The 144,179-nt window shown below is 40.2% G+C and overlaps 1 protein-coding gene across 5 annotated transcripts; it reads right to left on the bottom strand.

Moving 5' to 3' along the window:
- Nucleotides 1–57,042: 57,042 nt before the first annotated feature.
- ssp3 (short spindle 3) lies at nt 57,043–143,750 on the bottom strand. Of its 5 annotated transcripts, none has more exons than XM_028179535.2 (21): nt 143,397–143,750; nt 141,340–141,497; nt 138,113–140,899; nt 137,653–137,782; nt 136,936–137,114; nt 136,065–136,154; nt 135,437–135,595; nt 134,590–134,760; nt 134,213–134,371; nt 132,902–133,050; nt 131,409–131,733; nt 130,628–130,642; nt 130,419–130,528; nt 130,223–130,343; nt 117,600–117,775; nt 78,610–78,727; nt 77,057–77,248; nt 67,817–67,925; nt 66,138–66,238; nt 63,454–63,615; nt 57,043–62,049 (listed from the first exon to the last, which is right to left on the bottom strand). In XM_028179535.2, the coding sequence occupies exons 1-21, from the start codon at nt 143,479–143,481 to the stop codon at nt 61,951–61,953; spliced, it is 5,595 nt and encodes a 1,864-aa protein (XP_028035336.2). In that variant the 5' UTR covers nt 143,482–143,750; the 3' UTR covers nt 57,043–61,950. The 5 variants fall into 5 exon arrangements, with proteins under 5 accessions (XP_028035336.2, XP_089595138.1, XP_089595137.1 ...); XM_089739012.1 differs by lacking the exon at nt 143,397–143,750 and adding an exon at nt 142,911–143,137; XM_089739011.1 differs by lacking the exon at nt 143,397–143,750 and adding an exon at nt 142,879–143,032.
- Nucleotides 143,751–144,179: the final 429 nt, after the last annotated feature.

Genomic DNA, 144,179 nt, shown 5'->3' with positions numbered 1-144,179 from the left:
GACTAGTGTCTTTAATTTAACCTAGGGAGTGTTCCTATTAGGTTTGATACCGATAGGATCGTAGTCAAAGATAGGCCATACCGAACATGACTTGTTTTGAACAAAACGAAAACTGCAAAATCACCGCACATGCGAACATTTTAATGGGAAACCATAAAAAAAACATCAAAATGAATATTAATGGTGTCCGATCTAGTTTTAAACAGCATAATCATTGTTCAACTATTTTTATCAATTTGCGTAGTTACAACTTTGAGGGGTTGCGTTTTGATTGATTTATTGCTGCGATGCTGAGCTTTAGGTATCGCCGATGTCCATGAACCTCACTAATATTTTTGGAACGAAGTTCCTTACGGCAGGCTTGAAGGGGACAGGGATTTTGCTGCGCGACCGAACTGAAAAAAATGTGATAGTAAAACCGTAAGAAAAAATCCGTGGAAAAAACTGCGTGGAATAAAACCGTTAAATGAGACGTGCGCAGGCGCGACAGTCGCATACACAAGCGAGTAGTGTATAATACCTTTCTGTTTCTCCCTCTTTCTTTTCATTCTCTCATCCATTCTCTTTCTATTATTATTTCTATTTTTCTATTTCTATGTAATTTTATGTTGTCAAACAAAAATAAAGAGACATATTTTGTTATTTACAATTGGAACGCTTGACATGTTTTTCTAAAAACGAGGTTTGAGGTAAGTACTCGACTTCGCAGTACCCTTGAGGTTCCTGACGTCCATAACGACGATAACTACTCACCATCAGATGGGCCGTATGCCCGTCTGCCTATCGTGCAATAAAAAAATTTTTTGGTGTTTCATAAAATGAGCTTGCTTCAATCTGACGCAACCTACAGTGCTGTAATGGTATTCATTGACTTGTCGTGTTGGTTGGTTGACAGATCATTTAGCGTTAAAGCTGTTACTGGACCCGTCAATACCGTCATATTTATACATTTTTTTTTCTTCTTTTTTAATTGTATATATATATTTGCTTATATGTTCAATTCAACAGATACAAGTGAATCTGAAACTTTTTATTCAGCTAACAGCGATGATAGCGATATTAGTGTGCCTTCTTTAGCAGAAACATTGTCTTCACGGTTCTCTGGTGTTCCTAGGAATTTTAATGTCGTTCATATCAATGCCCAGAGTATTGCGGCTCATTTCCCTGACATGCTTGCAAGTTTTGATTCTAAGAATATCCATGCTATACTTGTTTCAGAGTCTTGGCTTAAGCCATGTCTTCCTTCTACATCTTATACCATTCCTGGTTTTCAACTTTTTAGGAACGATCGTATTAATGGCGGTGGTGGTGGCGTTGCCATTTATATCCGTTCGTATTTTAATTGTGCAGTTGTTAATGTATCGGCACAGCCTACGCCGCCATATGCGGGCGAGCACTTATTTCTTGAAATAGAACTTCAACACACGAAGATGTTACTTGGTGTTTATTATTGTCCTTCGTCAAGTATAGATTTCTTTACTTCTTTTGAAACTCTACTAGAAAATACAATGCCTTCATATACTCATACCATTATCATGGGTGACTTTAACACATGCCTACTTAAAAACAATTCTCGAACCACTTTATTTCGCTCGATGATCGAATCAGTAAACTTAACTGTTCTACCGTTGAACTCGACTCATCATTTTCCAAACTGTGCTCCTTCACTTCTTGACCTTATTTTCGTTTCTTCTCGTGACCACGTGGCTGACCATGGACAGTGTTCAGCTGACGCTTTCTCATACCATGATCTTATCTTCGTTTCATATAAAGTACGACCTCCCAAAGCAAAATCAAAAACTCTTCTGCTGCGCAGTTTTAACGGTATGGATCTTGGATGGAAAGTCTTCGAGAAGATGCTGGCAGCATTGACTGGACTGCTTTGACGTGCTCTACCTCAATCAATGAGAAAGTTGATCAGTTCAATGCCAAGCTAACTGATCTATATGACAAGTATGCACCCTTCCGACCAGTAAGAATTAAACATATGCCAGCGCCGTGGCTTACTGATGAAATTAAAAGTCTATTGACCAGGAAGGCAGCTGCTAAATTAAAATATAAAAAAAAACCAACCCCTGACAATAGTACAAATTATCACCGAATCCGCAATCACTGCAACAGAGTGTGTAGGGATGCACAACGCCAGCATATCCATAGTGCTATCGAAAATGGTGATCCAGCTAGAGTCTGGAAATTTCTTAAATCACTGGGGATTGGAAAATTACAACATGACTCTCATCTATCACATTCGAGTATTGATTTATTAAATCAACATTTCTGTGCATCATCCCTTTATGACGGGACAATTAAATCTAATACATTAAATCACATTTTATCTCTTCCGATCCCAAATTGTTCTCCATTTGTTTTTAATCACCTAACGGCTTGTGATGTTAAGCGGAGCATATTATCCATAACTTCCAATGCTGTTGGAAGTGACTGTGTGGCCCGTAATATGATCCTTCCTATCCTAGACCAAATCCTTCCCATTATTTGTCATATCCTGAATGAATCATTATCTAGCGGCATCTTTCCAAAGGCTTGGAAAGAAGCACAGATTACACCACTTCCAAAAAAGCCGAATCCTACATCCTTTTCAGAATACCGTCCAATTTCCATTCTACCGTTTCTTTCAAAGGTTTTAGAACGCCTGATTCACAACCAGCTCAGTGAGTTTCTTACGAGAAACGAACTTTTAAACCCTTATCAGTCCGGCTTTCGTCCTGGCCATAGCACGGTCACAGCCCTGGTGCATATTACGGATGCCATCAGATTTGGCATGGAGAGTGGGAAACTGACGGTGTTGGCATTGCTGGATTTCAGTAATGCTTTTGGCACCGTCGATTTCGACATACTTCTAGCCATCCTTAGCTCCATTAACATATCTCCAACCGTGGTTGATTGGTTTCGCAGTTACCTGTCTGGTCGCCGACAGCGTATTCACTGTGAGAATGCTTATTCTTCATGGTGTGAAACGCACGTAGGTGTACCGCAGGGTGGCGTTTTATCTCCTTTACTCTTTTCAATTTTTATAAATTCTATTTCTTTACAACTTACTTCTTCCTACCACCTGTACGCAGATGATCTACAGATATATACGCAAACTTCTTTACCAGAGCTGACCAACGCGATAAAGATCCTGAACAATGACTTATCGATATTGTCCCGTTGGAGTAAGTCTCATGGATTGAGGGTGAACCCGTCAAAGACACAGGTCATTGTTGTCGGTAGTTCAAGAATGTGTTCGAAAGTTACATGGTCGCAGCTTCCGGCTATTTTATTTGACGGCGCACAAATTCCTATCAGCGATACTGTGAAAAATTTGGGTATCTTAATTGATAAAAACCTTTCATGGAACGCACAAATAAAAGAGGTTAGCCGGAAGGTGTTTGCATCAGCTGGATCGTTGAGACGGTTACGAAATTTTCTTCCAACTGCCACTAAAACTGCGCTTGCACAGTCTTTACTTCTTCCAATTCTTGACTACGCTGATTCCAGTTATCCGGATCTAACCGAAACACAACTTGATAAACTTGAGCGGCTACAAAATTTCTGCTTAAGATTCATATTTGGGTTACGGAAATATGATCATATATCTGAATTTCGCACTAAGCTCAAGTGGTTACCAATTCGCCTTCGCCGCAATACTCATGTCCTTTCTTTACTATACTGTACTCTCTTTAGCCCCCATACCCCTACATATCTCAAAGAACGTTTCGAGTTCCTAGGTGATACGCATAATTTTTCTCTGAGATCATCAGATAACCTGAGACTGAAAATGCCGGTGCATTCATCATCATTCTTTGACAATTCATTCACCGTCCAGGCGGTTCGATTGTGGAATGCTCTGCCGGATGCAGTGAGAAGTGCTCCAACTTTAAACTGTTTTAAAAGAATGTTGAAGGAACACTACTTATCTGCTTAGTGCTGTTTGTTGCATCATTATCATTTATAATTTCCATACTGTTGATTTATTATGTGTGTGTAAGTATATTAGTATGTATTGTATGTAAGTATGTATATTGGTATATATTATATTATGTAAACGGTATATATCTGTTTATTATATGTATATATTTTCTATAATAATGTATTGTATATGGTACACCGCAACATACCTGCTATATTTTTTATATTTTACAGAATTTCTGTAAATTAAACGGTTGTCTGGAAGAGATCGCTTTTAGCGATAAGACCGCCTATTGTACATATGTGCTTTTTGACTGTTTTTTTAAAATGTAAATTGTGTTGGTGTGCAATAAAGTGTATTCTCTCTCTCTCTCTCTCTCTCAATACCACAACGTGATCTATGTAGAATTATGCAAGCTTTTTTTTCCTACCTATGTTGATAGCCTTGAGAGCCTAAATCAACGTAACCCTGACGTGTAGGTGGGCTCACGGGGCTCAAGCTGGGTGTGTTGCTAATACTGGCCCTAGCAAGAGCCGTGCTTCGCCGAATCTACCACCGGATCGGAAACGCGACCCACTGAGAAGATCCGGCAAGGAACTCAGTGGGCTGTGTCTATGGGTTAGTTTACTCACCGAACCCTTCGACGAGAACGGTGACCGGGAAATGCAAAACCCGGTAATGCAATAGTTAAATTATCAAAATTGATAAATAATCTTCTCGTTTCGCGATATGTGACGTCATTTGCGTTGAGTTTTATTTGGGCTCCAGTAACAACTTAACATCCGATAGGGCGCGAGCTCATTCACCCGTCTATATATATATAAAAAATGTTATCATATTTAACTATTAAAGCAAGTACATCAAATTTCCTGTCAGAGAGATATCAAGATGAAACAGCGGCCTTTATCATAATTTAATATTAAAAAAAAGAACAACACATCAAAATGAACACAATGCAGATTTTTTGAATTAATTTTATTAAAAATTCATTTATAATATAATTAATAAACGTGTTTTATTCAAAATATTTCCCTTTTAGTTGTCAGTCATCCAACCCTAGGAGTGGCGGACTAGGAACGTGAGCCGATATATTAATTTGATACTTGTGACTTCGAAAGGACAACTTAAATACAGGGTTTCAAGAGGTAATTTGTAATTTGGTAGCCTTCGTCTTTACTTGATTTAAAATAAAAAGAAACAGGCTCTATTTTCTTTGATCTTCTATTTCGCCACAATATAATGAAACATATTGCCATTGCCTTGCATACTGGATAGCGAAGGGAGAACAATCTTGAGCCGGTAGGTGCGTTAAAGAAATGGTAGCTATAAAGTATTTGGGCTCACTTCTGATGTTAAACAAGCAATCGCAGTAAATCGCATATTGTCCGGAAAAAATCTCAAATATATTTTATAAAAGAAGATAATTGCCAAAAGTCAGATTCATCAAGTTCATTATCCAATTATTTCCTAAAGTATCAAATCCACTCGGTCGTACTACAGTAAAATCGCGGCATATGGGCCAGCACGTCGTAAGCGGGTAGCTTAGCTCGGCTCATTGCATCCATTGTTAGCTGGCACTGTGATAGGCACTTTATTGTATTGGCTTGTTTTTACGAATTTTTATTTAGCACTCTTCAGTTGAGAAGTTTAATTAAAAACTTATGTTTTGTAAACAAGCGTTGGGTTCATTGATCGTTGTTAAGTATTTTTTGGTTTAGAGGAGTTTCTTTTCGCCTATAGATTTAGCTAAGTATTTTTGTTTTTTTTATTGCTTAGATTGATGGACGAGCTCACAGCCCACCTGGTGTTAAGTGGTTACTGGAGCCCATAGACATCTGCAACGTAAATGTGCCACCCACCTTGAGATATAAGTTCTAAGGTCTCAGTATAGTTACAACGGCTGCCCACCCTTCGAACCGAAACGCATTACTGCTTCACGGCCGAAATAGGCGGGGTGGTGGTACCTACCCGTGCGGACTCCCAAGGTCCTACCACCAGTGATTAAGTCGGAAGGTAGGGGACTGATTCTCAAGTGCCATTAGTTAGTTTATGTAAAAATAATATTTTATTGCTTAAGGCAGGGGTCACTAGTTTCGCTCGGGTCCGTTTTAAGAAATTCAATGACCATCGCCGTTCGCACAACATTAAATTTTTATAGAAAAAAATCCGGTCATCGTTCTCGTCGAACCCGTCGCTTGAGACGAAGGGCTCGACGAGTAAATTAACCCACAGACAGCCCACTGAGCTTCTCGCCGGATCTTCTCAGTGGGTCGCGTTTCCGATCCGGTGGTAGATACTGCGAAGCACTGCTCTTGCTAGGGTTCGTGTTAGCAACGTCCTCAGGTTTGAGCCCCGTGAGCTCACCTACTAGCCCGGTGACGTTGATATGTTCTCTGTAGACCATCAAATTAGATAGGAAAAAAAAGAAAAAAATATTTACTAAACAAATGTAATTACGGAAAGAAAATTTGTATTATTTTACATTTCAATGATAAAAATGACATATATTTTTGCGGATAATGCAAGCTATTGTCATTAAATCTTGAAGATGTATAAGCCGAGATCGAGATATTATTAAATATATAATAATATGTTGACATATATATTTGTAAATGTGCCACCCACCTTGAGATATAAGTTCTAAGGTCTCAGTATAGTTACAAGGGCTGCCCCACCCTTCGAACCGAAACGCATTACTGCTTCACGGTAGAAATAGGCGGGGCGGTGGTACCTACCCGCGCGGACTCGCAAGAGGTCCTACCACCAGTAATTACGCAAATTATAATTTTGCGAGTTAGATTTTTATTACACGATGTTATTCCTTCACCGTGGAAATCAATCGTGAACATTTGTTGAGTACGTATTTCATTAGAAAAATTGGTACCCGCCTGAGATTCGAACACCGGTGCATCGCTCAACACGAATGCACTGGACGTCTTATCTTTTAGGCCACGATGACTTCACGGCATGATCAACGGTGACCAGCTATCGATGTTTTTAGGCTGATGAAAACCGCCCCGGTATGCTTACATTTCGCTACCGCCCTACCTTCATTAACCGATGAGCATGCTCATTCCGAACACAACTTTACGTAGCCTCCAACAAAATCCCCTCGCGTATGCATTAAATATATTAAAAACCGATGTGCAATGTAGAGGAAGTGGTCGAAGATGCACCCTTGCACCGCACCCCGACATTAACGCGGGCTTTAATCAAAAAACATCGCCGGTGTGAAATTCAAACATAGGGGACCGATTTTTCCCAGAATGATAATGAAAACAACAAAAAAATGTATAGTACTAATATTATAAAGCTGAAGAGTTTGTTTGTTTGAACGCGCTAATCTCAGGAACTATTGGTGCGATTTGAAAAATTCTTTCAGTGTTAGATAGCCTATTATCGAGGAAGGCTATAGGCTGTATAACATCACGCTATGACCAATATAAGCGGAGCACCAATAAATAATGTTTCAAAATCGTATTTTTTTCCCTTTTGAGAGCTTCCACTACGTGCGCTGCAGAAATGGTTAAAGTTTCGCTAAAATAATGTATGACAGAATTGTTCCCCTTTAAAAGATCTAAAAAAAAGTCCGTGATAGCATATATCTATATGTTAAGGTTGGCTCACTATAACGTTTTTTATGCTAACCATATATAACCAATAAAGCATTATTTATGAACTATTCTACACGGACGAAGTCGCGGGCAAAAGCTAGTGTAATATATAAATAGAGAAAAATACATGCATTTTTTGTTTGTCAAAAACGTCATGCGCGTATTCAATAGGTAATGACTTCCTAATCGTAAATCTGATTGAGGGAAACATTGATTGTGGTAACGCTATGATTTCTGATTAAAACCGATGATGCGGTTTGATTGTGTTTTATTAGGGAATGTGTTGTTCAATGTTTGCTGTGTAATTATAATATCGGGAATAGGGTGCGGTCTCGGTGAGGTTTGAAAACAACTGCAATAAAATATTAGATTGCACATTTATGGGCAGTTTTGTTGCGCCGGTTCATTTCACTCGGTTAGCTTAGCCTCATGTCTCAAATATAGCATCCGTATTTGACGGCTACAATAACGAGTTTTTTTTACTGGTGGTAGGACGTCTTGTGAGTCCGCACGGGTACCCTCACCCTGCGAATTTCTGCAGTGAAGCAGTAATGCGTTTCAGTTTGAAAGGTGGCGCAGCTGTTGTACTATTAAAAGTGAGATCTTAGAACTCATGTCTAAAGATGAGTGGCGGTATTTACGTTAAAGATGTCTATGAGCTCCTTAACTTAACACCAGGTGGGCCGTAAACTCGTCCACCCATCTAAGAAAAAAAGAACGAAAAACAAAAGCTAGTAGACATCACAACGTAAAATTCGCCTTTTAGGGACGAGATTGAAGTCTAAAATGAATGTATTCCGGCTTCCGAATCTGCTAACCAAGATGCATGTCTGCCTTCTGAGAGAAATAGGTAGGACGGTAAATATAATTTTCTAATACTAGCTTTTCCCGTGTTTCTACTAGGCTGCACTAAAAGTATCGGGAATGGATTATTTCCACTGTTCCTGTCATATTAAAATCTTTTTAATTGAAAACTCCTTGGTTTTAAAATTGAATACCATTTATTTATTTAAAAAAAGATTCTCGGTCTTGTCACGAGGTTTTGTCAAACTTGTTTAGTCGTTGAGAAAATGGAATTGACTCGAGAAAATTCAAGAGCGATGATTTATTATGACTTTCGAAGTGGTTTAACACAAAAACAGTGTGTTGACCGGATGATTTCTGCATTTGGTGATGCAGCCCCATCCAAAACCACAATTTATCGCTGGTTTGCTGAGTTTCAACGTGGACGTGTCAAGCTCAGTGATGATCCCCGTCAATGTCGTCCAAAAACTGCAGTCACCCAAGAAAACGTTGATGCTGTGCGTAAGCTGATTGAGGAAGATCGACATGTGACATTCGCGGTATGTTCATAATTCAGGCAACTTTAGACATTGGCATGAGTCAAATACAAATAATCTTGCATGAACAATTAGGTGTAAAAAAGTTGTTTTCCCGATGGATCCCGCATTCGCTCTGTGAAGAGTAAAAAGCGGCTCGCGTTACTTGGTGCGTCAGAACTCTCGAAAGATTCCACGCAGGATCCTCAAATGCTGTATACAACATTGTATCAGGTGACGAATCCTGGATATACGCGTACGAACCCGAAACAAAAAAACCAGTCACGAGTTTGGGTGTTCGAAAATGAGTTAAAGCCAACAAAAATTGTTCGTTCACGGAGTGTTGCAAAAAAAATGGTGGCCACGTTTGTCTCCAAAACCGGCCATGTTACGACTATTCCTCTTGAGGGACAAAGAACGGTTAATGCAGAATGGTATGCTAGCATTTGTTTGCCACAGGTCGTTTCTGAACTCCGTAAAGAGAACTGCAACCGCCGCATCATCCTCCATCACGACAATGCGAGTTCTCACACCGCGCACAGAACAAAAGAGTTTTTAGAGCAAGAAAACATAGAATTATTAGACCATCCACCGTACAGCCCCGACCTAAGCCCTAATGATTTCTATACTTTCCCTAAAATAAAGAATAAATTGCGTGGACAGAGATTTTCATCACCTGAAGAAGCTGTGGACGCCTACAAAACGGCCATTTTGGAGACCCCAACTTCCGAATGGAATGGTTGCTTCAATGATTGGTTCCATCGTATGGAAAAATGTGTCAAATTTCGCGGAGAATACTTCGAAAAGCAATAAATACATTTTTAAATAGTAATGTTGTGTCACTTCGTTAATTACCGAAATTTTCAGTGCCGCCCTCGTATCTACGCGAGCAAATCACAAACACTATTGCCGGTTGTTAAGTACTTAAAAATGTAACCTAATATTTAGATGAGGTTAAGGTTTTTTTTTAATGGATTTTATGACCTGGTAACTGAGACCTTTAAGTCATGTCTTATTTTAATTTACATTCATATTTTTATGAAAAATGATATTATGGAGTGAAATTAAATGAAGATGATTAATTTGAGACATTAATCAACTGGGATGAAATTAAATTAAATAAAATGAGATAATATGGGATTAAATATAATCTCAGTAAAATGGTGGTCATTTACAAAGCTTTTTTCAGTGGACTTTTTGGAGGATCCCGAGAAGCTACGTCCAGCGGCTTCGTTTCATTTTCCCACATTTGTGCACTTTCACAGATATTAAACAGTTAATAAACCACCATTATTACACATTTAAACCCGAAGAAACACTACATAGACAAAATAAAATTAATCACACAATTATTCACTCCTCGCGTTCCCGCCAAAAAGTCAGGTTTTGTTTTGTGCTGAGTGTTACTAAAGACCAAGATCTGACCAGCCCGAACCTGACCACTCTGGGGCGTACAAGCGCATACTCGAGAACATTCCACCACCAGACCAAATAATATCGCGTATCCCTTCAAACAAGGGCGGATCCAGCTTTGGCGCCAGGAGGGGGTCACATAGTCGTGGGCAAGTTAAGAACTTATAATTTAATTTTGATAACAATAGATAATAAATAAATCATGGTGTTCTTCAATTAGTCCAAGTTAATTCAAGTCCTGGAACTAGCTCAGGGGGGGTCATGACCCCCATGACCCCCCCTGGATCCGCCGTTGCCTTCAAACCGAGAGCGAAACACTCAAGGCAACCTAGTATCGATTACAATACAGCAATTATAAATAAGAAAAACCATAGATTTATGGTTGGCATACAGTAATAAAATTGAAAATTAGTCGGCGATTCAAACTCAGCGGAAACATTAACCGAAGCGTGTTGCGATCCTTTGTACGAAGCGAGCGTGAGGGGAGGCACATGGCTTGGTTCCGTATATTTTATTTTATTATATTAGGTCTTATTCCCTTTTTATTATTGCCATTTTAGGTAGACGGTCACACAGTTCTTTAGATAAGACACCAATAACGCGTTGGGCATAATCAAACCGCTGCCCACTGCTAAGGATTCTCCTCCTGATTTTTTTTTATTGCTTAGATGTGTGGACGAGCTCACAGCCCATCTGATGTTAAGTGGTTATTGGAACCCATAGATATGTACAACGGAACTGCGTCAGCCACCTTGAGATATAAGTTCTAAGGTCTCAGTATAGTTACAACGGCTACCCCACCCTTCAAACCGAAACGCATTACTGCTTCACGACAGAAATAGGCGGGGTGTTGGTACCTACCCGTGCGGACTCACAAGAGGTCCAACCACCAGTAATGAAGATATGTAGGTAGTTTCAAATCTAAAAAAACACGCCGTACAATAGAAAATGTTAGTAAAAATATATACATTGTACATTTCTTAATGATGCTAGTCAGGATATTAGATAACATTAATAAAATTATTGTAGTTTTATCGGTGGTATGATACGTCGGACCAGATACGCTCTACTTTCAACATTTCAGTCCACGATGCCGTCCGCGCAGCCGAGGATAGGTGGACCTGGCGCAAGATAATCCAGGGGAAAGCTATTAAACGAGGTCACGACCCTCAGCATTGAGGCTTATCGACGCAAGAAGGATGATGATGATGCGTGTGCAGTTTTTTTATTTACTTGGACGTCTTTGAGTTTATTGATCTTTTCAAACGCAGGGTAGGCTGTGCAAAAGGAAGTCGTTTGGTGGGTAGGGCCCTAAAACGTCCTTGGACCTGCGCTCTGCTCCCAACATCTGGAGACGGTCAATTCCCGCATACCCCGCGTGCTTTCTAGGCGCTGAAACCTTGTACGAGTAGAAAGTTCGCCCCCTGTCCAAAAAAAAGGGTGCGTGTACTTATGTACGCGCGTAAGAAGTTATACTTTATTTTTATTAATTTTTTTTTTTATTAATATTAAATAATTAATATTTAACATTAATAATTTAATAATATTTAGTATGAATTATATTAAATAATAATTTTGTCATTTATATTACTAAAAAATGAATGCTAATAACACTTTTTTTTACGAGTGTACATGCGCGAAAGTTCACCTGCGGCTATATTCAGACTCGGCAAGTTACGTCGGTCGTATTGTAATGAGCGATTTAGTGGGCAACTTTACGTCGTAAATTTCACTCTCATCAATTTTTCATAACGCGCCTAAAGAAGTATAACTTCAAAAACAACCGGATTTAATGAAAATACTTTTGTCGGTCTGAAGTTGGCATCCACGGAACCCCGATCCTGTCCATCTCGGGCACAGTGCATTAATCTAATCAACACAACGCGACTATGGCGCGCGCTCGACACGTGTACAACGCGCGACCTATAATGACTGTATTGTGTGTTTAGTTACTGTTTGTACTACTCTGTGGCGCTTGGCTGCTTAGCCCATTAGTTTTAAACCGCCCATAGTTTATTCAGCGCATACTATCAAAATTTAAAGCTTCTTATAATTGGTCATAGCAGGCCGTAGATATTAGAACGCGAATTCCGCTACCTTCGTTGAAACATGAGGCCGATATTTCAATAGCAATTCTCCCATGCATGACGCGACTTGTAAAATTCGACTATGCTTTGTCTCAAATGAATAAGATTCATATTTGAATTGATGGGTTTTCGTGTGAGATATGCTCGTTCCAAAGATAGTCCTGAATAAACATACAGACATTGAGACAAGACTATAATGTTTTTATATTATTTGGTGCGGTATTTGACCAGTATGACCCCTCGAGGTCACTAGAATAGGTAGCAAAGTTAAAAACGAGGCGTAGAAATCTTTGGAACTGCTTTTACCGACACGATCGTTCTAAACCACGACGCCAGTCGATGCCTCCAATGAACACTACGCTAACTCCAAATTCGTAGGTTTACAGGACGAGCGTTTAAACGAAAAAAGTTGATAAAATCTTTATTATTGCAGATATATTTATGGCTTTTTTTGTGTAACTAGCTGATTTACTCTTGCTTCGAACCCCATCAATAATTATTTGTAATACTTTTAAAATAGTGAAGCGATTTGCGTGAATACGAAAATTTCAAAATTTTGAGTTAGAGTAGTGGTCATTGGAGGCATCGACCTGTAAATTATTAGAAGCGTCTAAAATAATATTAATGATAATAAAATAAGGCAAAAATAACCCGTAAAGCAGTGTTCACTAAAATGCTTTCTGACAAAACTTTTTTTTTATTGCCCTTGTAGGCAGACGAACATACGGCCCACCTGATGGTGAGTTGTTACCGTCGCCCGTGGACCTCAGCAATGTCAGGGGCAGAGCCAAGCCGCTGCCTACCGCTTAATACTCTCCACAAGCCTCTTTTGAAGAAGGACATGTCAAAACTGCCGTATAAAAAACTTAATAAAAACCCGTTGTTAAGACAAACAGGCACTTGAATTTTATTTATTTGTATGTGTACGTGCTATTATTTCATTTTAGAAATCGTTCGGGGGCCTGTGCTAAAAAACTATTTCTTTGAGAAATTGGGTACCAGCCTGAGGGGTAGGAACATCGGACCTGGGCATAGAACATAGGTATAGGTAGTGAATGAACTTATGTCATCAAACATTTTATTGAATTTCAGAATACCAAATCTCTCTTAAGAAGTATGCACTACATTCATAGAATACTCTTTTAAGTCAATCAGAATGAACTATCAAGGCTTTTTAAGCCCGTGATAAGGCCGTTTTTAAAAGTGTTATAAATAGTTCGGATAGAGCCAAAACACATTTTGACATTATAAATAACACAAACAATCTGTAAAATATAATATAATTACTCTCCATCGGTAGTCGGGTAATGTGAGACCTAAAAATAGAAGTAACGTATGTAATAATCTAGACAGGTTTTCAACGCGCGTCATAACCTCCATTTTGTTTATAGATTGACGCGATCCATTACGCAAGATGGCGGCGGCGGCTTTTTTTATTATATCCGTTTTCATTCAACCGATGAAAGATGATAAATCGTTCCGGGAATACTTCCGGTTCCTGTTGTAATGGCGTAAGGGAATGACGGGATTAAATGCTTTGTATAACGTTGGTGAAATGCTGGCTTCGTTTTAAGGGGATTTTTTTATTATTATTTGCGCTTGTTATTTTGGTCGCTGTGTTTTTGTTTTTTAATGTTAGATGGATAGACGAGCTCTCAGCCCACCTGGTGTTAAGTGGTTACTGGAGCCCACAGACATCTGCAACGTAAATGCGTCACCCACCCTGAGATATAAGTTCTAAGGTCTCAGTATAGTTACAACGGCTACCCTTCAAACAGAAACGCATTACTGTTTCACGGCATAAATAGGCAGGGTGTTGGTACCTACCCGCGCGGACTCTCAAGAGGTCCTACCACCAGTGTGTAAAGATGGACGCATATTTTTTAAAACTTTTTATGGGCTGCTATTGACAAACCAGCACGGATATATGCCACAGCGGAACTATAAACACTAAATTGACTAATTAATCGAGTAACGGACTGGTTATCCGGCAAGGAAATGTTTAAAACTCAGTGTTATTCAAAACGTTTTGGTTTGAATAAGACTAACATTGTTGCAAATCTTCGGACTTCGAGGAGATTAGGCGAGTTTATAGTATCCGACACGCGTTATATTTTAAGTAGACATCGGATCCTATAGACAAAATTTCCTTTCCACATATTCAAGTATCAATTTCATTGGTAAAGTTTCATTAGCTGGTCAATAGGCTCCACGACCAATCAACTTATTCATCTTTCTATATTCTACCAATTACATTCCGATTAAATTACAAAAAACTTTTAAGCCGCCCTGCTTATCTAGGATAAGATCTCTCAATCAAAACACTAAGATCTCGAACAAAATGATTGGCTTGTCGATATTGGTCGTGGTAGACGCCAAGATACTCTCTGTGGCGTCAACTATTATTTCTACTTAAACCCTGAGGCTTATATATTATATATTATATATGTACATCGCAGCTTAGAGATTACATAGTCGTCGCAACGCCACAAAAGTTTATAGAAAAATAGCCTCTCTAGACAAAGTTATTTTAATCCCGAAATTGGCAACACCGCATACGAAATGTTAATCAAATGTAAAGAACCTAGGAAAACACTACACGTTAATTTGTTGGGGTGGCAATGTTTTTGTTGTATAATCTGTGTGCGTTTCTCTGCCGACATATTTTAGGCGCGAACGCACAATGGGAGACATTTAGAAAACACAAAAAAAGGTATTAATATAACATATATATTTTTGCCACGTACCATCCGGCTTTGGATTGAGCTTCCCTCCACAGTGTTTTCCGAGCGCTATGACATGTCCTTCTTCAAACGAACCTTGTGAAGAGTATTAAGCGGTAAGCAGCGGCCTGGCTCTACCCTTGGCATTGCTGAAGTCCATGGGCGACGGTAACCACTCACCATCAGGTGGATAGTATGCTCGTCTGCCTACAAGGGCAATAAAAAAAACCATATACACCTGCAAAATAAAGGCTGTCATGTCAATAACTATGTCTACAGCGCCTGTTTTTCCTACCTAAGCTGATAGCCTTCAGAGGTTATTTAAGCGTAACCTTAACTAGTAGGTGAACTCACGGGGCTCAAACCTGATGACGTTGCTAACACGAATCCTAGCAAGAGCCGTGCTTCGCAGAATCTACCACCGGATTGGAAACACGATCCACTCAGAAGATCCGGCGAGAAACTCAGTGGCTGTGTCTGTGGGACTCTACAGCGCCAATAGTGACTAATCATGAATATTGGACCAAAAATCTTGTACTATATCCAGGGTTTTTCAATGACCACTAAAATATAGTTGAGACAATATTACGTTCTTAAGTGCCCCCTTAATGACAGGTAGGCCGTAAGCTTATCGATACAATCAATAACAATAAGATGGACTTCGGCTTTGTCTTCATCAATGATTCCTATATTAAAGTCCAGAAAGCTAACTTTAAAAAAAGATGATATATGAATTTGTTTTCTCATCTGAATCCGCCCCCACAAAAGTAATTCTGGTAATGCACCCCAAAACAGAATATTTCCAATAAGCGGCAAACCGCATAATGTTGCCCGGCACTGCATCCGATGCAACATTCATGAGTATTATAATCCTGTCATCCATACGTATTACTGGATGGTGTCATACAATAGCTTATAATTTCTCAAGTTTTGAATGAATGAATCATCGAATGTCAGGCTTTGAGAGAGTAGACACGTGACATTAGCTGACATTCCTGAGCAACGCTGACCAAACACCATCAGGCCACCATAGGATCTACATTCGATAACATCAAAAACAAATAAACATTAGTTATTCTTTTAGTTGCATTCGTGAACCAAGCATTTAGTGACCCAATCTAAAACTACAATTCGTTGCTATGGCAACGGGAACTCCGAACATTAGATATAGTATTTGTCCTGGAACAATGACCTTACAAAGCACATATGTATCTGGTATCTGCTTGCTATAGGCTCAGAACACGTCTCCCTAACAAATATTCGAATCTTTTTATTATCTTTTTGCAACGATAATATAGTATCCTACCATCTTTACTAGTGGTAGGACCTCTTGTGAGTCCACACGGGTAGGTACCACCACCCTGCCTATTTCTGCCGTGAAGCGTTTCGGTTTGAAGGGTGGGGCAGCCCTTGTAACTATACTGAGATCTTAGAACCTATATCTCAAGGTGGGTGTCGGCATTTACGTTTGTAGATATCTATGGGATCCGGTAACCACTTAACACCAGGTGGGCTGTGAGCTCGTCCACTCATCTAAGCAATAAAAAAAATAAAAAAAAATAAAAATGAGATCCCATTTCCTTCTCGTATGAAGACGGATACAGCACTGGCGCCTAGTTGCATAACATCATTCCAACAATTCTATTACTCTCAGTGGCATTGCTAATGTTATCGACAAAATCTACAATAACGCATCGGCCATTGATCCGTGGGGTTCGATTCTATGTTTACTTTTAGTGTTAATTTATTTAACTTTTATAATCACGTGATTAGACATGACCATTTTTATATATGTAATTAATAAATCTAAGAAAACTAAACTCCAATTTGCTATAGTATTGCTATACAGTATAATTATTATAGCAGTAATGTTTCCATGGGCTTCAATAGCAACTGATACCTATATAACAGAAGAGATCCGGCATCGCGCTAACAACATTTTCAAGATAATCTCGAATGTAACATATGAACCGTCGGTGTACTTAATGAAAATTGAACAACATTCGGCGAATTATCTGAATCTCGATGCACTGCCAAGCCTTTGTTACATAAGTTATATACTTAAATAAATTTTGATAAACTTGAATTAAAAATAACTAGTCAGGTCATAAGTATTGTCACACAGTAAAAACTTTTCTTTTAGAATGTTGGCCACAAAAAAGTTTATTGAATTCGAATTTCGAATTGTTCATGAAAATAAAAATGTATAACTTTTAGAATTTTACTCATTTTTAAATATGGAGTGGACGCTTAAAGAAGACCGTGTTGCAGTTATTGCGTTGCATCGTTGCGGTTACGCGCCAATTCAAATTTTTAACATACTGAAAATTTTGAATATAACCAAAAGATTCGTTTATCGTACCATCAAACGATACAATGAAGACTCTAGTGTAGATGACAGGTCAAGAAGTGGTCGCCTTCGGTCTATTAGGACTCCAGCAGTGATAAAAGCTGTGAAGGCGCGAATTCAAAGAAATCCCAAACGTAAGCAGAAACTGTTGGCTCTGCAGATGGGTTTAGCAGAATCACGGTGAAAAGGGTGTTAAATGAAGACTTAGGGCTTCGGGCATATCGAAGAAAAACAGGACATCGTTTGAATGTTCATCTAATGGACCTGAGACTGAAGAGATGCCGCGCTTTGTTGCAGCGGTACGCGGGAAAAAAATATCGGGAAATTCTTTTTTCGGATGAAAAAATTTTTACCGTAGAAGAGAGCTACAACAAACAAAATGATAAGGTGTACGCACACAGTAGTGAAGAAGCGAGCAACCTTATTCCGCGTGTCCAACGAGGTCATTTTCCATCCTCGCTCATGGTATGGTTGGGAGTTTCTTATTGGGGCTTAACAGAGGTACATTTTTGTGAGAAAAGTGTAAAAACGAATGCAGTTGTGTATCAAAATACAGTCCTGACGAACCTTGTGGAACCTGTTTCTCATACCATGTTCAATAACAGGCACTGGGTATTCCAACAAGATTCGGCGCCAGCTCATAGAGCGAAGAGCACACAAGACTGGCTGGCGGCGCGTGAAATCGACTTCATCCGGCACGAAGACTGGCCCTCCTCCAGTCCAGATTTGAATCCGTTAGATTACAAGATATGGCAACACTTGGAGGAAAAGGCGTGCTCAAAGCCTCATCCCAATTTGGAGTCACTCAAGACATCCTTGATATTGACATGGACCTCGTTCGTGCTGCAATAGACGACTGGCCGCGCAGATTGAAGGCCTGTATTCAAAATCACGGAGGTCATTTTGAATAAACTTTAGTGTCATAAGAATCTATGTTTTGTTAAGTTCATTTTGGTATATGAATGGTTACATAATGAATAAACTTGTTTCAATTATTTTACATTAAACATGTGACAGAATTTATGACCTCACTAGGTAGTGTAAGAAAAAATGATTTTATTGTAAGTAAAACCGTGGGGTGCTTTTCAGGATATTATCAAAATATTTATAACTATTGGTACTATGCACCCCACGCTTTTTTTTACAATAAATCATTTTTTCTTACACTATTTTCAATTAAATATTATTAAAATTTATTTTCTATTTTTTAGTTGGATTTCACAATATATTTTTTTTTTTTATATTTTTCATAATTTTCATCTGAAGAGTTGGTAACTTATCCGAGAAATAGGTGATCAGCGCGCCTGGTAGTTTTTGCCCCTCTTGATCTTGACGCAGACACTCCGGGTCTCAGGAAAATAAAAAATCGCTAATCCTGATTATCCTAGTAAGGATAACGGATCAAGCTGTTTAAAATATTGAATTGTCACCGGTCCTTAATAACTATGCCAAATTTCGAATTAATCCGACGTTTTGAAGGGGTTTAAAATCATTTTTAAAGATAACTTTTAAATGTTTCCTTTCTGTCATCGCTGTTTTATTCACAATCTGGAACATCAATACCAACTGCATTTTCAAACAACATAGACGTGGAAAAATTCACGTTCACGGAAGCCAACTTTCTTTACATATATAATAAAAACAAGACGTAATAACTGGCGTAATAACTGGCGGTAGGTCTGACCTTGTGGGTTCAGACGGGTAGGTGCCATCCGCTTTTATATGAATATACAATTATGCCGTGAAGTACTTCACGGTTTTGTAGTACAGTACAATCGAGTTATTGACCTCACATGAGTCCCGGTTTGATGTTTTTTTTTCCTACCTAAGCTGATAGCCTTGAGAGGCTATTTCAGCGTAACCTTAACTAGTAGGTGAGCTCACGGGGCTCAAACCTGATGACGTTGCTAACACGAACCCTTGCAAGAGCAGTGCTTCGCAGAATCTACCACCGAATCGGAAACGCGAGAAACTCAGTGGCCTGTGTCTGTGGGTTAATTTACTCCTCGAGCCCTTCGTCGCAATCGACGGGTTCGACGAGGACGATGACCGGGGCCGGTTTGAGTCAATGCATTCCGTTAACCATTTGGCATTAGTAAGCCCGTTGCCAAGATTGGTTCTAGACCTACAACAACTTATGCGGCAAGCCGAAATGCATTACTGACCGACATGAAACTCATAACACGCTCGCTAACTTTCAACATTTCGAGCATTTCCTCGCCGGATATCGAACCCGTTACTCGATGACATGAAGGTTCATTAGGCAACACATTGAGATCGGCCACGACACGTGTCCGATCAGCGTCCGATCCGACACGGGAGCGTTCCCACGGACGCCTCGCGAGTTAAAATTTGTCACGGATTCGATAGTAAAAGGGCGGCCAGTGACTACGGTTTGTAAGAGGCTCTACTATTTAATAATTAACCGTCTAAAAAACAGTTCATTCTTCAGTGGCTACCTTCACGACCAAATCTCAATTACATTCCAGGCTTACCATTTTCACTGGTGGTACGACGTCTTGTGAGTCTGCACGGGTAGGCACCACCACCCCGCCTATTTCTGCCGTGAAGTAATAATGTCTTTCGCTTTGAATATTCATAGCCGTTCTTAGCCGTGCTCGTGAAATTATTTCATTAGCCACATTGTGATTTGAAAATCGATATAACAAGAATTACGTTAGACAGAGTTCGTATACCAACATATTAAGATACAATGTGCAATAGACGAAAATATTGAAGACCTTCTTTTTCTAATCGGTTAAATTAAATCGAGTAGAGCTACTTTTTCATTGTGGTGTTATGCACAGTACACCTATTGTAGTACTTCATTCAAATCGAACACTAATTATGTTCCCACGATAACAATAATTCTTTAAACAAAATACCTACTGCAAATTACCTACTGTATTTTCTTCCGTTTTCTCGACTTGCACACATAATTAACAGTACTTTTACAGTTTAACCTTACATTCGAATAAAACTTAAAGATAATGGTAAATAATAATAAATAAATACTTAACTGGGAACAAATCACGCACGGTCATCCGATCCCAATTTTGGATTCCATGTGTTATCAGTACTAGAGACTGACACGCATACTCATATATGTTTAAATATAAATATAAATATAAATATATATATATGTCGTGGATAACGACTTTTAGTAATATTAAGACGGTGGTTTTGATTATTATTTTAAATGATGAAATGTTGTTTTGATAAATATCACAAAATGAAGGGTAGACTCCGTAACGCCACAGTATAAAATGGCGGTACGTGGACAGAGTCGTGGCATTCGTGTCAGACAGTGATTCCGTCCGTCTCAGCAGTGAGTCTCTGACAGTCAGTCAGTCAGTCAGTCGGTCTGTCGGTATGTGGAACGAAACTGTCGGTTTATCCTGTCATTGTGAAAGTTGTGTGTGTTGAGTTTCAATAATTATTATTGAAAAGTTTTATTGACTAAACTGAGTTCAATCGAATACGAGTGATGACGAAACTACCGCTCAGCCATCCCTGACGTGAGCCGACATATATATATAATAAACATCAAGACAAAGAGCAAATCTGTTCATCACACAACTGCTTACCCGATCCGGTGGACTGAATGGTATACAGTCGAAATCGCCCTAAATACGTCATTACGGATTCTCCCGATCCATTAACGGTGCTTTTAGGTAACACAAGCACCGGTCACCGTGCTCGCCGAACCCGTCGCTTGCGACGAAGGGCTCGACGAGTAAATTAACACATAGACACAGCCCACTGAGTTTCTCGTCGGATCTTCTCAGTGGGTCGCGTTTCTGATCCGATGGTAGATTCTGCGAAGCACTGCTCTTGCTAGGGCCAGTGTTAGCAACATTTCGGTTTGAGCCCCGTGAGCTCACCTACACGTCTGAAATAGCCTCTCAAGGGTATCAGCATCGGTAGGAAAAGCTCGATTTAGGAATCTAACCCACGACCCTCGGTACAACAGTCAGAGTCGCTAACTACTGGACCGTCGAGTCAGTCAGATTAATATCTAGACAGCAGTCCAAGTAGAAGCAGTATTCAAAACAACGGAACGATCACGGCCGCGAATACTCAATTCAAAATGTCAGAAATACAAAAAATAATAATAAAAAAGTTGAAATTGAATCGTAAAAATTGTCATTAAATTATTTTGGTACCACCACCCTGCCTGTTTCTACCGTGAAGCAGTAATTATACTTGAGACCTTAGAACTTATATCTCAAGATGGGTGGCGCATTTACGTTGCAGATGTTTATCGGCTCCAGTAACCACTTAACAACAGGTGGGCTGTGAGCTCGTCCACCCATCTAAGCAATAAAAAAAACTAGTTTTCTAATACGAGAAGAAGCAAGTTGCATTGATCTTGCTTATTTACATACTTTACTTTGTGGATAAATCATTTAGTTATTAAAAATACTTTTGATGCGTGCAGCCGGTGTTCACCGTTTTATAAAAAATATGTTATCACGTCAAAAAAACATAACCTAGTTTAAGAGTATTTTGTGTTATGCCAATTCTATTTCCATCTCTTTTCCACTGTCTGGAGAATCACGCGATAAATTAAGAAGAATATGCTTAAGGCAGAAAGTAAGGAATATTAAGTAAGTAAGGAATATTTTTAAGGTAGGCAGCGGCTTGGCTCTGTTTCTGGCATTGCTGAAGTCCATGGGCGACGGTAACCACTTACCATCAGGTGGGCCGTATGCTCGTCTGCCTACATGGACAATAAAAAAAAATTTTTTTTTTTTAAGTACACTTTTTTTTTTTATTGCTTACATGTGTGGACGATTTCACAGCCCACCTGGTGTTAAGTGGTTACTGGAGCCCATAGACATCTACAACGTAAATGTGCCACCTACCTAGAGATATAAGTTCTAAGGTTTCAAGTATAGTTACAACGGCTGCCCTACCCTTCAAACCGAAACGCATTACTGCTTCGCGGAAGAAATAGGCAGGGTGATGGTACCTACCCGCGCGGACTCACAAGAGGTCCTACCACCAGTAAGTAAGTTCTCATACGAAAAAGAAAACGTTACAACAAACATAATGTTAAGCTTTTCTTTAACTAACTTTCTTGAGCTTTTTTCTTCGCAAATAAGAGTTACGGTTCAGTGGTACGTATTTCCTTTTTCTTTTTTTTTGTTGTTGTAAAACACTTGAAATGCTTTTAGTAGACGTGTGGTTCCACAAAAATTGGCTGTCATAATATTGTCGGCGACATCAAGGGCCACGGTCCGTACAGACGTGCGCGAAATCTATATATATAAGAATGAATTGCTGTTCGTTGGTCTCGCTAAAACTTGAGAGCGGCTGGACCGATTTGGCTAATTTTGGTCTTGAATTATTTGTGGAAGTCCAGAGAAGGCTTAAAAGGTAGATTAATATGAAAATGCTCGGAATTAAATAAAAATAACAATTTTGTTTTTCCTTTGATGTGTCCCTCGGACGGATCCCTTTTATTTGTATTATACAATAGTTTAGGTCTTTTATTTATCGATTGAAGAACTACGAAATCTGCCGGGTCAGCTAGTTAAGTAATCAATATTTGATAAAGCATCTTCGTGAGCCACTCCTATTAAACAGGTATCTACAACAAACCAGCAGAATATATTAAAGGCATGTGTTAAAGAATAACGACTATGGGATAAATGGTGCGCGTGCAATTTGGTGCACATGAAAGAAGTTAAACTTCTTTTGCGGTATCTAATGTGGTTTTCCTCATTTTTCATCCTTATATCAATGCTGTGTATAAAATAAACGATCTAGCTCGCTTTGTCCCTCTCTCAATGGTCGAGTGGTTCGCGAGACGCTTTGTCCATTTTCTCACTCTCGCTCTTCTTAAATTGTATCTTCTCTCTCTCTCTCTCTAGACATAACGAATCTGTTGGGAGTTAAATTTTACTCTCAACGCGCCTAAAGAAGTTTCACTTCAAAAATTCCCGTCCACGATGTTTCCCGAGCACTTTGAAAGGAGTTCGCGCTAAACGAGGCTTCCGGGAATCCTTAGCAGTACACAGCCACTTGACTGTGTCCCTGATATTGTTTATGTCCATTAGTGACATTGACTTTCACATTACGGTATCTATGGGCTCCTGAAACCACTTAGTATCAGGTAAGCGGAAAGCTTTTCTGCTTTAAAAATTTGGGTTGTGTAGGTTCACTTTAGCTTAACGCGAGAAACTAGTTAATTGAAATCTAGTAGTGTTTATCTTAAGTAGTGGTAGTAAATATTACAAGTCAACTTGGCAGTAAGTAAGTAAAGAAAAGTATTCAGATCGAAGTACAGTAAAATTAACTAAGAAAATAAATTATTCCGATAACATTTCTGTTCGTGCATGTACATTTTAAAATGACCCCACATTTCCTGGGGAGGGTGAGTCGGCAGAAAAAGCTTTTAGTTCACAATATTACACTAGATTTTTATTCTAAATTAGGCCGATTTCAACGTTTCGACAGCCCTATTACGTATCCATCAAAATACTTACAAAGAAATTCTCGAAATCGCCTTAATTTTATGTAATTTGAAGGGTCGTCACTTCTTTTTTGAATGACGGTATTAAATAGAGTTACACGACGATTTGTTTCTTCTTAACTGAGTAACATTCTATCTAGTGCTAAGTGGTTACCGGAGCCCTTAGATAAACCTAGATAACCCTAAAACCCTTTCAACCAGAGCTCAGATGATGGTATCTACCTATACGAGTTTATCTTAACTCTAATAATAACATTTTCTTTAGTATTCGCGAGTCGTAGCTGCATCAAATAAACTCAGATTACACCATTTTCGTCGAAAATACAACATAATCAGAAATTGAAAAAATAATAATATTAATACGTTTAAATTCGAAGCACTCATCACAAGGATAGGCGAAGCCATAAACCCGTTGTTCCTTTTTTTTCCTACCTATGCTGATAGCCTTGAGAGGCTATTTCAGCTTCACCCTAACGTGTGTAGGTGAGCTCACCGGGCTCAAACCGGAGTTTCTCGCCGGATCATCTCAGTGGGTCGCGTTTCCGATCCGGTGGTAGATTCTGCGAAGCACTGCTCTTGCTAGGGTCAGTGTTAGCAAAACTCCGGTTTGAGCCCCGTGAGCTCACCTACACGTTAGGGTGAAGCTGAAATAGCCTCTCAAGGCTATCAGCATAGGTAGGAAAAAAATATACACTATACCACGGAAAACAGTTTTGCATCAATAACGCTGTCATACCAAGCCAAGTCAAATCTCGAGCAATCCAATATCCCATAACTCAAGTTCTATTTATAGACTAGCGACCCGCCCTCGCTTCGCATCGGAAACATTAAATTTTATTATTGATAGCTGACCCCCGCGATATTACCTGCGGTTATTGTCGTACCGCGGGTGAAGCCGCGAGGCGAAGTCTAAAAAGGTAGCCTAAGTTACTCCTTATATCATCAGCTACCTATCAGTGAATGTCTCGCCAAAATCGGTCCAACCGTTCCAGAGAGTAGTCGGAACAAACAGACAGACCGACAGACAGACAGACAAACAAAAATTGTAAAAAATGTTATTTTAGTGCATGTACCGTATATATATATATATATATTCATATGCATGTAGTAAAAAGCGGCTATTTCAACATTACAAACAGACACACCAATTTTATTTATAAGTATGTAGAGATGGTTACCTGCGCACGCGTTGCCATACCGTCCAATCACACGGCTTCGTTCCTCAAGCCGATCGATGGGCGTTCCTTTAAAATCACAACGGTAACTGTTTGATAAATGACTTTTAGCTTGATCAATGTTTCGTGTGTGTGACTCGTGTTCTTCCACATTTAGAGTTCCGTATAAATATGATATGAAACTGAAACCTTAGATATTTCATATTAAAATAAACCTTAGTAACTAAATATAGGTATATTATAGTTACAGATCCTCATTGGGTACATAAGTAAGTTAGACTTTCTCATCAGTAATTCAAAACGTCAACAGAATCTATATTTTTTTACGACTCAAGCATTCCAAAACAAGCAAAACTTTCTTCGTAACTCAAAAAGTAAAAACAAAATATATTTTCAGCATCATATTAGCATTACTAAGTTCTGACAACAACGAAATCAATGGAGAAATAAAACAACTCATTAAAAAAATAAAAGTTAATTTATGACTGATTTTACAATAATTATTTTTAAGCTCTCGTACCAGCTTTCGCGGTGATCGAAATGTTTAATGCACAGCTTACATATAAATATATAGGCTTAATATTTGTTTGAGCTTCGAATATGAATTTTAATCTTACTAACAGGATATTAGACAGGTATTCTAAAATCCTCTGAAAATCTGAAAAATTGACAAACAAAAAACATTTGATGACATACACTACATATTTACATGTAAGTTGTATGTAGATAAGTGGAAGGTTGTAATGTTTGTTTTTAATTGCTTAGATGGGTGGAGGAGCAACGGCCCGCCTGGTATTAAGTAGTTACCTGAGTAAATGCCGCAAGATATGAGTTCTAAGGTCTCAAGTACCTACCTATAGTTACAACGGCTGCACCATCCTTCAAATCGAAACACGTTACTGCTTCACGACAGAAATAGGCAGGGTGGTGGTACACCCGCGCGGACTCCCAAGAGGTCCTACCACCAGTAATTACGCAAATTATAATTTTGCGGGTTTGATTTTTATTACACGATGTTATTCCTTCACCGCGGAAGTCAATCGGGAACATTTGTTGAGTACGTATTTCATTAGAAAAATTGGTACCCGCCTGAGATTCGAACACCTGTGCATCGCTCAACACGAATACACCGGACGTCTTTATCATTTAGGCCACGATGACTTCAAAAGTTAGAAGAGAGCCAACTATTAGTAAGTCGAATTTCGACTACTGCGGGACCTCTACTACTTTATAAATTATAATACACCTTAAACTGGGATTGTTGTAATAATGCGTTATAAACATAAATATCAAAAAATAATTATAATAGAAAATTCGCCCGCGACCACGACAACTGTTCAACATTCGTGAATGTAAAATAAATGAATATGAATCGAATATAACTTCAAATAATAATTGATAAAAATTATTTAAAAAAAAAACTGAATATATAAATAATATTTAAAATAGCCACCTTAATTACCATATGCTCAGTGCTAACAGAATCCCGAATAAGACAGAATCAATCCGTTTTTTTTTTATAAATTGAATTTAAATATAATTTTTTTTTCTTCAATTAAATGCGATTTTCAACCTAACGTCACACAAACGGCCGGTGAAAATTAACTTCAAAATCGCTTTTATATGCCGCCTTATGTGACTTCGAGCTGTAATAGCGATTCGAAGCTTGTATTTAATTGTGCATACGATGAATATTATCGAGTATTAATTTAATAATCTTCTCGAATACGTACTAAAGCGATCATTACTTAAAAAAAAAATCACCGTCGAACGCCAAATCGTAAACATGAATAAATATGTTATTTTAAACTTCGGAAATAGAAACACGGTTTAAATATATCACTCGACGCGTCTGCATTATTTTAAAAGGTTTTCAGACAACGATGCGATGGCGCGCTACAAAATAATATTTGTTTTATTACAAATCCATTACCTTTGTCTTTGTTCAGATCAGATTTTGTTTTTCGGGTGCAATTGAGGCGGTGAGGTCCAACAATGGAGACCAAGAACCAAGCACCGTCCTTGACGTTTCCGCGTCAGATCCAAGAGTTCGATGTCAACTCGACCCTCCAAGAGATTAACGAGCAAATTAGCCCATAGACATAGCCCACTGAGTTTCTCGTCGGATCTTTTTAGTGGGCCGCGACTCCGATCCGGTAGTAGATTCTGCGAAGCACCGCTCTAGCTAGGGCTAGTGTTAGCAAATTCATTCAGGTTGAACCCTTGTGCTCAGGCGTAGCTGGTATAGCTACCACCGAATAGGTACTAAAATAAAGTTACGTGAAAAGGTTCTGAAAACGCTACTATCTGAGCGTAAGGTAATATCTATACTAATATATAAATCTACAGTGGTTTTTAAGGATGTTCCGTTATAGCTACTGAACCGCGCATCCGATTAACTTGAAACTTGGTATCCATGTAGAAAATGCATACTTAATGGATAGGCTAATATTTATATGTGTATTGAACTCCCTAATAATAATGACAATAAATAATAATGTTAATTTTAATTGCCCAGCGAAGCGGGCGAGTATGGCTTGTGATATGTAGGTAAACACCTAGGATCTCGCAACAAACTTAATCAAAAGACAATAGGAATTTATGTTCCGACTGCCCTGCCAGTTAAGTGGGTGGCAGTGAATATTATATTGTGATTAAGCAGAAACTGAGAATAGTCAATAACTTCACTACAATCGCAGAAGTTTCATGAACATAAAATAAGACGTACGCCCGTGGTAGCTTCTGCGAAGCACTGCTCTTGCTAGGGCCAGTATTAGCAACACTCTGGTTTGAGCCCCGTAAGCTCACCTACACGCTAGGGTAACGCTGATATAGCCTCTCAAGGCTATCAGCTTTATTAGGGAAAAAAGAGGATTCGTTTAGTCCGTTAAGTCCCTAAAACATCCTTGGGCCCGCGATTCATAGTCGCGGACCAGTCCCATATACCCGCGGGGACCGCATAGGAGTTCGGCCCCGGAAAAAACAGGGTGGTGGCATTTACGTGTCTATTGGCTGCGCGAACCACTTAACACTAGATCAGCCGGAAACCTGTCTAACCAAAGAAAAAAGATCGGCTGCAAACTGCATAGCAATAGACCAGCATACTCGATCATAGATCACAAGGCATCCACAGAGCAGGTTCTTGTAAGAACCACATCTCGCTCTAACCTCTTTGTGGTTAAGATAAGACACGATTAGATCGTTTGAATGTACTCAAACGTTTGAAGACACAAACCAGATCAGACTCAAGACTTCAGTGATATTTTCGATAATTACATAATTCGTATTCGTTTTATTGAACCGAAGACCTTGGGTTTCCCAGGCGCATTCCCACGTCGCATCAAACGTATGCCGACGGCGCCATGTTTTTTAAACTTCCACCGTCAGAGATAAGAGATTGACGTTATATAGGAAATGTACAGTATGTTAAGTTTCATATTCATATTAATGTACCATATTTTAATTATGTAAATTTAAAACAAAAAATTAGATCTAAATAGCTTTAATTACAGGATCAGAGTGAATTTTATTAAATTCATGTAATTTTAACTAAGTGACTTATGAATTTGTAATGTATATGGTATGGTCTATATATGGTTTATATGGAATGGTATTGTATATGAAAATATCATTACAAAATGGACAGCAAAGCCAAATTCGGAACGTGAACTGGATTCAAAATAGGTTCAGTAAAGGTATTTACACAACGAATAAGCATTGTTATTGGCATGACAGCTACTTATGCTGCAGATTCACACAAATTCTGTTATCGCGCTTACAATACAATTTTGTTTTAACGTGCGAAGGATTTTTTTTATAGCATCAAAATTGACGATAAATGATTTTGACTAGCCAGACTAGACACTGCTTAAAATTCAGCGCCACTAAAATAAGTATTTTAGGGTACAATCATGTCCTACTGTTCCATCACTACACACGTTCGAAACACTAAGAAGCGCGCGCGATCTCAAGAGGTCTATACACAGCATCAATATATTCAGCTCCCCGTTTTAGCTTTGTAAGTACGCCGCTTTGATTCTGTTATGGGAATTACGTTATAAATACTTGCTTCTGGCGTCTCGGGTACTTCAGTTCGGCTCAATGATAAGTCACTACTGAGTGTATGTCGAGATATCCGCAGGGAACGGTGTGAGGAAGTAGCGGGTCGCTTTGAGAACCGGGCCCAGACAGGACAACTCTACGGTAGTCGTTCGGATATCAGGCTGTTTTTTTTTCCTAAGCTGATAGCCTTGAGAGGCTATTTCAGCGGAACTTTAACTAGTAGGTGAGCTCACGGGGCTCAAACCTGACGACGTTGCTAACACGAACCCTAGCGAGAGCCGTGCTTCGCAGAATCTACCACCGGATCGGAAACGCGACCCACTGAGAAGATCCGGCGAGAAACTCAGTGGGCTGTGTCTGTGGGTTAATTTACTCGTCGAGCCCTTCGTCGCAAGCGACGGGTTCGACGAGGACGGTGACCGGTGCTTGAGGTACCTAAAAGCACCGTTAGTGGATCGGGAGGATCCGAAATGACGTGTTTGGGGCGACGTCGACTGTTTTCCATTCTTTCCGCAGGATCTTATGTTATGCCCCTCACACTAGTATCTAAGTCATACATCAATTTTCATAAACACATAATACCTATACTCTAACCCTTAGTTCTTAAGTTCTAAATCATTGTTACTATAATATAAGATACTTATTTGCTCATGTTACTAAATTATATTTATATTGTTTAGTTTACATCAAATCTTCATTTGTAATTAGAACATTAGTTAAAATTGTATTCGTTTCATATTAGTAATATCCTCTCATTTACTAATTGTGTTGTTATGGATTCTGAATATATTTACCGATAAGGTTCATAGTCTAAATGATTCATTTACTAATTGCTTAGTAAGTACTATTCATGTATAAATTCTCTTTCTCCTTGAAATTTAGGAGTTCGTCATCAATCTTCAAGCTTATAACATCGTAACTCTGTCCGTGTAACATCAGATTTTTGTAAAGTATAAATAAATTCAGTGTGTATTAAAATAAAGTTTTTTTTAAAACAACAAAACCGCGCACCGCGTAAAAAGCCGATAACTCAGGCTCCAACTTAGCGGAACTAACAAAAAAATACGTGTGTAATTCACGCGTGGTAGAAGTGAAACCTTAAAAAATTTAGCTTCAAGATAATGAGAAGAATGTAAAGCTTCGGGAGGATACTTGTAGGTTTTAATAATGATCATAGTGATACAAAGTTTAATAATTATTAGTTATTATAGGTACGATGCTTCGTACCTCTGCTGAGCACAAAGAGAATCACGAACATAAGAAACACTGTATAATGCTTGCTATCTCATTTTCTCTCACGTTAAATCTTATGAATTTACGTGTCTGTCTCTTTCTACTGTCGCTTTTTGGTTTCAACGACTTTCTTCAAAAAAAAAATTACATTACAGCGACCACTCAATGCTGGGCCGTACACTCGATTACTTTCCAAAGCAATAGAAAATAGAAATAACCTGACATCTCAACGTAGCGTGGACAGTTTATGAACACACTAATCCTAGCCAGTTTAAAATTGATCCTCGAATTATTCCGATTGAGCTCTCGAGTTTCAAATAGCCGGCTGAAGTGTTTGTCGCCCGCCGTCGCTCGACGCAATAACATTCAAATTCGGCTCTAATATCCGGCGCTCTGTCACGTGATAACAAACATACGAATGTTTTTTAGACTTTGCGTTTTAAATTGACTTCATTTGAACTAATTAGTAAGTAATTCATTTGCGCAGGACCGGTCTTTGTGGCGAGGCTTGGGGGAGGCCTATGTCCAGCAGTGGACGTCCATGGGCTGATAGATAGAACTAAAGTCGCAGTGGATAAAGGTGAAATCGGTCGCACGAATGCGTTGGATGCTCACCGTCCAACTTACCGATCACTCCCAAGAGCTATGGTCTATTAAGTGTACTTTCTGTCATGACCTATGCAAGTGTAGTGTTCGCTCACGCGGCCCGTACACACATTAACTCTCTCCAGGTCATCCAGGTCGTCGGAGCACCGTGGTAGATCCTCACGCCTGCCTAAATCTAGTACTGATACTTAAGTACCTTAAGGTAGCGTCAGAACGCTATTTCGATAAAGCGACGCGACACGAAAAACCTCTTATCGTGGCTGCCGCTAATTACTTATCCAACCGCGAAGGGGTATATCGGATACCCGGATAGAGAAAAAAAGCTCTCAAATGGAATTGTTTGATACATAGATTCGTCCCTATTGCACTGTGTATCAGCTGTTTATGCCAAGTTACTGTTTTACGGCTAAAATAGGTAGTTTTCCAATTACAGCACAAGAGCGCATTATGCGGCATAATGCTCAACGTTGAATGTTTCAACTACAGCAACGATCGAGCACTCTCAAAAGTACTGCTCTCGCGTGATACTCGCAATCGATACCGACTCAGTGACAGAAAATTGACAAGTATTTTTTCTTTAAGTTGGCATTGATCGAAATTTTGTTTATATTATCGTTGAGCATTATGCCGCATATGCGCTCTTGTGCTGTAATTGGAAAACAGGGATAGGCAGCGTGATGGTATCTACCCGTGCGCGCTCATACCCTACCACCACCATTTAAATCCACCTTATCTTACTGCAGAGATATTTGGTCTTCTTCCTCTGCAACCTTACTACCTGAAAGGTATGTGTATCAAAAACAGCATTACGTCAGTTTGTAGGTGTCAATACTCATCAATGCAATGGTGAGTTTAAAAGGAGCATTGATATTTCAAAGTATTATGGACCTTATGCGTCCGGTGGAAAATCGATTTCGGTTACGTGATCATGGGTTTTGTTTGTTGGGTGTGCAGTGAAAACTTTATCTTAGAATATAAAGCACACGTTCTAAGCGCGGCGTTGCAAGTTTCTGCAACAGAAGCTTAGGGCGGGCCACTTCGATGGAACAGAGACGTCTGTTGAGTGGCTCATGGTTATTTTTAAATTTATTTCATTGTCAGAGCAATTAAGGGTTTGAGGTGTCATTAATTTGGGATTTAAAACGTAATATGGAAAGAACAGATTTCATTTTTAGCGCTTCACAATTACAACGGACATTATTAGCTAATTAGGTTTTAAAAAGAACAGAGTTACTTAACTTAATGTTTTTTTTGTCCTACCCAATCGCTTGCAACGTAAGGTTCTATTCCAGGTACTCACGGACAGGAGCTTATTATGCACAAAAAAATATAAACACAGTTTTGAAATGAGCGGATTCATTTTCAACTTTTGCTAAACAATTAGTCGAACAAACAGTCGAACAAGTTTTTTCTGTTTGTTGGAGTTTTTAATACCTATAAGTATTATGTATGCACATATTTATACGTATGTAAATATGTATGTCAGTCTTCGATGCTTACAATACGAGGTAGGTACGAGGTAGTTTTAAGGGTTAGTTTGGGACGAGACGACAGACTGAGATTTGACCACGTTTAACTATAGTGAGACCTTAGAACTCATATCGCAAAGTGGGTGGCGGCATTTACGTTGTAGATGTCTATGGGCTCCAGTAACCACTTAACGAACGAGCGAACTTATGTCTAATGCCATACAATGTCCCTTCTCATTAAAAATCTGCTTCACAGCGAGAGGCTTCCTGGAAGAAAACTCACGAATGAGTTAAGATAAACATGTCACAAAAACATGATTTTTATTTTTTATATTTTTTTTATTGCATAAATGGGTGGACGAACTCACAGCCCACCTGGTGTTAAGTGGTTACTGGAGCTCATAGAACTCTACAACGTAAATGCGTAACGCACCTTGGACTCACAAGAGGTCCTACCACCAGTAATTACGCAAATTATAATTTTGGGGTTTTTTTTGATTTTTATAACACGATGTTATTCCTTCACCGTGGAAGTCAATCGTGAACATTTGTTGAGTACGTATTTCATTAGAAAAATTGGTACCCGCCGGCGGGATTCGAACGCCGGTGCATCGCTACACACGAATGCACCGGACGCCTTATCCTTTAGGCCACGACGACTTAAACTTAATTAGCATTGGTATATTGATATTTATGTAATCAATTAATATTAGTTTATGTTCGCTTGTGAAATAGTAGTATTTTCATATAATGAATACATCGCGATTAATATCTTTCTTGTCCACGAGATGGCTCTGAGCGATGACAGCGGCCATTGTGCATTTTGTATTAAATGTTTTGTATTTGTTTTAATAATGTTAGTATAGGCTAAAGCGTAGTCTAACCTGCTATGAGAAAAGAAAGCAGTTCTTTTTATAGTTCAACAACCATTTTGTCGAAGATATTTACAAATTATAGCCACAAAATTACTCATTTATCACGTTAGAGAAAAAAAATATGCAAAATTAATATCCGGAATCTCCATTAATTTTTGTTCCGCACACCCCTCATTCCATTAAGTGGATTAAAAGCACACACCGCTTCACGCTCGACGCCCAAGCTTTTGTGTGCGAGCTTTTTCAGGCTCACAATGAACTTTTGTAGCACACGTACTTTAGAATTGACTAGAGGCATGCTTTTCAAAACTTGACCTTCAAAGCTAAATATTTCCGAATGTATTGTATTATCATTAGAAACTTCGTTTGTAATCGACTCACTGTGTTTTTCGATGTTCTATAAAAACTTTAATTTCTATGAATCGTATTGAAATTATTATTTAAATTCTCATTTTAACTAGAATCTAGATAAAACTAATTCGTCATTGAATGTTTTCTACAAGAATATATTCACTGAATTGAGCTAGAACATTCGTGGCCTAAATAATCTTTACATATAAAAATGAATTGCTGTTTTTTTTTTTTTTTTTTTTTTTTTTTTTTATTGCCCTTGTAGGCAGACGAGCATACGGCCCACCTGATGGTGAGTGGTTACCGTTGCCCATGGACTTCAGCAATGCCAGGGGCAGAGCCAAGCCGCTGCCTACCGCTTAATACTCTCCACAAGCCTCGTTTGAAGAAGGACATGTCATAGCGCTCGGGAAACACCGTGGAGGGGAGCTCATTCCATAGCCGGATGGCACGTGGCAAAAAAGACCTCTGGAAACGCACTGTGGATGACCGCAGTGGCTCCAGGTAGTATGGATGAACTCTACTCCGGTGGCGGGAGGTGCGATGGTAAAAACGAGATGCCGGTATCATCTCGAACAATTCCTCAGAGCACTCCCCATGGAACATACGGTACAAAATACAGAGGGAACCGAAGTCCCTCCGCAGACCCAGAGGTTCCAAACGATCCGTGAGACCGGGATTATCGACAATCCGAACGGCCCTCCTCTGTATGGAGTCAAATGGAAGAAGCTGGTATTTGGGAGCCCCGGCCCAGAGATGGGAGCAGTACTCCACGCGAGGCCGGACTTGTGCTTTATAAAGCAAAAGCCTTTGTCCAGGCGTGAAGTACCGCTTCGCTCTGTTGAGGACTCCCAGCATTTTGGACGCCAACTTGGCTTTGCCTTCCAAATGACTCCGAAACTGGACATCGCTCGAAATGTCGACCCCAAGTATCCCAATACTCTCGGAAGGTTGCAGGGATACTCCTTGGAATTGCGGCGCCATGACAAAGGGGTCCTTCTTCGCAGTGAACGCGCAAACTTGTGTCTTTAACGGGTTGAATTGAACCAAGTTCAATTCACCCCATTTGGAGACTCGCCCCAGAGAGTTCTCCACTTCAGACACAAGTTTTGATCGTCTCTCTTGCACCACGCTCCGAGAGAGACTCTGATGGCCGATATATCGCGCATCCCCCGTGCTGTCATCCGCATAGCAATGCATGCCATCAATAGACAGCATGTCATTGATATACAGGATGAAAAGCGTGGGGGAGAGCACCGAACCTTGTGGAACGCCAGCGTTAATGGTCATGGTATCAGAACAGTCACCATCTACAACGACCGTGATGCTCCGCCCATCCAAGAAGCTAGCGATCCACTTGCAGAGACCCTCGGGGATTCCGTAAGATGGTAGCTTCGACAGAAGTGCCCTATGCCAGACCCTGTCGAAGGCCTTCGCGATATCAAGGCTCACAGCAAGAGCCTCGCCCTTGTTCTCCAAGGCTTCAGCCCACCTGTGAGTAAGGTATACAAGAAGATCGCCAGCTGAGCGACCGTGACGGAAACCGTACTGTCGGTCACTGATCAGCTGGCGATCCTCCAGATACTTCAGGAGTTGTATATTAATTATTCGCTCCATCACCTTGGAAAGCAAGGAAGTTATCGCGATAGGCCTATAGCTCGATGGGTCCGACCGGTCACCCTTCTTGGGGATAGGGTGGACGTGGGCAGTCTTCCATGAAGACGGAACCCTGTTAGTGCAATAAGAGAGGCGATACAAACGCGTTAGCGCAGGCGTCAGCTCAGGGGCGCACGTTTTCAGAACCACTGCAGGGATGCCGTCTGGCCCGCTCGACTTATGGACGTCCAGGAGTCGGAGTTCCCGCCTGACTGCACACTGTGTAAAGCAGATCTCCGGCAGGGAACTATCACACCGGAGGATGTTCGGTGGTGTGGCACCCCCGTCGTCCACAGTCGAGTTCGAGGCGAAGAGTTTGACCAGAAGGTCAGCCTTCTCTTTCGCACTATGGGCCAGACTGTCATCGGACTTGCGTAGTGGTGGGAGACTAGACCTGCAAAAGTTACCTTCTGCAGCTTTGGCGAGCGACCAAAAAGCACGGCTCCCAGAGGGATAGCTCTTCAGTCGCTCGCCAATTCTAGCAACGTGCTCCGACTTCGCCCTGGCAATAACCTTCTTGTAGGACCTGGAAGCGGCGTTATATTTCCGCCTTTCCTCTGAGATGTTAGGATCCCGACGTCTCCTAGCATCATCCCATGCAACGTATGCGGACCGCTTGAGGTGTGCAGCATCCCTGCTGGCATTGTTATACCAGGGTCTGCTGCGACCCCCAACGGGCACTTCAGAGGAGGGGATAAACAATTCCATCCCCTGGAGCACCACGTCTTTAAGACGGTCCGCACAGACGTCAGGATCAGCAGAGGAAAAGCAGAACCGCCCCCATGGGTAGGATGCGTAAAACTCACGCAATCCATCCCAATCTGCTGACAAATACTGCCAAACTCTTCGATACCTGGTCGTAGTTCGACGACTAGGACGAGAGAGTGGTGTGGCAGCACGGATAAGGCAGTGATCAGACGATCCAAGTGGAGCGTCGACCACCACACTGTATCCGGCTGGATCGGTGGTCAGCAGAAGGTCCAACAGAGAAGGCTCGTGCCCCTCAATATCTGGGACACGGGTGGGCTGTGTCACCAGCTGGGAGCTGTTCGTTAGTCTCGCTAAAACTCGAGAACGGCCGGACCGATTTGGCTAATTTTGGTCTTGAATTATTTGTGGAAGTCCAGAGAAGGTTTAAAAGGTAGATAAATATGAAAATGCTCGGAATTAAATAAAAATAACAATTTTGTTTTAACTTTATTTTATACAAAAGTTTAGGTCTTTTATTTATCGATTGAGGACTACGAAGTCTGTCGGGTCAGCTAGTAGCTTAATAAAAATACTCTAAGTAGTAATTTAGTAATTTAATTTAATTAACAAAAAAAATTTAAAAAAAATTATATTTAGAGAGTACCCTAAAACTTAGACGAATAGACAGACAGACAGACATGTAAAACATAAGTGCTAGCGTTTTTAGTTGTTTGGTATGACGCATTTAGAAGGTTGTTATCTTCCAATGATACCATTGAGAATTATTTATTTATTTCAGTCTTCTTACAGTTGAACCAAAACATTTGCAAGGTATGCTATAATATGTAAGGTATCGTTAAGAGGTATTGTTAAGAATTTACATAAGATGGTGAATTAAGTAAATTCTAGTAACAGCTACAAAGCATACCTTGCAAACCACTTAACACCAGGTGGGCTTTGAGCTCGTCCACCCATCTAAGCAAGAAAAATATATGAAATCCGCCACAATATCACAAAAAAATTAATAGTTTTTTTACTAACGCGGGATATCCATTAACACATTTTTCTTGTATGGTTTTCTACATTCGTCTGGAGCCCATAGACATCTACAACGTAAATGCGCCACCCACCTTGAGATATAAGTTATAAGGTCTCAAGTATAGTTACATCGGCTGCCCCGCCTTTCGAACCGAAACGCATTACTGCTTCACGGCAGAAATTGGCAGGATGGTGGTACCTACCCGCGTGGACTCACAAGCGGTCCTACCACCAATAAGTAATTTGAAATATTCTTGCTGGATACTAAGTATAACATTTTTATGGCACACAATCATGAATATAGGACCCTAAATTACCATTATTGAGATGTATTTGTAAATTGATTGCGTAGATAATTCAAAAATATGATCGAGCATCATCACACCCTTCTCTGTGATGATAAGCAGGCTAATAACGGCAGTTGGGTAATGAGCGTTGAGTCAATGGCGCGTGAGCACGCGACCCGTCGCCATATGCCACTACGCATGCGCGTACTTACAATTAGGTTAATTAGGTAAAACATTAAACAAACCATGATTAGTTACGAATTTTGTTATGGATCTGGACTGCCCAATAATGCAACACTGGGCACGTGTGCATGTTGAGCACTCTGGATCCAAAACAGCCTTAAGGTTAAGGTAGTTTTGACGTTAATTTTGAGTTTTTGTTTTGTTATTATTATTTTATTTTTGTTCATCATCATCATCAACAGCCCACAGTCGTCCACTGCTGGACATAGGCCTCTCCCAATCTACACCACTGAGCCCGGTCTGCGGCTCTCCTCATCCACTTCTTGCCGGCCACCGTGCGGAGGTCATCGCACCATCTAGCCAGGGGGCGTCCCACGTTACGTCTTCCGCTGCGCGGTCTCCACTCGAGGACCCGTCTGCTCCAGCGATCGTCAGTCCTACGGCATATATGGCCAGCCCACTGCCACTTCAGCTTGCTGACTCTTTGAGCTATGTCGATGACTTTAGTTCTCTGTCGAATAATCTCATTTCGGATTTTATCCTTCAGAGAAACTCCGAGCATGGCTCTTATATTATTATTATTGCTTTTGTTCTATTCCGAGATTGTAATTATTGTTTTTATTTAATTTTGGTATACTATATGAAATGTTAATGAATGTAATATGGATGCAATATCTGAACTAAATGAAATAAATAAATAAAAATAAATAAATTGGAAATATGGTACATTAATAGTTCTACAAGTGAACTAACCCATACACACAGCCCACTGAGTTTCTCGCCGGATCTTCTCAGTAGGTCGCGATTCCGATCCGGTGGTAGAACTGCTCTTGCTAGGGTTCGTGTTAGCAACGTCGTCAGGTTTGAGCCCCGTAAGCTCATCTACTTGTTACGCTGAAAAGACCTCTCAAGGCTATAAGCTTACGTAGAAGAAAAAAAAATAAGTTGAATTGTGACGGTAACTGACTATGACCGTAAGGCGGCCCCGGCTTTAGTAAGGTCCTTGCGCCGCACTGCTCTTGCTAGGGCTAGTGTTAGCAAATTCTCTCAGGTTGAGCCCGTGAGCTCACCCCGTCCGAGTGTAGCTAGAATAGACTCTTAGGCTACCAGCGAATAGGTATGGGGAAAAGTCTACTGTTACTATCAAAAATAAAAGACGCAAGATTTATAAATTTGCATAGTTGCTGTTCATGTGGCCCACACGGATTGGCACCACTATCTTGTGAGCCCGCCCGGATAGGCAACATTATCTAGTCAAAATGTAGCAGTAAAAGTAATGTTAATTATGTCTACGACATGTCACCTAAGGATTCTGCTATCATTATATTGTTGATGCTGTACAAAATTTCCAAACGAATCCAACGTTTTGAAGTCGGTGAAAATTACGTTGGAAGATTCCTTTACATGGGCAGAAACGGGTCAAGCTAATAGAAAGGTTCCTAGGGCCACTAATATATATAAAAAACTACTGACATGAACTCGTGTCAAATCATCAATTGACGTTTGACAATAATGACGACCAACGATCCGTCATCAGTGACAGTTAATGGAATTGTAATCAATCATCGAACCCTCCATAGTATCGCATTTGTTTAACTTGTCATAAGTCAATAATATCTTACGGAAATCGAATTACATATTCATATTAGTTTACTAAATTTAAAGGGTAGGACCGCGTCGCGAGTTACGGAGTCAGCGGAATGTCAATGGAGGCGGTTTGAGATATGAGGTCAAATCCAGATTTCATTGCAATAACGCTTATCTAGATAGCTAGCAAGAGCTAGATGAAAGAGGCCGAGGACCCTGCTCATCATCATAATCATCAGCCCACAGACGTCCACTGCTGGACGTAGGCCTCTCCCAATCCACACCTAGAGCCCGGTCTGCAGCTCTCCTCGTCCACTTCATGCCGGTCACCGTTCGGAGGTCATCGCACCAGCTAGCCAGGGGGCGTCCCACGTTAGCTCTTTCGCTGCCCGGGTCCACTCGGAAACCCTCTGCTCCAGCGATCGTCGGTTCTACGGCATACATAGCCAGCCTACTGCCACTTCTTATAATAGGTTAAAAATAGCAAGCCGAACGCAAATAGAAATCTATAATTTTGGTCTGATAGCGATCAGGTTATTAGGTCGAAACATTATCGTTGTCACCAGTCCTTGATACGTGTGCCATTGTCAAGTTAATCGGACCTCTCGAAGTGGACGAAAATTACTTTGAAAGTTTCAGATAGACCCAGATAAAGCCAATGAAAGCGTGTTAAAAAGTCGTAAATCTTTATCACGCGTCGCTAATTCATTTACCCGGTCACCGTCTTCGAGTTCGACGAGTGAACTAACCCACAGATACAGCTTCTCGCCGGATATTCTCAGTGGGTCGCGCTTCCGATCCGGTGGTAGATTTTGCGAAGCACTGCTCTTGCTAGGGCTAGTGTTAGCAAATTCGTAGCGGGCGTAGTTAGAATAGCCTTTTTTATCATTTAGTCCACGACGACGTCTAACTGTCTGGTATCTACCTGGCATTCTTAATTTCCACGTTCATTTCGTGAATGTCTCCGTGTTTTAGTTACGGTGCGTTAGGCGCATTGTCACATTCGTATTGGCTTTCGATTGCAATCTCTCTTCCGTGGAACGATATCGGGAAACAATAGGCGAGGGGAGATATTGCGAAGTTTGATTACTTTTATTGTCGACTAAGTGATGGGTCCGCGGTTGATGGAAATTTCGTCTTGGAATTTCAATGATAAAACATATTTATTTGAATGAGGTGATGTGTAGTTTTTGACAATGAAATGAAGTGTGGTTTTTTGGTATTTTTTTATTTTATTTTTATTGCATAGATGGGTGGACGAGCTCACAGCCCACCTGGTGTTAAGTTGTTACTGGAGCCCATAGACATCTACAACGTAAATGCTGACAACCACCTTGAGATATGAGTTCTAAAATTTCAGTATAGTTACAATGGCTGCCCCACCCTTCAAACTGAAACGCATTACTGCTTCAAGGCAGAAATAGGCAGGGTGGTGGTACCTACCCGTGCGGACTCACAAGAGGTTCTACCACTAGTAAATATGAGTATCTGTATATGACTATATATATAATAGTTATATTCAAATCGATAGATACACCGCGTGTGATTCGTTTCCAAATAATTCTTGTCCACTGGATGATTGTCTCGTTCTAAGCGATAAGACCGCCAATTGTCATTTTTAATTTATTTAATTTTTCGCATTGTTTATTAAAATTTATTTTGTGTACAATAAAGAATACTTTCTCTCTCAGTATACGGGCAAAACGATTTCAGATCTACAATATACTTTAAACATTATTATCGATGTTGTTAAATTATTAGCGATGTTGTTAATTTCGGTAGGCAGCGGCTTGGCTCTGCCCCTGGCATTGCTGAAGTCCATGGGCGACGGTAACCACTCACCATCAGGTGGGCCGTATGCACGTCTGCCTACAAGGGCAATAAAAAAATAAATAAAAATTAAAAGTGAAAAGCCGAATCGAACAACTATGAAGTCTAATATTTCCGAAGGTCCATGTATATAGTCCAATCAGCTAATTGCCGCATAATCCGTCCCGATGTTAGGGTTAGCATTGAAACAAAGAACGCATTACGTTGATTGGCCTTTTGTACCCGGCGGCCATTTCTAACCCTTCACCGACTCTGTGTTTTCGTTTGAACCAGTGATGGGGTTACCTGGTATACCTACGTTGCGTTTGTAGACAGGTTTTAACCGTAACAAGTTCTCAATTTTTTTTAAATTACCATAAGCCACCGACTCCGAAAGCAAAAACATACTAAAATTAATTAACGGTTTTTAATCTATATATGAATACGTGAAGCAAAAACTTTGTATCCCTTTTTACGAAAACTAGAGGTCCCGCAGTAGTCGAAATTCGACTATAATTAATTGGAATTGTAAGTTTGTACACTATTATGAGTGTATTTTATTCTTCTATAATCACAAATTTCGCCCAGACTACACTATAAAAAAAATGTTAATAAAGACAAACAATATTTAATCTATTCTCAATTTTACCACAGACGTCATGAACAAAAGTTTGACAATAAATAGTATGCATGCGTGTATGCGTCAAATACATGGTATGTAGTGTGTGTAATGTTTTCTTTACTCATTGTCAAACTTTTGTTATTCCATAAAGTTTGTGGTCAAATTGAAAATAGGCTTACAATATTGTTTGTCTTTAATATTATTTTTCTATAGTGTAGTATTGGCGAAATCAGAGATTATAGAAGTAAAATAGTATTTGATAATAGAACCATAATAATGTACAAAATTATGATTTCAATTAATTATAGTCGAATTTCGATTACTGCGGAACGGACCACTAGTTATATTAAAATGAGTATCCAAACATTAATTAACGCTTCAGATTTCGAACAGCTCTTATAAGAATCATAGCCTGTGATGTCACGGAATTTATCGTTGGGAATTGAATGCATTATAAAGCACATAATAATATGTGCGTATTGTGTTGCTTTTGTTTTTTTGTAACTTAAATTTATCTTCTCTGTACATATTCTACTAATATGTGATTTTTATAGTGGAAACATGTTTGGTTATTGTTTTAGCTATTTTTAAAAATACTAGAGGTCCCGCAGGAGTCGAAATTCGACTATAATTAATTGAAATTGTAAGTTTGTACACTATTATGATTGTATTTTATACTTCTATAATCACAAATTTCGCCAAGACTACACTATAAAAAAATGTTAATAAAGACAAACAATATTTAATCTATTCTCAATTTGACCACAGACGTCAAGAACAAAAGTTTGACAATAAATAGTATGCATGCGTGTGTGCGTCAAATACATGGTCTGTAGTGTGTGTAATGTTTTCTTTATTGATTTAATGTATCTTTTATGCATTATTTTAAAAAAAATATTAGCATTGTGCACTTCTTCTCTATATTCTCTATAAGTGTGGAAAACTTCATACTCCTTCGTCCGCGCAATTTACGTAAAAAGGGAAACAAAGTTTTTGCTTCACGTATTAATATATAAATTATATGTTTGTATTGTACTGTTGGTTTCCCAAATAAATAGATAAATAAAAAGGCTATCTCATATTTATATTGGCCCCAAATGACGTCATAATTAACGAAGCTGCGGTCAGTCGCGTTATGTGTGGCAATTCCGTCAAAAGCTTTCGGTAAGCTCTTTGTTAATTCGCTTTATTCATTGACATTCGGATAGTTGGCTTTTAAATTCAGAGATCGTCTGCCAGCGTCACTGACAGTGGCCAATAATCGATATACACCAATTATACTGTAGATAATGTTAACGCTATATTGGTGGTGGTAAGACGTGTTCTGAGTCCGCACGGGTAGGTACCACAACGCTGCCTATTTCTGCCGTGAAGTAGTAATGCGTTTCGGTTTGAAGGGTGAGGTAGCCGTTGTAACTATACTGAGATCTTAGAACTCATCTTTCAAGGCGGTTGACGGAATTTACGTTATAGATGTCTACGGGCTCCGGTAACCACATAACATCAAGTGGGCTGTGAACTAGTCCGCCCATCTAAGCTATAAAAAAATGTAGTTTTAATTATGTCAGTACAACAAGGTTAGACAGAAGCTTGTAATATCCAAATAGCATGATTTTATTGAGTAGCACATTGGAGGGCGGTCCCTCTGAGGCACGAGAGTAAATCTGCCCGTACCAGAGTGCTTCTAAGTGCGCAAAGTGCGGGCTATCTGAGCCAAATTTGTGTTACAACTAAGAAATATAATTCGACACGCAAAATCGTACTACCGCTATAGATATTTTTAATTGCGGTAATTTACGGTAGGCAGCGGCTTGGCTCTGCTCCTGGCATTGCTGAAGTCCATGGGCGACGATAGCCACTCACCATCAGGTGGGCCGTATGCTCGTCTGCCTACAAGGGCAATAAAAAAGCATTAAATATTACAGCCACGCATATATATTTAATTTAACTTGTATAGAATAATTATGGCGAATAAAGTTAGACACAGCTAATATTAGTCAAATTTACATACCTACTGTTTGTACATATTTAGTTATTTTGCAATACTATGATATTTAAAAGGGTTTGCAGTTCACTATATTTTTTTTATTGTATTGTTTGACAGAGAAAGATAAGGCCGACTCATATTTACTAGGGGCTACAGAAGTTTCCCTTGCAGCGGCTTGGTAACGGTAGGCAGCGGCTTGGCTCTGCTCCTGGCATTGCTGAAGTCCATGGGCGACGGTAACCACTTACCGTCAGGTGTGCCGTATGCTCGTCTGCCAACAAGGGCAATAAAAAAACCAAAAGTTGAAAAATAAGAATTGCCGTAATTATATGCATAGGTTTTTCTGTGCAATTATGAAAAAAATTTATATGTATTAGTCTCAGCAGGCCCGCACCGCGTCTAACCAAGGGGAAGCCATCATCGTCAATCAGAAACTAACATAAATATGCTTTTACCTACCCCTCCGCTCCCCCTGTGTCCCACGGAGGGTGCAAATGTACCTCAATACGTATATTGTTATGGGGATGCGACGAATTTTAAAACACAGATCTAACACCCTAAGTGAAGACTCATTGAAAAATAAAATTTGAAGTCTTGATTGATCGCACGCAGGATTTTTAATGTAATTCTTTTATTTTTTATTGCTTAGTTTGGTAGACGAGCTCACGGCCCGCCTGGTGTTAATTGGTTACCGGAGCCCATGGACATCTACAACGTAAATGCCGCCACCCACCTTGAGATGTGATTTATAGGTTCTAAGCTCTCAGTATAGTAACAACGGCTGCCCCACCCTTCAAACCGAAACGCATTACTGCTTCACGGCATCTACAATTGTAGACATCTACAACTCTATATTTTTAGTTTTCTAATTTCAAGGTGTTGTCACTGCACTGTCGATTGCCCCTATATTGAGGTGACATCTGCCATGTTATAAATGCCGCCACATATCTTGAGATATGATTTCTAATGTCTCAATTTATATGATCCTGAAGTTTTTGGGAACTGTGGCTGTGGGTGCCCGTGTGTCAGAACGCTTAGTGTAGCTACTGGTGGAAGGACCTCTTGTGTGCCGTGAAGCAGTAATGCGTTTTTTCGGTTTGAAGGGTGGGATGGTCCTTGTAACTATACTGAGAGCTTAAAACTCGTATCTCAACACGGGTGGTGGCATTTACGTTGTAGATGTCTGTGGGCTACAGCAACCACTTAACACCAGGTGGGCTGTGAGCTCGTCCACTCATCTAAGCAATAAAAAAGCACATATCTCAACATGGGTGGCGGCATCGGTCTAGCTGGATGTCTAGCTCGTCCACCCAATAAGCTATAAAAAAAGAGCTTGGTGTGCTGAAGTTGACAGCTGGTCGAGAGGAGAGACGTGCTAGGCTGTGAGACACCGCAACACGCGCCCGAGCCTTCGCCCCCCTGTATTCGTTGACCGCGCCTATCAGTAAATTACTGTGGCTTACTGACGAGCCATTTAAAAGTTAATCTTAATATAATTGTGATTGTCGATGGCGTGTGGGGTGAGCGTGACGTCATCACCAGGTGTTAACGTTTGTCTGTCCGGTCGTGACACACGGCACAAACAAAATACTGAACGTATAGTTGCGAAACACAAACTTTCTAACTTCCTATTACTGGCGGTAGAACCTCTTGTGAGTCCGCGCGGGTAGGTACCACCGCCCTGCCTATTTCTGCCGTGAAGCAGTAATGCGTTTCGGTCTGAAGGGTAGGGCAGCTGTTGTAACTATACTGAGACCTTAGAACTTATATCTCAAGGTGGGTGGCGCATTTACGTTGTAGATGTCTATGGGCTCCAGTAACCGCTTAACACCAGGTGGGCTGTGAGCTCGTCCACCCATCTAAGCAATAAAAAAAACTCCATCCTTAAGGTATGCTGTAAAATAATTAAAACTAGTGGTCCCGCAGTAGTCGAAATTCGACTATAATTAATTGCAATTGTAAGTTTGTACACTATTATGATTGTATTTTATACTTCTATAATCACAAATTTCACCAAGACTACACTATAAAAAAATATTAATAAAGACAAACAATATTTAATCTATTCTCAATTTGACCACAGACGTCATGAACAAAAGTTTGACAATAAATAGTATGCATACGTGTGTGCGTCAAATACATGATATGTAGTGTGTGTAATGTTTTCTTTATTAATTTAATGTATCTTTTATGCATTATTTTAAAAAAATATTGGCATTGTGCACTTCTTCTCTATATTCTCTATAAGTGTGAAAAATTTCATTCTCCTCCGTCCGCGCAATTTTCGTAAAAAGCGATACAAAGTTTTTGCTTCACGTATTAATATATAGATAATATGTAATATTTATCATGTTAAATTTAAGACGATTTTCGGATTGCCAAATGGCGACATTGGTGGAATCAATGACGGTAGTGGAGACGAGACATAATAAAAAAAGGCGGTAGTCTGAAATAACGGCAATTTGCGGAACTCACGGGCCCCTGGTTACCGGAGCCCATAGACATATGCAACCTAAATGCCACCACCCACCTTGAGATACGGGGTCTAAGGTCTCAGTATTAGTAACCTAAAATCAGTAAGAAATTGGAAATGAGTAGATGATGTTGTACATTCGCTCGATCCGTGTGTCCAGACACAGGCTAGTCCGGGCGCGTCACACACAGGGTGCTCTGTTTATTTTCTCTGCGAATGACACGATGTAGGTACATCGCACTGAGATATTATATTACAAGTGTATTTGCACAGATGTTGTTTGTGCGTCAAAGGAAAATAGTCTGTTGATTATTTATAAAAACACTAAAATAAAATAAATATAGTTTAAAAATAAATTAAAAATAGTGAAAGAAGTGAAACTTCTTTTGCGGTGTGTATTGTGATTTTCCTCATTCTTCATCCTGAAATCAAATTTCTCTTGTAACAGGGAATGCTGTGTATAATAGAGAGCTAGGTTCCTCTCCCTCTCTCCACGGTTGAATGGTTCGCGAGACGTTCTGTCTATTTTCTCACTCTCACTCTTGCTAAATTGTATCTTTTCTCTCTAGCCATAACGAATCTCAACGCGCCTAAAGAAGTTTCACTTCAAAAACATTTGCGCCGGATAGCCATGACACACAATATTTGACAAGTGCCTGAATCTCGTTAAGGACATTTTTAAGATGAACTTACTTAAATACAAATTCCGAACAACTTTAGGGCCGTCGGTCGATCAAGCAATATCACTCGCTCGGTGGAAGATCTTCCCTTTCTCATTAGTCCCAAACTATGAACATTACAGTGTTGTCATCTGTTCTTGACACAGGTGCAAAGTTGTTGATATTGGTCAATTATGTTGAAAAAATACGTTACATAAATAAAAGATAAAAGAAATTTATGTCCTTAAAAAAACACGCTGGAAACAAGTTTAAAAGACTTTTAACCCAATTATGTATATCGCTGTGTAAAATTCTCATTACCAGAAAGTTTTTTTTACATGAAACCTTAAATTAATTTATAAATTGCAATAAGAATTTGTCCCTTAGCAATATTTATTATCGAACAAAAGAACTATAAGGCCTTGACTAATGGAAATTTTACCGATTTGTTATAATCGCATTGATGATGCCAACGTTTTTGGGTAACAATGGGATTCTATACAAAAATGTCTTATTTTTTATTGCTTAGATGGGTGGACGAGCTCACAGCCCACCTGGTGTTAAGTGGTTACTGGAACCCATAAACATCTACAACGTAAATGCGCCACCCACCTTGAGATATAAGCTCTAAGGTCTCAAGTGTAGTTACAACGGCCGCCCCACCCTTCAAACCGAAACGCATTACTGCTTCACGGCAGAAATAGGCAGGGCGGTGGTACCTACCCGCGCGGACTCACAAGAGGTCCTACCACCAATAATATCTAATATATTTAAAATTTAAAAACGTACTATCCGTATGTGAGCGCGTCCATCTCACTAATTAGAGTTGGGGAGACGGCGTTCGTCGCGTCGCGCCCTCTAACGACATGCAATTCTGTGTTCCGAATCATTTTATAATCGATACGAGGGTAATGTGGACAGAAGCGTACAATCTCACTTGCGTGTTTACGTCCAAAATTACATTGGTGTCGTCAATTTCAATATGCTTGAAAAGATTTAATATTCGAATGTGTTTTTTTTTGTTCTCCTTCTAGGCGAGAGAGACAAGAAGTCGACCAGATACGCTCCCTTCTCAACACTTCGATCCATGCTGCTTTGGGAGGCTTATATTATTGGGAGGAGAGAGAGAGAGAGAGAGGGTATTCTTTATTGTACACCAAAAAACAAAAAAACAGTGCGATACATTAAATACAAAAAAGTACAATTGGCGGTCTTATCGCTAAGAGCGATCTCTTCCAGACAGCCATCAGGTGGACAAGAATCATTTGGAAACGAACTAGGCGCGGTGTACCAATCCAATGTAATACATAAACATATATGTACACATAGGATATATATATCAGAAGGTTGCGTGTTCAGATCACGTCGGGGTCACCAGTTTGGGAGGCTTACACGACAAAGGGAAGATCTTCCACCGAGCGGGTGATATTGCTCGGTAGACCGACGGTCCGAATGTTGTTGTTCGGAACTTGTATATATGCAAGCTTATGTTGAAAATGACGTAAGTGAGATTTAGGCATCTGTCAAATATCTTGCGTTGTATGATGGCTACCCGCCACACTGCTATCACACAGCTGAGTATGGGCAGGAGTAGCGCGGATAATCCAGGAGTAAGTTATTAAAGGAGGCCACGACCCTCAGCATTGAGGATTATCGACGCAAGGAGGAGGTAGACGAGCATACCGCCCATCCGATGGTGAGTGGTTACCGTCACCGAGGGACGTCAGCGATGCCAGGAGCAGAGCCGACCTCCCGTTAATTTAAGCCTATTCTATTCTATTCTATCAGCCCATGGACGTCCACTGCTGGACATAGGCCTCCCCCAAGCCTCGGCACAAAGACCGGTCCTGCGCTTCCTACATTCAGCGGATCCCCTATAAATATCCTATCCTAATTTAAGCCTATTTGTTTATAATTTGTATGTTTCCGTAACACAGAGGAGAAGCTAGCTTAATTTAAGTTTAGCTCCATAATATTCATTGGTAAAAAAAACGTCATATGTCAAATTGTATGCTCACTTTTAAATTTTGTAACATGATGGTATTTTTTTTGCTTAGATGGGTGGACGAGCTCACAGCCCACCTGGTGCTAAGTGGTTACTGGAGCCTATGGACATCTACAACGTAAATGCGCCACCCACCTTGAGATATAAGTTCTAAGATCTCAGTATAGTTACAACGGCTGCCCCACCCTTCAAACCGCAACGCATTACCGCTTCACGGCAGAAATAGAATTTCGAAATTGTAATTCAAATTTAAGAACTGTGATAGTTCTAGGTGAACCGGTACTGGATATTAAGACTACAAGGAAACATCGCGTTCTGTTGAGAAGATCACGCATAAAACTTGGCGGGCTGATTCTATAAGTTAAGTTCTACGTCAAACTTTTCTGTTAGTTTGATGAGTATACCTCCAAACACGAGATAAGCGTCACAATGGAGTCTGTACCAAGTGCTTTTTTGGTTCTATCATTAGCACTTCACAAGTAAGTGTCGTCCGAGTTATTTCAACACATACAAACTCCAATAAAACACATCCAAGCAAAATTACAAAACAAAATTAACTTTAAAATGTTCCGCTCGAGACCCAACGAGACAGACCGACACAAGGAAACATTTTGTATAGACACGGAGCCCATTATAACTGGTTTGTTTATCTACCCTCCGAATCTCAACGCCATATGCGCGATTAAGATCGAAATGTTAGGTAATTAGATGACACAGTAATTAAATCATTGGACACGTCATGTTTAATCTTTTCATCTTTTAATTTTGTTGCTTGTTTGTGTGATTTAGGGCCCATACTACAACTGGCGATAAACGTCCATATTCTGTAATCACAATGCTGCTTGGATATATATAATGGTATGGAGTACTTCAGAATGAATAAACAATAAAAGACTTAATTGCGTTTTAAGTAACAAGAGAACAATATTGAAATCCCTTAATCTCTTTTAGAATTAACATTAAAATAAAACAATAATTATTAAACAGTAAAAATTGAACATTAACAAACTTTAAAAAACTCAACTTTTCTTTTTACTCAATGACAGACTTCACTCCATGACACGAAAGAAAAATCCTTTAAAAAATTAAACAGTTTTAAATAATAAAGGTTTTTCTTTACATTTATAATCATTTTAGTCTATGATAACGTTATTGATCAGAGCGACTGTTTGTTTAAAGACGTAAGGTTTAGTAGCATCATTATTAAATTGCAATTTTTTTCTTGTTCTTCCTACCTATTTGTTGGTAGCTTATGGGGCTATTCCATATACGCGCGGACGGGTAGGAGAGCTCACGGGCTCAACCGGAGAGAATTTGCTAATACTAGCCCTAGCAAGAGCAGTGCTTCGCAGAATCTACCACCGGATCGGAAACGCGACCCGCTGATAAGATCCGCGAAGAAACTTAATGGGATGTGTATATGCGTTTTTTCCCCTATCTAAGCTGATGGTCTAGAGATACCATATCAGCGTAACCTTAACTAGTAAGTGAGCTCACGGGGCTCAAGCCTGACGATGTTGCTAACATGAACCCTAGCAAGAGCCGTGCTTGGCAGAATCTACCACCGGATCGGAAACGCGACCCACTGAGAAGATCCGGCGAGAAACTCAGTGGGCTGTGTCTGTGGATTAGTTTACTCGCCGAGCCCTTCGTCTCAAGCTACTGGTTCGACGAGAACGATGACCGGTGCTTAAGGTACCTAAAAGCACCGTTAGTGGATCGGGAGGATCCGTAATGACGTGTTTTGGGCGACTAAATGGTACTTCTATTTTAAATTTTAAAATGTTTGTATGTGTCCTGGTGACCTCTTAAAGCCAGGTGAGCGGTGAGCACTGAATTTAATATTTGGTGTGTGCTACCACCGATCTACATGTGTTTTTACAACGAAATTTAGGGTTTTAAATAGCAATATACATTTGAAAGAGCTTTATGGCAATGGACGTGATGGCAACATCATGAGCGGCCTTGTTCCGACACTCGGGGATGATGTTATGCAGTAGTGAAAAATTAACATTTTGTTTGTTACTCTTCTCAAATTTATAGCTAGTCACTTGTTCAGAGACTGCGGTTTGGCTGTTTCTCTGTTAGAGCAGGTGGTCCGTATGCTCACTGCTTACAAACATGATTTGCTGACCCTTCGATTAATTTACAGTGAGCCGTAATACAGAAATGCAACACAGTTTTTGTTCGCAGTTTACTCCAAAAAGCCCTACAAAGCTTCAAGTGAATATTCTCCATGCCGAAAGGAAACTAATTCAGAAAAGAAGAACACTACCTTGCTTAGCCAAGGTTTTCACTGGTGGTAGGACCTCTTGGGAGTCCGCACGGGTAGGTTCCACCACTCCGACTATTTCCGCCGTGAAGCAGTAATGCGTTTCGGTTCGAAGGGTGGGGTAGCCGTTGTAACTATACTGAGACCTTAAAACTTATATCTCGAGGTGGGTGGCGCGTTTACGTTGTAGATGTCTATGGGCTCCAGTAACCACTTAACACCAGGTGGGCTGTGAGCTCGTCCACCCATCTAAGCAATAAAAATAAAAATAAAGCGTGAATTTTTGTATAAAGTTTTTCAAGAATGAGCTGAGCCCTTTATATAAGCGAAGAATTTCAATTTCCACCATAGCTCGCTTGGCCTTTCACAATGAATGAAGCGCTCAAGTAAATTATTATTACAGTTTATATTAACTAGTAAACACCTAAAAGTTAAGCATATTTTTTTTATTTATTGCTTAGTTGGGTGGACGAGCTCACAGCCCACCTGGTGTTAAGTGGTTACTGAAGCCCATAGACATCTACAACGTGAATGCGCCACCCACCTTGAGATATAAGTTCTAAGGTCTCAGTATTTCTGGTAAAAGCTAAGTATATACCGTTAGGTATATTTCTAGTTACAATTAAAACAGTAGATTACATTCAAATCACTTAACAAATGAGCCTACGTTTCTTACACTTAAACTACACAAATATACAGTATACACTTTATTATCTCGCCGAATTTCGAGCACACATTAAACTAATAGTTAATTTTACTGCTTTGTTTTTGTTGAACACCATTCAAGGCGCCGGCGGCTAAAAGCTTTCTACACGCTGCGTCGTACACACGCGCTCACAATTCACCGCACGCAGTAATGGATACGTATTTTAATTCTGACTGTACATATATTATTTTAGAGGTAAAAATATCTTCATTTGTGGCGATGTTTTTATTTAGCTCTCTTCTTTTTTTCTTGCTTAGATGGGTGGACGAGCTCACAGCCCACCTGGTGTTCAGTGGTTAATGGAGCCCATAGACATCTGCAACGTAAATGCGCCACCCACCTTGATATATAAGTTCTAAGGTCTCGGTATATTAGTTACAACGGCTGCCCCACCCTTCAAACTAAAACGCATTATTGCTTCACGGTAGAAATAGGCAGGGCAGTGGTACCTACTGCGTGGGGACTCACAAGAGGTCCTACCACCAGTAATTTTTATATTTTATTTATATTAGAGCAGAATAGGCTTAATGACAGATTGATACAGGCTGCTTTATTTCATAACAATCAGATTGTGTTAATAATATCTATAGCAATATATATATTAGCAATGACAGAGGCGCGTCCAATTCGCTGCATATATCTGACGACTCTTTTTAATACGCTTTTATTAATTTCAGACGTATGTATGTTTGTAACGGAATCTTTGAACATGATTTTGACCCCCTTCAAAACGTCGGACTAACTCAAAATTTGGTGTACTTATTAAGGACTGATGACAATTCAATATTTTTTTTATTTTAATTCAACTAAAAAATAAAATACAAATAATAGTTTAAAAAAGCTAATAAAATATGCTTCTATAGAAAATCCAACTGTAACCATCCTATTGTAAAAAACCGTGGGATGTTTTTCAGGATAATATCAAAATAACCCTTCCTTTCACAAAATGTTAATAACTGATACCATGCACCCCACGCTTTTTTTTTACAATAAAATAATTTTTTCTTACACTATTTTTAATTCAAATTTATTAAAATATTTTCTATTTTTTAGTTGGATTTTCTATAAAAGCGTATTTTGTTATTATATCTCGTTTGAATGTACATTTTTTATATCTAGATGTCGGCAGTTGGATAACACCGCGTAGGAGAGTTCATCCTGGTGGGACGGTACGTGGCAAGAGTGATCTTTGAAAATGAACCGTGGATAAGCACTGTATTTCACGTAGTGAGCATTGCGGGATCCTCTCAAAAAATCGACATTAAAAAAAAACTTTTTTTTTGTTGCCCTTGTAGGCAGACGAGCATACGGTTCACCTGATGGTGAGTGGTTACCGTCGCCCATGGACTTCAGCAATGCCAGGGGCAGAGCCAAGCCGCTGCCTACCATATTATATTATATTTTATTATATAATATTAAATTATATAAAATATTTTTATGGTGAAAAACGAGATGGTGACGATATGGTGAGAGCACACGCAAGTCCTCCATAGAAACGGATCGAATCAATCATGCTTCAATTGTTTATACTATTTCAAATCAGCCAAAACTAAAGAAAATGGTTTTTAAATGTTCTTTAAATGACATTAAAATTAATGTACTGAAGAACACACGCACTGCGTAGAGATAAGGGTGAGGGCACGCGTACAAAACGTTTAGATAAGCCCTTATCTACACTGTAGTAATAAGCGACACGTGCTCGCACTAGATATGGTGAGACTATTACTCTATTCCAGTTCATTTCTGATTACAATCTACCTCTGATCAGGTACATTTTATGTTAATTTACAATACAATAAAACTAGTGGTCGCCCAGAGATCTTTTTTTTTATTCCTACCTATGCTGATAGCCTTGAGAGGCTATTTCAGCTTCGCCCTAACGTTTGTAGGTGAGCTCGCGGGGCTCAAACCGGAGAGTAGCTAACACTGACCCTAGCAAGAGCAGTGCTTCGCAGAATCTATCACCGGATCGGAAACGTGACCCACTGAGAAGATCCCGCGAGAAACTCAGTGGGCTGTGTCTATGGGATAGTTCGCTCGTCGAGCCCTTCGTCGCAAGCGACGGGTTCGACGAGGACGGTGACCGGTGCTTGTGGTGCCTAAAAGCACCGTTAATGGATCAGGAGGATCCGTAATGACGTGCTTTGGGCGACGTCGACGGTTTACCATTCGGTCTACTGGGTCGGGTATGTAGTTTCCAGCGGCTACGATGAGAGGGTTCTCATGTCGTGCCGCCTTCTCAAAATGGCGCAGCCCAGAGATCGAAATTCGACTTTGATTGATTTAAATTATAAGTTTGAATATTATAATGGTTTTAATGTCAAAGACTTTAACTTCTATAATCACAGATTTCGCCAAGGCTACACTATAGACAAACAATAGTAATCTATACTCAATTTGACCACAGACTTTAACAATAAACAAAAGATAATATATTATGCGTGTGCGTGTGAAATACACGGTAGTGTGTGTAATGTTTTTATTTATTTATTTTTTATGAATATTGTTAGAAGAATTAGTATTCTGCACTCCTTCCCTATATTCTCTATAGGTAAGTGTGGGAAATTTCATACTCCTCCGTCCGTGCGATTTTCGTAAAAAAGAGATACAAACTTTTTGCTTCGCGTATATATAGATATATAGATTATTTCAATTAATCATTTCGGTGCGTTTCGGTTTGAAGGGTGGGGCAGCCGTTGTAACTATACTGAGACCTTAGAACTTATATCTCAAGGTGGGTGGCGCATTTACGTTGTAGATGTCTATGGGCTCCAGTAACCACTTAACACCAGGTGGGCTGTGAGCTCGTGCACCCATATAAGCAATAAAAAAAAAACTTAAAATAATGCTTCTATACTGGCAATAGGCCGTCAGAATATAATCGACTCAAGCCTTGAAGAGCTTCGGCTACCGAGAACCAAACACCCAGTGTGCCACACTAGAGGAACCTTTGGCCTTACTGAGGTACGCCACGGATCCTGACCCTTGTTTAGTCCTTTAGGACGCCGTATGAGTCAACTATCATGTAATCATAGTAAGCACGTTGTCTTATCATGACGATCCTGTCCTTCTTGCGTCTCCCATTACTTCTTCTTCATCATTCCCTCACTGCTGAGGATCGCGACCAGATATGACGTCCCTCACACTATATAACCAACCGCTTCCTTAACCAGTGTGCTTAGTGCGAGTTTTTTAACGTTTTCGATAGCGTAAAAGTTAGCTCATATTTGTACGGAATGGGATCGTTTGCCGATAGGGGCGCTGTTCCAACTGGATACAAAATTGGCTTAACTTTTACGCTATCGAGAATGTTAATAAACTCGCACTGCGCACACCGATCTGACCATCTGGCTAGCGTTCTGCTCACAGCGCGCTTCTATGCGACCCGAAATTATGCCAACTGAGTTTCTCGCCGGATCTTCTCAGTGGGTCGCGTTTCCGATCCGGTGGTAGATTCTGCGAAGCACTCGCCTTGCTAGGGCCAGTGTTAGCAACACTCCGGTTTGAGCCCGGTGAGCTCATCTACACGTTAGGGCGAAGCTGATATAGCCTCTCAAGGCTATCAGCATAGGTAGGAAAAAAAACGAAATTAGAACTTCTCTAAATTCATGTCTGGGAGACCGCATGATGTGTCCAAAGAAGCGTCCATAACACGTTCCCGACAGATGCCACAGAGCGTTTTTTGAACGTTTAACTTAGAATGGACTCGTTAGTTCTCATGGCAGTCCGTGGTATTCGTAGCATCCTCCGCCACAACCACATTTCAAAGGCATCGACCATTTTGCTATAGCAGCTTTTCTCACAGCATCTTCGAAGAACATAACTTAACAAAGACCTCGTCTCTGCTTCCCTTCACACGTGAATACACAAAAAAACGAGGTGCATCTCAAAAAAAAAATCAGAATTCAAATGTGCATTATGCCGAAGCGACCGCCTGTTAAATTACTTCCTGAGCATCAGAGGGTTGCTATTGTATGAAAGAAAAATTCCTAATCGCTGTAATCATAAACGATTATTTGGACGAATTGTACGATTTGCTCTTGGCGATTCGGGTCGCGGGCCTGTTTCCGCGGCAAAGCAATCTAGCCTTTGTTTTAATGTGTTAAGGCAGGTTTTCTTAAGCGTCAATGATTTTTTTTTATCGCATAGATGCGTGGACGAGCTTACAGCCCAAATGGTGTTAAGTGGTTAGCGGAGTCAATAGATATCTACAACGTAAATGCTGCCACGTAAGGGCCTGTGAACACCACGTCTTTTATCCTACAGAGCGGTTTGTTGTCGTCTGTATCGATACAACCGCGACATGTGTATCAATACAAGCGCGCGTTAATATCACGTTTGTATCGATTCAAACGCGTATTTAAATTTATGCAGGTGTGCAAAAGTCTACAGGTTGCGTCTGACTTGCGTGCGTATCGCGTCTGTATCGCTACGAACGCGCGTCGACGGTGTGCTTAAAAAACGTGGTGTGCACAGGCCCTAAGATGTAAGTTCTAAAATCTCAGTATAGTTACAACGGCTGCCCCACCCTTCAAACCGAAACTGCGGATTACTGCTTCACAGCAGAAATAGGCATGATTTTTCTGTGGATCAAAAAATGTCACAGCGTCCTACGCATTTCTTCCGCATACTCCTGCTATTGTGATGCAGGTTGTGGTCTATACACTCCAGCAACCACATCCCGAGGGAGAATTATCAGACAAATCAGAGTTCTCGTACGATCAGACATGAAATTGGATAGGTTAAGACCAGATCATGACCAGATCATATCATATTGTATTTGATTACCTACAATAAATGGTCATACTCAGTAAAAAAATGTTATTATAATTCGCTTTTTTTACTTTCCAAAAGGGCCTCAAATTCTTGTGTGCCCAAGGGCCCAATCCTAGTTTAAGACGTCCCTGCGTACTCCTCTATCATATACCATTTCTTCGCTCACTCCACTCTTACACATATCGTCTTTCACGCAATCCATCCATTTCTTCTTAGGTTTACCTCTTCCTCTAAAGCAAGCCTCTAAACATTCATAGTTAAAGCTCTCTTAACAACCTCATTTTCATTTCGTCTCATCACATGTCCATACCATCCCAAACGCGTACTTCTCAGCTTCTCTGTCACGGCTGCCACTTTCAGACTTCCTCTAACATATTCATTCCGTATTCTATCCATTCTCGTTACTCCATACATCCATCGCAACATTCGCATCTCTACTGAATACAATCGCCTTGAGATAGTAGTAGTAACTTGAGTTGTAAAATTCACATTCTTTATCTGGAATCGCTAACAAAACACTATTCACCAGGTGTATGACGTGGGTTAGTTTAATCTAAAATTAGCCTCAAACCTAACCTAAAAATATAGGGAGACGAAGCCACAATAAATAAATATAAACAACAGTTTATTTTACACAAATAACATATATTTTCCGCCACATACACGAAATTTTACAACGAAAAAATAATAATTAACACAAAAGTTACGATGTAAAGACATTAATCACAGTTCTAATACAAAAGATACCTTCGACCAAATTAAGATTTAATCAGGATTGTGCTTTTCAATAGTACTTTCATAGCTTCATTCTGACCTTCGCTGTCATTGAATAAACGTGCGAGCTCACGGCCCAACTGTTGCTAAGCGGGCCCCGAACCTCTTCGACAAGATGAAATCGTTTATAACTTCAATTACTTAGACTATACTTGAGACCTTAAAACTGATATCCGAAGGAGGGTGGCGCATTTACGTCGTAAATGTGTATGGGCTCAAGTAATGACTTAATACCAGGTGCGTTGTGAGGTCGTCCACCCAACAGAACAATAAAAAAATACTTAAATTAGTATGGGGGATCCGAGACGAGTAGTAACTCACATGACGTCCCCATCTCTTGACTGCTGATGTCCATCTTATGAAACCAGTGCCTGACTACACATTCACCTTGTCACTTTCCTGCCAAATTCAGTCGAGAAAGAATCTGGCGTTTCTCTTTAAAGGGTAGAATAGCCGGCAATAAAATGGAGACGTAAATCTCAGGGCAGTTTGATGATCTAGTATGAGACCCGGCTACAAATTCATAAATTAGACCGGTGTTTCCCAACGTGCGGCCTACGCCCCACAAGGGGACAATTTGATTATTAAGGGGGGGCAATCGCACCAAATAAATATAGAAAATCTGTATTAAAATTATTTCGAATTTTAATTTCAGTTTTTTATTATATGTTTTGAAATATTATTTACTGTGTCCTAATAACAATTTCATAGTGATTTCTTCCTGAAACCTATAATTTATGTTAAGTGAACAAATCAATAGTTTAATGTTAAAAATTATGTATGTAGGGGAGATATAAAAATTTTAGAAATGTTACAGTGGGGCGCGGCACAAAAAAAGGTTGGGAAACACTGAATTAGACGATCGAAATCGAATTTTTACATAAGTACGTATACATTTATAAACGGGAGAATACGTTTTCAACAAGATTAACAGAGATAAGACACCGTAGAAGCGAGGAGGGATGTTTGGGACCCCACTTACTTCCCCACTACGCTGTGCTCACGGCTCAACTCACACCGCCGCTTTTCATTATACCCTTTGCCAGCTACCCCGCTTATTACATCTCTACCCCACTCCACTTAGGTGGGAACTGAAGACATTAAGTGATAGTCTAGTTATCTTACCAAACGAAACCAAAACCTATGGTCATGGGAGTTCATTATTAGCTCCGTTACCAAGTATGTCAATAGCATGGTGCACCCTTGCCAACGTAAGACATCACATGTTACAAAACACGAACATATTTACGGTCAGTTTATTTGTGCACATTTATATTGAAATATGAATTTCATGGTTAGATGGTTTAGATGAAGGCACGTCAAAAGAAATCACGAAATCGTACGTCTTAATTTGGTCAAAGACCTTAAAACTTAAACGCAATTTCTTAATGTATTAAATAAATGAACAAAAATATATATTATCTTTTCAGAATTATGGAACCAACGTTATCGGTGTTAGGAAATTAACAAAATAATCACAGTATTTTTAGTTTTAGGACCGATACAAAAATATATCACAAAATATAAAGGGAAAAAATTAAATAGAAATATTATTAATCGAAAAATTAGTATTATTTTCTCACAAAGCCTTCACGCATACACGACAAAACTTCAAATACTACGGTACCATATTTTGTGTTTTTCTTCGTTTTTTGTTTTTTCATTTGTCAAGTCGCGTCTAGGGAAATACTTCAGCGTGCAAAGGAACGAGATCCCAACCTCCGTCGACTGAGAAGGGGCCTTTCGTTGAATTACGGAGGGCCAAGAGAGGTTTGAGAACTAAAACTTAGCTAAGGCTCTTAAGAAAAAAAGGGAGAGAGAGATAGCGAGGAAACAATTACCCCAACTATTTAAAATCTTTCGGGCGATACAAACGCTTTTACTCTTTTGTTGTCCTTAAATAATAATTGTCGCCGTCACGGATGACACCATCAAAAATAAAAGTAAAAGTTTTTTTTTTAAAAACACTTTTACAAAAACGATGTGCTATTTTGAAAAAAAACATTTAATATTTAAAACACTTTTACAAATTGAATCCCCCGTTTGTGTGTCGTGAATTATTATGACGATACACAAGAGCCTCAGCATTTTCCATTATTTTTTATTTACTTCTCGCGGTCCTTGCACGCAAAAGCTTTTTATGGTTACAATCGCGATTTAACTTTTTTTTTTTGTTAAATAACACGCACAATACATCAGTTTTACACTATCACAGAGATTCGTATATTAAGAAACATGACTAAAAAAAATACACAGTCGACTAATGAAGAGCGTTTCATAATCCAGCCCTTATTCTCATAGAAATGCATTTGCCGCAAAACTGTAGGGGATTCGTCAGTCAATAAATAAATCTAGTTTCTTCTATTTTCTTTACTCTAACATTATACGTTATTTTGTATGAAAATTTTAGGGACGAATTGATTTTTTTATTGATGACTAGCTGACCCGGCAGACTTCGTGAGGCACTACGATATCGATTAATCGATAAGTAAAAGACCTAAACTTTTGTATAAAATAAACTTAAAACAAACAAAAAGGAATCAGTCCGACAGGGGACATAACAAAGGAAAAACAAAATTGTTATTTTTATTTAATTCCGAGCATTTTCATATTTATCTACCTTTTAAACCTTCTCTAGACTTCCACAAATAATTCAAGACCAAAATTAGTCAAATCGGTTCAGCCGTTCTCGAGTTTTAGCGAGACTAACGAACAGCAGGTAGGCAGCGGCTTGGCTCTGCCCTTGGCATTGCTGAAGTCCATGGGCTACGGTAACCACTCACCATCAGGTGGGCCGTATGCTCGTCTGCCTACAAAGGCAATAAAAAAAAAAAGCAATTATTTTTTATATATATATAGATTGATTTTAGTATTTCAAATTATTTTCATTTCGAATTATGGATTTCACTTAGAATGTCCAAGTGCAACGGCATATGGTTTACAAAAATACAGGACGTCTCAAATGATACCCCCCAGTTCTTTGTAGAGATTAAACTTTAGTGAGTAAACATTCTACAAGGCCGATCATGTAATGAAATTTAATCAAAAACACATCTTAGAGATACTACTAACATGATAACTCTTGTCGGTTTAATTTACTGTCCGATGTCAATCGCGCGAAACGATATTAAAAAAACAAAAACAAAACTTTACTTAATTTTATTCATTTTTTTATTGCCCTTGTAGGCAGACGAGCATACGGCCCACCTGATGGTGAGTTGTTACCTTCGCCCATGGACTTCAGCAATGCTAGGGACAGAGCCAAGCCGCTGCCTACCGCTTAATACTCTCCAGAAGCCTCGTTTGAAGAAGGACATGTCATAGCACTCGGGAAACACCGTGGAGGGGAGCTCATTCCATAGCCGGATGGTACGTGGCAAAAAAGACCTCTGGAAACGCACTGTGGATGACCGCAGTGGCTCCAGGTAGTATGGATAAACTCTACTCCGGTGGCGGGCGGTGCGATGGTAAATGGTTTGTTTTAATGGATGGTTTATTTGCTCAACACTTTTGACAAACCCGTACAGATGACTAAAGACTTTCTCTAATTCTCCTTTGTCGTATCACTCTTGTTAGAACGGTCGTGATCGTCATGCAGCATCATTAATGTGGGCAGATGTTATGCGCCTCACGAGTAATCACCACTTCTCCCAGTTTGTAGTGAGTCTGGTACACTCAGCCGCCAACTGCTAACTTGACTTGGTTAGCCCATCGCATGAGCAATCTTCCACGCGATCTGGTGCCTTCTACTTTGCCCTGAACGACAAGGCAATTCATAATAATCTAATACGAATTGATAATTGCATTGAGAAGTCACAAGCTTGGTGAACTTAAAGTCAGGTAGCTTTTATTAAATAGGCTACCCCTTGACCTGACTTTCTAGAAATGTTATTTATTTAGTTACCTTTCTGTCAATTATTTCCTAACAACATATTTTCTAAATAAAAAAGGAAACTTCTAGATAATATAGATTTAACATCTCAAAGACTAAATTTATTATAAACTGACAAATCCTTCCTACACATACGATACGATGCAGAAAAATCGAAATTCTCACAAAAAATATTAACTAGTCACTCACGACATTTATAAGACATTCAATACATAATATATAAGTGTAAAAAATAATACATCTTGAATATAATCGAAAAAGTACATTTATACAAAGTTACATATTTACCACAACATCTATTTATTTCTATAACGTACTATACGAGTGTATTAATGCAGTTTTACGGTTTTTTCATAAATTTACCAAAGTCACGGGATGACCGGAACGAGCAAATTTTCAATTCATTATTTTATCGAGACGACATAATTGCAATCCCCTTTCCTCGAAAGCGTGTTTCTTTTACGAAAAAAGAGTCATCAAGTGACCACGCACTAATGTGACGTCACACAAAAAGGTAAAATTGCATTAAAAATCTTACTTTACATCTCACGATTATGTATTAAATATAAATTTACATCCAATACTGGTGCACACAACTAAGTTGAAGCTAGAACGTGGACATTAAAAAAAATACGTATTTTTTTTTTCATTTATACCATTAATACATTCAAGAGTCGTAGAAAAATAGCTAAGTTATAGGAATTTCACATGAATGAAAAAAAAACACTATTTTTATAACGTTTGGATTACATACATATACATACAATAATATGATCATAACTATCATAGATAAGATAAGATTACGATAAAGTTTTTTATTTTTTTATTAAATCCGTCACGTTAACTTTTTCAGTCTGTTTTGATGTTTATTTTTTGCCTGTTCCTTTCTTGTTGCGACCTTGCTTGATGACCTGGACCAATTTGATTTTCTGGGCGTCATTGCTGTTCATGTACTCTTGGAGGAGCTGGGGGGAGGGAGCGTCGTTAGAAGCCGTTAATTCGAATTCGGATCGGTTTTTATACGGACTTCGTAAAAGGAGGCGTTTCTATATTATTATTTTTTATTGCTTAGATGGGTGGACGAACTCACAGCCCACCTAGCGTTAAGTGGTTACCGAGCCCCATAGACATCTACAACGTGAATGCCGCCACCCACCTTGAGATATGAGTTCTAAGGTCTCAGTATAGTTACAACGGCTGCTCCACCCTTCAAACCGAAACGCATTACTGCTCATAGCAGAAATGGGCAGGGTGGTGGTACCTACCCGTGCGGACTCACAAGAGGTCCTACCACCTATGGGCTCCATGGGCCTATGGGCCTATGGGCTCCAGTAACCACTAAGCGCCAGGTGGGCTGTGAGCTCGTCCACTCACCTAAGCTATAAATTTTTTTTATTTTTTTTATTGCCCTTGTAGGCAGACGAGCATACGGCCCACCTGATGGTGAGTGGTTACCGTCGCCCATGGACTTCAGCAATGCCAGGGGCAGAGCCAAGCCGCTGCCTACCGCTTAATACTCTCCACAAGCCTCGTTTGAAGAAGGACATGTCATAGCGCTCGGGAAACACCGTGGAGGGAAGCTCATTCCATAGCCGGATGGTACGTGGCAAAAAAGACCTCTGGAAACGCACTGTGGATGACCGCAGTGGTTCCAGGTAGTATGGATGAACTCTACTCCGGTGGCGGGCGGCGCGATGGTAAAAACGAGATGCCGATATCATCTCGAACAATTCCTCAGAGCACTCCCCATGGAACATACGATACAAACAGAGGGAACCGAAGTCCCTCCGCAGACCCAGAGGTTCCAAACGATCCGTGAGAATGGGATTATCGACAATCCGAACGGCCCTCCTCTGTATGGAGTCAAATGGAAGAAGCTGGTATTTGGGAGCCCCGGCCCAGAAGTGGAAGCAGCACTCCACGCGAGGCCGGACTTGAGCTTTATATAGCAAAAGCCTTTGTCCAGGCGTGAAGTACCGCTTCGCTCTGTTGAGGACTCCCAGCATTTTGGACGACAACTTGGCTTTGCCTTCCAAATGACTCCGAAACTGGACATGGCTCGAAATGTCGACCCCAAGTATAAACTAATGAATAAAAATAAAAATAAAATAAAAAAATATATATAGCAAACTAATGAAAGAGGATGTCAAAAAGCAATTTAACCTACTACAGTTAATCTAAGTACTTTTCGACTCAGGGCATAACTTCAGCGGCAGGGCACTGTGGTACACGGATTCCGTAATCATACATCCGATTGGTTAATACAACCTAGCTCTGTACGTATTGTCAGTCGGCATCAGCGCCTCATTTTGAGAGGGCGGCACGACACGGAAACCCTTTGGCCCAAGATGACTACAACCATGTCTTACCTCCATGCTGAGCTCGGCAGCGATGGCGGCGGCGGCCGAGGGTTGTTCGGAGAGCGCGACCAGGGTCGGCAGCAGCGCGTGGCTGTGGTTCTTGGACACCAGCCAATTGGCGGGCAGCGTGCAAAGCGTCTTTATCACGCTCCAACCCTCGCATATCGTTTCCTGGTTAACAGAACACATGTCTTGATCGGGCCTTATCGACCTTAAAGAGCCAAATACAGGTAACACAATTCAAATCTATATATTATTAATACGTGAAGCAAAAATGTTGTAGTCGTATTTACGAAAATTGCGCGCATGGAGGAGTATAAAATTTGGTGATCCGAATGATCATGGTTTTATACTCTTCGTATATACGAGTGTTACTGTGTTACTTATAATATTTGCTATGTGTATGTGCATTACTATAATTCTCATGTTGTATTTGTTATTTTAGTTATGTGTTATTCGTTCTACACACACTCTTCACTTTTTATTATTATTCTCATAATCCTCTCGCAGGTCTGCTGGAAGAGATTTCTTAAAGAAATAAGCAGTGCCTTTGTACATAATTTTCCTATTACTCTGTACTATGTCTTATTTTCTGTGTGTACATAAATAAATAAATAAATAAAATTTCCTACACTTATACAGAATATAGAGGAGTGCAGGAGTGTAGGGTTACGTACGGACAACACAAAAATGTCAAAATAGACTAGTTTCCTTTTGTCGCAGGTGCATCGACCAGGACGCAGTTGCGTAGCGCGAGAGAAAGACGTTAAGTTTCAATTTGTGTACACACTTAGTCCCGGCGCGGCGTACGCGACCGTTTATATGAATAATTAACGTAATATACGTTCGCGTCACTACGACGCAGCGCCGTGAGCTTCTTGGGAAAGTTCGTGTCGTTGTTTTCGAGACGATGTAATTGTGCACGAATTGGGAAGGCTATTGTAGCTTTTTTTTTCGTACCTATTCTAGAAACCTCGAGGTTACTAGAGATATGAGAATACTAGATTCGCCGAACGCTACTTTTTTTTTAAAGGAAATTTATGACCTGGTAACTAAGACCTTTAGGTCAAGTCTTGTTTTAATTTTAATGATTTTTTTTTAATATAAAAATGATATCATGAAATGAAGTTGACTAATATGAAACATGGCATGAAATGAAAGGAGATGAGATGATATATGTGATGAAATATAATCTCAGTAAAATGGCGGTCAGTTACTGAGATTTTTTCAGTGAACTTTTTGGAGGATCCCGAGAAGTTACGTCCAGCGGCTTTGTTTCATTTTCCCGCATTTGTGTACTTTCACAGATGTTAAGCAGTTAATAAACCACCGTTATTACACATTTAAACCTGAAGAAACACTAAATAGACAAAATAAAACAAATCACACGACATCTCTCCTCGCGTTCCCGCCAATAGTCCAACCGAGCGCTACTCATTCTACTGTCAATAAAACGTCGGGTGATATGACGTAGGTGTCATGTGATAAAGAACTCCATTTAGTCGTGTGCTAGTACTTGCCTATTGGCTACAATAGCATACCCGATCCTGTGGACCGAATGGTAAACAGTCGACGTCGCCTAAAACACGTCATTACGGATCCTCCCGATCCGCTAACAGTGCTTTTAGGTACCACAAGCACCGGTCATCATCGAGTAAATTAACCCATAGACACAGCCCACGTTTCTTATTTTATTGCTTAGGTTTGTGGACGAACTCAGAGCCCACCTGGTGTTAAGTGGTTACTGGAGCCCAGACATCTACAAGGTAAATGCGCCCCCCACCTTGAAATATAAGTTCTAAGGTCTCAAGTATAGTTACAACGGCTGTCCCACCCTTCAAACCGAAACGCGTTACTGCTTCACGGCAAAAATAGGCGCAGGGTGGTGATACCTACCCGTGCGGCGTCCTACGACCAGCAATTACGCAAATTATAATTATTCAGGTTGGTATTTGAGATTTGAGTCAGATACGTATTTCATTAGAAAAATCGGTACCCGCTGGCGAGATTCGAACACCGGTGCATCGCTACATACGAACGCACCGGACGCCTTATCCTTTAGGCCACGACGACTTGATGCGTGAGACAAAAGCCTTTGCTACTCGCGGTCCAATTAACCGTTCTCATCGGGAGGCAATAACGAATGCTAACAAACACGTTACGTGTAGTCCCCGAGACGCACACGTGTCGAGTGCAGGTGCACCCGCATGGGAAAACCAACGGTCGGACTACACGAGAATGGAGACTTTACACGGCGCGTTAATTACATGTGTACAGGTGTTTGTGTCCGGTCCATTAGAAAGTGGCCGCTGTCCTTCGTGTCGTGGTCGCGGCCTAATGCGGAAGACGTGTCGGTTAACGCGACCGTAACGTGAACGACTTCCGCGACGACACAATCGGAACGTGTAAAATCGGATCCGTGAAAATTTGTAGCGTGCGAACTAGTCGTGCGAACCCGCGTGGATAATGTGCCTAGAGCGAGGTTTTTAACGTTCTCGATAGCGTAAAAGTTAACTCAAATTCTTTTTATAGCTCATGTAGGTAGACGAGCATACGGCCCACCTGATGGTGATTGTTTCCCGTCGTCCATGGACTTCAGCAATGCCCTGTTCCGAGCTATTATTTATAAAATATGAAACCTAAGGTCGCGTAGTCGCTGTCAAAAGAGTCGGTCGTGATGATGGAGCACTCACCTGCAGCTGAGGGTTGTTGACGACCACGAAGCCGACCAGCACTATGAGGTCGAGCACCATCGCCTCCGACAGCGTCTGGTCCAGTCGCTGATTGCTCAGTCCTGGACAATAACACAGCTCTATTCATTTATTGTCAACGCTTTAATAAACAAGAATCTATACTGAGACCTTATTCAAATTCAAATTCAAAATCATTTATTTCAATTTAGATGTCAGTATAACACACTTGTTGAATGTCAAAATATAAATAACAATGTTAACTCTACCACCGGTTCCAAAAAAAGCCACAGCCCTGAGAAGAACCGGCAAAACAAACTCAGCGGGCTTTTTTTCTGTTTTTTCTCAAATATTAGAACTCATATCTCAAGGCGGTGGCGGCAATTACGTTGTAGATGTCCGGCTTCGGTAACCAGTTAACATCAGGTGGACCGTAAGCTCGTCCACAAACCTAGGCAATAAAAATAAAATAAAAACACCACGACCACGACTGCTCTGCCTAAAGTAAATGCCTATGATGGTGAATTCATTTTAAGACGTGACATTATATTGTCCTTTTCCTTATCGCTTATATCGGCAGACGATCTCAAGGGCCACCGTATTTTAAGTGCTTATCGGATCCCTTACATATCAATAACGTAAAAGCCATCATCCACCTTGCAACAAGAGTTCCAGTATAGTAATCTTCACGACAGAAATAGGCAGAATGGTGGTACCTATGTATGCAGGGTCACAAGACGTCCTACCACCAGTAAAGATTAGATTTTTTTTCTTCCTAGTCGTACACTCTTGACAGAGTGGTCGTGATCATGCATCAGTCGAATCTTGGGACACTGATGCTCTCGCGATGCGACGCCATGTCGCACGGTGTTTTGCAGAGTGAGAGCAATCATTGATATTGGAGTGAGTCACAGATTGTATGAGGTCGGTCCATCGCGTTTTTTATTTTTATTGCTTAGATGGGTAGACGAGCTCACAGCCTACCTGGTGTTAAGTGGTTACTGGAGCCCATAGACATCTACAACGTTAATGCGCCACCCACCTTGAGTTATAAGTTCTAAGGTCTCAAGTATAGTTACAACGGCTGCCCTACCCTTCAAACCGAAACACATTACTGCTTCACGGCAGAAATAGGCAGGTTGGTGGTACCTACCCGCGCGGGCTTACAAGAGGTCCTACCCCCAGTTGGAGATCGTCCGCGAGATCTTTTGCCCTCGACTTTCCCTTGCACCACCGACCGCTCAATGGAGTCCTCATTTAAACATCAACATCACCAACAACAAAAAGATTAGATTAGGATAGATTAATAAACTGGTAATGCAGGTCCCAAACCCGGATGACAAAAGAGGAGGGTTGAGTTGAAGTTTGACCTTTCCACTATAAAACACCACACCGAATGTCTGGCTGCGATCAATTAGCCGGACCCAAATAAGGCTTCTGCGGCCTTGAAGAACTAAATCTCTTCCAAAAGCACTACTGTGGAATGACGCGGGACTCAACCATGTGTATTTTCCCAAGAAAGCCTCACGAGGCCACGACCCTCAGCATTGAAGATTATCGACGCAAGGAGATTAACACACAGACGAATGTGTCAAAGGGTAAACGAGAAACAAGACGGTAGCAAAAAAAAGGAATGCGGTCTTGGTGGCGGCACCTGTGGGAGTGACGCTGTTGGTACTCACGCAGTGCCGTGGTCCTTGGAGCCTCCTTGTCGTTGGGCGCATGTTGAGACAACAGCCTTGCCACTGCCGCTCTGAACTCCAATGGCCAACCGCCTTCACCGAACGCCTCCTGTACACAACACAGCTACATTCACACGGCAATCATTTAACTCTAGGTTCTCAACTAAAATCTATCTATCTATCGTGTAATAAAAATCAAACCCGCAAAAACTATATTTTGCGTAATTACTGGTGGTAGAACGTCTTGTGAGTCCGCGCTACCTACCACCACCCTGCCTATTTCTGCCGTGAAGAAGTAATGCGTTTCGGTTTGAAGGGTGGAGCAGCCGTTATAACTATACTTGAGACCTTAGAACTTATATCTCAAGGTGGGTGGCGCATTTACGTTGTGAATGTCTATGGGCTCCAGTAACTACACTTAACACCAGGTGGGCTGTGAGCTCGTCCACCCATCTAAGCAATAAATAAAAATAAAAAAAATACATCGTACCGTCATTTTCTACGTGACGTCGAAGTGTGGAGGGTCAGTATATTTCATTTAAACTAGTTTTAAGGTTTTTTCGCTCGCATTTTTCTTTGCAATTATATTATTACGGACCCTGTTTCGCATAGGTACTTCACAGTTTTCTTGATCACGGACAAATGATACAATAACGATAATTTAAAAAAAAATGCAAGATTATATCCTAAAAGTAGATTTAATTAAGTATAATAAAAAAGTATTTTTATTAAAAAACATTATCCCATGTGATGATCTTCTATCACCATGCTGTGCTATGAGAAGATGTGGTATGGAACCTGACGTTTGGAGAGGGTCCTTTGATGAGCGTCTCCAAAAATTACGACTCATAATGTACTTTGGGAGGTGTTAAAGGAAAACGTCTTCTTGCGTGTATTCCATGTTAATAATCATCTTAATCCTAGTTTACAATTATGAAGAAGCCTATGTTTCTGGGTGGTCCGCCTTATTAGGGAGACATACGAGATTACACCTATCAATTATGTTATATACTAAATGCTATGCTATAATATATAAGTATACACTTCAATACCACCTCGAAAACCCAGTCAACTAAATGCGCCAAACGGAATTTCTGATAACGAGACTAAAATGCTTGTTCAAATTTTATAGCACATACTTAATTAAACATTAATCACTGTTAGACTTCTGTGATGAAATCACTACTCGAATTAATCATCAACCCCGCTTCCAAATAAATTCAGAACACGGAGGCCACTATAAAATCAAATCTGTCTAACTTCCAAACGAGTATGGGGGGTTCTCGTAACGAAATCTGCGTTAGGGTCAATCTTAGCGTGACCTCGCCACATTCGGGCAGTGATTCCGCGTGCCTGGTCGTGGATTGGTCACGGCTTGTTAGCTTCCCCACCGCCGAGTCGAAGATAAATAAGATTGCGTGCAGTACTTTAGGATCTCACAAGAGATTCGTCTGTAATGTCTTAGGTACATTGATTTCTTTTGCTTATCCGGCGATTTCGTTTCTTTCTCATTTATGTATCCAGTAGATATATTTCCAGTAGGTAAGTTTTTTTTTTATATTGCTTAGGTGGGTGGACGTGCTCACGGTCGACCTTAAGTGGTTACCGGAGCCCATAGACATCTACAACGTAAACGCCTCCACCTACGTTAAATAACAGTTCTAAGGGCTCAGTTTTTACAGTACCACAGCTGCCCTAACCTTCCAACCGAAACGTGTTACTGCTTCACGGCAGCTATATACAGGGTGGTACTTATCCGTGCGGACTCACAAGACGTCCTACCACGCGTAAAAGTATCTTAGACAAAATTTATTTGCGTTTTATTAACCGAAAATCTTTGGTCAATAAATCCAGATACGTCGTACCCACCTGAAGCTATTACTAACTCTCCATTAGTTATTAACAGCAGTGTCCACGAATAATTGAACTAACATACCCAGCCTTCCTATCTTGAATAGTGACCACCTGATTAAAGGCATTAACAGACCGTTATGACTGTCGGTACTTGAACCATTGTCCATGGTTCACTTGCGGACTAAATAATAATAACAATAATAATGGTTGGTTCGAAGTAAGTATCAGTTGAATGGAATATTATAATATTATAACATAGTTAACGGCCGTCTGGTGTAGTGGTAAGTGACTACACAAGGGGGTCGCGGGTTCGAATCCCGCCAAGGGAAGATATTTGTATGATAAATATAAATGTCTTTTCCAGGGTTATGGATGTATATTAAAGTATATGTATGTGTATAATAAAAATCTTACATTTATATCCGTTATCTGGTACCTGTAACACAAGTTCTTTACGAACTTATCACGGGACCAGATAACGTGGCGTGATTGTTAGTAAATATTTATTTATTTATTATTTATATTTGAAAGGTATTCAACTGATAATTACTTTAAATAAATGTATCTTTATTATGTGATTGATTTTGTTAATGTTAAGTATGTTTCAATGATACTATGTACACATATGGACTTGTTGTTGTTGTCTGAAATAAAATAAATCATTCATTCAAATCAGTTATTAACCAAAAATATATGTACTTCTGCTTGAATTCTTGAATAGTACGAAGATTTTTACTTTTAACCTTTTTAGTGTTGAGCTTATTTTCTTCACACATTTCGCAGAGATCGCTAAAGATTTTCTGGAAAAACAGAAGCACCTTATAAAAATCTTAACTTAAAAAAAAAAACAAAATTCAATGCTGAATTCACAGCAAAATATAAATAGTTATTTATAAATGTTATTGACTTATTAAAAACTGTATACGTGCGCGCGCTATGACGCGTCCGATAGACAGGTCGATACCTAATACTTATAATCAAACCACGCAAATAGTCGTTATTCCGACATACTGCACTATATACGTATTAATAGAGAGTCGATTTATCGACGCATTCAAAGGATTAAGATGAGAAATTACATTTTAGTATGAACTCTGACGAAAACCATCAACTAGCGTTCATCATAGCATCAACTAACCTGGTGCGGTGTGTAGCTTTTTCTTTTTTTTTTTTTTTCATCCTTAAATCAAATATATCGTGTCTTAGGGAATGCTGTGTATAAGAGAAACGACCTAGCTCGACTTCCCTCTCACCACGGTCGAGTGGTTCGCGAGACGCTCTATCTATTTTCTCACTCTCGCTCTTCCTAAATTGTATCTTTTCTCTCTAGCCGTAACGCAAAGCGCCTAAAGAAGTTTCACTTCAAAAAGAAATTAAGATTAGCAGAAGCCCAGTTAACCAATACCGCCCCTCGGCCGCCCACATTATCAAACGCAAAACAAATATTAGAGGCAAACAATCAATCGCGGTTTACACGCGTTACGTCCCTTCGATACGGGGCGCATCTGCAACCGCCGCTAATAAACTCATAATTGTGTTTATTATCTATTACAAGACCAACGCGAGTTCTGCGCAAACATCGGACCCTGCTCGCCGAGTGCCTAGGGATGAGGGTAGTCCGGGATCTTTATAAACTTTTAGAGCGGTTCCAATGCGTTCAATACGTTATGCCGGCGAGACTGGCAGACTTAAAACGTCTTACTGGTGGTAGGACGTCTTGTGAGTCCGCACGTGTAAGTACCACCACCCTGCCTATATCTGCCGTGAAGCAGTAATGTGTTTCAGTTTGAAGGGTGGGGCAACCGTTGTACTGTTAAAAGTGAGACCTTAGAACTTATATCTCAAGGGTGCGTGGCGGCATTTACGTTGTAAATATTTACGGGCTCCGGTAACCACTTAACATCAGGTCGGCCGTGAGATCGTCCACCCATCTAAGCAATAAAAAATAAATGAACTTATACCACGACTACAGATGAATGTTTAGAGTATTGGTCACTCAAAGAGTTCTAGGTTGTTTTCCCTTATTAAAACATGGTGTTGGATCAAAACAAATGCAATTATGTAGTAATAGATATTAGGTTGATTGTTCAAGTTAAATGCGCGACCTGAATAGTTTCTTTGCTAACCATAAATTAAAAATTGAAAATCCCGGCATCCCGATGATCGAATCCCGGCCTGTCCCGCACTACCGTCCCTTGGGTGCGCAATTATTCATACCATAAAATGGATCCACTGTATACAGACATCAAAGTTCCGACTCGCCTGGGAATCGAACCGGCTCGGGGGAGGAACGCGATACGGTTAACTCGTGGCGTCATTGTGATTTTTATATCGCAAACTGAACTATTATTATTCCTACTAGGCTTTGAAGTTAATGGCCAATATTTTTTTTTTAAGCAACTCCTTTAATTATTTATTTTAATATTGCTTTGTTGTCATTTCGAACCATCAGCAGAATATTCTTTTTTTATTTTTATATTACTTAGATGGGTGGACGAGCTCACAGCCCACCTGGTGTTAAGTGGTTACTGGATCCCATAGACATCTACAACGTAAATGCGCCACCCATTTTGAGATATAAGTTCTAAGGCCTCAAGTACATTTACAACGGCTGCCTCATCCTTCAAACCGAAACGCATTACTGCTTCACGGCAGAAATGGACGGGGTGGTGGTACCTATCCATGCGGACTCACAAGAGGTCCTACCACCAGTAATTACGCAAGTTATAATTTTGCGGGTTTGATTTTTTTATTACACGATGCTATTCCTTCACCGTGGAAGCCAATCGTGAACATTTGTTGAGTACGTATTTCATTAGAAAAAATTGATACCCGCCTGAGATTCGAACACCGGTGCATCGCTAGATACTAATGCACCGGACGTCTTAACCTTTAGGCCACGACGACTTCAAACTTACGACTTACCTTGGCGAAATCTGTGATTATAGAACAATAGAACCATAATAATGTTCAAACTTATAATATCAATTAATTATGGTCGAATTTCGACTACAGGGCGCCAACTACTTATTGCAAATGTACACTGCGTGGGTTCTTCTCAATTTCCTTACAACGACTCTTCCTTCTTCAAAGCTACTCGCGAAAAGACCACCGTTATATTAAGATGGGCTCCTCAGCTCTCGGCAAATATCTAAAGTAACCTGATACGTGGACAGAAGGTGTGTCTGCGGCGCGGGAGGCCGCGTATTAATGGACCCCGGGGACTCCGAGATCGATATAAGCGGAAAGCGGTACGACTAATGGATTAGTTGAACGGGGCGAGGGTTGAATGTATCTTAAGTCGAACCGTATAACATTTTAAAATTTCTGCTAAATAATAAATAACTGGAAACTAATAACGCACGTTTATCCAGCCCTTAATTAGGATTCTCTAGGTTATGGGTACCAGAGACTGACATACATACATACTTAGATACGTTTAAACATATACATAGACCTATAGATAGCATACGAATACAGAACATCCAAAAAGTTTTTATATATTCTCAAATAGAATCTGCACGCGATAAAGAGGCGATATTTATGCAACAGTGCGACAGCATTCCCCTCACTCCGTACACAAGTATACTAACAAATCCGTTGCAGATATAATGCACAAACAACTTGTTACACCGTCGGATTGTGTGCAAGTAGCGATCCTATTGATATATGCGGAGGCACGTGGCGCAGAGCACTCGGGGTCTGACCGGTTTATCCGACAAAATTATATCCGGTAGCTGAAAGAATTCGTCCCTGATTGAACGAGCTACGTAACTTTCAAGACGTTAATTTGCTTTACTGATATCATCAAAACACAAATCATTATGCCAACATTATTTATTTATTTATAACTTTATATACTAGACAGAATAAAGGCGGACTTAATGCCATAGGCATTCTCTGACAGTCTACCTTAGGGGAGTGCAGAGATGAACCTTGATAGGTGTAGTGTGATAGTGATATTACTCAAACATATAAAACATACATAATATTTATAGATACAAATACTCGTACTTAAATAAATACATATACATAAATATATACATATAAAAATATATTTAATAAACATTATCAAACATAAAATAAATTTGTGGAAAATTCAAGTTAAATCGATCGCTTTCTCTACGCGATTGTACTTACTATTGTGCTAAGTTTGGATTTATTTATGTCAATACAGTGTTTAGGGCATAACGTTTTATTGTTACGTGACGCCATAAAAACGGCGTAACGAATATTTTGCAAAAATTAATTGCAAATTTTAATTTCATCTAATGCATATTCTATGTATCCATTAATACGTAAACTGTTATTGAAATTTGATTGAGAATTTTATTTTAATTGATAATTGATTATCAGGGGCAAAGCCAAAAGGCTGCCTAAAGCTGAATGAACACCGCGGAAGGTAGGTCATTATAATGTCGCACGAAATGTGATCAAAAAGATCTCTGGAAACGCACTGTGGGTGTTTTTTTTTTTTACTGTCATAGTAGGCAGACGATCATACGGCCCACCTGATGGTAAGTGGTCACCGTCGCTCATGGACGTCAGCAATGCCAGGGGCAGAGCCAAGCCGCTGCCTACCGTTAAGTACTCTTCACAAGCCTCGTTTGAAGAAGGACGTCATAGCGCTCGGGAAACACCGTGGAGGGGGCTCATTCCATAGCCGGATGGTACGTGGCAGAAAAGATCTTTGGAAACGCACTGTGGATGAACGCAGCGGTTCCAGATAATATGGATGAACTCTGCTCCGATGGCGGGAGGTGCGATGACAAAAAGGAGATGAGGGGATCATGTCGAATAATTCCTCAGAGCATTTCCCATGGACCATACGGTATAAAACACAGGAGTCCCTCCGTGAATAGGTGGGAGGTGCGATGATAAAAAACCATCATGGCGGTATCAGCTCAAAAAATTCCTCAGAGCACTCCCCATTAAACGTTGGATACAACAGAAGTGCCTTTATAGACAGAGGGGATCCAAACGATTCGGTTGCAAACTTTTTTTGAAGTGAGACTTCTTTAAACGCGTTGAGAGTAAAATTTAACTCGCGACAGATTCGTTATGGCTAGAGAGAAAAGGTACACTCGACTGTGGAGAGAGGGAAAGGACAAAGCGAGTTAGGTCGTTTCTCTTATACACAGCATTCCCTATTACCAGAGAAATTCAAAAGAAGTTTAACTTCTTTCACGTGCACCATTTTTTTTCTTTTTTAAATATAGATCACTTAAAAACACTATCTGTATATAACGATCAAATTTTGAAGAACACTTTGTAATTAATAAATATGGTTTTAATTACACCAGTTGCGGTATCGTTCGTTTGATATGTGTGTGTGTGCATGAATCGAACCTATTCGAATGTTTAATGTCCTAAAACTAAAATAATGGTGTCGTTGGACGCTAAAGAACATGTGAATAGCACTGGCCGTGCAGTTTGTCAACGTTAATGAGCATCTCACATCCGGCGTCAGGACGCGAGGTCCGTCCACTCGGCTATCCGATACACGCGCACGCTTGATTACATAGAGCTAAAAACTATTTGGATACGGTATGTGAAACCGGTTATGGGTATGTGGTTTACTGGTGGTAGGACCTCCTGTGAATCCGCACGGGAAGGTACCACCACCCTGCCTATTTCTGCCATGAAGCAGTAATGCCTTCCGGTTGGAAAGTTAGGGCAGCCGTTGTAGGTACAACGGCTGCCCTAACTCAGTATAGGTATACTGAGACCTTGGAACTCATATCTCAAGGTAGGTGGCGGCATTTACGTTGTAGATGTCTACGGGCTCCGGTAACAACTTAACACCAGGTGGGCCGTGAGCTTGTCCACAAACCCAAGCAATGAATAAAAAAATACAATATAACATATAAACATAAAAAACAATTGGCTAGGAGCACAGTTCGGATGCCGGATCCAAACGTCACTAGCTCGTTGCGCCGCTCATGTTTGCCCCGGACAAACAGAGTTGTAATGATACCTCGGCTAATTAAGGAGCCCGACTGCAAATACTTGGCCGCTAGAAGAGAACGCGCGCCGTGAATTATTTATTTTACCCTCTTTGATTTCGTCTCGTGCTGTCTACGGCTTAATTGCTTTGCAGTTGGTTTTGTTAAATAAGCGCGGTCGTCGAGTGGGGTTCGGTGATGCGGACCGGCCGGTATTGAAGCGTCTGTGGGATACGGTAGCTGACTCCTCAGGTTAGAGCAACGTGAGCTCACCTACTCGTCCGGTTACGCTGGCACAACCAGATGTTACCAGGGTACCAGGGTACAGGGTTACCAGATTAGGTAGGGAAAAAAAAGGTAACTGATGTGTGCTGGGTGTGCAGGAGTTCGTATACAACTCGAGCGATATTTTTAAACATATATTAGTATTTGTATGTGTTTGGGCTTGGTTCTTTTGTTTTTATATTTTTGAGCGCAATCGATATGATACTTGGTAGGTAATTTTGTTAGGAACTCACCGAAAGTCTGTGTTTGTAGTTATAATATTTTGTAGCACTATCTTCATGGAGTGGCCACTCCTGTCTTCTTTCTTTTTATCTTGATGAAACACTTTCAGTTTTTTTAAGTACTTAATTAGCTGCACTCAATATTCACTAGTTTTTCGCGATCGCACAATTTTTGATGCGCACGATTCAAACTCGACTTTTTAGCGACATTGATATAGGAGGGGAAAGGGGCGGGACTATATCGATGCGCTCTCAGTTACGTTCAAAAATATTAATGCTAATTATCCATTTAACGACCGTCTGGTGTAGTGGTAAGTGACATGGTCACTACACAAGGGGGTCGCGGGTTTGAACCCCACCAAGGAAAGATATTTGTATGATAAATATAAATGTCTTTTCCAGGGTTATGGATGTATATTAAATATGTGTATGTGTATAATAAAAATCTTACATTTATATCCGTTATCTGGTACCTGTAACACAAGTTCTTTACGAACTTATCACGGGACCAGATAACGTGGCGTGATTGTTAGTAAATATTTATTTATTTATTGCAGATAGCGTAAACAGTATGGTTACTATACTTAAGTGCAGAGACTCCTTGTTTGGGGCTAGGTAGCCGCGTGATTTATCCCTGATCATTTAAATGTATTTCGGGTCCGGACACGACAAATGAAGCGAAAGCGCGCCACCTAGTGGATTCGAACCGCAACTACCCGGCAAACATCGGCTCAGTTCGGGTGGTGCTCTTCGGCAGAGTTAGAATCGAAGCACATTCGTCGCCTGACTTAGGAAGAGTGAAGACGTCTCGGAACTGTCACATCGTTTCGTGCTGTGCAGACTCTTTGCACGATCACCCATCATACGTCAAAAAATAATGAAGATTCTGCGACATGTGTGTATATCAAAACTCGGTACCGATATCGATAATTCACCTGAACGATCTGGTGGTCCAGTTCGGCGAGGGCTCGTAGGAGATGCGCGGTCCTGGCCGCCTTCACGAACCCTCCGCTGTGCTCCAAGACCGCCCCGGAAGCGAACAGCATGCAGAACTCCGCCCTGGAACCACAGACGCTCGTCCCGAGGGCGCAACGCAGCGACTGGATGGCCGATAGTCGTTCTGAACCCTGAGAATAAATTCAACTTGGATTGAAGTCGTCGTGGCCTAACGGATAAGACGCCCGGTGCATTCGTGTTGAGCGATGCACCGGTGTTCGAATCTCAGGCGGGTACCAATTTTTCTAATGAAACACTCAACAAATGTTCACGATTGACTTCCACGGTGAAGGGATAACATCGTGTAATAAAAATCAAACCCGCAAAATTATAATTTGCGTAATTACTGGTGGTAGGACCTCTTGTGAGTCCGCACGGGTAGGTACCACCACCCCGCCTATTTCTGCCGTGAAGCAGTTATGCGTTTCGGTTTGAAGGCGGGGCAGCCGTTGTAACTATATTTGAGACCTTAGAACTTATATCTCAAGGTCGGTGACGCATTTACGTTGTGGATGTCTATGGGCTCCAGTAACCACTTAACACCAGGTGGGCTGTGAGCTCGTCCATAAAAAGCCATCTAAGCCATAAAAAAATAAAAAAAAATAATTATTAGTGGTGATAGGGCCCTTTGTGAGTCCGCACAGGCAGGTACCACCACCCTGACAATTTCTGTCGTAAAACAGTAACGTGTTTCTGTTTCAAGGGGTAGTCATTGAAAAACTGAAATCTAGAACTCATATTTCAAGGTGGGTGGCGGAATTTCAGTGGTTAAGATCTATGGGCTTCGGTGACCCCTTAAATCAGGTGGGCCGTGAGATCGCCAACAAGATGTAATCAATAAAACAATCGCTTACTTATATGTTAATATGTCAGATAGTAAAACCGCACAAGAAAATTACACTATCTCGCTTATTTGTGCCGTATATTTTAGCTTAATATTACATAAACAATGAAAATAAAAGTGAGTCCATTTCATTTTATTGCACTAAGCCTTGTTGATGCTGGAGTCTCATCAAACAAATATTATTTTAGTCTATTAAAATTTGTAACAATATATTTCTAGTTTGGCTCGTGGTCAAACTCAGTCCTGATTGTAATTTTAAAATTAATATTATTTAGAAACAGTGTGACCATTTCCATCGTGAAACAGTTACTTGTTCGATTGAATACAATTGACATTTAGACCTAATATCAATGCGAGTGGCGGTATTCGCGTTGTGTTGTCCATGGACCGTGAGCGGTTTTTTTTCCTACCTAAGCTGAGAGCCTTGAGAGGCTATTTCAGCGTAACCTTAACTAGTAGGTGAGCTCACGGGGCTCAAACCTGATGACGTTGCTAACACGAACCCTAGCAAGAGCCGTGCTTCGCAGGATCTACCACCGGATCGGAAACGCGACCCACTGAGAAGATCCGGCAAGAAACTGTGGGCTGTGTCTGGGTTCAACTATCTGTGCAATGAAAACGGCTCTAGTGTAGCAATTTAGCACTCACGCTGTCAACCTCGCAGGGGTGGCATAGGTCGGCGCAGACCGTCAGCAACGTCTGGATGCTCTCCCTGACCTCGCCAGCCTTCTCGGCGCGTGAAATGCAGCCGCAAAGGCAGATGTAGCTGCAACAAATTAAGATCGTTTAACGTACCTTCTAAAATCACGGAAACACGTGCCTCTTTATGCCCCGTAGCTATTCTGGATTCAAGTACTAACGCACTTAGTACTGGTGGTAGGACCTCTTGTGAGTCCGCACGGGTAGGTACCACCACCCTGCCAATTTCGGCCGTGAAGCAATAATAGGTTTCGGTTTGAAGGGCGGAGCAGCCGTTGTAACTATACTGAGACCTTAGAACCTATATCTCAAGCTGGGTGGCGTATTTACATTGTAGATGTATATGGGCTCCAGTAACCACTTAACACCAGGTGGGCTGTGAGCTCGTCGACCCATGTAATAAAACATAAAATAAAAAAATAATATCTACGTGAAGTCGTTTTTCTCTAGGGCCTTAGAAAACTTAGCCTTACTAAATTGAGAACATCTGTTTTTTTTTCTACGTATTCGCTGGTAGCCTAAGGGACTACGACTATTCAAGCTACGCCTGGACGGTCACGGCTTAACCTGAGAGATTTTGCTAACACTAGCCCTAGCAAGAGCAGTGCTTCGCAGCATCTACCGCCGCATCGGAATCGCGACCCACTGAGAAGATCCGGCGAGAAACTCAGTGGGCTGTGTCTATCGGTTAATTTACTGTGACCGGACGGTGACCGGTGCTTGAGGTACCTAAAAGCACAGTTAATGAATCAGGAGGATTCGCTATGACGTGTTTAGGGCGATGTCGACTGCTTACGATTCGGTCCACAGGATCGGGTATGGTTAAGTTTATGGTTAGCCGATGTTTCTACACTAGTACTAACTGTATATAGTAATTCAAATAAAGAGAGAATGGAGATGCGCTGGTATTTTAAATATAATCTAATAGGTACTTGATCTATTACTTTTTCTAATGAAATATATATTTAACAATTGTTCACGATTGACTTCCACGGTGAAGGAATAATAGCATCGTGTTATAAAAGTTCTCTTGCTAGGGCCAGTGTTAGCAACACCTCCCGGTTTGAGCTCCGAGAGCTCACCTACACGCTAGGGTAACGCTGATATAACCTCTGAAGGCTATCAGCATAGGTATAAACTAGCGACCCGCCCTCGCTTCGCTTCAGAAACTGTAATTTATTATTGATTTCTCCACTATTTAATGGATGTTATTATACATATAAACCTTCCTCTTTAATCACTCTATCTATTAAAAAAACCGCATCAAAATCCGTTGCGTAGTTTTAAAGATTTAAGCATACATAGGGATAGATAGATATAGGGACAGAGAAAGCAACTTTGTTTTATACTATGTAGTGATAACTAAAAAATAAAAATAAAACTTAACAAACGCGACGTAACAAAGCCCCTATAAGCCTTGAATTCAACTTAAAATCACAATTCTTTCGTATTGCGAAACAAACAGTACTCGTATCGATTAGTTAAACATCAAATCTGAGTCTGAAGCATCTTCCACCTCGGTACGTATCCAATTATATCCGCGGTAAATATTTACTTTGAGAAGGTAGAGGTGAGCGCTTCTCAACATTTAGCCCACGAATTAATAACCGAATAGACATCATCTGTCTCACTTGTTTGAAGGGTGGGGCAGCCGTTGTAACTTTACTTCTTGTGTGTGTTTATTAAAAAATTTGCGTCTAGATAAACTTCCATTTGGTAACAATTTCATTATATTTTTCCTACGCATTCGCTGGTAGTCTAGGAGACTATTCCAACTACACCGGGACGGGTAGGTGAGCTCACGGGCTCAACCTGAGAGAATTGCTAACACTAGCCCTAGCAAGAGCAGTGCTTCGCAGAATCTACCGCCGGATCGGAATCGCGATCCGCTGAGAAACTCAGTGGGCTAACAATTTCAATATAACGCTGAAGTTTGACAAGCACCGTCCAAATCTCGACTTCTGTGGGGGTAATTCGAATTACTCGCGCGTACTTTTGTATGTACTCTGTAAGCGTTTCGCTGAATTGATAATTTTAGAAAATGTTTTTTAAAATCATTTCAGAATGATTACAATAATTAAAAGGATAAAAAAAAGTTGACGGCTCCCAAATTCAATACAAAATTGTATATTGTATGACAGCACTAGCAAAATTCTGCTTCTGCAAAAGTCTGCTTTCAAACAAAATTGTTTTATTTTAACAGTTTGGCTCTAGTTTCCGACAGAATCAACTAGATACCAATCTTGATATTATCATGAATTTTAAGTCGTACAAAATAAAATCACTTTAAAAACAACCAATACACGATACAATTTCTCGTCATCGATTTAAGGCTACTGCATACCGAACAAAAAAAAAAAGAAAAATCCAAAGCTACAATTCTCAGAAAAGCGTTCTAGATTAATTTATCTTTAACTGTCACTTAAGTCTATTGATACAGACAGAATATATAAATACCAAAATTATCCTTATTCGGGTGTTCCATAAAGACGTATTTCCTAGGTTAACGCAAAGGTCCTGAGAAGAAAATATTTATGACGCGTGACTGACCAATCAGAGTGCCTCAATCAAGAGTTCGAATTTTAAAATTCTCAACATTCCATCGGGCGCCATGTTTTTAACAGTATTTTAAGTGATTAACGATGAGTTACTGAACTGAAATTTGATATTAACGAATGCTTCTTACTCAAATTCGAACATGAGGTTTTTTTTAAGGGATTTTATGACATGGTAACTAAGACTAGTAGCTTTTAGTAGTTTCTTTATTTATTGCGTAGATGGGCGGACGAGCTCACAGCCCACCTGGTGTTAAGTGATTACTGGAGCCCATAAACATCTACAACGTAAATGCGCCGCCCACCTTGAGATGAGTTCTAAGGTCTCAATATAATTACAACGGCTGCCCCACCCTTCAAACCGAAACGCATTACTGCTTCACGGCTGAAGTAGAAAGGGTGGTGGTACCTGCCCGTGCGGACTCACAAGAGGTCCTACCACCAGTAAATTTAACCAGTAAATTTACCAGTTAATTTTTTTAATAATATTCTAACGATACATAATTAAACAGGTTATTTTCGACCCTACATATGCATACCTATTTGATTTGCGGCCGAAATAAGCAGAACTGTTTTACAGATTAATGCAGTGTCAAATCAGGTTTTACCCAGGATCCAGATATCCTGAGTCGGAATGCACTTGGTATGGCTACTACGAGATTCTGGCGGATATATATATATATACAAAAGGGCCAAAACTTAACGTGCGTATCGAAAAAAAGGACCGAAGTCATTTATCGTACACAATATTTTTCAAGCAACCCCGTAGCGATAGCTCTAAATATAAACCTAATCTCGTTGGGTAGTAAAACGTGACAGATGCTTTTAGCATTCGTCACGGCTAGAACAAAAAAAGGGTACGTTTAATATGTAAGTGTGTATAGTGACGTCACTGTTCGAAAAACGGTCGCTATTATTACGTATTTTTAATTAATTAACTAAGACTGACAGAACTGACCGGAATAGATGGAGACTGGCAGTCGACAAGCGGAAAAGGAATCACGATCCTCAGCATTGAGGGAGCGATGGAGAAGAAGAAGAAGACGACTGGCAGAGCAGAGCTCATAGTCGAGCCAACCTTATACGAGCTCTTCAATATGCCGATATCACAGATGGGTTATCTGTGGTCAATATAAATGACGATACCCAATTCGATAAGCATAGAAGGTTTCCGTTTTTTTTTAATTGCTTAAATGGGTGGACGGTCTCACAGCCCACCTGGTGCTAAGTGGTTAATGGAGCCCATAGACGTCTACAACGTAAATGCGCCACCCACCTTGAGATATAAGTTCTAAGGTATCAGTATAGTTACAACGGCTGCCCTAACCTTCAAACCGAAACGCATTACTGCTTCACGGCAGAAATAGGCAGAGGGTGGTGGTACCTACCCGCGCTGAGTCACAACAGGTCCTACCATCAGTAAAACCATCAGTTACTTTTGATATATGTTTGGTTCATCGCATCTAGTACACGTAAATAGACCGAATGTTATATATAACATGGACTCTCAATCCCCCTTAACAATTACAGCACCAAATTTATGAATTTTGTTTTCTTATTATGCCACATTATTCTATCATCGAATACACGTTCTTTCATACTTGAAGCTTTTTAAGGAATATTACCTATGCCCATCGAGATTTACGTAGTACATAATATCTCGATGCCTATGCCAGAGAACACGCTGAGTAAGCTAACAGACTTTTCATGTCACACGTATGTACATATAGATAAGTTTAATCTGAAATTCGACCATAGATTTCAACATTATTTTTCAACTTGAAGACTAAAAAAAAAATCAATTCAGTATACACTGGCATTTGTCTTTGACATCATTAAAATTACTTTTTAATACGCTCTTATTAGCTTCATACGTATGTTAGTATGTAACGGATTCTTTGAACATGATTTTGACCCCCTTCAAAACGTCGGATCAACTCGAAATTTGGCATACTTATTAAGGACCGATGGCAATTCAATATTTTAAACAGTTTGATCCGTTATCCTAACTAAGATAATCAGGATTAGCGATTTTTTGTTTTCCTGAGAAACGGAGTGTCTGCGTCAAGGCCAAGAAGGGAAACTACCAGGCGCACCGATCATCTCTTTCTCGGATAAGTTACAGACTGATTAATATGAAATTTTGAAACTTTTTAAAAAAAGATGGAAAAAATTGGAATTCAACTAAACAATGAAAAATTAAATAATAGTTTAAAAAAAATAAAAAAATATGCTTTTATAGAAAATCAAACTAAAAAATAGAAAATAAATTTTAATAAATTTGAATTAAAAATAGTGTAAGAAAAAATTATTTTATTATAAAAAAAGCGCGGGGTGCATGGGATATCAATAGTTATAAATTTTTTTGATAATATCCTGAAAAGCACCCTATACCTAAACTATTATTTATTACGATTCGTAATCGCGCAGTTTTTATCGTTAAAATTGTAAAGCAGTCGAAACGATTTTTTCCCCCTATCTATCCGCTGCTAGCCTATCAAACTATTCCAGCTACGCCTGGACGGGTAGGTGAGCTCACGGGCTCAACCTGAGAGAATTTGCTAACACTAGCCTTAGCAAGAGCAGTGCTGAACAACCCACTGAGAAGATCCGGCGAGAAACACAAGTGGGCTAAAAAGATATAACAGTAACAATAAAAAGGGGATAACACTTTCTACTTTGGAGCCACCGATATCAGCAAGTATTGAAAAATGCAAATATGTTTAACATGATATTTAAAAATAATTTTTTCTTCTACCAATTCGCTGGTACCTAGGCGGCACTGAAAAATTTGGTAATTAACGAAGTGACACAACATTACTATTTAAAAATGTATTTATTGCTTTTCGAAGTATTCTCCGCGAAATTTGACACATTTTTCCATACGATGGAACCAATCATTGAAGCAACCATTCCATTCGGAAGTTGGGGTCTCCAAAATGGCCGTTTTGTAGGCGTCCACAGCTTCTTCAGGTGATGAAAATCTCTGTCCACGCAATTTATTCTTTATTTTAGGGAAAGTATAGAAATCATTAGGGCTTAGGTCGGGGCTGTACGGCGGATGGTCTAATAATTCTATGTTTTCTTGCTCTAAAAACTTTTTTGTTCTGTGCGCGGTGTGAGAACTCGCATTGTCGTGATGGAGGATGATGCGGCGGTTGCAGTTCTCTTTACGGAGTTCAGAAACGACCCGTGGCAAACAAATGCTAGCATACCATTCTGCATTAGCCGTTCTTTGTCCCTCAAGAGGAATAGTCGTAACATGGCTGGTTTTGGAGACAAACGTGGCCACCATTTTTTTTGCAACACTCCGTGAACGAACAATTTTTGTTGGCTTTAACTCATTTTCGAACACCCAAACTCGTGACTGGTCTTTTCTGGACTGGTCGTACGCGTATATTCAGGATTCGTCACCTGATACAATGTTGTATACAGCATTTGAGGATCCTGCGTGGAATCTTTCGAGAGTTCTGACGCACCAAGTAACGCGAGCCGCTTTTTGCTCTTCACAGAGCGAATGCGGTATCCATCGGGAAAACAACATTTTTACACCTAATTGTTCATGCAAGATTATTTGTATTGGACTCATACCAATGTCTAAAGTTGCCTGAATTTCGCGGTATGTAACATGTTTTTTTTTTTTTTTTTTTTTTTTTTTTTTATTGCCCTTGTAGGCAGACGAGCATACGGCCCACCTGATGGTGAGTGGTTACCGTCGCCCATGGACTTCAGCAATGCCAGGGGCAGAGCCAAGCCGCTGCCTACCGCTTAATACTCTCCACAAGCCTCGTTTGAAGAAGGACATGTCATAGCGCTCGGGAAACACCGTGGAGGGGAGCTCATTCCATAGCCGGATGGTACGTGGCAAAAAAGACCTCTGGAAACGCACTGTGGATGACCGCAGTGGCTCCAGGTAGTATGGATGAACTCTACTCCGGTGGCGGGCGGTGCGATGGTAAAAACGAGATGCCGGTATCATCTCGAACAATTCCTCAGAGCACTCCCCATGGAACATACGGTACAAAATACAGAGGGAACCGAAGTCCCTCCGCAGACCCAGAGGTTCCAAACGATCCGTGAGACCGGGATTATCGACAATCCGAACGGCTCTCCTCTGTATGGAGTCAAATGGAAGAAGCTGGTATTTGGGAGCCCCGGCCCAGAGATGGGAGCAGTACTCCACGCGAGGCCGGACTTGTGCTTTATAAAGCAAAAGCCTTTGTCCAGGCGTGAAGTACCGCTTCGCTCTGTTGAGGACTCCCAGCATTTTGGACGCCAACTTGGCTTTGCCTTCCAAATGACTCCGAAACTGGACATCGCTTGAAATGTCGACCCCAAGTATCCCAATACTCTCGGAAGGTTGCAGGGATACTCCTTGGAATTGCGGCGCCATGACAAAGGGGTCCTTCTTCGCAGTGAACGCGCAAACTTGTGTCTTTAACGGGTTGAATTGAACCAAGTTCAATTCACCCCATTTGGAGACTCGCCCCAGAGAGTTCTCCACTTCAGACACAAGTTTTGATCGTCTCTCTTGCACCACGCTCCGAGAGAGACTCTGATGGCCGATATATCGCGCATCCCCCGTGCTGTCATCCGCATAGCAATGCATGCCATCAATAGACAGCATGTCATTGATATACAGGATGAAAAGCGTGGGGGAGAGCACCGAACCTTGTGGAACGCCAGCGTTAATGGTCATGGTATCAGAACAGTCACCGTCTACAACGACCGTGATGCTCCGCCCATCCAAAAAGCTAGCGATCCACTTGCAGAGACCCTCGGGGATTCCGTAAGATGGTAGCTTCGACAGAAGTGCCCTATGCCAGACCCTGTCGAAGGCCTTCGCGATATCAAGGCTCACAGCAAGAGCCTCGCCCTTGCTCTCCAAGGCTTCAGCCCACCTGTGAGTAAGGTATACAAGAAGATCGCCAGCTGAGCGACCGTGACGGAAACCGTACTGTCGGTCACTGATCAGCTGGCGATCCTCCAGATACTTCAGGAGTTGTATATTAATTATTCGCTCCATCACCTTGGAAAGCAAGGAAGTTATCGCGATAGGCCTATAGCTCGATGGGTCCGACCGGTCACCCTTCTTGGGGATAGGGTGGACGTGGGCAGTCTTCCATGAAGACGGAACCCTGTTAGCGCAATAAGAGATGCGATACAAACGCGTTAGCGCAGGCGTCAGCTCAGGGGCGCACGTTTTCAGAACCACTGCAGGGATGCCGTCTGGCCCGCTCGACTTATGGACGTCCAGGAGTCGGAGTTCCCGCCTGACTGCACACTGTGTAAAGCAGATCTCCGGCAGGGAACTATCACACCGGAGGATGTTCGGTGGTGTGGCACCCCCGTCGTCCACAGTCGAGTTCGAGGCGAAGAGTTTGACCAGAAGGTCAGCCTTCTCTTTCGCACTATGGGCCAGACTGTCATCGGACTTGCGTAGTGGTGGGAGACTAGACCTGCAAAAGTTACCTTCTGCAGCTTTGGCGAGCGACCAAAAAGCACGGCTCCCAGAGGGATAGCTCTTCAGTCGCTCGCCAATTCTAGCAACGTGCTCCGATTTCGCCCTGGCAATAACCTTCTTGTAGGACCTGGAAGCGGCGTTATATTTCCGCCTTTCCTCTGAGATGTTAGGATCCCGACGTCTCCTAGCATCATCCCATGCCACGTATGCGGACCGCTTGAGGTGTGCAGCATCCCTGCTGGCATTGTTATACCAGGGTCTGCTGCGACCCCCAACGGGCACTTCAGAGGAGGGAATAAACAATTCCATCCCCTGGAGCACCACGTCTTTAAGACGGTCCGCACAGACGTCAGGATCAGCAGAGGAAAAGCAGAACCGCCCCCATGGGTAGGATGCGTAAAACTCACGCAATCCATCCCAATCTGCTGACAAATACTGCCAAACTCTTCGATACCTGGTCGTCGTTCGACGACTAGGACGAGAGAGTGGTGTGGCAGCACGGATAAGGCAGTGATCAGACGATCCAAGTGGAGCGTCGACCACCACACTGTATCCGGCTGGATCGGTGGTCAGCAGAAGGTCCAACAGAGAAGGCTCATGCCCCTCAATATCTGGGACACGGGTGGGCTGTGTCACCAGCTGGGAGAGGCCGTAGGCCAAGGCGAAATCGTAGGCAGCCCGACCCGGGAGGTCAGTGGTTCTGGACCCCAACCACTCTTGGTGATGAGCGTTAAAGTCTCCAAGAACCACCACCTCCGCAGATGGGTACTGCTCAAGCACGCGGTTAGTCCCCTCTTGCACATGCTCTATCAGAGCTGAACCTGCATCACTGCTGTGGGACCTGTACAGGCACGCGTAGACTCGGGTACAGCCCCCGTGATCTACGCGCAGCCACAAGAGGGACAGGTCCCGTTGTTCGAGGCTTCGTAGACGGCGACAACAGACATCAGCCCGGACGAATACACACACCCCGGCTTTACGCAGGAAGTTGTGCTCCAATACGTAGCCGGGGTATTCAAGGTACGAAGTATCATCCGGAGCAGATATCTGCGTCTCCGTCAGAAAAAGAAGGGCAGGCTGCGCCGTCTCAAGATGGTGGTGTACGGCGTCGAGGTTACTATGTAGACCCCTTACATTGCTGAAATCCACATTAAATGTGGAATGGGGAGTCGCCGACAAAACCCTTTTCCTTTTTCGAACTTTCATTTTTTTTATTTGGAGAGTGGGATTGGGCGGGGTAGGATGTTCGAGGCGAAATCGTGACAATACCTGAATAAAGCGCGGAGCACAGTACGTGCTCGACCACGGGTTGCGTGAGCGACTGACGCAGGGCATGGAAGGGCCCCCAGTCCACCCTGCGTGCGATCGCCGGGATCCACTCCGGTCTCCGACTCCGGCACGACGACCGCACGACAGGATTTTACACCGGTTGGCGGGACAGCTTCCCGGGGCGGAGTTTAGTAGTGACACCCGGGTTCAGGTCCCCAACTGACCGGCGGGCGGCGGCGAACACCGTTTCACTGGGTCTCCCTATACCCCCGTCAAACAATCACGTCCCGCGAGCTCACACGCACGTCTGCTCCGCATGTTCCAGGTATCGCCAAGATTCACCCCCAACAAGGAAGAGGAAAGGGAAGGAATAACACTGGCTCTCCAACCCACACGCCGGAACACAGCTAGGCTATTTGGCGGCGGACTCTAGTTGGAGGGTGGTCGCCAGCCAGTCGGACAAGTCCTACCACCGATTATGTATTCGGCTCCCGTTTTGCACCACCCAGGGGTCACTTGTAGGGAATCGCGGGTTAAACCTACGGAAGCGGGAAGCAATCAACCCCCTAGTCAACATGTCGATCTTCCTCAATCAGCTTACGCACAGCATCAACGTTTTCTTGGGTGACTGCAGTTTTTGGACGACCTTGACGGGGATCATCACTGAGCTTGACACGTCCACGTTGAAACTCAGCAAACCAGCGATAAGTTGTGGTTTTGGATGGGGCTTCATCACCAAATGCAGAAATCATCCGGTCAACACACTGTATTTGTGTTAAACCACTTCGAAAGTCATAATAAATCATCGCTCTTGAATTTTCTCGAGTCAATTCCATTTTCTCAACGACTAAACAAGTTTGACAAAACCTCGTGACAAGACCGAGAATCTTTTTTTAAATAAATAAGTGGTATTCGATTTTTAAAACCAAGGAGTTTTCAATTAAAAAGATTTTAATATGACAGGAACAGTGGAAATATTCCATTCCCGATACTTTTAGTGCAGCCCTCGTAGTCTAAGGGACTATTCCAGCTACGTCCGGACGGTGAGCTCACGCGCTCAACCTGAAAGAATTTGCTAACACTAGTTCTAGCAAGAGCAGTGCTTCGCTGAATCTACCAACGGATCGAAATCGCGACCCACTAAGAAGATCCGGCGAGAAATTCAGTGGGCTGTGTCTCCCATAGACACGAAACGATAATGACGACAAGAAAAAACGCTTTTAAACTGTCGTAGTAACTTTAATTACGAAAACCAGTTCCTCAAGTCAATTATCTTAATCGTGTCAGAGTTGTCTGTCGTTCATAGCGATTTTAAAGCGTTATCATTGCCTTACTGTGACATTCTGACACTGACAGAACAACAAGAACTGAATAATCCTTAAAAAAATAAAAATGAATTGCTGTTCGTTAGTCTCGCTAAAACTCGAGAACGGCTGGACCGATTTGGCTAATTTTGGTCTTGAATTATTCGTGGAAGTCCAGAGAAGGTTTAAAAGGTAGATAAATATGAAAATTCCTTTTGTTTGTTTTAAATTTATTTTATACAAAAGTTTGGGTCTTTTATTTATCGATTGAGGCACTACGAAGTATGCCGGGTCAGCTAGTGATTAAAAAAATGTAAAAGTTAAACCTCCCGAGCTACAAAATTAAATTTGGTAGTGACTTATCAACAACAGATTCCTTTAACGCGTTCTTCGCCAATAGCTTTATCGATCGCATTTCATAATACGAACGCGTGAGCTTTGACGAGCCCTCGTGAGCTCAATACATAACAGGCCAACGGTATAATGGTGCAGCTCTATAAAAATTACGGAAAATGGCAGATTTTGCTTTCTGTAATTCCGAATCTGTAATTTTGAACACTATGTATATAGGAAAACTTCTTAAGCCCATTTGCCTTTACTCCACGTGCGACATTTCAAATTGAGAAGAAAATAAAGTCGCTAAATGCAAACATGCTGTATAAACGCGTGTTGGCGCCAATGATTCATTTCTTGACGTAGCCCAATCTTTGTACGGTTCTAAATCTGAACGCGCTAATGGAAGTCGAGCTTGCGGGACGCGATCGAGCTTCGGAACAGTTCGGGTTGTCGTATTACAGGAGATGCTGTAATTTAGAGATTCTTCGACAGGACATAAACTTTAACGAAAAAAATGAGTGATTTATAAAAAAAATTAATTTTTTATAGATACTTCACATAATTGTGGATGTTTTTTTTTTTGCTTAGATGGATGGACGAGCTTACAACCCACCTGGGTTTATGTGGTTACTGAAGCTCATAGACATCTTTTTATTTATTTTTTATTGCTTAGATGAGTGGACGAGCTCACAGCCCACCTGGTGCTAAGTGGTTACTGGAGCCCATAGACATCTATATCGTTAATGCGCCACCCACCTTGAGATATAAGTTCTAAGGTCTCAGTATAGTTACAACGGCTGCCCCACCCTTCAAACCGAAACGCATTACTGCTTCACGGCAGAAATAGGCAGGGTGATGGTACCTACCCGCGCGGACTCACAAGAGGTCCTACCACCAGTAATTACGCAAATTATAATTTTGCGGGTTTCATTTTTATTACACGATTTTATTCCTTCACCGTGGAAGTCAATTGTGAACATTTGTTGAGTACGTATTTCATTAGAAAAATTGGTACCCGCCTGAGATTCGAACACCGGTGCATCGCTCAACACGAACGGACCGGACATCTTATCCTTTAGGCCGCGACGACTTCAAAATATATATACATAATATAAACACACACAAATATACTACACCCTGTACATACTTGAATTACCTGTGTACTACATTTTTACATTTAGCACTCACAATGTTTCGACAGGGACATCGCGATCCATTAACATTAACAAAACACCATTGATCGTATCATCGGCCGATACTTAAATCCTAATTTTATCAGTTGTGATAGCGACTATGACGTTGTTGCCGAAATGGCGCCACTTCAATGTCCGTATCGCGGATTCTACTACGCAATGCCGCATTTGAGTCGTCTATTATCAAAGATGGCAATCTGTGCATTTGGACAAAAAAATGTTATTGATATGTCAATACAGATTGATTTGAATATAATCGTCTCCTTCAAAGAATACGGTTCAAAACCTGCATTAAATAAAGGTTAATACTTAACCTGTTATTTATCTAAGATGTCATTCAGAAGAGTTTTGTGACTGCCAATGGAATACAAAGTCAATAATTCGTTTTTCTGATTTACCAATAATTGTCTAAAAGTCACATTGCCGGCTTTGATAATAGTCGACTCATTTATGTTTTGGAGGTGCCGATACTTATAAAATAGTACATTGTGCACCGCGGGAGAAAAGTTGGACATTTCCTCCCGCGTGTAAAATTGTCATGCTGGAGGAAATGTCCAGCTTTTCTCCCGCGGTGCACATACTATTTTTTCTCCTACCAGGCCGATAGTTCGTGGAGTACCGAGCCGGGGTCCAGAGGTCCGGAGGTAGGGGCCGTACTCATAAAAAAAACAATGTAACGGTTTTTTTATTTTTAAATAAACTACTACTAATTGAATAATAACGGTCTGATGAACTCATATCTGTTTAATACGTCACTATTAAATTTTATTGCCTTTTGTTTATTTCACTTTTACACTAAACACAATCTTGTAAATTATCCGAGCACAACAATGGCGGAGAATTTTAGGTGCGTGAGAGCAGACGTAGACATTAACGCGCATGCGTACTTGTCAGTACCCAGGGAGGAAAAGTTACATTTTCTTCCCTGTACAGCGGGAGGAAAACCGAACTTTCGACGTAGGCAGGAGAAAAAAATGTTTTTTTTTTTTTCAAGACAAAAAATTTCATGACTAAAATTCGCTTTGTGACTTCTGTGTGCTTATTGCGAGTTTTTTAAAGTTCTCGGTAGCGTAAAAGTGAACTTAGATTTGTATGGAGTTCGAACGTTTGACGCTAGGGGCGCATTCCAACTGCATACAAATTTGAATTAGCTTTTACGATATTGGGAACGTTAAAAAACTCGGTCTAAGCACACTGATGGTACGCATGACGTCATCTCAAGTTGTAGAATAGATTGCCTACGTGCGATCCGATGACCGTGAGACTCGTTAGCTCAGCGGTTAGAGCAACCCGTCTGATTCAGTAGAGGTGGTCGGGGGTTCAAATCCCTCACGAGTCGTTTTTTTTTTTTAATTTTACAAATTTTCCGATTTATAGTCCCACGGAATCTAAAGCATACCTGTAATTAATGATAATTAATTTAAATTTTAATAACAATTTTAAAAACAAAGTTGGAAATTTGTTTTTTATGAACATGTAATAAAAAAAATACATTTTATGTCATATTTTTAACGGGGGAATGATGTAGCGGCCTTCCTTAGTTTATTCTGTGTCGAAAACAGGTTGCAAATTGTCGTGTCTTTTATGATTATCACCCTACATAATACACATGCTCTATATACAAGCACAGACTTAAAAAACCTATCACACCTTTCTTTGTAGCTTAAATCATTCCAACCTGCAAGACCACCCATAAATACTTATAGTATTTTTTTACGGGAGTCAACAGAGGCGCAACATTATCTTGGGGATGAGCTTAACATTCTTTATTGGATTGCATATCAGATCAAACCTGATCGCCGTGTCATATATGATAACTTGATATCGAATAATTATCGATTATTTTGTATCGATAAACAATATATATTTAGTAACGATAATTTTGGATCAACATTCAGTATTGATTGTCGCCAAAAAAAAATAGAGACAGTTAAAATATCTATACGATGACCATGTCGTAACAAAAGGTTTTGTGTAATTTTTACAAATTTTATAAGGATAGCAATAGCCCACTGAGTTTCTCGCCGGATCTTCTCAGTGGGTCGCGTTTCCGATCCCTTGGTAGATTCTACGAAGCAAGGCTCTTGCTAGGGTTCGTGTTAGCAACAACGTCAGGTTTGAGCCCTGTGAGCTCACCTACTCGCCCGGTTACGCTGACATAGCCTCTCAAGACCATCAGCTTAAGTAAGAAAAAAATGGTTTATTGATATGGTTAAAATTAGCAAATTTGCCGATAGTAAGCCGTATTGTAAGTTCGCACGGATAAAAACCACAATCCTGCCTTTTTCTACCGACAACCAATCTACGGGGTACAAACAAATTTAATTATAATACAATCAAAGATATTGATCGCGTCACACGTGGCGCTTAACACACACACTACCACACGACTACTACCAACAGTGAATTTACGCATAGTACAGAAATGCCTAAAATTAACGAGCCCCTCAAACATGGCAACACCGTAAAAAGAAAGCACTCAAACGTAGAAGGCGATTTATGATTCGTTTAAAATATTTTCCTTCTTAATTTCAGTCAGATTAAAGTGACGCGAGTATTTCGGCGCCTTTTACTCCGAGTGATGTATGGGACGGGCGTCAAGATCGCGCACTATAGGATCGACGCTGTTAACGACTAGTCTAGATTGAGCTATGGTGTGGTAATGGCGTTGACGAGCATGCAAGCTCATCGTACACCTGTCACTGAGGACGTATACAGTTGATCTGCAGACATTTTTATTTTTTATTGCTTAGATGGTTGGACGAGCTCACAGCCCACCTGGTGTTGAGTGGTTACTGGAACCCATAGACATCTACAACGTAAATGCGCCACCCACCTTGAGATATAGGTTCTAAGATCTCAGTATAGTTACAACGGCTGCCCCACCCTTCAAACCGAAACGCATTACTGCTTCACGGCAGAAATAGGCACGGTGGTGGTACCTCACAAGACTCACAAGAGGTCCTACCACCACTAATTACGCAAATTATAATTTTGCGGGTTTGACTTTTATTACACGATTCCTTCAACGTGGAAGTCAATCGCGAACATTTGTCAAGTACGTATTTCATTAGAAAAATTGGTACCCACCTGCAAGATTCGAACACCGATGCATCGCTCGATACGAATACACCGGACGTCTTATCCTTTAGGCCACGACGACTTCAACACTGCTCTTGCCAGTGTTAGCAATGTCTCCTGGCTCGAACCCCTAGAGCTCATTTACACGTTAGGGTTACGCTGACACAGCCTCTCAAGGCTATCAGCTTAGGTAGAAAAAAAACTTATTTGTGTCGATGCCTTTGATATATTTATAATTTTAAATATCAGGGGTTTAATTTTTAAAAAACAAGACCCACATAAACCAGATCACCACACAAAAAGAACGTATTTATGTTTCGAGAACTTCCACCGTCTTTATGACTAAAAATACATTGTAGAAAGCCCACTGAGTTTCCCGCCGGATGTTCTCAGTGGGTCGCGATTCCTTTCCGGTGGTAGATTCTGCAAAGCACTGCGTTTATTAGTGTTAGGAAATTCATTTAGGCTGATCCCGTAAACTCACCTACCCGTCCGCACGCAGTTAAAACAGCCTATTAGGCTACCAGCGAAATAGGTAGGGAAACAAAAATATTGAAGAAGAACAGTGCATGCTATAGACGACATACAGTACGATAATTCAAAGGAAAAATTAAGATCCACAGTTTTTTTTCTTCATTTTTTAGGTATTTGACCCGCAATGTATCATATGCAAATACGCAAGATCAACCACCCCGGCCAACGAATTCATTTATCGATACGTAATAATAACATCCATCTGTACCGTGAATACCAGTTTTATTTACGTATTTATTACCTGGACATCAAAAAATGAGGCGCGAAAATCATAAATTATAGATAAAATTCGGTTTTTTTTATAAAAAATCGGAGATCTTATCGCTTGCTTTCTATTCAAAGTCCCCGAGGCCTAAACACCCAGTTCTTGTCTCAGCTAACAGATGAGCAGGACGGATAATTGGGCCATAGCCATAGCTGTGTTTGGCCCAAGTCTTCAAAAGATTGAATTGTTTAGAGTAGACCAAAATTCAGTATCCAGGACGCTAAAGCAGTAGGACCCCTGTCTTGGGTACTGCTTATCTGGTTTCTGGCAGCTTCGCTTCTGAGGACTTCATAGGCCAATAAACGATTTTCAAAACAGATCCCAGAGACCAAGCTAGACTGGACTAAGTTGAAATACCCTCAAACGCGACAAACATTTTAATTGTACAGTCAATTTGTATTTATTGAAGGAAGTTTATAGTACTATCTTTAAATGTTCGTCTGTGATGTTTAGTTTTGTTTTGAAAGACGTCAGTGATCTACACTTCCGAGTGGCGTTGGCTGTTTATTTGTATTAGTTATGAGTGCACTTAAGTGAATTTAAATTTGTTCGGTTTTTTTTATATATATATGCGTTTACGCTATTTCGATTGGGATTGATGTTCAATAAAAACATGATTTTGTGTTAATAGCTTTCAAGAGTTTTTCATACGCTTTTATTGGCTTGGTACCTAGCGGAATCTTTGAACGAGTTATCCGCCCACTTTAAAACGTTGGAATGAGTTAAAACTTCGCTAACTTATCAAGGACGATGGCAATTCATTAAAATTTAAAATTTTCCAATTAACCTGATCAGGAACTTCAAGATTAACGGACTACTATGGACGGTTAAAACACGGCAGTGTTTACGGCCACGCATATGTATGATTTACGTAATATGATTTTAGTCAATATTTACAGTAATTGACATATACATGACAATAGCGCCCAACACTCAATTTTTTTTAAAATAATAAGTTATTTTCTACTTTTTATTTTCGCTAGCTCCAAAGACATGTTTTTACTTATTTAAATTATTATTAATTTTATATTATCTTATACCTTTAAACGAGCAATTGTTGTATATTAATATATATGTATATAATCTGAATCTCGGAAACGGCTCCAACGATTTTCATAAAATTTAGTAAACGGGGGATTTCGGGGGCGATAAATCGATCTAGCTACGATTTATTTTCAGAAAATGTTGTTTTATTCGTGTTTGCAATAATCAACTCTTCCCGACATCTATTGGCGAATACTAATTTTAATACTATTTTATACTATTGAATTGAATACTACTTTTGAATACTATTTTTAATATTTTTGAATACTATTTTTCGTAATTGAGGGCAACTAACCGCTTTAAAGACAAATGACGGCGTTATAAAAAAAAAAAAAAAACCGGTCATCGTCTAGTATCAATAATGCGACCTATTGAGAGTAAGTAGTTCGGACCGTCTTATGCGTTTAGCTGGACCTGTATTTATCTATCGGCATACTAATGGCTAATGACCCTACACACTGGCCTGATATCGGTTCATACAGTTTTAGTTACGTAATTATTTAGGTATCATAGACCTTTCTACCACGGACCTTTCGATTTCTGCATAACGACAAACTGCTCTGAATCTAATGTCAAATCAAAAAATCACCCCATACGATCCGAGATCACGCCCTAACTCATGTTAAAATGGTTTTTTTTATCACTCCGCGGTGTAGTTAACGGCGGCGACACCTGTTGCTCGAATATCATCTGATTTAGGTACTCCCAGTTACATTTAATGGTACGGAATGAATTAAGAATACGTGGGGGCTATCGATCGGTTCAGTGATACAGTGCATCTCGTGAATGATGCAGAAGTGAATTTGGAACAAAAACAAGTAATGCCCGTTTTTAATAGGCTTTTATTAGCTTCAGACGTATGTATGTTAGTATGTAACGGAATCTTTGAACATGATTTTGACCCCCTTCAAAACGTCGAATTAACTCGAAATTTGGTATACTTAGTAAGGACCGATGACAAAACAACATTAAAAAAAAATTAAAAAAAAAATTTGAAAAAATTGAAATTCAACTAAAAACTGAAAAATAAACAAAAGCGTGGGATGCATGGTATCAGTAGTTATAAATATTTTATGAACAGATATGAGTAGAAGGGTTATTTTGATAATATCCTGAAAAGCACACCACGCTTTTTTTACAATAAAATCATTTTTTCTTACACTATTTTTAATTCAAATTTATTAAAATTTATTATTAGGTATATTAGGCCTTATTAGCGATGATTAGATACTGCAATTGCAATTGGATATTAGGAGCGAATCCTGCGTTAATATCGTGTCCAAAATGATGTAATGTGTATTTATAACTTTTTCCGCAGACGAAGCTCTAAGCCTATTGGCCAATATAAGATTGGCCAAGTGTGGTAAAGCATTAAGTTAGCAGAGTGATCATCATAGTATTTACCAGAAAACGAAATCTCTAAGCCTATCTTAAGATTGGCCAAGTGTGGTAAAGCATTAAGTCTGAATTATTTAACAACTTAGCAGAGTGATCATCATCCTATTTACCAAAAAACGAAATCTCTAAGCCTATCTTAAGATTGGCCAAGAGTGGTAAAGCATTAAGTCTGAATTATTTAACAACTTAACAGAGTGATCATCATCGTATTTACCAGAAAAAGAAATCTCTAAGCCTATCTTAAGATTGGCCAAGTGTGGTAAAGTATTAAGTCTGAATTATTTAACGGCGTAGCATAGATGGCACCATCATCATCGTATTGACCAGAAAACAAATTAAAGAAAGTGCAACAAAAGACATTTTTCACTGCTGGTAGGACCTCGTGTGAGTCCGCGCGAGTAAAACAATTGGTAAAAAAATTGCTCCAAAATTGGATTTGATACGTTGAACCCGATTTGCGAATAAAATTACAATGGAACGTCTCTAGTTTCTAGCTTGCTACTACTCCATTGACAAGTACGCTTGATAGTCCTTGGACCTCGAGCACATTAAATCCTATAACGAATACGATAATTTAATCTAAACAAATTCATCAGGAAGACCCCATTTTGCTGAACATAATTTAGTTGTACGTGTACGTAAATCGAATGAAGGGATACGATGTTATACCAATAAAACTGTTAGAGGGGGCTTAAATAACCATTGGGCATAATCTTCAGTTATTTATTCAAATCATGCCCGTTTGATTATTTAGCGTTAACAGAAATTTGCGCTAGTTCTTTTAGCACGAAAATAAAATAACAGAATCGAGTTAACGAATGGGTCTGGACTGCCCAATAATGCAACAGTGGACACGTGTGCATGTTGAGCACTCTGGATCCAAACCAGCCGTTAAGGTATTTTTGATGTTAATTTTGAGTTTTGTTTTATTATTATTATTTGTTTTTTTTGTTTTTATTATTACTAGAGGTCCCGCAGTAGTCGAAATTCGACTATAATTAATTGGAATTGTAAGTTTTTACACTATTATGATTGTATTTTATACTTTTAATATCACAAAGTTCGCCAAGACTATAACTATAAAAAAATATTAACAAAGACAAACAATATTTAATCTATTCTCAATTTGACAACAGACGTCAAGAACAAAAGTTTGACATAGTATGCATGCGTGTGTGCGTCAAATACATGGTATGTAGTGTGTGTAATGTTTTCTTTATTGATTTAAAGTATCGTTTATGCATCATTTAAAAAAAATATTAGCATTATGCACTCCTTCTCTGTATTCTCTATAAGTGTGGAAAACATACTCCTCCGTCCGCACAATTTTCGTAAAAAGGGATACAAAGTTTTTGCTTCACGTATTAATATATTATTATTGCTTTTGTTTTAGTCCGAGATCGTAGTTATAATTTTTATTTAATTCTAGTATAAATGAAGTGTTAATGGATGCAAAATCTGAAGTAAATGAAATAAATAAATAAAATAAAATAAGAGCACGGTACTTTAAGAGTTATTGCTGATAACGATTGGTCACAGCAGTTTGGAGGATAGATCAGAGGAGTACAAGGGCTCCTCAAGCTGGAGGGGTTGTTATGCGTCTTTTTTATTCCAGAAAGTATCTATTAAACTTTTAGGTTCAGTTTAGAATACCCAAAGCGGATAAAAACTTCAGAGCACCGTTAACCGTATTTAAAGACACATTTTGGTCGATCGCTCAACAAACACCGACCAGAGCAATTCTTTACAAATTTTAATTGAAAAATTAATCAATCGTCGTAATTTTTTACTGGTGGTAGGACCTCTTGTGAGTCCGCGTGGATAGGTACCACCGCCCTGCCTATTTCTGCCGTGAAGCAGTAACGCGTTTCGGTTTGAAGAGTGGGGCAGCAGTTGTAACTATACTTGAGACCTTAGAACTTATATCTCAAGGTGGGTGGCGCATTTACGTTCTGGATGTCTATGGGCTCCAGTAACCACTTAACACCAGGTGGGCTGTGAGCTCGTCCACCCATCTAAACAATAAAAAAAAAAATTATGTACTGAACAAATAATAAATTCTTTGACAAATTTACATTATTAATTCAACAACCGCAATCAAAACAGAGGCACGTGCTTTTAAAACGCTGAAAATTATTAAAGTCACGAAAACATTATCATCTGTCACATTAAATTTATGATTATTGTAAATTCTTGAAACGATCATAAACACTGTGCTTCAGTGCGAAGTCGTGTGGTTTCGCTTGCGTTAATTCCAAAATAAAACACGAATCAACATAAAATTGATATTCGCCCAACACTTGCTTGAGAATATGTGCTCTTATTATAATACTTTGTATTAATTGTATGTATATTTACGGAGATATGTGTGTGTATATGTATGTGTACATATATGTATATGTATTTCACTGGAATGGTACACCGCGCGTAGTTCGTTTCCAAATGATTCTTGTCCACCTGATGGTTGTCTGGAAGAGATCGCTCTTAGCGATAAGACCGCCAATTGTACTTTTTTGTTTTTAATGTATCGCACTGTTTATTTGTTTTTGGTGTACAATAAAGAATACTCTCTCTCTCTCTCTCTCTCTTATTGATAATTTAAAGTCAGGGCATCAAGCTGTCTAATACTAAAATCCATAGCTGAGTTTCTCGCCGGACCTTCTCAGCGGGTCGCGTTTCCGATCCGGTGGTAGATTCTGCGAAGCACTGCTCTTGTTAGGGCTAGTGTTAGAAACGTCACCAATTTAGAGCCCCGTGAGCTCACCTACTGCTTCGGGGAATGTGGTATAACCCCTCGAGGTGACTAGAATAGGTAGGGAAGAAAGGTTACTCCCAAACTAGTCTACATGTAAGAGACTAATTTTTTGATGGTTATCTTCTGCAGAACAATGTCACAATGTAAAAGTACCGACTATAAAATTAATACAGAATGTTCTATAAAATTTATTGTTATAGCATACTCCCGTGATTTGCGGCGAAAGCTAATGAAAACACGATATAGAAACATAAATGTTCGCTTGCCAAAGTATAACACAATTTACTACACTTCTAAATAATATTCGATCCTATTTGATTTAAATTATTTTTGACGCTAAGCAGACGACAATATGGCTTCAATTGCCATTTAGTGTCCAATTCATGGATTTAGTAACGTGAACGCCTCTGGTGACCTTCAAGCTTTTGGAGAGCATTAAGCTGTAGGCAGCGATTTGGCTCTGCCCCTGGCATTGCTGATGTCCATGGGCGACGGTAACCACTCTCCATCAGGTGGACCGTATGCTCGTCTGCCTACACAGGCACAAAAATAAACCTTGAGACAAGTGGTCTGCGTCTCGATTTCATTACAAAACGGCCATTTCCCCTTTCAAATCGTAACTCAAGATTGCGTTGTGATAGAAACAACCAAAATTATGATGATGACAATACACAATACGCCTTATAAAAGCAATCACAATCTTACCAAGGTGATTTCATGCATAGGTTCAAGACACAGGGAAAACCAATTTATTTATTTATTTATTTTATTGCTTAGATGGGTGGACTAGAGCCTATAGACATTTACGACGTAAATGCGCCACCCACCTTGAAATGTAAGTTCTAAGGTCTCAAGTATAGTTACAACGGCTGCCCTACCCTTCAAACCGAAACGCACTACTGCTTAACGCAGAAACAGGCAGGGCGGTGGTACCTACCCGCGCGGACTCACAAGAGGTCCTACCACCAGTACCATAACGCAAATTATAATCTTGCGGACTTCATTTTGTTACACGATGTTATTCCTTTACCGTGGAAGTCAACCGGTTCTCTGATGAATCTCTAAAGTAGTCGCGTCTTGAAATCACTTGATAATTCAAGCCGTTTCCTTGCTTAGTATCCGATTAAGGCCAGTTAGGCCGTCAGTCATCTAATAATAACGAAATCTAGTCACGATTTTGCAAATCTCCTTAGGATAACCAAAAAAAAAACCTTTATTTACATAGAGGTTCGAGGGTCCCGTACAATAATCCAGCTAAGTAATTCTACGCGAGTTAGTAATGCGCTGATAAATGAAATTAAATAGCACAAACAAGTGCCCGAACGGCCCGAGGCACCCTCCTTTCGCGTTGTAGGCTAAAGGAATAGGGATGTGACCTTTTTATCGATAATCATTCGATACTAATATAAATTTGTCGTCCTTTCGTGTTCGAATACATTCGCCTGAATAATCTATATATTAATACGTGAAGGAAAAACTTTGTAGCCCTTTTTACGAAAATAGCGCGGACCTTGAGACCTTAGAACTATATCTCAAGGTGTGTGGCGCATTTACGTTGTAGATGTCTATGGGCTCCAGTAACCACTTAACATCAGGCGGGCTGTGAGCTCGTCCACACACCTAAGCAATAAAAAAAAACTAAATTAAATAGTCAAACCTACGCAAGACAATGTCGTAATATTGGTAAGTACAATAAAAACTGGTGTCAAAATACGCCCTTGATGAACAGAAGATTAAATGGTAACGGCACTTAAGTCAATCTTGAAATTTTACTTTCACAACGTCCAGAAAACTTTCAACTTCTAAAAACGTTGACGGCCATAATAGTGATAATTCTTTCATAATAATTTATTTAAACTATCGATAAGTCCCCTCACTAGGATGAAAGTTTGCGAAAAGAACATCGCGCAACGACATGTGCGCGCCAATCTGTCGCTGTTACGGCCCTGCACTCGACGATCGCTACACCTTCTCTCTCATTGCAGTCCTATACCGGCATCTCTCTCTAACACGTTAGGGTTGGCCCCTAATGTCGCAACTACTTAGCGATAGATTGATAATCGGTTCAGCGGAATGCGTCGGGATTGTTTACGATTGTCGTATCGCATTATTACGGTCAAAAAACATGGTGCCACTGTTTTTTTATTTTATTTTATTGAGTGATCAAATCTCAATGCATCATGTCGTGTCCTAACCTACCCTATCCTTTAGGTATAAGTATCCTTAACGATAAGGAAATCGATGTATGTATTTCTTAATACAGTACAATACGTCCGATTTTCCAACGTCTTCACAGGGAGGTATTTGTGTTAGTCGATATTCTTGTTATCAGAGTTTTTTCCTACCTATGCCGATAGCCATGAGAAACTATTTCAGCTTCGCCCTAACATGTAGGTAAGCTCACAGGGCTCAAACCAGAAGTGTTGCTAACACTGGCCCTAGCAAGAGCAGTACTTCGCAGAATCTACCACCGGATCGGAAACGCGACCCACTGAGATAATCCGGCGAGAAACTCAATGGACAATCAGAGTAAATAATCATTAGGTTCATCGATGAAATAAACCGCCCACAATTAGATGTCTCAATCACAACTACAACACGGACACGACTAGTTTACAACTGCACATAGCTTTACGACTCACTCTGTAACTGCAGAATTCCTTCGCGATAGGAAAGACGACAAAATTTAAACTTCTACGATGTAACAGTCGTCTGTGTGAGTGACTACGAAAACTGTCATATTCGAAACCACAGTAACATAATGACGTTTAAAGTACGTATTTGCGAATGACCATACGAAAACTAAATAGTTCATTATGGTAGCACTTGTTCGGGTGTAACGCCCACGCCTTTCCTCCAGGATTAAAGAAAATCACAGTTATATATCCGAAAAGTTAAGTCATGTTTACTGTGAATGTTCACAATATTCTTAAATAATTATATGCACCAACACCCCGGCTTCGGAAAAAAGAATCAATAATCACAAACGAGGACGATCTGATGGAATCACATCGTTACATCCCCAATTTGACGCAGGTGGCTTATTCTCACGAGCCCGGTACAGAAGCCGGGACCGCGGGACTAACATCTGGAACGTCGCACGGCACTTAAGGAATTACAGGCGACGCTGAGTATGGTCATATTCACAGCGAGGTTTAGTTCACAAGTGAGGTTAAGTGAAAAATCGCTGTTTCAGAACTTAGACATAATCACTGGTCGCTTTGACATGAGCAAGTGATTTTATTGGAAACATAACGATTATCTTTCATTCAAAAACGATCATTTCTGGTGGTAGGACCTCTTGTGAGTCCGCGCGGGTAGGTACCACCGCCCTGCCAATTTCTGCCGTGAAGCAGTAATGCGTTTCGGTTTAAAGGGTGGGGCAGCTGTTGTAACTGTGCTGAGACCTTAGAACTTATATCTCAAGGTGGGTGGCGCATTTACGTTGAAGATGTCTATGGGCCCCAGTAACCACTCAACATCAGGTGGACTGTGAGATCGTCCACCCATCTAAGCATTAAAAAAAATCCGATCGCTCGTATCCAACAATAAGACAACAAAACAAAACGGTGACCAATCGCCGAGCCCAAACGTCGTATCAAAGATTTGATCTACCCAATCGAAACATGATTTAAAACTCGTTTAAAAACCCAAAAGGTGTTTAATGTTGTACTATACAGAGGGCCACATAATGTTCAATGTGGACACCGCCCTGTGCGACGTTTCAATCGGGCACCCCGCCGAGCACCACGCTGTGCTGTTGTACCTAACAAGATATTTATGGCTCACAACTGCGATTACACTTTATTGGCTAAGAGAGGGACAGCATTAGGAACCTCCGGTCTAAAGCCACTAAGGTTTAATCAAACCACGCTCAAAATTAGGCTCCAATACTGGACTAGCTTGTTTTTATTTAGTTCGGCCATCAGTTGAAGATCACATTGAATGGTTTTTGGATCCGCGTACGTGAGGCCGAAGCTGTTATTGCAATTTGGTTACGCTGCAGCTAATCCACTGTGTCGGACCAAGACGAAAGGTTTCAAAAAGACTTTCTTTCAGAGGCGGTTTTCAAAAGTGATGATTTTACCCTTTACCCTTACCTTGATGATTCGGCTAGAACTACATAATTTTAATAGAAAATTACATTATTTTTTAAAAATCATTAAACACTGCTTGTTAATTATGATATTTCGATCAACATAGACGGCGAAATAGAACGTCCCGCTGAGCGACACGCTGTGTCCTTGCACATAATACGACGCTTGTGGTCCACTATAGAGATTATTTTTCATTTAGCTAAAATTAATTGTATGCCCAATACACATTATTGATTACCTCTTCCCTCATACGACACGGCATTTTAAAATAACAATATATCCAATCCAGTTACGAATTTCCTGTGTATTTCTTTATACACTTGACGATTTTGTGATGGCTTCATTGTATTGTGTTAATTAACATAATGTTTTTGCTATTTACTTAAAGGCCGCATTATAACTATTTCTTATGTAGTTTAAACAAGACGTTAAATAAACTGAGCTAACGAGTTGAGGACTTGGAAATATCTGAACGAAACCAGGATTACGTACGCGTATTTTCTGGTACTGATTTGATAAGAACATTTACAACTGTTCTGTGATTAAAATGTATCGGGATAGCGACTATTCATGACCATGGTGGGATGTGAAGTCAACAGACGACGGGTATTCCCGGCGCTGTCAACCCTGACAGCCAAATAGCTCCATAACCAAACCCCATAGCATTATTTTTTGTATACAATACTTGTGATGGACACACGCGTTCAGGGATCCGGGAATCGAAGCCGGTCCCTCGCGTATACACGGAAACCGCATTTGCGGCACGCGACTCTTGAGCATTCCACATCAAGCGTTATTCAATTATTATATTTCGTAGTTGATATTTATATTAAGTCATTTTAAATTTTATAGGTTATCTTACGGGCATTTTGAGCTAACTTTTTTTATTGCTTAGATGGGTGGACGAGATCACAGCCCACTTGGTGTGAAGTGGTTAGACATCTATAACATAAATGCGCCACCCACCTTGAGACATAAGTTCTAAGGTCTCAATGTAGTTACAACGGCTGCCCCACCCTTCAAACCGAAACGCATTACTGCTTCACGGCAGAAATAGGCGGGGTGGTGGTACCTACCCGTGCGGACTCACAAGAGGTCCTATCACCAGTTTACGGATCGGCCCGGTCTAAGCCTATCAATGGATAGGACAAGAGGAAGCCCGACTTTTTTAAATGTCCATTTTAAGCAGACGACGATGCGGCCCATCTAATGATAAGTGTGTTATAGTACCAGAGCCAAAGTCTCCCAACTACGGGCACTACTTAAGCTTGATACAATAATAAATATTTATTTTCAAACACAATAAAATTTTACAATTTCATCAGTTTTCACGTCAAGCTAAAAGCATGACATTTAGTTTTGACCCCAAATGACGTCACACCGACGTCACGACAAGTTTTGAGAGTTCGACGTGACAATAGAGCCAGAGCTTCATCTTTGAGTTTGATACCAAACCTTTTCAGTGGGTCCAGATTCCGATTCGGTAGTAGATTCACACGCGAAGTAGTCCTGAGTAGTGAGTCGTAAGATCTCCGAAGGGGCACGGGAGATTTTTAGCAACGCCCCCTCTCCAGACAAAAAATAATAATAAGGCAATTGAAAAAAAGAGCGCTTGCCTATCGGAGGGGGGAAGGCCGAAATCGATTTAACTACATTTTCACTTCTGTACAAATATTTTCATTACATTACACACGACGCCGGTCACGCATATGGCGTACCACTACGAATGATTACGTCGATTGAATAACGCGTTTAATCATGTAAAAGTGTACGAAGCGTCGCGACACTCCAGTCATTGTGCTCACAGATGCTCGATTCTGAGTAGCCGATCCGATTTTTGGTTGTCAGATAAAACTTATTAGTCCTACAGGAAAAATGAAGATCGCGTAGGTATATCATTTAATTGATGTACATACGTCACCGGTTTTTATTGTGTGCAGGTCGCAACGGAGTGCATGCGGCAGAGATGCAAATGTTCAGATGGATGTGTGGAGCGACGAGAATGAACAAGATAAGGGATGAGTATATCAGAGGAAGTGTGAAAGTAGCCGTGGTGATTGACAAATTGAAGAGCGGACGGTTAGCGCGGTATGGACATGTGATGACAGGAGACGCATGTGACTAGGAGATGTATAAAAATGGTAATGCAAGGTAAAGGGGGAAGAGGTCGACTGAAGAAGACATAGATAGAGTGTGTTAACGACGATATGAGAGAGAGAGATGAGTGAGTGTTGAGATGACAACTGATACAAGAGAATGGAATAGATAAATTCGCTGTGCCAACCTAGTGGGATAAGATGAAGACAAAGAAGAAGGTGGCAGCCGAGGGCCGCACTGACCATCAAGTGGAGAGGTCTATGTTCAGCAGTGAACAGTGGGACAGACTGATGATAATGATGGTGAACGTCACCGGTTGATAACGGTGATTTTACTACATGTAAATTTAAATATGCCGTAGCTCTGTATTTGGCTCACAAAAAAGCGTCTCCGCATCCTTGTTTTTCCGTTTTTGGTGAGCCAAATATTCTGGGGGAGATGAAGGCACGAAGGCTCGGATGGCCCGAGCATGTAGTGCGTATGGAGCAGGATCGGGCTGTTAAACGGGTGTACGCGGGTGTACCGGAGGGACGCCGCCCCGTAGGGAGGCCTAAGTACCGCTGGTCTGACGCTGTGGAAGGAAATTTACGTGAGCTCCAAGTGTCGGACTGGCAAGGTGTTGCGCAGCGCCGGGATGAATGGCAAAGTTTATTGTCGGAGGCCAAGACCCACTTCGGGGTCATAGCGCCAGCTCAGTAGGAGTAGTAGTAGCTCTGTATACGTTTTGATATTACAATGAAATTAATTAGCATTGCGCGTTCTTCAAACGCTTTCAGATAGCCAGAAAACACAGAAAACACGCACAGGCAACAATCAATCTTTTTTATATACGGGAAAGAAAAAGAAAACTGTCCAATTTCAGAGGAGGAATGGAGAATAATCATTTCAACTTTGATTTCCAGATAATATATGATCTATCAGAGCTGCAGTTACTAAGACGCCTTGGTTCCTCGCTTTGATGAATGAACTTACGGACCGCCTAATTGTAAACGGTTTTCCGAGCTCAGTCATAAAAATATGAAATACGCCACCTGCCTTGAGGTGAGGTCGATATCTCCTCCACCACCCGGGATAGACAGAAGGTGGTATCTTTGTGCTTATACAGAGGTTATTCCTTCATCGTGGAAAGCCGTTACTTACCACATGGAAGTTTTATTTATTTATTTATTGTTAACATAGAAATAGAAACACAATCATAATTTGCATCTGTGCTTGAACTAGGTGATAAAACCTGTATCTCAAGCAGCAGTGCTCCTCGTACAAAGAATACATCAGCTTTACTTCAGATACACAAAATAGAAAATTAATAGTCAAGAATTAAACTGAAATTCATGGATTGCATAACGAGCGGCATCTAAATACAAGATTCCCCTAGGACTTAAACGAACCTCTCCAACATGCCGAAAAAATATCAACGGAACAGTCAAATGAAAACAAAAAACAAAAAATTGGCACGTGTCCAAGTGGCATAACGGTTCCTGGTCTCTGGGGCTGGAGTTCGATACCGGGCCGGTCCCAGGAGCCTCCTACAACTGACAGGCGCTCGCACGTGCCGCTTTATTGACGTTCAGAGATAATCTAATTTTGTGTAACGTTCATTTAAGATTAACAGTACACGTGAATGTTTGTGGCTACAGAGTGCTCAGTGCGAGTTTCTTAACGTTCTCGATATCGTGAAAGTTAACTCAAATTTGTATGAAGTTCGAACGTTTTTATTTATTGCTGAGACGGGTGGACGAGCTCACATCCCACCTGGTGTTAAGTGGTTGCTGGAGCCCATAGACATCTACAATGGCTGCCCCACCCTTCAAACAGAAACGCATTACCGCTTCACGACAGAAATTGGCGGGGTGGTGGTTTCTACCCGTGCGGACTCACAATAGGTCCTACCAGTAAAAAACCTACCTACTTTTGCCGCTAGGGGCGTTGTTTCAACTGCATACAAATTTGAGTTAACTTTTACGCTATCGAGAGCGTTAAGAAACTCGCACTAAGCACACAATTTTACGTTTTATTTTATCATGTATGAATATATTTTACTTTTTCAAAACTTTAAGGATTTTCATGTTAACTCACAATGCAATAGTTTATATTATTATTATTTTTCATACCTATGCTGATAGCCTTGAGAGGCTATTACAGCTTCGCCCTAACGTGTGTAGGTGATCTCACGGGGCTCAAACCGGAGTGTTGCTAACACTGACCCTAGCAAGAGCAGTGCTTCGCAGAATGTAGCACCGGATCGGAAACGCGACCCACTGAGAAGATCCGGCGAGAAACTCAGTGGGCTTTTATATTATACATTAACACATTTTCTATGAATCATAATATACCTAATACGATTTACATATGACAGACGACATGCCCATGTTAGTTAAATTAGTCCTTTGAAGGATCATATTGAATCAGTGTAATCCACTCAACTATTAACTGAATGGATAAGTACAACTACTGCCTGTTTCTGTCGCATAGTAATCGATTCTACAAACCTTTATGAGACCTTATATTTTAAGATCTATGGTATTAATTTGTCACTAGATGATGATGATGACGTATTTTTTTTTATAACGCCATCTTGTTATGTCTTTCAAGCAGTTGCTCTCAATTAAGAAAAATAGTATTATTATTCGCCAATACATGTCGGGAAGAGTCACAAAGTTGATTGAAAACACGAATAATACAACATTTTCTGAAAATAAATCGTAGCTAGATCGATTTATCGCCCCCGAAATCCTCTGTACACTAATTTTTTGGAAAATCGTTGGAGCCGTTTCCGAGATTCATATATATACAAAAATTGCTCGTTTAAAGGTATAAGATACACATCGGATCCGGTAACATCTTGACATTAAGAAAAAAAAAATTCAGATACGAACCCGGGCCATACTTATCTAGGGCTCCACACAAACACCATAATGACAGAGCCAGTGGCCATGCTAAACGTCACCTGCCATTAAATCGAGCGCGCATCATTGACAAAACACAAATTGAATCCGACCCCTTGTTTAGGGGGTCACCCCTTCGACTCCCCGGTCGAGATATATTCAATAAATATTGTTCACAGCGAATCGAGTTAAGGGACTAAAAAAAAACAGCACATGCGACAAGCATGATCAAAGAGGTATGCTTTTTGATGAAAACAAAACATGGGTCTTAACGCTAAGGGCGTGGTTCACTTTTGCAGAATACTTTCCGCGATTTATTTCATTTCTTAGTATTCACGATTTACCTGATTTTACTGGTGGTAGGACCTCTTGTGAATCCGCGCGAGTGGTTACCACCACCCTGTCGATTTCTGCCGTGAAGCAGTAATGCGTTTCAGTTTGAAAGGTGGGGCAGCCGTTGTAACTATACTTGAGACCTTAGAACTTATATCTCAAGGTGGGTGGCGCATTTACGTTGTGGATGTCTATGGGCTCCAGTAACCACTTAACACCAGGTGGGCTGTGAGCTCGTCAACCCATTTAAGCAATAAAAAACCTACAATTCGTTCATAAATCAAAGCCTTCACTTTCCACTAAAAATTGTTTTCAAAGTTATTTACATTGGTTAGATCTGATGCCTCCGAACGGAAAGGCAATGTGGACACCTCGAGTGGACAACAATAATTATACTTTATTTATTTTTATTTATTTATAACTTCTTATACTGGAAAGTATAAAGGCGGACTTAATGCCATAGGCATTCTCTAACAGTCTACCTTAGGGGAGTGCAGAGATGAAGCTTGGTAGGTGTAGTGTGAAGGTGATATTACTTAAACATATGTGTATATATGATATACATAATATTTATAGATACAAATACTCGTACTTAAATAAATACATGTACATAAATATATAGATATACATAAATATATACATATCATAAACATATACATATAAAAACACATATAAACAAATATTATCAATTAGATGACTCTGCTAACTCTCTGAGAAACCGTTCTCGAACCTTCGTCTTAAACGCTTCACGTGTAGTGGCCGACCTTATTTTGAGTGGGAGCGCATTCCATAAAAGAATAGACTGAATAGTGAATGAAGAGTGTAAAAAGTCAGAACTATGTGGAGGACAGCGAAGAAGAAGGTTGTGAGATGAACGAAGATTTCGGCTGTGGTCAGACCCTAAGTATTGAAAGGAAGTAGTTAAATAAGCAGGTGGATTTGGGGAGTGCAACAAAGAGTAAAGAGTACTGAGAGCACGCAAGCTACGGCGTTGACGAATGGGGAGTCATTATACCTCTTTGAACCTCACCAATGGCTCAAGAAGTGGGGCACTTCTAACATAGCAATCCATCCACCAACATAGCAATGTTCTTTCACCGTGGGATCAAGATACTTATGAGACACTAGCTGACCCGGCAGACTTCTTAGTGCCTCAATCGATAAATAAAAGACCTTAATTTTTTTATAAAATATATACCAATAATTCCGCGGTCGTCCAGGCTACTTAGCATTATGTCGATACGCGACCAAAATCCTCAAGCGTACCTCAATACCTTACCTTAATAACAACACATTCAGTATAAAAATCGAGATGTGGTAATTTTTTTCCTATTCCTAAGAAACGAATGCTGGATGTAATGTACAAAAATTACTGCATAGACTCACTAGACTGCTTCTGAGATATATCAAGAACTAAGGAACCACATAAAGATTCATGACATCACTTTTCTTACGGTGGGGGCACCGCTCTCTCTTCTTCTTTTTTCTTTTTTATTGCTTAGACGGGTAGACGAGCTCACAGCCCACCTGGTGTTAAGTGGTTACTGGAGCCCGTAGACATCTACAACGTGAATGCGCCACCCATCTTGAGATATAAGTTCTAAGGTCTCAGTATAGTTACAACGGCTGCCCCACACATTTTTTTGAAACATTAATTCACGTCGCTATGTCTAAGGACTAGCTGATCAAAAAAATATTCTACAGCAAATCCGTTATACTCAAAAATGATTATTTTCCGTTCTTTTTGTCTATATTTAAAAATCTACACTTAAACAATCAAGGAATTCCTTCATCAGTTAGCAGTTTTCGTTGCTCCATTCAATTTTAAAACATATATTTTCAATGTTTGATGATAAAAAAATATTTGCTTTTGAACAACGATTAAAGAGAACAGTTTGACAATGAATTAGAAATGTCGTTCTAAAATTGTTGTTTGAGGCGCGGTGGTAGTGTTAGCGGAATTCGGCCAAAAAATAAGTTTTTTTTTTTTTATTCTATCTTTTAAAAATTTCAGTTCGCAAAGTGGAAAAGTCGATGTTTAATATTACTTTTTTTAAATATGGAAGGCTAAAATAATAAAATGTACATATATTAACAATAATAGAAACAGCCGAAGATCGTACGCGGTGGAGCTGGATAAAAAAAACTACACTAAGCACCAGGTGGCCTGAGGTTAGAAAGCAAAATACCACAACATAAACATCGCATATTTATCAATTATTTTATTTAAAATAATTTACAAAAAGAATCTCATCAGAATCATAAAAATGTTTTTTACTTAAATTACTGTATAGTAATAATTTACTTATTATTTATCGGAAGGCGGAGAACCGTTTATTGTGGCACACTATAGGAGAGACCTATATCCAACAGTGGAGATATACAGGCTCTGTCCATAGACACATCCCACTGAGTTTCTCGCCGGATCTTCTCAGTGGGTCGCGTTTCCGATCCGGGGGTAGATTCTGCGAAGCACTGCTCTTGTTAGGACCAGTGTTAGCAACACTCCGGTTTGAGCCCCGTGAGCTCACCTACACATCAAGAAGAAGCTGAAATAGCCTCTCAAGGCTGTCAGCATAGGTAGGAAAAAAATACAGGCCGATGATGAATCGTTTATTTCGCGAAACCGCTCCGCTTATGAGGCCTGCGGAACTCGAACCGCGCGACGAGGGCTCGATCACGCCACGGGATACGCACATTTTAATTTACGGAATCAACGTCGACTTTTTAATTTCTATATAGCTGGGCGGAGCCAGCGCGGGCGACATGCTGTCTAATTATAATCGACTCATTGGCTCGATGCCAAATTAATGGGGAGGAAGACATTGTAATTCACAAATTAATTTAGCTGAAACGTTTACGACACGACGGACCGGTAATTATAGAGACGTCTTATGTCAATATAAAAATGTCATGATAAGGCAAACGAGTCTAGCTGGTATGGCCTTAGGTCATAAATAACTAAATCGGAATTAGGTCCACCTTGTGCCGAGCACTTGAAGTTTCTTCATTCGAATGAACTAATTGTAGTTTGTTTATTTAATTACAACGTTAGTTAAGCTGTTCAAAACATGTAAATCACTTCAAGTCTATTTTAACCATCATTATTAGCAACTTATTTATCTTAAGTCACAACCGAGGGTCGGCGATATGCGGTCCTTGGGCTCAATAATAATTATTAAGTATGATCAGAAAGCGTTTGCCATGCGTGCGAGTTTTCTCGTGATCATCTGATGCTGCGATACGTCTCAAGCCACAATCTAACGAAATTAGCTATTCTCCGAAATGCTGTAGCGTTTGCTACCGAATTGCTTAAGTAATTACCGAATTCCGTACACATCACTATTTAGGGCAATCCTAAACATATTTTTTTTCTAGTATGGCAATACTTTAACATGTGGCAACACTAGTCGTTGTTGTTTTAAAAAAAAACTGGTTGCACTTAGCATATGTGTTGTATTGTGTACCAAGAGAAATAAAAGGCCTTCTTTCTAAATCAAGTTTCATTGAAGGTAGAAAGCGACCCCAACACAAAATGAAGTCCGCTGCCCGAAACAATGAAAACACAAATACCTCCCACCCGCAGACGTAAAGCCAAAATCTCAACTGCATTGTATGAAAACAGCTGAGATACTGAGAGAATACATCATCATCATCATCATCATCAACAGCCCACAGTGGTCCACTGCTGGACATAGGCCTTTCCCAATCCACACCACTGAGCCCGGTCTGCGGCTCTCCTCATCCACTTCTTGCCGGCCACCGTACGGAGGTCATCGCACCACCTAGCCAGGGGGCGTCCCATGTTACATCTTTCGCTGCGCGGTCTCCACTCGAGAACCCGTCTGCTCTAGCTATCGTCAGTCCTACGGCTTATATGGCCAGCCTACTGCCACTTCAGCTTGCTGACTCTTTGAGCTAAAGTTTTCTATAAGGATAATAATAAAATCCGGAATGAGATTATTCGACAGAGAGCTAAAGTCATCGATATATCTCAAAGAGAGAATACGGTAGGTTCAAATTAAAAAAATGGAATTTTAGATTTGTATGACTTCCATTGCTATCTGTCGTTCTAATTAAAGCAATCACGTCAATTACTCAATCGATATTCACTAGCATCCACTCGGCGATGGAAAGCGTCGAAAGCCACTCAATACGCAATCAAACTCTCGATATTACAAGCACTAGACACAATGACACTCCAAAGTAATTCAACACTAGACCTTTTATTGTTCATTTAATGTTTTACCTTTGGTAAGTTGAAATGCATTTTCTCATTCAAATTATAATCTCGGATGTGACAATTTGAATGAATGCTATGTGCAATCAACAATGAAGTCGTCGTGGCTTAAAGGATAAGACGACCGGTGCATTCGTATCTAGCGATCTGATTGAGTTCCGATCCGGCGTTCGAATCCCACAGTGAGGTACCAATTTTTCTGATCAAATACGTAATTAGCAAATACTTATGAATGATTTCCATGGTAAAGGAACAACATAGTATAATATATTACTTAAATCTACAAAATTATATTTTTCGTAATTATTAGCGGTAGGACCTCTTGTGAGTCCGCGCGGGTTGGTATCAAAGCAGTAATGCATTTCGATTTGAAGGCTGGAGTAGCCGTTGTATTATATTGAGACCCTAGGACTCGTATCTCAAGGTGGGTGACGTCATTTACTTTCATCCAAACATCTAAGCAATGAAAAATGGGAGGTACCCGGTTCCAGCCTATTTCTGCCGCAATACTGTCGTGCTTTTCCGTTTGTAAGAAATAACGCACCAAGCAAGACGCTGAGAATCACAGCAGACAACAAGAGTCTAGAACACGACCGATTGGAAACGATAAAGCGATAGTTTCAATGACATGTATTAATTACTCTCGTCAGAGCATGAGCGCGTGTGACTCTTATGAGATTGAATCGATAATCACATGTAATCCACTGAATATCGATGTCGACTCGCCCCTACAAGCCAATACGACATAGAGTTGCTGAGACGTAACTGTGAAGAAGTGGCAATTCATTTTATTATTTTTATTCATTTGCATATAAAGTTTCATACTGTTCATTTCCAAGAAGACTTCCTTTTTTTAATCACGTGGCACCAGCGAAAGGCTGATCACTTTGATTAACCTCTTTTTTTTTAAAGAAAATATTTTAAAATCAATGCCCGTTTTACGACTTGTTTATACTATTTAAATGCCAAACATAGTAATACGGTTATTTGGTAATTTTCTAAATAAAAATCATCTATTCGCACAATTTAACTACGCGATAGTTTAATTTATTGAAACCATATTTATCGACTTTTAATTGTGTAAAGTGCTTATTAATCGACTCATTGCAGACGCGTATGACACGATCTATCATAAATATTTAACGGTTTTTGTAGGCAGCGGCTTGGCTCTGCCCCTGGCATTGCTGAAGTCCATGGGCGACGGTAACCACTCACCATCAGGTGGACTGTATGCTCGCCTTGTAGGCACAAGGGCAATAAGAAAATAAAAATAAAAACAATTAAAAATGTCGTATCTTAACATTATTGAGTCTACATCGAACTGGGTAGCGCAGGGGACATATGGACACAATAGTCGGGCGACGCGTTCATCACACATGCTCATTGTGCGACAACTAAGCAATCGGAAATCCACATTGATTTTCATATGCATTCGGTTTGGAATACTGAAAGTTCCATCAACCACAACGGTCAGGTCATAGTGAAGGAATATTCTCGACGGATACTCGAGCACAAAAGACATATCATCGTTCATTAACCTGCCCTTCTCCCAGTCACAATAGGACTGGGTTGGCGCAACATGTTTTCTCCTTCCATACTCTTCTACCATATACCATTTATTCGCTCACTCCCCTCTTACACATATCGTCTTTCACGCAATCCATTCATTTCTTCTTAGGTCTACCTCTTCCTCTATATCCTTCCACATTCATAGTTAACATTCTCTTACCCGCACAGCGAGCACAAAAGACAATAAGCCTATAAACATTCCAACACGTAACAAAATGCGGACTTAGTAATATTAAAGTAGACTGATTCTCAACTCTGCCAATGCCAGTGCCAAGCTCGGAAGAGAAGAGGGTTGAATTGGAGTTCAACCTTTCCACCGTAAAACAGTCAACGCCGAATATCTGGCGGCGGTTAATTAGCCAGACCCAGTAAGGCTTTAGGGGCCAAGAACTAAATCTCTTCCAAAAGAACTGCCGTGGAAAAACACGGGACCCAACCACGTGTATTTTCCCAAGAAAGCCTCATGAGGACACGGCCCTCAGCATTGCGGATTATCGACGCAAGGAAGATTCTAAGCGGTCCTGTCAACAAGTACACAAGAAAGGCCAAGGAATGGCTATAAACTGATGACTACTACCACTCACCAAGAGTGCAAAGGACTAAGAAAAAAGATATTTTTCTGTCTGACATCTGGGAATTGGTACTTAAAAACTGACATTCGATTGAAATAAGACAGCTCAGACAAAAGATACGAAACTGAAGTTCATCAATTTTAGATGGGTCATTAAATTTCACTACAGTGGAAAGGCTAGAGCACCAATAGGAGGAGGGTCAAATTTGGGACTGACGACACCCTAACATGAAGTGCCAAATAAAGTATGTTTCAAACGCAAACGCATCGGGAACATCGACACGATCTTATCTATATATTAATACGTGAAGCAAAAATTTGCATAAAAGATACATTAAATCAATAAAAAAAGATTACACACACTCCATGTATTTGACACAGCACATACCTACCCTTCGTTTATTGTCAAACTTCTGTTATTGTTTAAAGTATGTGGTCAAATTGAGAAAAGACATAAGAAAAGATGAATATTGTTTGTCTATAGTGTAGTCTTGGCGAAATCAGTCGAATTTCGACTACCGGGGGAACACTAGTAACATTAATATAACACAATGGGTTCCTTGTTAAAAATTTGACATGCACTGATTTTTTTTAACGCCAACATTACGACTGTACAATACCACGGAACTAATAATAGTTCATTGTTTTGACATTTGATTCGCGTTTCGCTGCACTTCAATATGCGCAATAGTAAGGACAACATTGGCACATGGCATAATGAACACTGTAGACACGTGAGCACTCAGCTGTGAGCACCCCACGGATACAGCCCACTGAGTTTCTCGCAGGATCTTCCCAATGGGTCGCGATTCCGATCCGGTGGTAGATTCAGCGAAGCACTGCTCTTGCTAGGGCAAATGTGATCTTAGTATCTCAGAGTTCAGTCAGCTCACCAGCTCGGCAAAAGCTGAATAACCCCCGAGTTCACTGGTAATTAGGTAGGAAAAGCACACTGTGAACAAACTTGTTTCCACAGGCGATAGTACGTATTGCCCAAGTAGGAATATAACAAACAATATGTTTCTATCGTGCTTGTCTTCCAGTTTTGAAGATGGCCAGCAGTTACTCAACTTCATTGAGTTGCTTAGGTGGATGGACGAGCTCAAGACCAACCTGATGCTAAGTGGTTACTGGAGCCCATAGACATCTACAACGTAAATGCCGCCACCTACCTTGAGATATAAAATTTGAGTATAGTTACAACGGCTGCTCCGCTCTTCGAACCGAAACGCATTACTGCTTCGCAGCAGAAATAGGAAAGGTGGTGATATCTACCCGTGCTAACTCACAAGACGTCCTACCACTAGTAATTACTCAAATTACCGTGGAAGCCAATCATGAACATTTGTTAAGTACAACTTCCTCACCAATGGGGGTACGTCCGATTGAGGTCGATTATAATTGTTATTTGTCATTCGAGCGCTACTGTACCTAACCTTACCTTGGATCCGTTGATTGTTTATTAAAATTAACTATCCCTATAACTACGTTACTGTAGATTGATGGCACTTTGCCATAAAAAAAATCCTAAATGTCAAAAACAAAAATCAACAAACAAAATACACAAATATAATTTTTTACATGTAGAGATTAGTATACCCGCGTCGAGTTCGTAACGACAAGATTATTTTATTTTATTTTTATTGCATAGATGGGTGGACGAGCTCACAGCCCACCTGGTGTTAAGTGGTTACTGGAGCCCATAGACATCTACAACGTAAATGCCGCCACCCACCTTGAGATATAAGTTTTAAGGTCTCAAGTATAGTTACAACGGCTGCCTCACCCTTCAAACCGAAACACATTTCTGCTTCACGGAAGAAATAGGCAGGGTGGTGGTACCTACCCGTGCGGACTCACAAGAGGTCCTACCACCAGCTTAAAAGAAAAAGAACTAGAGGAAGAGTTTATAATACTCTGGAGTGGAATTGGTAATCTGCTCCACTTACCTGATGATGGTGTGGGCTCTGCTCCTCAAGGTCGCCAGCAGCCGTGCATCATCGAATCCTCGTCGCTCCACAAATAGCCGCGTCGCGCACAGCACGGAGTCCAGTCCGATTGAGAGACAATCCGATACCTGCTTCGCTAACTCCAACTCCTTATGATCTGCTTCTAGATCTTTCTCCTGTTGAGGGAAAGAAAACCTTATTTTTTTTAGACTTTGAATGTAATTTTTATAATCGTAATAGCTTCAATGATATTTGTTTGTAATTTATTTCATTTTGCAGTTGGTAGGACCTCTTGTGCGTCCGCGCGGGTAGGTACCACCACCCTGCCTATTTCTGCCGTCAAGCAGTTATACGATTCGGTTTCAAGGCTAGGGCAGCCGTTGTAACTATACTTGAGACCTTGGAACTGATATCTCAAAGTGGATGGCGCATCTGCGTCGTAGATGTATATGGGCTGCAGTAACCACTTAACACCAGATGGGCTGTGAGCTCGTCCACCCATATAAGCAATAAAAAAATAAAGAAAGAAAGAAGCAACAGGATACCTACTCCGTAAATATTTGTATTATAAAATAACATATCTATATATTAATATGTGAAGGAAAAACTTTGTACCCCTTTTTACGAAAATTGCGCGGACGGAGGATTATGAAATTTCCCACACTAATAGAGAATATAGAGGAGTGCAGAATGTTATTTTTTTTTTAAATGATGCCTGAAGTATTCATTAAATCAATAAAAAAACATTACACACACTACCTTGTATTTGACACACACACACACACACATACTCTTTGTTTATTGTCAAACTTTTGTTATTGCTTAAAGTCTGCAGTCAATAATAGTCAGAATAAATTAATATTGTTTGACTTTCTTGGCGAAATCTGTCACTATAGAAATATAATAATAGTATTTGACAATAGAACCAGAATAATGTTCTAACTTATAATTTCAATTAATTATAGTCGAATTTCGACTACTGCGGGACCACTGGTAATCGTAATAACTTCAATGATATTTATTTGTAATTTATTTCATTTTGCAGTTGAAGGAACAGAGTACCTACTCCGTAAATATTTTTATTATAAAACTAGCTGATCCGGCAGACTTCGTAGTGCCTCAATCGATAAATAAAAGACCTAAGCTTTTGTATAAGATAAACTTAAAAACAAACAAAAGGAATCCGTCCGACGGGGGACACATCAAAGGAAAAACAAAATTGTTATTTTTATTTAGTTCCGAGCGTTTTAAACCTTCTCTGGACTTCCAAAAATAATTCAAGACCAAAATCAGCCAAATCGGTTCGGCCGTTCTCGAGTTTTAGCGAGACTAACGGACAGAAATTCATTTTTATATATATAGATAACATAATAATACATAGTTTAATAACACGAGTAAAGTCGCGTGCGTTTGTACGTCGTTTACGATCCGACTACATCACATAGAAACGAAATAGGGCCGGTCCATTAGACGCGTGCCGCGTTCACATACAACTTTATCACTTGACAAGCGTTCGACGGAACAAAAATAAACTTAACACATAATACAGTTAATAGATGATGACCGAGCTTTGCTCTTTTTTTGATAACGCTATCTTGTTGTATCTTTAAAGCGGTTATTTGCCCTCAATTAAGAAAAATAGTATTATTATTCGCCAATAGATGTCGGGAAGAGTTGATTATTGAAAACACGAATAAAACAACATTTTCTGAAAATAAATCGTAGCTAGATCGATTTATCGCCCCCGAAATCCCCTGTATACTAAATTTTATGAAAATCGTTCGAGCCGTTTCATAGTTAGTGTAAGAAAAAATGATTTTATTGTAAAAAAGCTTGGGGTGCTTTTCAGGATATTGTTAAAATAGCCCTTCTAATCATATCTGTTCATAAAATATTTATAAATACTGATACCATGCCATGCCATGCTACTGATACAATAAAATCATTTTTTCTTTCACTATTTTTAATGCAAATTTATTAAAATTTATTTTCTATTTTTTTTGTTGGATTTTCTATAGAAGCGTATTTTGTAAGTTTTTTTAAACTATTGTTTATTTTTCATTTTTAGTTGAATTTCAATTTTTTCAATTTTTTTAGTATTGAATTGTCACCGGTCTTTAATAAGTATACCACATTTCGAGTTAATCCGACGTTTTGAAGGGGGTCAAAATCATGTTCAAAGATTCCGTTACAAACATACATACCTACGTCTGAAGCTAATAAAAGCGTATTAAAAAGCAAAATACGCTATTACGATCCTTAGGATGACATTTTTAGCGGTTAATATTTTCAAATAGAAAAAAAATACGGAATTCAAAGAGGGTCATTGTTTTGAGGTCAACTGTTAAAGATCAGGTTCTGCGGGCAGGTTTAATTAAATAAAATTTCAGTTTTAAGCATGAGGCTTAAATGTCAATGCGAGTGGAAAAACGAATGAACGAAACCGCTATTGTAATTCTGGCCTTAAGTCGTCCCGATATTCACCTTGTGACGGTTTTTTTAATGATTAAAGTATTACTGGTGGCCCGGAGGCCTTTCCAGTTTCACCAGGACAGGTGGGCGAGCAAAGGTTCAGCTAGGAGAGGTAGGATTTGGTAACTACTACACGAGCGCCTCCAAAGGAGACCTAACAACTCAGGAGCAGCTGCATCGCGAATGATCTACTATCGGATCGGAATCGCGACCCGTTGAGAAGATCCCGCGACGAACCTTCTGACGTCTACGGGTTCATAAAGTTGTAACACTCCAAATCTTCGTAATTACAAAATGTATAAAATTATTATTGTACCATATATCAACGTGGAATGCATGTCTGATTGGCGACAGGAATAGGATGGATGATGCAGCATATCCGTGCGAGTTCATAAAACGTCTTAAAGCCAATAATTACCTACGTAAAGCTTATTTTACTGGTGGTAGGACCTCTTGTGAGTCCGCACGGGTAGATACCACCACCCTGCCCATTTTTATTTTTTTTTATTGCTTAGATGGGTGGACGAGCTCACAGCCCACCTGGTGCTAAGTGGTTACTGGAGCCCATAGACATCTACAACGTAAATGCGCCACCCACCTTGAGATATAAGTTCTAAGGTCTCAGTATAGTTACAACGGCTACCCCACCCTTCAAACCGAAACGCATTACTGTTTCACGGCAGAAATAGGCGGGGTGGTGGTACCTACCCGTGCGGACTCACAAGAGGTCCTACCACCAGTGATTACGCAAATTATAATTTTGTGGGTTTGATTTTTATTACACGATGTTATTCCTTCACCGTGGAAGTCAATCGTGAACATTGGTTAAGTACGTATTTCATTAGAAAAATTGGTACCCGCCTGCGGGATTTGAACACCGGAGCATCGCTACATACGAATGCACCGGACGTCTTATCCTTTAGGCCACGACGACTTCAACCGTGAAGCAGTAATGCATTTCGGTTTGAAGGGTGGAGCAGCCGTTGTAACTATAGTTGAGACCTTAGAACTTATATCTCAAGGTGGATGGCGCATATACGTCGTAGATGTCTATGGGCTCCAGCAACCACCCACCAGGTGGGCTGTGAGCTCGTCTACCCATCTAAGCAATAAAAACTCTCTCTCTCTCTCTAACTGTACTGTTTTGCTGGTCGATATCCATGTATTAAATTTAAAACATATATACAGATAATGTTAATGAAATCTGTATGCAAAATAAGGAAGTTATTCGAATGAACATAAAACGAAAAGCAATATAAATTTTATCGCCTCCTTTATTATCCTTCATAATATAGATTGTAAGATACTTACCTACGACAGGGAATCGAACCAACTAAAGTATCCTTAATAAAACAAGTCGTCTTTTCTTTGATTTTTTTTTATTGCTTAGATGTGTGGACGAGCTCACAGCCCACCTGATGTTAAGTGGTTACTGGAGCCCATAGACATCTACAACGTAAATGCGCCACACACTATGAGATAGAAGTTCTAAGGTCTCAGTATAGTTACAACGGCTGCCCCACCCTTCAAACCGAAACGCATCACTGCTTCACGGCAGAAACAGGAGGGGCAGTGGTACCTACCCGCGCGGACTCACAAGAGGTCCTTCCTACCACCAGTAAAAAGTGTACAATTTCCAAAAATATTCAAAGTTGAGTTAAAATGCGGAATCATTTAGTATCACCAGTATTTTTCTCGTAAATACTGTCAAAAGAGCGTAGTTTAGTTTTAGTTTTGTTTTTTTTTTAATTTACCTATATTTTGACTACCATTATCAAAATTAATACATAATTTTATCTTACTTTAAAAGACAGATAATTTATCAGGTAAAAAATACAAAGTAAATGTTGCAAAGATGATTACTATTAAAAATATCACATGTTAAACCTTTAAAACACTCTCCTGTAAAATTAGTAAATTTGAGGTTATACAGTTTTAATGCGAGAAGACGAAGTTATCTCGGAGAGATGCCGTAAAATATCATTTTCGGTAACACTTGCTATATTCTCTGGTTTCTTCGAAATTGCTTTGAGTGAAATTCACCTGTCGCAATTCAAATAACCATAAGAAGAAAAAAAAATCAACAAAGTGACCTTATCAAAACCGTTACGAGAGTAAAAAGTCGCGAACCCGACCAGAGATGTTATCGGGACAATGTTACAAAAGGCTTTGCGTCGTAAAGAACTAGATTTATGATAAAAATTAAAAACAAAATGGCGACGCTTGTAATAGTCAATTTAGACGTCCAACCATGGGTGTTCATTGAGCAAATGAGTCGTCTATTATCAAAGGCGGCAATCTGTACATTTGGACAAAAATTTTTTATTGATATGTCAATACAGATTTATTTGAATATAATCGTCTCCTTCAAAGAATACGGTTCAAAACCTGCATTAAATAAAGGTTAATAGTTAACCTGTTATTTATCTAAGATGTCGTTCCGAAGAGTTTTGTGACTGCCAATGGAATACAAAGTCAATAATTCGTTTTTCTGATTTACCAATCATTGTCCAAAAGTCAGATTGCCGCCTTTGATAATAGACGACTCAAATATTAATTCGATAATAATAAACGAAATATCACAGACTCACGTTAATATTGACAATTTTTATTGATTTTTATTTTTTATTGCTTAGACCTTAGCCTGGTTTTAAGTGGTTACTGGAGCTCGTAGACATCTAGGACGTAAATGCGCCACACACCTTGAGATATAAGTTCTAAGGTCTCAGTATAGTTACAACGGCTGCCCCACGCTTCAAGCCGAAACGCATTGCTGCTTCACGGCAGAAATAGGCAGGGCGATGGTACCTACCCGCGCGGACTCTCAAGAGGTCCTACCACCAGTAATTACGCAAATTACAATTTTGCGGGTTTGATTTTTATCACACGATGTTATTCCTTCACCGCGGAAGACAATCGTGAACATTTGTTGAGTACATATTATAATAACTTATTCTGATAATAATTACCAATTTCATTGTGGTCAATCGATTATAAATAAATGTACTTCGTTAAAAAAAATGCTTTTAGAGCCTAATTCGATACACATATTTCTGCTGAATCAAGTCCGTAAAGATAAGATTGGGCCGCGACAATGTTTATTACAGCGAGAAGTTGTGTCGTCGAGCCGGTTGCTGCCTAATTATCGAGGACACCGCGTTTTTTATCGCTTAAAAGTAACAAAAATTAATACATATTCGAGAGAAGGTTGAAGTTTTCATTGCACTTACGGAACGGTAGCGAGTCGAGTGCGTGAGGTTAATTACTTGAATTGTGTCATACACAAACGCAAAGTAAGGTCTTACTTTTCGAAGCACATTTCAATGTGTCTTTTGTTTTGGAACGAAGTTCCTTATTGGACGATGCGGAGAGGTACCCTAACCGGGAAAAAACGTCCGTAACGTAAGATTTTTATTAGTAATGCACACAGTGTACGACTTAACTTTGTAATAACGTACAAAAAATAACATTTTTTTTTCATTCAGTGACCACGATCTCAGAGCGTTCGTTTGCGCAATACACTAACTCTTATGCAAACAACCGTGAATGAAGTGTACCACAATAAGTTCGCACGTTACCGAATGACCGTGGGTTGTTGCGAAACCTCCAGTTTTATTTTCTTTATACCTCGAATAGAATTTAAAATTATTATTTTTATAACAAGGAACTTCGTTCCTATCCGGTGACCCACGACACCACACATCTTTTTTTTTAAATAACTTCATTAGCTTTAGAGATCACAATAGAATGAGCCAAAACAATGGGTGTACTAAGAAGTTGTCGTGGCCTAAAGGATAAGACGTCCGGTGCATTCGTATCGAGCGATGCACCGGTGTTCGAATCCCGCTGGCGGGTAACAGTTTTGCTAATGAAATACGTACTCGACAAATGTTCACGATTAACTTCCACGGTGAAGGAATAACATCGTGTAATAAAAATCAAACCCGCAAAATTATAATTTACGTAATTACTGGTGGTAGGACCTCTTGTGAGTCCGCGCGGGTGGGTACCACCACCCTGCCTATTTCTGACGTGAAGCAGTAATGCATTTCGGTTTGAAGGGTGGGGCAGCCGTTGTAGCTATATTTGAGACCTTCGAACTTATATCTCAGGGTGGGTGGCGCATTTGCGTTGTTGATGTCTATGGGCTCCAGTAACCACTTAACATCAGGTGGGCTGTGCGCTCGTCCACCCACCTAAGCAATAAAAAAAAATTTTGGAGTCTCCAAACATACATTTGCCATACGACTACTGTACTAGACAAGTAAGCTTCACTAGCACGTCGTGTTCAAGTAAAGTACTTAAATGTAAACGCAGCACAAAGATGCATTAGCGTCGCTTTTAGGGCGCTCACCCACTCGCGCCGCTACCGTATTTCACAGCGCAGGGCTGCCAACCTAATTATTATATATTATAGTACACGCTAATGGAATAGGCACAGAGTCGCCTACGGAACGCGGCTACTTATAAAATAAATCAACTATTATTACGTTTAAGGTCGACGATTAAGTTTTCTAAAGTTTAAAGTATTTACAAACCAGTTTCAGTGCTCACTGAAGATTATTTATGTTAACACAAAAACCACATAGAAAGTAATTCAATACGAAAATACAAAATTACTACTCTTTACGGCAGCTCCTGAGCTTATTTGTTCCGTAGGCAACTTTCGTAGACCCACGTTTGAATTTAATGGACCTGAATATTTTTCATACCCTAGCTCCCTAAAAGGTCCGAGGCCTTTCGGTACGCTTTGGGTATCCCTGGACTGGTAGAAAGCAGAAATCCTAGTGCATAACACAAACTTTAGCCCACTGAGTTTCTCGCCGGATCTTCTCGGTAGGTCGCGTTTCCGATCCGGTGGTAGATTCTGCGAAGCACGGCTCTTGCTAGAGCCAGTGTTAGCAACGCTCTCGGTTTGGGCCCCGGGAACTCATTACTATGATTGGTGGACGAGCTCTCAGCCCACCTTGTTTTAAGTGGTTACTGTAGCCCATAGACATCTACAACGTAAATGCCGCCACCCACCTTGAGTTCTTTGGTCTCAGTATAGTTACAGTTAGTTAATTTACCCAATCTAATTAACAATTCTAAGTTATTCTGATAATCATTACCAGTTTGATTTCATCGTGGTCAATCGATTATAACTAAATAAATGTACTTTGTTAAAACAATGTATTCCCCACATATAGTGTTACATTTATGTACGATATTGAGTTGTGACCCTATAGATGCTAACAGAAAGGTCGTCACCCATCTTGAAACATGAGGTCTAAATCTCAATACCGGCTGTCCATTCCTTCTAATGGAAAAGGGTATCTGGTTCGAGGGAAAAGTGATAATGGTGACACCCGAGTGAGCTTAATACACCAGTCGTAATTACGGACTTCGAGACGTCTAAATAACGTCATCACCATTCTCCTGTGATTCTCCCAGTCACTTGGGGTCTGCGCAACATGTGATCTCCTTCCATACTCCTCTATCATATACCATTTCTTCGCTCACTCCACTCTTACACATATCGTCTTTCAAAATAACGTGATATTATGTATACATTCCAGACGCGTGCACAACATAATAATTCTATGACTATAACATTGATCTATCATTAATTATCACATCACAGATCATTATCGGGACTCTTTATTTATTTTAGCAATAATCTCATTATCATTTTCAACAAACATCCAATGTGAGACTGGGAAAAATTAACGCGAAAAAATTCCATCATCAATTTTGCATATTATGTTTTCGCATGTGACATCCCTAATGTCGTAAAACGATGGTTCTCAAAGTGCCGAATTAAGTCCACACATACGCCGAAAGGAACAATGAAAATATTCCTTCCATTTATTGCCTATACAAAGACTGGTCTCCGCTGCCCTTTTATACCCGATCCTGTAGACCGAATGGTAAACAGTCGACGTCGCCCTAAACACGTCATTACGGATCCTCCCGATCCATTAACGGTGCTTTTAGGTACCACGGGCACCGGCACTCGTCGAACCCGTCGCTTGCGACTAAGGGCACGACGAATGAATTAACCCATAGACACAGCCCACTGAGTTTCTCGCCGGATCTTCTCAGTGGGTCGCTTTTTCGATCCGGTGGTAGATTCTGCGAAGCACGGCTCTTGCTAGGGCCAATATTAGCAACACACCCGGTTTGAGCCCCTTGAACTCACCTACACAGAAGCTGATCGAGGCTATCTATCAGCATACGTAGGAAAGAAAAAAACTGCCTTTAGTGGTAGGAAAGCTAGAACGGGTAGGACCCGGCGTTTCTATTTCTACCATGAAGAATTTATAGGTTCTGGATTGTAAAGCGAGTAAATGTCATTACAATTCATTTATAGCTCACCCACACTTCTCAAGCTGCTATTTAATTATTTATACGATATTCGGAGTTCAATAGTTTTCTACTAATTAATTAATTTCGAATTTATATTCAAAGAAGATTATAATTGTTTATTTTTATTGCGATCAGTTAGATCTAAATTCGATAAATTTTTTTAACATAAATAAAATTTCGTCTGTGATCTTATCGTAAAATATTTAAATAACTCGATTTTTAATGGGTTTTAATTTTAGAAATATTAATAGAATTTCGAACGTTCGTCTCATTAATATTTCCTTTAACGTTGAAGAGATTCTTACCCAAAAAAAGAGTAAGATACGTTTTGTGCCATTCACTCAAAATTAACTTTAATTAGAATAAATAAATAAAAAGTTTCCCTCTTTTTTTGCACTCTGTGTGTAGTCAACCTCAGTGCTTCAAGGTCACGAGAGGACATAGACCTTAATTTGCTGCCAGCACCATCTTGAGGCATGAGGTCCGCGTCTCAATTTCATTGCAAAACGACTGTGCCACTTTTAATACGGGACGATGACACTAAATGTACCTACTTATTTACTTATTACTCTTCATGTATGTATTTACATTGGCCGATTTCATGCCTAAGGCATTCTCTACTAATCAAGCAACGGTAGTGCATAGTAAATAGTGGCAGGTGGTAGGACGTCTTGTGAGTCCGCACGGGTATGTATCACCACTCCGTCTATTTCTGCCGTGAAGCATTAATGCGTTTCAGTTTGAAGAGCGGGGCAGCCGTAACTTACACTGAGATCTTAGAACTTATGCCTCAAGGTAGGCGGTGGCATTTAGGTTGTAGATGTCTATGGGCTCCGGTAACCATTTAACACTAGGTGGGCCATGACCTCGTCCACACACCTAAGCAATAATAAAAAAATACTACCACCAGTAATTACGCAAATTATAATTTTGCGGGTTTGGTTTTTATTACACGATGTTACCGTAAACATTTGTCAAGTATGTATTTCATTAGGAAAATCGGTACCCGTCTGCGGGATTCGAACACCGTTGCATCGCTAGATAGATACGAATGCACCGGACGTCTTATCCTTTAGGCCACGACGACTTCAGAAGTTACCCAATGCGATAAACTTTGCGTGTCCGATTCAAACAGCTTTATTTGGTGGCTCCGTGCAAACCAATCAACCTTAACCCCGTACAAAACTTTTTTACCCCGACCGGCGGGAGAGACCAAACAAGGACACTAAAGCCGTCGACTCCTGATTGAAGGACATCAAAACTAACTGGCCGGAAAAAGTTTGCTACCCCTTTTTCGAACGCAATTTTTATATATGCAGGGGGTGGCGTTTTTTTTTTTTTTTCTACATAAAAACGAATGTTCAATTTACTTAATGCTATCTTACGTTCCCTACGTAAGCGAATGTTTTTATTTGGATAATCTTTCGCTACCGACTGGTGTGTGAGTATGGCATTGTCTATGTCGGTGGGTGTCACAAAACCATGTGTAAAGTCCGCGCGGGGTTCTGGGCCTGTGACCTGGGTAGCACTCGTCACTTGACGTGAAGATGAGGGTAAAGACAACAGCGCCATTCAGTATTTTACGTTTTGTTCAAAACGATATTCTATTTATGTAAAAAATCCTTTTTTTTTTACGCCGGGGAATCCATTTACGGATACCCGGTCGAGGGGGATAACGAACTGGGTTATGTTGGACTCTGGCGCCTCCTGAGACGAAGAGGGGGAGAAGGACCGAGGTCCTCCACCTCCTCCAATTTCTCACAGGAGACTACGCCTTGAAAAAGGCGCGCCAGGCACTTGCTCCGCTGAACCGACTACCGACTAAACCCCATCGAGCTCCACCACACCGACTACACGAAACTTACGGTACCGCAGTGCGCGCCGAAAGATTTATGTAAAAAAGCTGCGTTTCAATTTTACAGAATTTTGAACATGACATTTAAAAAGAAGGTGGTAGGACCTCTTGTGAGTCCGCACGGGTAGGTACCACCACCCCGCTTATTTCTGCCGTGAAGCAGTAATGCGTTTCGGTTTGAAGGGCGGGGCAGCCGTTGTAACTATACTTGAGACCTTAGAACTTATATCTTAAGGTGGGTGGCGCATTTACGCTGTAGATGTATGGGCTCCAATAACCACTTCACACCAGGTGGGCTGTGAGCTCGTCCACCCATCTAAGCTATAAAAGAAAGAAAAAAAGAAGAATATTTTTTCTTCTACCAATTCGCCGGTAGCCTAAGAGGCTATTCTAGATACACCCGGACTAGTAAGTCAGCTCACGGCCTCGACCTGAGTGAACTTGCTAACAGTAGCCCTAGCCCTAGCAAAAGCAGTGCTTCGCTGAATCTACTACCGAATCGGAATTGCGACCCACTGAGAAGATCCGGTTAGAGTATCAGTGGGCTAGAAGGATATAACACTAACTAAAGAGGGGATAGCACTTTCCACTTTGGAGTCACCGATGTCAGCTAGTATTGAACAATGCAAATATGTTTAATGTTGAAAACTCCATTTCATTTTTAAAACCTTTTAAAAATAGTGTTGCGAAATACAGTGTTCGATTTTCGCGAGCGGGAGACATAATTAAAACTACTTCTGCGGTTTTATCTCGAGTTTAACCCTTTGATCGCGAACCGTCGATAAATCGACTCTCTATTAATGCGTATAAAGTGCAGCTTGTCGAAATACCGACTATTGCACAGTTAAGTCAATAACATTTATAATTAAACATTTTATTTTATTGCCTATGTAAGCAGAAGAGCATTCGGCCCATCTGGTGGTAAGAGGTTACCGTCGCTCACGGACGTCAGAGCAATGCCAGAATTTTTTCGTTAAGTAATTTTTTTCAAAAATCCTTTAGCAATTTATGCAAAATAAGCTCAGCACTAAAAGAGTTAAGCAACACAATAAGCGGTGTTAATAATTGGTTCTTTAAAAATACCTCAACAAAATTTGATAAAAATCATTTAACGTATCAATAATTGAATGTACTTGCGAATGAAATACACCTTGTAAAAATCCATAAAAAGTAATCGGGTCATACCAACAGAAACCTCAACAAACTGTAATAGTTAGGTTATTCTATTTAATGTAAACAAATGAATAATCAAAAGAACCGACCGCTCAGAAATAAAAATATAGACAGAAGATAAGCTATTGGCTGATTAATTAAATAAAATCTTTAAAAAAAATAATGTTTACTGAAATCTAGGACACACTATTTAGGACCTTTTATTCATTTAATACTAAATTAAAATTAATTAATAGTATTAAAATAAGTAATCTCATAACAAGCAGCGCCATCTATTGTCAATGGGTTACTTTAATGCCTCGTACGGCAAATGTGTCGCTAGATGGCGCTGTTATCAATACTTTAAAACAGCACGGAGAAATTCAAATATAAAATTCTAGAATAATTAATTAATAAATTGCATAAAATAAAAGTTACACTGTTCCGAAATCTACTACTATAATAATAATTAAAAATTAATTAACGCTATTAACGCTTTGCTCATTTTTTAACCGTCATCGCCATCTTCCTATTCTCTGTCATTCTCATTTCCCTTTCTTACCGTTTTCTCTCACTCACATCTTAACGCTCCGTTCTACGCTCTTTTCAAACGTTCCGTTCTTACCGTTCCTACACATATTGTGTTCTATCACTCTTCAGGGTTTAAGTCTTCATCCATACTGTGAATACGGTTGTCCCCCCTGTCGCCCCGTACCCCAGTACTCACAAGCAGGTCGATGAGAAGTTTGGCGAGGTTAACTGTCGTCCCCCCGTCCCCCGTTCCCCCGGTACTCACGAGCAGTCCAGTGAGGATGGTGGCGAGGTGTACGGGCGTGGCGCCGCACACGAAGGCGACGGAGCCGCGGCTGCACACGCCCATGGCGCGGCCTACGCACTGCACGGCCGCGCTCAGACACCTGCGGACCAGCACCGGGCTCTGGTTACGCGACTGCCGCCAAAACTCACGCCATTGAACCCTGCGACCGACTCACTTGGTGGTGAACTGGGGAGCCACGTCCTCCCTCTCGGCGGCGACGGCGAGCATCTGACCGACCACCTTCAGACCTTGGATCTTGCGGTACGCTGCCTTCTCTTGTAGCTCCTGGCCGAAAAACATTCACAACTTAGTCGTTCTTGACCACAAAAACCGAAAAACTGTATCGCTCGCGAACTACGAACAAAATACAATGTTTAAGCTCACCTTCAAATGCCCCAGCTTGTGTCCGAAACGTGTGAATGCGTTAAATAAAAAGGCAGTTTTATGTTACATGTGATCCATAGTAATACTCAAGTAGATCAAGCGTCCCCCCGGGGTCCCCCCGACTGTGTGGGGGGGGCCGGTAGTACATACATACACATAGTAAAGTGGCTGCTTTTGAGATTTAATTCTGAGTCGAAGAATGTAAATATTATTTAATAGAGTACTCTCCAAGCCTAGTCGACCTTTTGAAACAAGAGCCTGGTTATTCTCATACATAAATATTCATATATAAATGATGCAAACTAAACAAAGTTCAGTAACATTTTCTGCCCTCAACGCGCCTAAAATAACATGGGAAATTTCCTTCTTGTATGTGTTGGTAGTATACATTATATAAAAAATGATGCGCGTGTAACGTGTAACTTCTTTTCCCGTGTGTAGTATTGTGGTTTTCTATGAAAATTGTTTTTTTTAAATACTTCAATAAAAATAAAATATAGGATAGTTGATATGTTACTTCCATCTACAGGAACTATAAACACAATGTGTATAAGTGAAACAACCTAGCTCGCTTTGTCCCTCTCTCCACAGTCGAGTGGTTCTCACTCTAGCTCTTACTAAATTGAATATTTTCTATCTACTAGACTTAACTTAAATTTTACTCTCAACGCACCTAAAGAAGTTGCACTTCAAAAATTATTTTACTAGACGTCAATTGTACTACAATCTAGTGTGTCAGTGCGTCACTGAGTATGAAAGTTTGAGAGCCAGGGGCCGGTACCTTGTCGACCTTCTCGAGCATGCGGTGCAGCTCGTTCAGCTGCCTCTCGAGCAGCGGCACGTCGAGGCAGGGCGGCGCCCCGCGCTCCGCCCCCGCCCGGCTGAGGTCGCTGCCGGAACTACACACGGAACCGCTCTTGCTCAGCCTGTTGCTCTTCTTGTTCTTCTTCGTTCTGACCACCTCCTCCTCGAAGCCGTTGTGGTGCTTCCTGGCGACCAGCCCCGGCTCCAGCAGCGGCGCCATGATGGCCGATATCTGGTTGATGACCTTGGTCATCTTGCCGGACGGGTGGTCGTTCTGGTCGGAGAGGTCGATGTCGTCGCTCCTGGCAATGAGAATTAGTGAGTTATTGGCGGGAGCGTGAAGAGAGAATTTGTGTGAACTTAAAAGTATTAGTAGCGACCCGCCCTCGCTTCGCTTCGGAAACATGAAATCTTATTATTGAATCGTACAGCGGGTGAAGCAGCGGGGCGAAACTAGTCTCAAAAAAAGTAGCCAGAGTTATTCTTATATCATCAGTTACCTATTAGTGAAAGTCTCTTCAAAATCGGTCCAGCCGTTCCGGAGATAAGCCGGAACAAACAGACAGACAGACAGACAAAAATAATAATAAATGTTATTTTGGTGTATATTTGTATATGTATATATTCATATGAATGTAGTATAAAGCGGTTATTTCAATACTACAAACAGGCACTAATTTTATTTATATGTATTGTTTTTGTTAGTTTAGTGCTTCTTCAGTTTTGCTGCTATGTTTAGTTTTATGTTTAGCATCATTATCACAAAAATGAGAATATGAAACAAGGCCGCTGGGCATAATTTCTTGAATTTTTTCAAATGGTCTACTGAAAACGTGTAAGCAATCACTATTTTACTGAGACTATATTTCATTGCATTCTGATTTCGTTTTCATTTAATTTCATGCCAATTGATTAGTCTCAAACTAATCAACTTCACGTTAATTTCACTTTATTTAATTTTTCGTACAACTGAAAAAAAGAAGAAATAAAACTTGACTTAAAGGTCTCGTTACCAGGTCGTGACATCTAAACAAAATTCATTAAAAAACAGTATTCATTTTTAAATCAACGACTTTGTATAGAATCAATTTCCAAGTGACATTTTTTTATTGCCCTTGTAGGCAGACGATCATACGGCCCAACTGATGGTAAGGTAAGGTCACCACACAAATTATAACAGACTTTAGACTATAACAGAATGGCAGCCACGTGATGGCAAAACTACACTATGCTAACTATACTTGAGACCTTAGAACTTATATCTCAAGGTGGGTGGCGCATTTACGTTGTAGATATCTATGGGATCCAGTAACCACTTAACACCGGGTGGGCTGTGAGCTCGGCCACCAGATGGGTAAAAGCAATAAAAAATTCGAAGAAACTTTTTCCCCAATCTATTCTTAAAATTGCTAATGGCTGAACAGTCTCAACACGTGTGTTGTTCTGACGGAGCAGTCCTGGCGTACTCACGTGGACAGCAGCTTCTGCTTGACCTTCCTGGCTCTCTTCTTGATGGCCTTCTGTTTCTCCCGGTCCCTCCTCTCCCGCTCCACTCGCTCGGCGGCTTCCTTAATGTCTTTCTCCTCTTTCGTTTTCTCATCTTGACTCTCTGATGTTGTCTGCGGTTAATAAATATTATATGTGTTTGTTATGTATACAAACGATTTCACGTAATATCTAAAGTGATAATGGGTTCGGTCAACAGATGGCGCTGCTTTAAATTTTTTTACTCTTAAGTTTTGATAACCGCGGATGGACTTTTTGGCGGAAACGCGAAGAGCGATGTTATGTGTTTTATTTTATTTTGTCTATTTAATGTTTTTTCAGATTTAAATGTGTAATAACGGTGGTTTATTGACTGTTTAATATCTGTGACAGTGCACAAATGTGGGAAAATGAAACAAAAACGTTGAAAGTAGCTTCTCGGGATCCTCCAAAAAGTCCACTGAAAAAATCTCAGTAAATGACCACCATTTTAATACTGAAATTATGTTTCATCACATATTATCTCATCTTATTTCATTTCACCCTATATTATCAGTTTTCACAAAAATAAAAATATAATTTTAAATAAGACATGACTTAAAGGTCTTACTTACCAGGTCATAAAATCCCTTTAAAAAAAAGTAAAGTTGTTGTACGGTTTGTACATACCTAACTCAATACATTGACGCGCCGTGCGTCGTCTTTGTGGTGTAACATTATTTTATTATATTCTTGTATAGCAGTGCACTTAGCAACACGTACTAGTTAAGACACTATAATTATACCACTATAATATATTTATACCATTTGTACTTAACTAACATAATAAAGGTGCTCAAACAACATACTCTTTTGGAACTCTATAAACTTCCTCTTGGACCCCAACAGTTTTAGTGGGGTCGGTCAAGAGATGGCGCTGTTTTCAATTTCTTCGCCTAAAGTTTTGACGACCGCGGATACCGGAGGGTCGGTCAAGAGTTTTTTTACTGCTTGGATGGGTGAACAAGCTTACAGCCCACCAGGTGTTAAGTGGTTACTGGAGCCCATAGACGTCCACAACGCAAAGGCGCCACTCACCTTGAGACATAAGTTCTAAGGTCTTAAGTATAGTTACATCGGCTGCCCCGCGCTTCAAACCGAAACACATTACTGCTTCACGGCAGAAATAGGCAGGGCGGTGGTACCTACCCGTGCGGACTCACAAGAGGTCCTATGACCAGTAAAAAAGAGATAGCGTTGTTTTCAATTTTTTCGCCTAGAGTTTTTATAACCACGGATATTGGAGTATATAGTTACCGCGACCCTGGTGGTGGCCCGGTCCCTTATGGCCTGCAGGTGCCGGTCCAGCCGGAGCTGTGTGGCGTCCTGCTTGTCCCGGATGCGAGACCTCAGAGCGTCCGCCTCGAGCTCGGCGGCCGCCGCCAGCGCGGACAGACGAGACTTCACTCCTTCCGCCTGCAAGAGGACAACAATAACTTATAAATGTACTAGCTGTACCCGTCCGCTTCACTGGGCATTTAAAATTAACATTATTATTTCTCACCCCACAAAGATTCTCATCATTAACGTCCCCGCAACTGGTGTAGGGAGTCCAACACTCATATAACTATTAGTTTGAAATGAGTTAGAGTTAGAGTTTGAAATGACGATTCTAAAGAAGTTTCACTTCGTACCTTCTCCCGGTTGGCGTGGCAGCGCTCGCGGTGCAGCAGCTCGCGATGGGACAGCACCCTGGCGTCCCTCTGGCGGCGCCGCTCCAGCAGCGACGCGACCCTGAGCCGGCGCGCGGCCTCCAGCGCCGCCCGCCGCGCCCCCGCCGCCGCCTCCCGCGCTGCTGCGGCGGCCTGACACGCAACGTGCCGTCAACAGACAGTAGTATTACCGCCTAATTACTGGTATTTAATAGTAATAAGAATAATAGCCTTTATTGCTGATACTGAACGATGATTTTACATACATCAGTGGTCCTATATAAGTCGTCGTGACCTAAAGGATAAGACGTCCGGTGCATTCGTGTTGAGCGATGCAACGATGTTCGAATCCCGCCGGCGGGTACCAATTTTTCTAATGAAATACGTACTCAACAAATGTTCACGATTGAATACTTAAATGAATCTAAGCCTTAAAGCGTCAGTGACACGATCGGATTTCGATCAATGAACGTACAGCAGTTACAACAATTGTGGCCACTGTAATGTTGTTTTTCAGATGTCATCAGCACTGTTAAGTGTTTCACAAATTAGTTTTTTTTTATGTCTGAAGGGATGTAAGCACTATTAGGATTTTTCCACTTTTTTACAAAATTATTTTAAATCAGGCAACACATGTCCCGTTTTTCTATTTGGATAGCTTTATGGCAACACTGTAAACTTTTAAAGTCTTTATTTAACGCATAATGAAGATTACCAAGCTAGCACGAGCCGAGATCGAAGTCCGAGAGAGAGAGAGAGCGAGACAGCGAGAGAGGCCCTCTCCGTCGCACTCGGGGGATCAGGATAATGGAGTGATAAATAAACTCACGAGTTTAGTGAGTCGCTCTCGCCTCATCTGTCTCAGCCTGGTGTTCTGAGACCTGCACTGGTCCAGAAACTCGTGGCGTCTGTTCTCAGCCTCCAGCTGCTTGATGAAAGCTATCTCGCGGAGCTTTTCCTCTTCGTCGTGAGCTTTACGTACTATGTCCTTGAATGCGGAAATAACGATTGCATTAATAATTCACGAAACTGTGTACATTAGACATGTATTTTTATAAATGCATAGGGCGCATACAACATGATTTGACACAATGACATCCGCTCGATGGAAAATCTTCCTTTTGTCGTTCGCCTTAAAGTCGAGAGTCGTTCACGGAGACCACAATGCCGAGGGAGCACGGACTTGAAGAGGGACCTGAATCTTGGGACAGAAGCACACAGGTGAAGTATGGTGATCAAGTTTCCCTCCACTGAGCTCCAATAAGCACTTTTATTTAAACCGGGTGTGAGTTAACGGAGGTAACACGAAATCAGCTGACTCATATTGCCGCACTAGGTCGTTGACTTCTGCCTTAAATGACATCAATTTGTGTTCGATTGCCACTTTTGTCGTACTGAAATTTTAAGGCGAGTGACAAATGTATGATATTATTTATTTACTTTATCACGATCAATACCTTGAGATGCTGGTCTCTGTTCTCGGCCGCTTTCTGCAGCCTCTGTTCCATTCTCAGTCTTTTCTCTTCGATCAATTGATTTTTGGCTACCTGAAATGGAGACATAGACTATTAAAAGCTATCACTGACGAATCTTCATCAAGCACTCCATGGGAACATTAAATAAGTACTTTGTTATTATCGATTATGTATGAGGTAGGGATGCTCGATGATCGATGTTCCATGATCATCGATATTAAAACATAAAACATCGATGTTTTAACATCGATATTGCATTATATAAAACACGATGTCACGGACACACATCGAAATTCTGCTGGCTGGTTCAACTCTATATCAACAGCGCAATAGGTTAAAAGATTCTGCGCTTTCCAAGTTACTATTTTTACAGTCAGTTCACAAAAAGTATTGGAACTTGTAACGTGTACTTATGCCCTGATATCTTTAATTTATTTTTCGTTTTGTTGAATTATAAAAACGTTGTGATTTTATGGTTGTTTTATTAATTGATCAATGTTTGCAAAAAACATCGATGTTGGCTGATATCGATATGTTGTGCTTAATAAACATCGAGAATCGATGTTCTGCTATCGATCTCATTATCGATGCCATTATCGATGTTTTTCCAACATCGAACATCCTTAGCACGAGGTCTTATAGGCATTGCAAGTGAATTTCGTACTCATCTTGAAAGATCAGATCGTAGTCTGATTCTAAAAGCACCTAATACTCTCTATAAGGATTCGAAGAAGAGGCGAGCAGGAGGTTAAGGTGAAGATGTGACAGATGACCAGGAAACCCTTCGTGGAAACATCGGCGGTCCTTCCTCAACCCTAAAAACTAAAAAACGATTATTGCACTGAATCCTCACCTTGACTTCTTCAACTCTAGCAAGAAGATGGTGTATCTTCTTAGCTCTCTCCGTCTGATATTCCAGTCTCTGTCTCTCAGCCCGGGCCTGTTTAGCTTGGAGCCTCCTGAGGGCGTCCTGGAAGCTGCCGCGGCGCTTGATGCTCTGCGATAGCTTCGCGTGCAGCTGCTGGGCTCGACCTGTGGCGATGCCCGATTATGGTCCAATGTGTTTTAGTCCAATATGTTATGGACCAATGTGTTATGGCCCAATATGTTATAAACTAATGTGGTCAGCCAGAGTATAGACACACGAACTTTCTCCTTAGTACATGTACATGTTGTACTACAAACTCAATGTTTATAGACGTAAAATTGATTTTTCTTTACTACTACTACTTTACTCTTACTCTTTATTACAACGGCTGCCCTACCCTTTAAACCGAAACGCATCACTGCTTCACGGCAGAAATAAGCGGGGTGGTGGTATCTACCCGTGCGGACTCACAAGACGTTCTATCACCAATATACATCATTACATTATCAACGATAGCTAGTCATCAAAACTTGATTAAATTGAAATAAGGCTACCTGCTTTAAAATAAAAAGAAATACTAAAAACTATGTTGATTTATGTTATTGAATTCAGTTTTCTTTTTGTTTATTTTGTAGTATATACACGTCGCGGCTATATCGGTGATAGTACAGCGTTTATCAGTGCTTGTGCAGCTTGTGTTACCTGGGTCTCTGGCGACGAGAGCTTCTAGCGCTCCGAGGGTGTCGACTCGCTCCGCCCAGGACATGGAGGCGAGGGCCGACTCGTACTGCTCCTCCAGTCCTGCACCCTCGCACACCAGCTCTGCGTCTGTCTGTACGATACAATTATTAAGTAACCGTGTCACTCTTTTTATTTATTGCTTAGATAGGTGGACGAGCTCACAGAGCGCCTGGTGTTAAGTGGTCACTGGAGCCCATAGACATTTACAACGTAAATGCGCCACCCACCTTGAGATATAAGGTTCTAAGGTCTCCAGTATAGTTACAACGGCTGTCCCACCCTTCAAACCGGAACGCATTACTGCTTCACGACAGAAACAGGCAGGGTGGTGGTACCTACCCGTGCGGACTCACTAGAGGCCCTACCACCAGTAAATAAAATAAAAACACATTAATGAAGCGGCATTATTTAATCTAATTACCTCCGTGTCATCGGTCTCCGTATCCAGATCCACATCGGAAACCTGCTGCAGCTCCATTATCTGGCGATTGAGAAGGTCCTCTTCCTCGCTCAGCTTCCGTTGGTCGACTTCGGACTGAAAGTCGAGAGCCAAGCTGATCTTCCGCTCGTTCTCCTCGATCTGCGAGGTCATTTCCGCGATCTCCGACATCTCCGACGGATCGGCCGTCTGCAGTATGTCATTCTGATCCGTCATTTGATCGTCGTCGTCCGAATATTTGAACGTGGACACGAACTCCACCTTCCATTTGTCGAAATCGAACATATCTTCGGTGCTCTCTTGGGAGCGGGACAGAGCAGTCGTGAGACTTTCTAGAGACGAGTGGAGTCTGTTCGAGGTCAGGTCTATGTCGTCTCGTACCCTCGCCTTGCCTTTGCGCATAGCTTTGTTTCTGGCTGAACGAGTCTTCAAGCCAGTCACATCGGATTTCTGACGGATTATCGACGGGTCATCAGACTTTTGCAAGTCATCCACATATTTCAGTAGCGGCGGTGAGCTTTCGTCGGCCGATTTCGTAGCGGCATTACAATAATCTTCCTTCGATTTAGGAAGGTCCGGTGAATACGCTTCTGATGACTTCGGCACCGGACTGATAGCTGTTTCAGCTTTGGAATTTGTTTCTTCATCAGACTTTACGTTCGAATCTGACATTTCCTCAATACATTTCTGGTTTATTATTATGGCAGGTTCGGGCGCAAAAGATTTCTGTTCTCTCGGAGCGTTCTCCAAGTTAAATTGAGGCTGCTCAGACTTAGCTCTGTGCGCTGAAGTTACAATGGGATTAGACTCTTGTTTGGGCGATTCGATCATAAGCGTCGGTAAGCTGGTTGTAGCAGACGGCTGGTTGAAACGATTGGCCCAGTGTGACCTTGATTGCTTTTTTGATTCGCGACTCAATCGTTTTGACTTAACAGTCAACCAGCCCTCATTATCGTTGTTGTCAACATTGAGAACTTCAACGGAATTCCCAACATTGTCTTCCGGAATCAAGGTTTTCAGACTTTCACTAGATTCGATTCGCGATATATCGATCTGTGTTACGATTGTATCAGAGCTACTGTACTCATCGCAGTCTTTGATTTTTTCTAGCGTCGGATTTAACTTCTCAGATTTATCACCTTTTTCGTTAATTTTCAGGGATGTCGGTCTAAGTGGAGGTTTCTTGGTGTCCGGCTTTGTAGGTGGCTTGGAGTCACCAGCACCCATGTGTCGAACGGGTTTCTTGAGAGTTGTTTTATTCGTCGCTGGATCAAATAGGCTAGTTCGACCGGTCGTCAGATTGAAGGGATAGCTGCATTTACTTGTTTGGTTTCTTTTAGGCATTTTCGGAGTTTTGGGTGCTGTAGCCGGTCGTATTTCTAAGGGAGCTTTACTCTTAGGAAGGTTGGAGACTCTGGTTGGAGTTTTCACTTCAGGTTTTACTGGTGTTTGTTTTGGTTTAGCAGCTGCCTGAGAATAAGCTGGTTTAAGGACTTTAACCTCGGTTTTTGATTCAGGCTTCTTCATTTCTTCTTTTTTCATGATATCCCTATCCGTTTCGAGGTCTTTATATGAATCTAAATATCCATTTGTAACATCTTTATTACCAAGTTCTAGTTTAGATTCTTTTAAATTAGGCGTCATGTTGTCGATGGGGTCAAGATCGGCCAATTCAAGAGCGGGAAGAAAGGAATGTTTATTCTTGTGATCCGGTGAGTTACGGCTTTCATCCTCTTTGGCATCAACATTTTTGTCGGTCTTTTCATGAACTATTTTCTCGTCGTTTGACTTGAAACTATCATTTGAAACGTCACCGAAGTTATCTTCGGATTTTGCTGGAGATTCCGTAGATAAACTTTGCTTTTCGTCAATTAAATAATTAATCTCCTCGACTTTAATAATTACACCGTTATGATTCTCTGGCTCTTTCATGTCGATGCGAATTGTATTGGTGTTACTAAATATTTTTTCAATTTCGTTTTCCTTAGATTTGTTCAACATGTTTTGGTTTTTAGCGACGTTCACTATTAACTGTTTTGCTAGAAACTCGTTTTCCATGGCGTCGAGTTTACTTATGGTATATTTAGCTTGTTCCGAGATCGTTTCGCTAGTTTTCATCTCTTTGCTATCATTTTTTGCTGTAGTTTTGAGGATCACGTGCTTCGGACTGACATTCGCGATCTCTTTAGCTCTACCTACTTCAACAGTTTTAATATTATTCTCCGACGTTTCTTTCTGAATAAATACATTACTATCTTCACTGACGGAATTTTGATTAACAGAGTCTTTACTCTCCTTTTCTTTTATGTCAGATAGTCGTATCGTATCCTTGGCGATTGGAGAAATTTTAGCTGCTATTTTACTGCTGAAAAATTCAACATTCGCCTTAGGACTAGTGGTAGGATGACTTGAAACGCGTGGGCTGATCTTCCCGCTTCCTGGACTAGCTTTCCCGGTGAGATTCGGGCTATTCTTTCCGCTCGGAGTATTGTGACCAGAGAGACAAGGGCTATTTTTTCCAGAGACTGAAGGAGAGCTCTTGACGGAGTGAGTGCGTCGGGACTCGGGACGAACGAAGTCTGTTTTTCTAATTTCCCATGCTAGACTTTGAGGTCTTTGTGGCGGAGGCGTGTTATCATATTCCCATTTGAGTCTGAACCATTCACCTAATGCTTTAAAATCTCGCGTGTAGTTCTCTAAAACAAGTATTACTTCTTGACATTCGTTTAGATTTTCGTGTGCTTCCACCGTGTTGTAGATTTCACCAATCTGAGCAAGAGATTTCGCAATGAATTTAAGTAGGACTTCGCATTAATTCTATGAATATCAAAATAAATAAGGCCTGATTGATTTTTAACATACTCTGTGATTTTGACTTATTTTTTTTATAATGCAAAGCTCAGGTTTGATTTCTATTGAGGATCAATGTTCGACTACTATATTCGCAAGAGGCAGTCATCTCTGCCTGCCCACAGATACTTAATACATATTTACTTGACAAACAGATAAATGATTTATCAAATATACCACGCACAAGCAAGACTTATGTAACGTTTTTCTGCTTATTGGACGGATATTTGACCCTGGGCAGATAAGAGTTGGAAGCAAAAACTTCAATTCCAAAGAACACTTCAAAAATCTATAGCCAGTAGTTTTTTACTAGATGATGATGATAATGAACAAGCAATGCTAGTATTGATAATACTCACAGCCCTCTGAAGGTCTCCAAAAAGCAACGCCCAGTATCTTGCACGGAGCTCAGATCGTTTGTCTCGTCCAGCGGAGGCAGACCGTAGCCGCGAGGGTCGAGCAACTGGACGGCGGGGTGGCGCTGAGCGTGGTGGCTTACGGGTTTGCACCCGCGATACTATCAATAAATACATGTAGTAATCGAATGCTTAATTACCGGTTTGATGAATTTACATTCCTTTTTTTTTATTGCCCTTGTAGGCAGACGGGCATACGGCCCACCTGATGGTGAGTGGTTACCGTCGCCCATGGACTTCAGCAATGCCAGGGGCAGAGCCAAGCCGCTGCCTACCGTAGATTCTGAATTTAATAGCGTGATATAATAAGCTGTTAGGAAATCAGCCTGAAGCATCACACGATTTTTGAAACCTAAGATTTACAATTGGTCCTTGACATGTTAAAAGCAATTAAATATTAGTTTAGTATATATTTATTGCTAATTTGGTTAATATCAAAACAGATGGAAATATACTTTTTTTTTCAATGGTCATGATTATTAATTTGTCAATAGCGCACATCAAATTTCAGACTTTAACTATTATTTTCTATGTCAACTATATTTACAGTTAAAGAGAATTTATCACAAATATATATCTGAAAAAACAGGCAATACCATGTGTTACATTATGTTAATATAATGGTAATTTAATAACCTTTAAGTTACATGTTTTTAAGTTAAGTAAATAGTTAACTGATGTAATTCCTTTACAGTTGAGGAGTGCACATTTAAATAACAAAGTTAATGTATATTGTAATTTCAAATCTTATATTTGTCTGACTCATTAACTTAAATGAAATATTGTGAATCATTCTTAATAATAGCTTATCTATATTTAGATATTTAGCATTATTAGCATTATTAAAAAAAAATTTGACCACTGTTGTTTCTTTTAAATTCTTAAATTCTCAATCTTTTTAGTTTTTGATTACACATGTAATATTTGTAGACTGCCCATTAGCACTTAATAAAAAATATTTTTATTATATATCTGATAAAAATAATTACATATATTAAACAAATTCGGCTAATGAAAATTAACCTCAAGATTGTATCATGATTCATACTTATTATTAGCTTTTTTAACAATACTACAGTAGAACTGCTTACATCACTCACAATGAAACTGATGATCTCACAGCTCACTTGAGTTAAGAGATACAATCCAATTGCACAAATAAATAAATAACTTGGACACAAATCATGCACAGTCGTCCAGCTCCAAATTAATATTGGGAAACATTGTGGGTACCTGAGACTGACTTACACATTCAATAAAATATATAAATAAAATACACCCAGACAATAAGCAAACAAACCTCTTTGTCACATAAATATTTGCCGAATGCGGGAAACGGGCCCACATCCTCTTGAGAAAAAAATATTAAAGTTAATGATTTGAGACACACAAATTATTGGGTCAACCTGATAGGGAACACTGGTACTTTAATAAAGAGATATAATTAATAACAAAGTGGTACAATTATGTTAAAATTTCTACCTATTCCAAGCAGGTAAATGATAACTTCTTACTTATTTGAAGTAGATTAATAGACAAAGTATTTTCAAAAAATAATAATCAAAAGCTGGCTTAAATGTTGTCCAAATATGTATGTTTCTACAATGCTACAAAAAGAAGTGCTGCACAGAGACATAAGCTAAGAATAATAAAATATATTGATCTGAATTCCCTTGACCTTTAAGGCAGCAGGTGGTAGGTTCCCACACAACCTTACATAATTCAGAGGGATAAAAATAAACATTATTGATTTCTTTAAGCGCCAATTATTATTAAGAAAGTTCCGATTGTTTATAGCATTCAAAAAAACGTCACATATGTGTGTCGCATTTTGGAGATTTCATGAGTTAAAATTTTTTAGAGCTTGACCTTAGTGTTTAGTAAACATCAGACGCTCCTTATTCACAACTTAAACGTTATGTATAAAATATAAACGCCCACGAATATCAACGCGAGAACCGATTAAAAAGAACGGTATGAATATTTTTTTCTATACTTACTCGGTGTGTCCACCGCTACGTGAAATGCAACTAGATTCCTGGCTTCCCTGCCTTCTTCTTGCACCAGCTGCCGTACCTCTTCCATCTCATCCACAAACAAATATTTTATGAGGGAAATAAAAAGAAAACCCAACACGCATCACTATAAAATGTAAGGCAACTTTTACTACTCTTTGGGAACATTAAAAGCAAGGCCACTTTATAGTTTCGAGTTATCAAAATTAATAAATAAAATAGACGGTTAAAGTTATTGTAACGGAGAAAATTAGAGAAAAAATTATTTCTCAGATATTTTCATAACAATTCGCATTTGACAGCAAAGTTACTAATGTTACCAGATTTTTAAAACGATGCACAGCTGTGTGCAGTGTATATTTTGTTACCTATCGATTGTTTACCTATTTCCAAATAAAACATATTAATGCATCTATTAATAACGAAAATAAATAAATAAAGAATGGATATTATATGATTTTTATATTATTTTCTATAGGTTTGGAGAGTCATAAACATAATAAAATGAAAACTAGTTTTAATCATGCAAGAGACATTATGTATTTACATTTTTATAATAATATATCCATTATTATTACTAATATATTTCAGGCACATCAGATGCATCAGTGAGCTTATCTCCCATGTAGAGTTAAGTTACATCAACTGATGCGATGATGATGCATGAGTAAAGTTTAAATTAATTTTTCTTAGCAATTCTTTAATTTTTGTCTGTGTAATGTAGATATGATTATATTACAATTTACATACTTCTTTCAAAATTCTATC

Source organism: Bombyx mandarina, chromosome 28 (assembly GCF_030267445.1).
Source record: "Bombyx mandarina strain Sakado chromosome 28, ASM3026744v2".
Lineage (NCBI taxonomy): Eukaryota > Metazoa > Arthropoda > Insecta > Lepidoptera > Bombycidae > Bombyx > Bombyx mandarina.
The sequence above is the reverse complement of the archived record's forward strand: the minus strand, read 5'-3'. Positions and strand labels throughout refer to the sequence as shown.

Excerpts from the sequence above, each read along its gene's own strand:
- ssp3 (XM_028179535.2), bottom strand. The coding sequence starts at position 143,481 with ATGGAAGAGGTACGGCAGCTGGTGCAAGAAGAAGGCAGGGAAGCCAGG. Across the intron at positions 134,372-134,589 it reads GCCACGCCAACCGGGAGAAG|GCGGAAGGAGTGAAGTCTCG; the intron begins GTACGAAGTGAA and ends GTCCTCTTGCAG. Across the intron at positions 133,051-134,212 it reads GGGCCACCACCAGGGTCGCG|ACAACATCAGAGAGTCAAGA; the intron begins GTAACTATATAC and ends TATTAACCGCAG.